Source organism: Dendropsophus ebraccatus, chromosome 1 (assembly GCF_027789765.1).
Source record: "Dendropsophus ebraccatus isolate aDenEbr1 chromosome 1, aDenEbr1.pat, whole genome shotgun sequence".
Taxonomy (NCBI): Eukaryota; Metazoa; Chordata; class Amphibia; order Anura; family Hylidae; genus Dendropsophus; species Dendropsophus ebraccatus.
The window spans coordinates 185337738-185481916 of NC_091454.1; the positions used below are offsets into that span (position 1 = coordinate 185337738).

General features: G+C 44.0%; 2 protein-coding genes across 4 annotated transcripts; both read left to right on the forward strand.

Moving 5' to 3' along the window:
- Positions 1-20007: 20007 nt before the first annotated feature.
- Positions 20008-59944, forward strand: GOLM2 (golgi membrane protein 2). 2 transcript variants are annotated; one of them, XM_069986612.1, is made up of 10 exons: positions 20008-20434; positions 35462-35516; positions 38284-38386; positions 38466-38550; positions 40190-40322; positions 42363-42443; positions 42998-43087; positions 46965-47090; positions 52180-52347; positions 56334-59944. In XM_069986612.1, the coding sequence occupies exons 1-10, from the start codon at positions 20108-20110 to the stop codon at positions 56399-56401; spliced, it is 1236 nt and encodes a 411-aa protein (XP_069842713.1). In that variant the 5' UTR covers positions 20008-20107; the 3' UTR covers positions 56402-59944. The 2 variants fall into 2 exon arrangements, with proteins under 2 accessions (XP_069842713.1, XP_069842721.1); XM_069986620.1 differs by lacking the exon at positions 52180-52347.
- Positions 59945-62789: 2845 nt separating this feature from the next.
- On the forward strand, positions 62790-85870 carry CTDSPL2 (CTD small phosphatase like 2). Of its 2 annotated transcripts, none has more exons than XM_069986633.1 (13): positions 62790-62932; positions 74030-74243; positions 74542-74680; positions 76291-76440; positions 77357-77572; positions 77722-77800; positions 78465-78576; positions 78669-78755; positions 80084-80146; positions 82259-82338; positions 82425-82551; positions 83668-83763; positions 84383-85870. In XM_069986633.1, exons 2-13 carry the CDS (start codon positions 74052-74054, stop codon positions 84446-84448), a joined length of 1407 nt encoding a protein of 468 aa, XP_069842734.1. In that variant the 5' UTR covers positions 62790-62932; positions 74030-74051; the 3' UTR covers positions 84449-85870. The 2 variants fall into 2 exon arrangements, with proteins under 2 accessions (XP_069842734.1, XP_069842743.1); XM_069986642.1 differs by having other exon boundaries at positions 62794-62878.
- Positions 85871-144179: the final 58309 nt, after the last annotated feature.

A 144179-nucleotide genomic window follows, 5' to 3' on the forward strand; every position in this document is an offset into this window, starting at 1 on the left:
CAAACATTAAAAAAACAAAACATAAAGCCATTTCTAAATTTCAAACCATTTGGGGTCCTTCGATCGACACCCCGGGACTTCCCTCCAGGGTCATCCAACATACGCCTATGGAAGCATTTCTGTTATTGGCCGACAAACATAGAGGAGGTGCTATGACTTGAGCTGCCAAGGGAAGGGCCCTGAGATAACGGGGTCTGACTGTGTGCACAATAAAGTGTGTTTGCCTGGGTCCTGGTTATAAATAATTAACTGTAGAGGGTTGATTGCCATCTGTCTGTATTCTGCTGTAGGATGGGGGGACATGTCTGAGTGTTGTGGATGGCTATAGGACTATGGGGTGGGCGGTGGCAGTGGCGGTGTGAGAAGTGTGGTGATCTATGAGGAGGATGTCTTTATCTGCTTAGGAGGGGGGATCCCCTGGTGAGGTGACTACAAAAGTTCTCAAGGGATTGATGATGCATGTGCTAATTTGGACTGTCACTTTATATGGGGGGATTTTTGTGAATGGGCCCTCCACCTGTCAGTTAGTAATAATGTGCCTTGGTTGGTTTGTAATACTCTTGTAATTCGGGGGGAGTAATGTAACCTTGTGTTATTAATAAAATAAAATATTATTATTTTTTTTCAATACAAAAATATTTCAAACCTTGCTGTGCTGATAAGTCCTGAGAAAAAATTCTTTCAAGAGAAGGTCCTGGTGATCACATGGAGATGGGAAAGGCGTAGAGCAGAAATATACCCTTATAAGAAAAGATGAGAGATAAGGGTCTGCACATTGAGTTTGGACTTGTTTGTTTTTCTGCAATAAATGATGGAAGTGCAATAGGCATGTGTACTATCATGAACATATATATAAGTTAAGTGTGAATGGCACCTGAATAATCTTATGTCATATATCTGAGTCAAGTGTGAACGACACCTGAATAATCTTATGACATATATGAGTCATGTGTGAGCAGCACCTGATTATGCTCATGAATTAAAAACTGACAATTCTGCAAATTAAGACAGGATTTACAGGGAACTTTGTAACGGACTAAGAGCCTGCAAAGGAGCCTGAAATTGTAAGGGACAGTGCAATATTGTTTGTTTTTTTCTGCAAAATATTGCATGATGGAAGTGCAATAGGTATGCCTACTCTCATGGACATATAACAGTCAAGTGTGAACAGCACCTGAATGTGCTCATGAATAAAAACTGCCTATTTTGCACATTAAGGCTATGTTCGCACACCGTCAAAATGACAGATGTTTATATTGAACAGTCATTATTCGTATAATAATGGGCATTGTTATAAAATAACTTAAATGAGGGCTGTCCCACAGTTGACAGTTGACAGTGTGTGAACATAGTCTAATGGTGGTTTTACACGGAACGATTTATTGTTCGGTTTTGCACGATAACGATCAAATTCGAACGATAATTGTACATGTAAACGCAGCGAATGATCGAGCGACGAGCAAGAAATCGTTCTTTTTGATCTTTCAACATGTTCTCAAATCGTTCGCAAAAAAATTCGCAGATCGTTCCGTGTAAACATTCTTTCAACGATTTCACCTATGTGTGAGATAGGCTTAAGCGATCGCAAAACGATCGCATAACGATTTTTCCGTACATTCTGTCTAAACACTGATCGTTATAAAAAAAACATTGTTCATTCAAAATCGTTAATCGTGCGATCAGGGCGAATAATCACTCCGTGTAAAACCACAATAAGGAGTTAAATTGATAATTGTCAGCCACACATCCCCTGTTCAGACAAGAAAATTTGCTGCCAATAATGATACTTTAAATGGCCACAAAAAAAACCCCAAAATTTAAAAATCCAATCAGCCCACAAATGAACGTTTGTTTGTCGGCTGATCCCTGACCCTTATGCTGCGTTTACACGGAATGATTATCGTTCGAATTTGCACGATAACAATCAAATTCGAACGATAATCGTACGTGTAAAAGCAGCTAACGATCAAACGACGAGCGAGAAATCGTTCATTTTGATCTTTGAACATGTTCTTAAATTGTTGTTCGCAAAAAATTCGCAGATCGTTACGTGTAAACAGTCATTCACCGATTTACCCTATGTGCGAGATAGCCTTAAGCGATCGCAAAACGATTTTTCCGTATGATATATCGTTCCGTCCAAACGATGATTGTTATAGAAAAAAAATCGTTACTTCAAAATCATTAATCGTATGATCGGGCGAATTATCGCTCTGTGTAAACGCAGCTTTACATGGGTTGATTATCAGGAATGAGCAACTTGGGGGGTTTTGGTGTTGGTTTAGACTTTAGGGAAAGGTCTAGGGAAAGATTAGGAACAGCTAGCTGGCTTTACTTCATAGTATTGTTGCATTCTTTTATGTCATCATCCATTCCATCAACTCAAACGACCGCTATGGCGAACGACCTGAAATCATTCACCCAGTTACACAGAATTATGATTGTTACTTATGATTGTTACTGCATTCGTCCTGTCTTCGCCACTGCGTTTGCCGCTACTGCGAATGACTGAACGACGTCTTATTACATGTGAACGATTTGCAAACGATAAACGATAAAAATAGGTCCAAATTCTATTAAACAATTAACAATTTCTCATTGGTCGTTTAATCGTTGTCTGCTATTACACTAAACGATTATTGTTTAAATCCAAACAATTTAACGATTTTTCGAATGATAATCGTTCCGTATAATACCACCCCAAGATAGCAACGATCTGCTGCCGTTGCTCCATGGAATAGGAGTGACGGCAGCAGACCTCTGCTATCTTCTATTAGCTGCTCCCAAACCCCCCGCAGCTTTAGGACCTATAAAGGTGACTGTCATATGGCCCTATTCCACGGAACGATTATCGTTCGTTTTCGGACGATATCGACCGCTACGGACGATAATCGTTCCGTGGAATAGAGTGCAACGATCAGCCGACATCGTTCATGTCGGCTGATCGTTGCAGTCGCTTGTTTTTCAACATGTTGAAAAACAAGCGACTGATATAGCAGCGATCTGCTGCCGTCGCTCCGTTGAATAGGAGCATCGGCAGCAGACGCTGCTATATCCTATGGGCTGCCCGGACGATCAGCGATCCCCCGGGCAGCCCCCCCGCAGCTCCCTGCCGCCCCTCCCGCACTCACCCGCTCGCTGCAGCCGCGTTGAATAGCGGCGGCAGCGAGCGGGGAACGAGGAGCAAACGAGCGCTAATAGCGCTCGTTTGCTCCTCTAAAACGACCCGTGGAATAGGGCCAATAGGCAAAGTCCAGCTCTGTAGTTTAGTGAGCAGCATGCGTTATTATATAGCACTGTATCCTGAAATATAAAAGTTACAGGGCATGTACAATGCTTGACATTAAATGTTAGACCACCCTCCCTACCTAGCCCCCGGATGTAGTACAATGCATCTCAATTTCTCTGTCACCAAACCGTATCTGCATTCATTTTGCGTCACTTACAGAGGTAAAGAAGGAAACTGCTGAGCTCCTAAGACATCTCGCTCCTATGATAGCTGTGAGCGGTGGAAAATAAGAATGCAGTGATGCGTTTAAGTCGAAAGGCAGTATATTAAATGAGAAAAGAATTAAAATATAATAAGGATTAACATAAGTTATACCATCAGTCTTGTTATTTAATAGCTCCGTCTTGTATGTACAGGGAATTTATATGATTTATTTCTATATTAATTCTAAAAAAAAAATCAACAGTATGATTATGATTAGTAGGTTGATGAACGTAGTCCATTGGAAACTGTATACTCACTATATACTCATCATGCATCCAGAAAAGACAGTTATGTTGAAAACATCAAGCAATTCACCTGAAGGGTTAAACAGCTCTTATCTAATTTGCAAATCTAGTATATTTATATTTACTTTAAAGGGATTTTCCAGGATTTCTACTGCTTGAAGACATAGAAATTAGTGAATATACATGTATATGTTTTTGGTCTAAACGCCAAACCATTTATATACATATGACACATAAAACTCCTGATCCTGCAATCTAGATCAGCCAGATGCCCTAAAGCAGGGATGGGGAACCTTCGGCCCTCCAGCTGTTGCAAAATTACAATTCCCATCATGCCTGGACAGCCAAAGCTTTAGCTTAAGGGTACAAACACACACTGCTTATACGCTGCGTATCTGCTGCGTATCTGCTGTGTGTGTTTGTACCCTTAGTGGACAAACAAAGCTTTCCCAGGCATGATGGGAATTGTAGTTTTGCAACAGCTGGAGGGCCGAAGGTTCCCCATCCCTGCACTAAAGGGAAGACAAAAGTGTTGTGTAGTGAATAGAGGCACTGTTGATGCCTCTACCGGACCAGGGGGTCACATGATCACTGTGTGCCCCAACTCCGCCTGTGACTAACATTATCGCAGGATGCCCTTGACTGTAACAATTACAGAGAAAATCATAGCACCTTAGAGACCCAGGATGTAAATGTACATCCAGGGTCGTCTGGTGACAGACTTCCAGGACATACATTTACGTCCTGGGTTGTCTAGGGGTTAAAGGGTTTTTTCAGGACTACAAAAACATGGCTGCTTTCTCCCAGAAACAGCACCTCTCCCGTTCATCAGTTTGGGTGTGGGTTTTGCAGATCAATTCCGTTGGATTGAAAGAAGCTGAATTGTAATACCACACACAACCTGAGGACAGGGGTGGTGCTGTTTTTGTAAGAAAATAGCCATGCTTTCTCTGGATAATGCTGGATAAGCCGTTAAAAGGGGTTGTTCACCCCCCCCCCCCCCCCCAAAAAAAAAAAAATAAATCTTATAAATCAATTGGTGCCAGAGATTTGTAAATTACATGCATAAAAAAAACAACAACTCAATTTTCCAGTACTTATCAACTGCTGTATGTCCTGCAGGAAGTGGTATTCTTTCCCATCTGGAGAGCAGGAGAGGCTTTCTATTTGGATTTGCTACTGCTCTGGACAGTTCCTGACATGGACAGAGAGCACTGTATCAGACTGGAGAGAACACACTTCCTTCATGACATTCAGCAGCTAATAAGTACTGAAAGACTGAGATTTATTTTTAATTATAAGTACATTACAAATATCTAACCTTTTCTGGCACTAATTAATTTGAAAGAAAAATAAAATTTGGTGTGCAACCCCTTTAAGACAGATCTAGTAAAAAAAATAATGTAAAATAATATACAAATCATGTAAAAAATGTACAAACACTACTGATGCCAAACTATACAAAAAGTACTGTATATACTGTAGACAATGTATGTAAAAAATTTTATGCCATGCAAATTATTATAAATAGCTAAAAAAAACATAAAATTTGCATCATAAAAGTACATGTGAACATACCCTTTCACTTTATTTTAGTACGATCTTGCAAATTTAAATAAATAAAAAACTAGAAAATACATATTTTTTTCCATTTTTGTTCATTTTATCTGTAATTAAAGAAACAAAAAAAACAAAAAAAACAAAAAAAAAAAAACAAGCAACAAAATCTATGAAAAAAATCCACCCATATGAGTCACAAAAGAAAAAATCTCAAATAATTTTTATAGTCCTGTCAGCTGGACTGGTCATCATGACTCTCGACATACTTTTTTTTACGTGATTAGTCCTTATTGAGATATAAGCCATTTGGTGAATATGCAAATGAGGCTTGAATGCTTAGGAGGTTTCCCTAGCTCTGGTAAGTCCTCCCCAGTACTGCCCCACTGTCCCCTGGCCTGCTTTCACATGCCTACCTTGTTTTATTGATGACCACCAGATGACCAAAGAGGAGATAGTCTTTTGCAGTGCTAGAGAACACCCCCTGGGCACTTGAGCTATATATGCATTAAGAAAAAGGCGTATAGACCAGAACGACTAAGGATAGGTGTGGCCCTGACACTGGCACCCACCCTGCTGTCCCTGCCTATTTGCCTCAACAGTCCTCACGGCAGCGGACAACTGGTCGATGGTCCTTAAACCTGTATAAGTGAACACAGGGCCGGCCTTTGGGGTGTGCGACCTGTGCGATTGCACAGGGCGCATCACTCCTGGCCAGCCAGGGGGCGCACCGGCAGACACTGACAGCTGCACATCTAACTTAGAAACAGGAATCTCTAAGTTACATGTGCTGTGTGTCTGCTGGAGCGCCCCCTGGCCGGCCGCCTCCCCTCCTCCTGTGGTGGTTTGTTTGGGGCGCTCCTGCAGACAGGCAGCACATCTTACTTAGAGATTCCTGTTTCTAAGTTAGATGTGCAGCCAGTAGGGACATTAGTGGGGGCTCTCGGTGCCCACCAAGGCTGGGGACTCGTTACATTGATGTTCCGGGTATGTGCCGGTAAGCCCCGCCCCCAATGAGACCCGCGGGTGGCATACTCACAAAGCCTGAGTATAAGTGCAATAGACTGCACGGTCCTCATGCATACCCAGCTTCACCGACAGGATCCAGTGTCTCCTGCTAGGGAGCAAAAAACACCAGCACCCAAACTGTCTGTGCCTCATCATACACAGTGACCCCCTGCAGGGGGCGCTGGAGGGAGCAGAGTGTTGTAGAGATAACCTTAGTCTCCTCTGTGATTCTGTCCTTCTCTACTGTAATTGCTACATTGCTGGGATACAGACAGCCCAGGCCAGTGACTTCTCACCATATCCATCAATCCCACCCAACATCCTGATGAGGTGCACCAAGCAAGGGGAGGTAGATACTGGAGGGTGTAAGAAGAACACAGGGAGATAGCAGCAGCCACATCCTCAGTGTGCTACAACAGACTATTGTTCATGTTATCAGGAAACCAGAGGGATCAGCAGCCGCAGCAGCAGACTGATCAGCACAGATGACTGACTAAACAGGTATGGGAAACAGAATAATATGCAGACTACTGTACCAGCGCAGCCAAGTCCTATAGATTGTTTCCTCTGGTCAGTAAGGCTTCTTTCCATACATATTAGTCTATATGGTCATCCATCCAGGGCCGTATTACCAGCTGCTGCTGCCCTAAGCACTAAACCTGAGGACGCCCCATCCTCACTCACCAATTAGCATCAGGACTGGTAGATTGATAGGTAAGACCTTCAGGCGTCACATTTACTACCGCCACATTTACTACCGCCATAACACAACACGAACAATACCGCCATACTGTAACTCGATAACACTGCCATACCAGACCTGACCAATACCGCCATACTGTGACTGGATAACACCGCTATATCAGACCTGACCAATACCGCCATACTGTGATTGGATAACACCGCCACACCTGACCTGACCAATACCGCCATACTGTGACTCGATAACACCGCCATACCAGACCTGACCAATACCACCATACTGTGACTGGATAACACCGCCACACCTGACCTGACCAATACCGCCATACTGTGACTCGATAACACCGCCATACCAGACCTGACCAATACCACCATACTGTGACTGGATAACACCGCTATACCAGACCTGACCAATACCCCCATACTGTGACTGGATAACACCGCCACACCTGACCTGACCAATACCGCCATACTGTGACTCGATAACACCGCCATACCAGACCTGACCAATACCACCATACTGTGACTGGATAACACCGCTATACCAGACCTGACCAATACCACCATACTGTGACTGGATAACATCGCCATACCAGACCTGACCAATACCCCCATACTGTGACTGGATAACATCGCCATACCAGACCTGACCAATACTGCCATACTGTGACTGGATAACACCGCCACACCAGACCTGAACAATGCAACCATACCCCTCTTCGAAAAGACACCAGATTTATTGGCAAGAAGGGAGACTAGAAAAAAAAAAAAAAAGTTGTTTCCTTCCCCCTGCTTCCTTGTGCTGCCCTAGGCTTCGGACCACGGATACCTAGAAGTAAATACATCCCTGCATCCATCATCTATCCACGTATTATGGACCATCATACAGAGTAATGATTTCTATGGACGGAGAAGCTGTTTGTGCACTTTCTCTATAAGGTTTGGGCTACATACAGACTTCTTGTTTCAAAGCAGCCGCAGTCCACAGGAATACATTTAATCACATGGATTTCGCAATAATACTGGGGGGAATGCAGGGTCATGGTCAATGCAACCTCATTCACCTATATGAGTGATGGAGTCATGCCACAGGTGGTTTCTGGTCACACAACTGGGAATTGCCAAATATATTTCCAGGCTTGTGAAAAACTTTAATCAGACAATCATATAAAAAAAAAAATTAAAAAGAAAGAAACAGGGTGATGTGGTCACTCAGCTTTCCCAGCATCCTGTAGTTAGTATGATGGAGGTCACCCAGCTTTCCCACCATCTTGTAATCAGTACAGTGGAGGTCACCCAGCTTTCCCAGCATCTAGTAGTGAGTATAGTACTCATATTGTACTCATGATAGGAGTACATCCTTGTGCTGCCCCTTGGAATCAGAAAGGCCATGGTCGGCCACGGAGGAGGACTTTTGTGTCCTCCTGTGCGCTAGGGTTTAGGGGTGGCGCTCGTTGTAGTAGGATTTAGTCTAGGGGGGGGGGGGGGCGCCAAAAGAAAGTTTTGCACAGGGCGCCGTCTACCCTAAGGCCGGCCCTGAGTGAACACGGAACAGAGACAAGACACAATATATCAGGGTCAGGGGTCAAATCCAGTAACAAGAGGGCAGTGCAGTACAAAAACGTGATCCAACAGAAAAGTCAAAAATCCAAAAAGCCCGAAGGTCAGAATGCCAGGTACACAATGCAGGGAACGCTAGGTCACGACACACAAGTAAACTAGTCTCTATCACAGGCAAGGAACTACAGACAGGGGAGGATACTGATGGAGCCTGGAGTCCCACCCTTAGGACACATAAGATTAAAGGATATTCAGCGAAAGCTTTTTTGAGGGGTATTTTGATTCAGCACATATATGGTATTAAAAAAGAATTTAGTAAGGAGGAAGCTAGATTGAGTAAGCAGGTTGCATATTTTGAGGAACAATATGTTAAGGTCCCTGATAAGGTGAATAGAGAGAAATGGGATTTAGCACAGGGGGAGTATAAGGGTTATTTGATGGTAAAGGCAAGGAATGGACTCTCTTTCCGGGATTATAGAAAGTTCCGAGATTCTGGCACGCCCAATAGGTTCCTAATGTCGGTCATAAATAGTCAGAAGAGTTTCAGTGGGATTCCGGTAATTAGAACTAGTAATAGTGGCATGAGTAGCTGCCCCCAGGTTATTGCCCAGGAATTTTATACGTTCTACTCTAATCTTTATCTATCTGAAGCTCAGTATACCCGGGATGAATTATGTTCTTTTCTTGATCAGGTTGAGTTTCCCAGGATTTCTAGTGTTCAGAGGGAGTTTTTGGACTCTCCTCTGAAGTTTGAGGAATTAAAGGTGGCACTAAGGGCGTGTAGAGGGAATTCCGCCCCAGGTGGCGATGGAATCCCCTTCGAGTTATATAGGAGGTTTGGTGATGCTCTGCTCTCCCCCTTGTTCAGGACTCTGCAGTCTGCCCTTGCGGAAGGGAAACTTCCCTCGTCTATGAGTGAAGCATTGATAGTCCTTATCCCTAAGAAGGGGAAGGATCCCGCACTTGTGGAGTCGTATAGGCCCATATCGTTGTTAACTACTGACATTAAGCTGTATGCCAAGATTCTTGCCAATAGGCTTAAAATGGTTATTTCTGACATAGTCCATCCAGATCAGAATGGATTCATTCCGAGCAGAATGGCAAAGTATAATATTCAAAGACTGCATAGTAATATGCAGGTGGGGTCAGGGGGGGGGGTCCCACTCCATCCTGTCCCTTGATGCCGTTAAAGCATTTGACAGGGTGGAGTGGGAGTACCTCTGGGAAGTGCTGGGAAGGTTTGGGTTTGGGGACGGATTTATAGGTATGGTTAAGCTCCTTTATCGGGGGGCTCGGGCTTCGGTCCTGGTCAATGGGGAGAGCACAGTTGTTTTTTCACTTGGAAGGGGTACCCGGCAGGGTTGCCCCCTGTCCCCTCTGTTGTTTGCGTTAGTGATAGAGCCTCTGGCAATTGCCATAAGATCGCATTCACAGATTGAGGGGTTCGGAGCACGGGGGGTAAGTGATGTTATTTCCCTCTATGCCGATGATATTTTGTTATTTTTGGCGCATCCGGAAAAATCATTGCCGTATGTGGCAGAGATTTTGCAGGGTTTTGATAAATTTTCTGGGTTACAGATAAATTGGGCCAAGTCAATTTTTCTCCCTCTAGGGGATTATAGCCCTCCGTCAATAGGGAACTTAAGAGTGCTACAAGAAAATGAGGAGTTTAAGTATTTAGGCATCTCTATTAATGGTAAAATTTCTGATTTCCATAGGATTAATACGTTTCCGATGATAAGGGAATTAGAGAGAAAAGGGGAGATATGGAATAAACTTCCTATTTCTAGAATGGATAAGATTGTACTGATTAAATCTGTCTGTTTGCCTATAATTTTGTACATTTGGGGGGCTTCCCCTTTGTGGGTGGACGAGTCTACGTATAGGAGAATTTTAGCGGTATTTCATTCTTTGGTTTGGGGGCGAAGGAAAATTAGAATTAAAATCTCCACACTGTTCCAGCCCTTGGATAGGGGTGGTTTGGGTATCCCCGATGTAAGGAATTATTTTCTCGCAGCTCAGCTAGGTTTTATGGTGGAGTGGAAGAGAATTCCCTTTTTTCATTTTTTGATGGAGTCTGGGAAGGTGAAATATCTGGATTTTTTTCAGTTCCTTGAGGGGGGCCCCCCCAGGAATTTGAAGCGAGCTCAATGTCCTGTTACATTTACGATATTTAGGGTGTGGAAAAGGTTTAAAGAACTGGTCGGCGTAGACGGTTTTATAAGTATATCCCCGCTATGGTATAATTCTAATTTCAGTGAAGTGTATAGATTGGGGATTCTCCCTAGTATGGCTGCGGCGGGGGTGAGTAAGATGGGGGATGTCTTGCACGGGGGGAGTGTGCAAGAATGGCCTGTGTTAAAAGCTAGATTTAATCTGGGTGAGAATGCATGGTGGGAATATATGCGGCTGAGACATGCGTGGAGACGGGAGAAGGAAATTCCTCAGTTATGTAGTGTTACCGGTATCTTTAAGTCTGTTCTGGAAGGAAAAATAAAAGCTAAAGCGGTATCGGTGATATATAGGAATATAATGGAGCGGGTAGCAGTGACCCCGAGAAGTGTGATGGTTTGGGATAGGGAGTTGGGCCCTTTGCAGGAGGATATGTGGGCTATGGTATACAGGAATATAAAGAAGGTATCTAGAAATGGGGGTCATCGTTTGGTCCAGATAAACATACTCCATAGGATTTATTTTACCCCAATTTTTTTGTTTAGGATTAACAGGAGGGAGGGGGATGCTTGTCCAAGGTGTGGGATGGATTCAGCTGGATTCTTGCATATGTTCTGGCAATGCAGCGAAATTGAAAACTTCTGGTTGGAGATTTTCAAGCAGGTCTCATTGGATGTTGGGTGTAGAATAGAGCCATCTCCGCTTGTAGCACTCCTGGGGGTAGACCCTGTATCTAGTCTTAATAAAAGAAAGAAAGTGGAGATTATAAGGAAGATTTTCTATGCGAGACTTCTGATTGCCCGGAGATGGCTCTCTCCTACTCCCCCAGCGGTAAATGAATGGAGGATTATTGCCGTGACCTTAGAGCGGAACAATCTGGCGTCTCTTTAGGGACTGATGGGGGGATGAGTTGGGGAGGGGTTCAAGCCAAGGCGGGGGGGGGGGGGTTATGGACAGTATAGGTGGGGTTTTGGATAGGTGGGGTTGGGGTGGGTGGGTGCTACTGGGGATTTGAAATGTGAAATGTTATGTAAACATGTAATCCGATATGTTTTGAGCTGTGTAATTGGAGGGTGTTTGTATGTTTTTGAAATTTAATAAAAAAGAAATATAAAAAAAAAAAAAAAAAAAAAAAAAGATTAAAGGATGACACTGCGTCCCCCAGAAACTGGCTGGGCCGGTCACTAGGGACGCCGTCTGGGCTGTCAGGGGAAGCAGCTGCATGCTCCGGCAATTCCGGGAACCAAGCGCGTGGCCCGGCTCCTGATAACTATAAAGGAGAGGACTATTAAAATAAAACAGGTATGTCTGGAATCCTCATGAGAAGCCCTATCTGCCTTAGGCTTAATCACACCTATTTTATAAGCCTAATAAATGTGGTACATATCACATACACCAAATTTTATTGCAAATTAATGTCAGTATTCTGGCACATTTTTAATTACAATAATTCTGTCCCTTTTATTGTCCTAAATGACCAAGTATTTGTTTTAGGAAACAGAAGCCATTCAATCCATGATTCTGTAAACCCAGTGCTGTAATGTTTCTGTCCTACTTTGCAATTGTCCTCACATTTCTACAGTAACATCCAGAGTGACAGCACATTCTTCAAGGACAAGGTGACATCGAGAACTCCACCAGCCACATCAAAGAGTATAAGCATCATAAGAAAGGAATAACCTGCTCCATAGACGTCCACAGCACACAGAACATTTTTGTCGACAGCATGACTTAAAAGAAATCTTCTGCTAATAACTTGCCTGAAGGGAATACACTGTACAGTTCTCGGACCTCTATCAAATGCTCAGCTCTTAAAGTGTACGTACCACCTTCCCTTACATCAGGGATGGGGAACCTTAGGCCCTCCAGCTGTTGCAGAACTACAATCCCCATCTGGTGCCCCACCTCTTACATAGTGAGAGCAGCTTTTACTTCTAGCTTAAAAGAATAATAATCAACAAATATGTCTACATAAAAAATATATAGGGGTACCTAAAGTTTTTTTGGACCCTTCAGAATTTTCCATACTTCTGGCTGTCCTGGCCTATGTGAGAAAAAAACATGCCTAAACCATGATCCTATCATCACCATGTTTCACATATGGTTTAAGGTTTTTATGCTGGAATGCAGTGTTCTCTTTTCTCCAAACATAAAATTTCTCATTTAAACCAAAAAGCTCTATTCTGGTCTCATCTGTTCACAAAACAGTGTTCGAATAGCCTTCTGATTCATCCAGGTGATTGGTAGTAACCTGCAGATGGGCAGCAATGTTCTTTTTGAAGAGCAGAACGCCCATGGACTGCCATGAGTCCACCTTCTGAAGGTGGACTCATGATCCTTAAGGCCCTATTCCACGGAACGATTATCGTTCATAAACTCGCTCAAACGACCGCTCGTTAACGATCAATAAACGACTATTTTTTGCAAACGATTACACATTCAATCTAGTGGTAATGTGAACGATAACGATTATTTTGCGGTCGTTACATGATCGTTAAAACGTTCGCCAGGATTTTTAGACCTACTTTTTAGACACATTTTACGAACGATTTAACGATTTCTAATTCAACAAAACGATTAGCGAATTATCGTTGGAAGACAAACGATTTTTTTTCAACATGTTGAAAAACTTTTGAGAACGATTCAACGACCATTTTGCTCGAGTCGTTCAATCGTTTTCATCAATTCAACGGAACGATTATCGTTAACGAGCGGTCGTTTGAGCGAGTTTATGAACGATAATCGTTCCGTGGAATAGGGCCATTAGCATGAGCTAATATGTGAAAGTCCTTTAGTTGCTTAAATTTTACTCTATATTCCTTTGTGACTATTATGTGCCTTGCTCTTTGTTGGTTGACCATTCCTGATGATAATAATGGTCCTAAATTTCCACCATTTGTACTTTGTCTATCGGACTGTGAATTGGAGTCCTAACTAGGAGATTTTAAATCCTTCCTACCTCCTTTGTTCAAACCTTGACACACTTCTAAAATTGTGTTGTAAAAATCAACCTTTGATCGGTCCTTTGATAGAACACAGCCTTAGGCCACATTTCTTACATTGCGGTCACCACATGCATTCACCAATATCCCCACGATGTGGCCAGGATTGATAAGCAACATTGCATGACTAGTAGTGACCACATGGACACGGTCGTGTATGCGTTTGATGACCTTGGGAACATGGTATTAATAAACCAGGTCACCCCCTCACAAGTGATTTTCCTCTCATTGTCAGAGCCTCCTACGGGTCTGCAGGTTCCCTGGTGAATGCTCCCATCTCCACTCGTCTCAGTAGTGAGAGCCTGCTCAGGCAATCACTGACTGAGTGTAAGGGCCCTATTCAACGGGACGGTTATCTTTCGGATACTCGTTAAATTGTTTGGAACAAAGTGATAATCGTTCGGTTGAATAGCAGTTGACGAATAAACGACGAACGAGAAATCGTTGATCGCTTAATAAGACCTGGACCTATTTTTATCGTTGCTCGTTCGCAAATCGTTCGCATGGAATAAGACGTCGTTTGGTCAGTAGCGACGACAAGACGACCGCAAGAACGATCATAAGTAACGATCATCGTTCCGCGTAAATGGGTAAACGATTTCAGGGCGTTCGCAATAGCTGTCGTTTGAGATCGTTTATCATTAACGATCATGCGAATGATAATCGTCCTGTGGAATAGGGCCCTAACACTACCAGACGAGACTCACCAGCGGCAGTGCTGTCCTGTTCGCTCCTCTGCTGTGCTCCATGCCCCTCCTTGCGCTGCTCACGTCTTGCAGCATCTTCTTCCACCATCTACTGCAGTGACACCTCTCGCCTAGAGTGTGCAGGTGGCCAACTGCTCTGGATTTATAGAGGCAGTTTGTCTCCACCTGCTATTGCCGTCTGACAATCCGGAGTCACCTGCACCGATTTAAACAAGCTCCAGCAGCCCCTCCCCTGCCTGAGCATTGTTGGAGTCTAGCATTCCAAGCAAGGGTATCTGTCTGCTTTTTCCGATGTATTCCCATATATATTACGACCCATGCCTGTTCTGCAGATTATGCTTTCTGCCTGAGCCCTGTCTGTAGCATGTTTATCTCCTGTTGCTGACTTAGATTGTCTGACCTGTCTTTGAAGCCGCCTGCCCTGACCTATGATCTGACTACAATACCCATCTCATACCTGGTACTGTACTGGCTCTCCTTGCTAACCACGTATACAGACATCACTGCAGCCAGTGATTGGCGGAGCACGCTGTCACAGCTAAGACAAGTCCGTTTTAGAAGTGGAAGCGGGAGCTTTCTGCAGAGGACCTGTGGGAGCGCACCGGAGGAGCGCAGTGAAGAAAGCATAGGCTCTTTATTATTTTCTATATACTTGCAACAATATATAAAGAGTGATCCCTAACCAGATAACCCCTTTAAAGCACCACTGTACCTATATATGATATGACAGCTTATTATGTCACTGTCACCCATGTAACACTAGTATTAATATGTGCAAAATAAGTCACCATACATGAGATATGTTCAGTATGTATATAGCTGTAGGATGTGAATGGGATGGAATGAAGCAGATAATACTTGGAGTGCGTACAGTCAACGTTAGGTTAATACACAGCAGGAATAATTTAAAGTGGGATTATGTAAATCTTATTACAATGAGACAGCCTCTGATTTTCTAGTTCACTTTGTTCAAATAACATTACTTACAGGAACACATCTTGAGGGTTGTTCATAGCAATCCCTATATGTTATTGTACACAGCATTAAGGACTATTAAAAAAAAGTGGCCCTTAAAGTTTTTCCTTCATTCATTGTTTAAGTGAATGAAGTCCAGGCCTGTTTGTGCACCAGTATCCATGCCTTGGAGGGCACAATCCCAGTGTGAATGCTGTCTAAGGGTCGACTATGCCCTGATCATTTTAGTAAACGAGTGGCGATCATTTAATTGGGCAACAAGGGCTGCATGGACATCATTAGGGATGTCTATGCAGCCCTTGCCCAAATACCTGATTCCTTACCTCTCCCCGCTCCTGGTCTTCTCTTCTGTGCTCCGCAGCTCCCTGGTGCTGGCGGTAGCAGCCTCTGAGCGGCCTGTTGGCTGACAGGCCGCTCAGCCAATCACAGGAAGGGACTGCCGTGGCCTGTGATTGCCTAAGCAGCCTGTCAACTGACAGGACGCTCAGATGCTGCAGCCGCCGGGACTGGGAAGCTGTACAGCACAGGAGAGAAGACCGGCAGCAGGGAGAGGTAAGGTATCAGGTGTTTTGGCAATCGTCAGCTATCAATCTATTACATGTAGCGATGCCCGGTCGGCGCCCAATGATTTTAGGCCCAAACCTAAACAAATGATCACCCGCTGATCGTTGTTTCTCTTACACGGAGTGATAATTGTCTGAATTTGGTCAGATTTGGTCGATGATCACTCCATGTAATAGGGCCCTAACCCAGAAATATACCCTGTTCAGTAGCTTCGCAGGCTGCAAACTCTAGTTATATTTCTATAATTTATTTACATAGTGCTAGGATGGAAGAAAAGAAGGAAGGAAAGAAGGATGGATCAGCACTTCAAACGCCCAGCGAAGAAGAGATAGAAACTTTATACATCCACAAATGCAATATTTCTCCCTGCCCCATGGGACCTTTTTTTCTGGCAGTGTAATGGTCTATTGTAGAAGAAGAGTAAAGAGTATATAGGAATCCTTAAGTTTACAATTACAATTATTGATTACAAACTAATCAATAGAACAGCTGAAAATGTGCACATAATGATATGTAAGAAATTACATGCAACAATATTAAATGACCAGACATTGGAAAGAAACTGAACAGTAAGAGGGACATTTATGAAAGGGTGTGAATATACACCTGGTGTAAACTGACCACAGCAACCAATCACAGCTCAGCTTTCAGTTCTGGTAAAATATAAGAGGAGCTGTGATTGGTTGCTAGGGACAGTTTACACCAGGTGTATATTTACACCCTTTCATAAATCTCCCCCTATGTGTGCAGGTGTATGGGGCATCAGTGTCTTCTGCATCTTATCTAAGAACAAACCTCCTCCAAGAACACATACATGCACAGAGGGGGGAATGCATGCTGATCCTGGTTTTCCTGGGCTTTAAAGGGGTTATCCAGTGCTACAAAAAACATGGCCACTTTCTTTCAGAGACAACACGACTCTTGTCTCCAGTTCAGGTGCGGTTTGCAAATAAGCTCCATTCAGGCCCCATTCACACGTCCGTGTCAGTTTTTACTGTCAGGAAATCCTGATCAGGAGGCCTTAAATGTCATCAGGATAGTATCAGGATTTCCTGACAGTAATCCGTTTTTACCATCAGGAAACCATCAGGAAAAACCCTTCAGGATTTCCTGATGAGAAAAAAAATAGGACATGTATTTCTGCAAACTGGATGGTCACAGCTTGCAGAATTACAACTCCCATCATGCTTGGCTGACAGGTCATGATGGAAGTTGTACTTCTGCAGTCTGTGGTCACCCAGGTTGCAGTACATGATGGGAGTTGTACCTCTGCAGCCTGTGGCCATCCAGGTTGCAGAAGTACAACTCCCATTATGACCTGTCAGCAAGGCATGGTGGGAGTTGTACTTCTGCCACCTGGATGGCCACAGGCTGCAGAAGTACAACTCCCATCATGACCTGTCAGCAGGGGCATGGTGGGAGTTGTACTTCTGCAACCTGGATGGCCACAGGCTGCAGAGGTACAACTCCCATCATGACCTGTCAGCAAGGCATGGTGGGAGTTGTACTTCTGCCACCTGGATGGCCACAGGCTGCAGAACTACAACTCCCATCATGGCCTGTCAGCAGGGCATGATGGGAGTTTTAATCTCACCTGTCCTGGTCTCCTGGCCGCCGGGGGGGGGGTGGGGATGGGGGGGGGGTGCGGGTGCCGCGAGTGGCCGCGGAGGGGTGCGGGGGTGCCGCGAGTGGCCGCGGGGGGGGTGCGGGGGTGCCGCGGGGGGGGGGTGCGGGGGTGCCGCGGGGGGGATGCGGGGGTGCCGCGAGTGGCCGCGGGGGGGGGGGGGTGCGGGGGTGCCGCGGGGGGGGTGCGGGGGCGCCGCGAGTGGCCGCGGGGGGGTGCGGGGGTGCCGCGAGTGGCCGCGGGGGGGTGCGGGGGTGCCGCGGGGGGGGTGCGGGGGTGCCGCGAGTGGCCGCGGGGGGGGTGCGGGGGTGCCGCGAGTGGCTGCCGGGGGTACCTGCGGATGAAGAGGCAGCAGGAGCAGAGGCGGAAGGTGAGTGGAACTCTGGACGCTTTCCTGATGTGCATCAGGAAAGCGTCCGGGGCCCGGGCGCTCCCATAGACTCCTATGGGGGCGTCTGGGCCGGATTTCCGGACAAAAATAGGACCGGTTCTAAAAAATCCGGTCCTATTTTCCGGAACGGACAGCCCTCCGGAAAATTCCGGAAGGGTGTCCGTGTCCAATGAAAGTCTATGTGTCCGGAAATCCGTCCGGATTTCCTGATAGGAAATCCGGGTGGTTTTTCCGGACGTGTGAAGGGGGCCTCACTTCAATGGAACTGAGCAGCAAAACCTGCACCCAAGCTGGAGACAAGAGTGGGGCTGTCTCTGTAAGAAAGTGGCCATGTTTTTGTAGCGCTGGATAACCCCTTTAAGATTGATAGGCCATTAAAAGAGAGCTCCAGCCAAATGTAAAAAAAACCCAGGAAGGGCAGGGGGTGTTGTAAACATAATAAAGAAGTTATACTTTCACTGTCCCCCTGCTGGTCTCATCTCTCTTCATCCTGTGATGTCACGACCCAGAAATGCCTGCTCAGCCAATCAGTGACTGACTCAGGACACATTTGCAGTCACTTACTGGCTATGTTCACACTAAGTAAAAAAAGGTAAAGGGCTTTCGCTTTTGGCTTTAAAAAAAAAGTAAGTTATTGCATTGTTTTAATTAAATTCAATAAACCGCATTGGTCTATAGAATAACGGACTTCATTTACACATTGTATTAAATGACGAATGTCTTTTGATGCGGATGTTAAATAATGTTTGTGACAATTATTTTAGGACATCTTTTGCAAACAACAGAAATTATTTTTTAGTTGTTCACACACAGTTCTGATTTGGTTGATTATCGCTCCATGTTATGGTGCGTTTACACAGATTTATCTGTCAGATTTTTAAGCCAAAGCCAGGAATGGATTTGAAAAGAGGAGAAATCTCACTTTTTACTTTATGACCTGTTCCCTTTTTATAGTCTGTTCCTGGCTTTGTCTTCAAAGAGCTGTCAAATAAATCCCTCTGTGTAAATGCACCATAAGAGAGACAGCGATCAGCCTATAAAACAATCATTGGTTGATCGTTTTTTTAGGCCCAGATCAAAAATCATTGGCTGCGACTGCATATCGCTATGTGTAACAGTTAATATTTAACCTGTCCACGCTCTGAAGCTGCAGTGCACGGGACCAGGACGCATAGAGAGCGCAGGAGAAGACCGGGAATGTGGACAGGTTAAGTATTAACTGTCTGGGCAAGGGCTGCACGGACATTGTTAACGATGTCTGTGCAGCCCTTGATAAATGATTAACGGGCTGTGTAATAGGCTCAGTAAACGAGCGCCGATGTAGCAGATCGGCACTCGTTTACAATATCGTAATAGGCCTGTGTCCGTCTGAACTAGAATAATGTACCAACAGCCGTTATTGCACTGACAGGCGACCAAATGGCGAAATGACGGACGTTATTTTGGACTTATGATGTACTTTTAAAAAATGATAAATGAACAATAAAAGAACGTAGTGGGAACATTGCCCCTGGCTGTGCAAGTAAGAAAACTGGAGAGCGGAGGCTGACAGTAAGATGTTGGCGTGCATATGTTACTGAAACACATTGATATTCCTATCCAGGGGTCTGTAATTACAGACAGGGTTACTAGGTGTGAATGGGACCTAAGGATGCAGTCACACAGGATCTGCTGCAGATTTGCAGATAGCATTGTAACTGGCAATGCCAAATATCAGCACCCCATTGCCTGACTGCTTACAGCTAATACAAGTACCAAAAACTTTGCTAAATTGTTATATTCCCATGGTAACCGAATGCAAGAGACACGCCCCCAAGAGACAAGGAACGCGGCCATGACAACGAATGCGGAACTGTACTGCGCCTGCGCAACTTGGTCATTCTTTTTCCCTGCACGCTTATCAGATCCATTTCCGTTCAACCCAACCGTGTGGGCGGGGTCTCGCCGACCCTCTCATCCAATCAGCGCTCGGCAGTAGCTGGACGCCCTCCATCCTATTGGAGTGTGTCTGCGGCTCACGCGCTAGCTGTCACAGCAGGTTTGGCAGCGGCGGAGAAGGGAGAATAGACGGTGTGAGAGCGGACAGGGCTAGGCCGAGGGGGCGATCATGGTGGGGTTCGGAGCCCCGCGGCGCACGGGTCGGCTGCCGCCCTTCGTGTTGGTGGCCTTGTTAGTGGTGATCGCCCTCCTGGCCTTTAACTACTGGAGTGTGTCCGCCCGGCAGGCCGCCCTGCAGGACGATATTGTGGCTCTGCAGGAGCAGGTCCAGCGCACGGAGGTGGCCCGGAGCCGGCTGGAGAAGCGCCACTCCGAGCTGATGGTGCAGGCGGAGAGCAACCGGAGGCAGCTGGAGCAGCGGCTGGGCGAGTACCAGAACGTGGGGGATCGGCTGCAGGCCCGGGACGTGGAGGCCCAGCGCTGCGAGGCGGACAGGGTGAGAGTCTGCGGGAGGACCGAGCCGTCACCCTGCTGCCCATTGTGCTGGGGGATGTATGGGAGGGGGCTGTGACATCATCACACATCGGTCCAGCTGTGACATCATCACACATCGGTCCAGCTGTGACATCATCACACATCGGTCCTGTCCAGCTGTGATGTCATACATAGCTTATCTAGCTTTGACATCATAAGATATCTAGTACTGTCCAGCTGTGATTTCATACATAGCCTGTTCAGCTGTGATGTCATAAGATGTCTGGCCCTGTCTGTCTGTGACATCATGTGACATCATCAGACATCTGTTCTGTCCAGCTGTGATTCCATAGGATGTCTGGTCCTTTCCACCTATGGAATCCATTAGATATCTAGTCCTCTCCAGCTGTGATATGTCTAGTCCTGGCCAGTTGTGACATCACAAGATATCTGGTGCTGTCCTATGTGACATCATCAGTTCACATTAGTATATTAGACACATTACTGGGAATTTTTTTTTAAAGGAATTGTCCATATGTTGGCAGCAGATTTTACGTGATCAGTGGATTGAATATGAATAATGCTCCAAAATGTCTCACGTCAGAAATTCCCTTGGTGCTGCATTCAGGTGTCGGTGATATGGGGGTTGTGGATTTTGTGTCCGATCCCAAGAGGGAAACCTGAGGGGACTCTGCCTAGTCTATATGGCGGCCAAAGGCTGTCAGGGCTGGATGGGAGTTGGGGAGCGCTGCCTTATGGGATCTGATCCTGTTCTTAGCATGCAGAGTATAAGAGTATGTTCACACAGGACTGAAATGCTGCAGGTTTTGTATGGATTTTCCAATTATTTTTCTTACAGAAATCCAATCTGCGACATTACAGCCCTGTGTGAACGTGCCCTCAGGCTGGGCTCACACCCGTCACCCCGTGGCCTCAGGCTGGGCTCACACCCGTCACCCCGTGGCCTCAGGCTGGGCTCACACCCGTCACCCCGTGGCCTCAGGCTGGGCTCACACCCGTCACCCCGTGGCCTCAGGCTGGGCTCACACCCGTCACCCCGTGGCCTCAGGCTGGGCTCACACCCGTCACCCCGTGGCCTCAGGCTGGGCTCACACCCGTCACCCCGTGGCCTCAGGCTGGGCTCACACCCGTCACCCCGTGGCCTCAGGCTGGGCTCACACCCGTCACCCCGTGGCCTCAGGCTGGGCTCACACCCGTCACCCCGTGGCCTCAGGCTGGGCTCACACCCGTCACCCCGTGGCCTCAGGCTGGGCTCACACCCGTCACCCCGTGGCCTCAGGCTGCACAATGTACAAAGCGTTTAGGGTTTTGTTTTTCGGTTAGCGGCATCTTTATCACAATGCAGCATTCGGTTGGCAATCTAAGGTATATGGGACTCTCCTGATCGTCCACAGACAGATGATGATGATGATGATGTTGGTGGTGATAGGGGCTGGATGTGATAGAAAATCATGCCTTGACCCCTTTGTTTCAGGAGAGAGAAACTGCAGCTTGAGCTCTAAGGAGAACACAGGAATGGGGAGGACAGGAGTTGGTCGCTCAGCTTTCAGTTATTGAAGGTGTATGGCCCAGATTTGTAATATAATAAAATGGACAATTAGCCAAAATCTTTATAATTTAAAGTGTTACTATCATTTCAGAAAACTTTTAACGTGTCGGAGGTAATGTCTGGGACTACACTGCGATTCCTGATCTTACAACCAGGAATCGCAGCATTGCGTGACCCCATCACTCATAGAAGTGAATGTGCTACCTTTGGGTCACAACACGATCCTAACCGTGACCTTGCAGTCGCCAGTCCGTGTGGTTGCAGTTATGGCCACTTATGGGTTGCAATGTGACCCCATTCACTTGTAGGATCAGGGAGGGCAACACCATGGTTCCTGGTTGTGCGACAAGGAATCACTGTGGAGCCCCAGCCTTATAGCAGTGGGGGTCTGGGTGCTAAGGAATTGCGGGGAGAAGCGCCTGGCTTGGGTTCTGTTTTCTCTTCACTGTCTTGCACTCATTATAGATGGAATCCATAGACTCTTCTCCCCTCTGTTTCTAGTGATCAGTGGGATCTCAGGACAGAGACTCTCCGCAGAGATAGTGGTACTGGGAATACACACTGTCCCGCTCCTCCATTGAAGAACATACAATGGCTTTTCTCCAGCCCTACCTGCCTAATAACCAGGAACAATAGGTTGTATTTCCCTGTGTCAGGAGATAAGATAGGGCAGAGTTATTTGCCATTCAGCTTGTCAGTTTACCTTTTGATCAATGTTTTACTGAGATATTATCTACAGAAGCCATGAAAGTTTATGTTCTATATACCATTCCCACCCAGAGCTGAAATCACAGTTCAGCACGGGGATTTCATTGTTTGCACGTTGTAAAAGGGCCGTATTACATGGCCCGATCAAAATCGTAAAGATGTGCTAGATTGGCGATCGCTTACAGAGTCTAATACACAGCTCGGCTATTGTGTAGCAAGGGCTGTATATATAGCATTAGCGATGTCCGTGCAGCTCTTGCTTTAAAAGTGTAATAATAAAGTATATATGGTACCTGTCCACACTCCCCGGTGTCTTCCTGTCTTCTCCACGCTCCCCTCAGCCGCCAGTACAACCTCAGCGCCTGTCTCTAAAGTAATAATCCGCTCAGTCGATCACTGACCGCGGCGGTCCTGTGACGGCCAGTGATTGGCTGAGCGGCTTGTCACTTAATATCACACGTGGCGATGCGCACCCAGCGGCTGATGGTTTCAGGTCAGGACCTACAGACACAATTAGCTGATGATCGTTGTCTTTATTACACAGAGCGGTGATCTGCCGAATCGGCCTTGATGGCAGCAAATAGAAGCATAGACAAAACTGTAAAAACCCTTTAAGCTTTTGAGCCCAAAACCATCCAATGCCGCCTGCCTGTTCATTGTGCATGTAAAATGCATTCTGGGATGTGTAGTCTTTTAATTCCACACGGTTTTCTAGTATACAATACAGTAGAGATTATGTGACTCCATCCCATTCAATCCACCGATACCGAGAACAAGGACTATATTGAAAATGTTGTGGACCTCATTCATTCTTTATAGGGCTGGTGGACATTTCAAAGCTCAGCACTAAGTAATGTTCAGCAGCTCCATACTAAATGAATAACATGCTAGCTATCCACCATCTCGGATGGAAAATCTGCAGCGTATCCTCCGTATGTGAACTTGCCCATAAGCTAGGATGCTAGTCCTGTCCGTGGGTCTGATGACGGACAGCGGGAAGTCTGGGTTTTGGTATAAACAGATATAATCTGTATAAGGAGTTACCTGTACCTGTGCACTTTGAGGCAATGATTTACTCTTCTCACATAGTTACAGTACAAAGTTGACTAACTGTAAATTGTTTAAAGGTGAACGTATGCTTTAATAGTGAGCAGATTTGTGTCATAAAGAAATAAATTGCCGCTATTTATGTCACTAGTCACCTTTAGTCATCCAGCATCCAGAACACACCTTAGGGAGACGGAAGAATGGCGGCAATTGGACCATCAGTAATATGGAGCCGAGTGATATTAAAGCGGCTTGTAAACTGAGTCACAGGATATATAGTATATTGTAACAGGAGCTGAGGACAGGCGTATAGCAAACAACTTTTATGTTAAGGAATGCCACTATGGGGATAGATGTGGCTTATAAAGCACTTTTGCCTGCAGTGGAGTATATATGCTATATGTACTATGGGGATAGTGTGTGTATACAGGATGTGGCCTTGCATCAGTTCCCACCCTGGACTGAAATCTCACATCAGATCAGGCTGAGGGAAGTGCTATGTGTTTTCTTGTCTTTGTACTTGTTCCCCTATCCAGCCTGTAAAAAAAGAAAAAATATTTTATAGTTGATGGTATGTGTATTGGATTGGCCTTAAATATTAGATAGCCGGGGTCTGACTTGTTATTAGATAGCCGGGGCCCGACTGCTCCATTGCTCTGGACAGGCCATTACATTCTATTAGCTTGATTGTCACCATATCAAGTCATGGTGGACTTCAAAGCATCATGTCGCTGTCGTCCTGGAAGTAACATAGGTCCATCCTGTAAAGCTGCCACAATGTATGAAGCACACGGTCATTCAGAATAGTGCAGTCAGCATTCAGCCTACCAAGAATTGCGACCAAGGGTCCCAGGCCATACTGGGAGAGACACCCCCACAACATAACTCCTCTGCTAAACTGTCTCCACAGTACATTCTGGCAGGAGGCATTCTCCAGGCAGACCCCAAACTCAGACCCTCATCCAAACGGTAAGGGTGAACCTGGATTTGTCATTTCTACCATTCTACGGTCCATTGTTGACATTCTTTGCCCCCCGTTATCTGAGCAGAGCCATTGGCTTGTAGGTGGCAGCTATCATGGCTTGTAGGTGGCAGCACATTCATGATAGCCATTATGTCATATGTGATAAGATGTCACATATGGATTGCCCATTTCTTTGAAAATTGACAATTTTGCCTAAATTTCTCTAAATCAGAGAGCTCCGAACTGGTTGGCATTTTGCGTGTGACTGAGCCCAATGTTCTTTCCCTCACAAAATTTGCCAACAGCGCAAAGTCACGGATTGCAGGGGTGGCTTTACTTTCTGGTAGATAGTGCACTTGTGCTTGTCCTTTCCATCACCATACTATTAAGGCCATGTTCACACATGGCAAAACACCAGGCTGTTCTGTGACGCGTCCGTGTCACAGAGTGGCCTCTGTCTGAGATATTCAACCCAGCCGATACTGCCGGGTGAACATTGCTGCCTGCACTCCAATTAGCCGTAGCACACAATGTAAAGTACAGCCGGAGCCGTACCTTTATATTGTGTGCACAGTCTATTTCGTGTGGCTGCTGTTCACCGAATAGTGGCCGCACAAAATAGACACGTCAGTTTTCTGTGTGGCCGCGTGGAATTGCAGCCGTAGTGTATACAGTGTGTATACACTGCGTCTGGGATTCCATAGAGGTTAATGCGATCAGCTGCTGGGATTAAACAATGGCTGTTGTTGCAAACCTGCAACAATGGCCATTGTTTAATTAAAAAGTACATTGTGTGAACTTGGCCTTATAATGAATGGGACGCCACTGTAGCCAATGAGTAAATGTTGAAGAGGCCATATCAGTATATTGGCACTACGGCACCTATATACAGCTGATCATTAGTGGTGCCAGGAATCAGACCTCCACTCCATGTTTGTCCAACTTTAATATAAGGTGGGCATTTTTAACCTTTTAAAGGGGTTGTCCAGGATTTAAAAAAAATCCTGAAAACAGCATCAATCTGTCCATGGTCTGTGTCTGGTATTGCAGCTTGGCTCCCTTGAATATGGTTGAGGTGTAGTGCCATACACAACCTGAGGACAGGTATGGTGCTGTTTTTGCAGGTTGGTGGCCATGTTTTTCTAATCCTTGGTGTTAGGAGATCTGTCTCTAGAATAGTTTGCAGGGTTTTGTAAGGACGGTATCGCTTATCTGCTAGCCAAAACTACACAAAAAGAAAAACTATTGTGTGTGGCATATTAAGTAATAATCCTTCATAATTCATGGATTTTAGGTTTTATAACTAGTATTTAGCCTGAATGTAGATGAATGTGTCTATCCAGAAAGCAAAGGGTAAATTGTAATCCAGGTTAGAGTAGGATATTCAGAACGTCTTTAGCACAATACACAACCTGAAGACTATCCGTATTCTATTCCTGCCATTTCAAGAAGACAAAGAAGCCATTGTATCATAGCCCTGTACAGTACAATGGTCTGTGCTCACCGGGGGACCGCTTCTCTGGGTTTCCTAAGCACAGTATTCCCTCACAGAACTGGGATAGGTGATTAATGATTGCTAGGAACCCCCTGATCACTGGATGGGGGGCACAAGACGTCTTGTTCCTCAGTGTGTGCTGAGGAGGAGAGCGGTGCAGTAGTCATGGATGCTGTCGCTCCATTCATGTCTATGTGACTGACGGGAACAGCTGGTCATTTTTTAGCTTAAAGGGATTTTCTGACCCTCTCGACCTGCCCCTGTCTGTTCATGTCAATGAAAGTTTTTATTGCGGCACCACTAATGTCAAAGTATTTTCATTCTCATATAATATGTGCACATATTGTGCAGCATATGGTAAAAGTGTCAGACATTTGGACTAGCCATGTCCATGGGTGTTTTGCAGCAGACTTGCAATGTGTGAACAAAACCATGGGCTTACACAGTAGCTGTCACAGACCTGTTTTCCTAATGGTGGTCTTCTGACTGGTGTAGGTAGTGCATGCGGATGAACCGGGCCATGGTTGCACCATTTTGGCTACTGCATAGACATTAGGTGTCCTGTAATGCCATTTTTAACTGCAGCAGCATTGGAGCCCCATGCATTTTAGAAAAGAGTAGACTAAACCTGCCAATTTCTGTAGGACCTTCTCATCTATAAGTTAGGGGGTCCTTGCGACTCTTCCCCGATAGATGAGAGACTGAATGGGCATGTTGGATTTCCACTGTCTTAATCCCCTATTCCACGGGACGACTGTGAGGGGCAAACGAGCCCTGACAGCTCCTCGTTCCCCGCTTGCTGCCGCCGCTATTACATGCCGCTATTAAACGAAGACAAGAAATCATTGATTGCTTAATGAGACCTGAACCTATTTTTATTGTTTCTCATTCGCACAGAATAAGACATTGTTTGCAGTAGAGACAAACGCAATACCGACGACAAGACGACCGTAAGAACGATCATAAGTAACTATTATCGTTCCGTGTAATTGGGTGAACGATTTCAGGTCATTCGCAATAGAGGTAATTTGAGATTGTTTATCGTTAACGATTATCGCCCCGTGGAATAGGACCCTTATTCTGATTATAGAAAAAGAAGCCACCACCAGTGGAGTCTGGCAGCGGCTTACTCCTCCTCTCTCCATTCAGTTCATATGAATGCTGGCTCCTTGGATGAACTGGAGAGATGGGTATCGCCAAAACAGACATTTAGCCGCCAGCTATCACTAGTGTATGGCCATCTATTGGACACTTCCTTTGATATTGGATACTTCCCACATTTCTAAGCTACCACGACTATAATTTCCCCCAGATCTGGGATCAGTAAATAACCGGCTGATGGGCTGATTAGTTGCTGGGAGTTCAGCTATTGACAGGTCATTTACCAGCCTCCTATGGCGCGGTGTCTATTGCTGCTTTGTGAGGGGTGAAGGCAATTTGTATTTTCATAAAGTAAAGGTCAGTCCATCACTATGATAAATGCACTCGCTGGGTTTGCAGCTTTGATGAATGCTGGGTAAGGAAAAAATGAAACTGCATTTATAGTCTCCCTGGATTCCTCTATGGCTAATGTAGTCATTGGGACTAAATCAGTGCTTCATACTTTAGTGAATCTTAGCAGGTTGGAAGGAATTACTAGGAAACCCAATAAACATTTCATACCCTTAGGCTGGGCTCACATATAGCATTTCTGTAAGGCTTTTGCAGCTCATTTTGATCAGTATATTTAGCTTAAACCAGGATTGGTTCCAGAGCAGAGAAAATATGCTATATATATATATATATATATATATATATATATATATATATATATATATATATATATATATTTATATAAAATAAATTTTTTTCTTTCTTGGTTCCACTCCTGCCCCCACTGTTCAAAATACAACTCAGCCTTGCAGGGCATAAATTTGGTAGACTGGGTTGTTGAAAAGATGGCATCCTATGGCAATGGTATTTTAAAGGGGTATCCTCTTTGGACAATCTCCGCTTGTTAGATTGGTCTTTTGATTTGTGCACAGAAAAACTTATTTTTAAAGGGGGAGTCCAGGCTAAGAAAAACATGGCCGCCTTCTTCCAGATACAGCACCTCTCCTGTCCTCAGTGTGATTGTAATACCACTCACAACCTGGAAGCATGTTGTGGTTTTTTTTTCCCACTTCTAATCCTAGATATCTCATTTAAATATTTGATTTCCTTGCAGCACCACCAAAGGGGTACTTAAATGGGAACTCCAGCGAAACCAAAAAGGTAAAGTGCAGGCAGGCTATCGGGTGGAACATAATACAGAATATATACTTAGCCGTCCCCATGCCCCCGCAGTCCCCCATTACCAGCTGTCTGACTGCCACCAGACATCAGCTTCTTTAGCCAATTGGTGACTGCAGCTCCGACTCCAATTTAGGGTCCATTTACACAGAAAGATTATCTGACAGATTATTTGCCAAAGATTTGAAGCCAAAGCAAGGAACAGACTATAAACAGAGATCGGGTCATAAAGGAAAGCCTGAGATTTCTCCTTTTTTCAAATCCATTCCTGGCTTTTGCTTCAAATCTTTGGCAGATAATCTGTCAAATCTTTCTGTGTAAATGGACCCTTATGCTGGGTTTACACGGAACGATTATTGTTCGAATTTGCACCCCTGCGCCAGCTCGATCGCCACCCCCCGCCGCCGCCGAAGAGGAGCACTGATTGGCTGAAGAGGAGCCGTTTAAAATTCCCGGCTCACCTCTTCAGCCAATCAATGCACTGAAGAGGGGAGCCGGGGGATTTCGAAGGCCTGCTATGCGGAGCAGGTAACGTATGCTCGTGGCCGGGGCAGCAGGGGAGATGAGAGCGGGGGTGGCGATCGGGGCGGCGCAGGGGGCTGCGGTTGACCGTGGGGCCGGGCTGCGGATGAGCGGGGGGCCGGGCTGCGAGCGCGCGATCGCAAAACACTTTTTCCGTACAATAAATTGTCCATTCTAAACGCTGATCGTTATGAAAAAAAAACCTTTACTCTGACATTGTTAATCGTACGTTCGGGCCAATTATCGTTTTGTGTAAACCCAGCATTATGGTGCATTTACACAGACAGATTTATCTGACAGATTTCTGAAGCCAAAACCAGGAGCAGGCTATAAACAGAGAACAGATCATAAAGGAAAGACTGGTTTCTCCTTTGTTTCAGATCCATTCCTGGTTTTGGCTTAAAAAATCTGTCAGATAAATCTGTCTTTGTAAACGCGCCATAAGACTCCTGAATTTTATCAGGCACCGACGCCGGCTCCTTCATAAAGTGCCAGTCAGACACCAGGGGACTATTTTATCAAACCAACTGGCTCAGCAGCACTTCTTAGTATTGTCCTACATGATCCCGGGGCGACTTCTGAGTAAATAAGATATCAAGCAGATTCTCCTCTGTGTGCGTCCTGAATAACTCAAAACTAGACTAGATGGACCAGGTGTTTTTTCCTGCTTACAATCTTCTATGGTTTTGACTAAATATTCACCATACACAAAGATACACTGCTAACATTGCCAGATACAAGTGATATAGAGGTCAGACATAGGCCCAGATACTGTATCAGCATCCGTGCACCTAAATCAATGCGGCCCCACAGGAACTACCTGCTCAGCCAGTCAGTGACTTCAGCTGTGCCCCGCCTCACTCACTGATTGGCTGAGCGGGTATTTCTGAGTGGGGCCGTGACACCACAGGATTGATTATATTGATAGAACATGAAATATATTCATTAGGAACATTTAAAAAGTTCATATAAAAGTTCAATAACATTTTTAAAGATTTTTTTTAAGCTGGAGAGGGTAATTTTTTCCCCCCACTCCAACCGGAACTAGCCGTACTACACAGCCCTGTGGGTAAGTATACTTTCTTTATTACGTCTCCCTCACCCCCTGCCTGCACTGTATTTTTTGTTTGCACCAGACTTCTCCTATTTGTCAGTATAATGTAGTGGAGGTCAAGTCTTAAAGCGTAACTGTGATTTCAGGGTCATTTTTCTGAAAACATTAAATATCAACAGTACAAGCGATTTTAAGAAACTCTGTAATAGGTTTTATGTACTAAAAGAGTTTCCTTCTGTACTGAAAAAGCAATCTCCCAGCCTCCCCCCTCACATCAAATGAAGCAGGATTTCTGTCTCCATTATGTGGCTATGGAGAGGGGAGGGGCTGTTAGGAGTGACTGAGCACAGAGCAGTCCTGCACAACACAACACCCTGCAATCTTCTCTCAGTAAGTTCATAGATAAGCACTGACCTTTCTGACACCTGAATTTAGCGTTTTAGGTGCCCAGAGAGTCTACAAACAGCTGACCTTCATGTCACCTCTTCCTTCTCCCTCAGCCCCTCGCCCCTTCAGAGGCTTACAATGGAGAGAGCAGAGCCCGTCTTCACTGGCTTCTCTGTAATGAAGACGGATTTGCCTGATAATGCACAGATAAGAAGTCAGGGGGGGGGGGGGAGGCTGGGAGATTGCTTCTTGAGTACAGAAGGAGGCTTTTTTGGCTGATGAAACCTATTACAGAGTTTCTTAAAGTCGCTTATACTACTGATTTCTGCAATAAAAAAAAAAAACATGACAATTACTCTTTAACCTCTTAAGGACATATGACGTACCCCTACGTCATATGTCCTCACTTGCACTTCAAAGCGGGGCCGCGCGGGTGCCGCGATCCCGGGTGCCGCGAGTAGCCCGGGACCGCTGCTATTAGCGGGCACGGTCTGATCGCCGTGCCCGCTAATTAGCTAATCGGAGGCAGCTGTCAAAGTTGACAGCTGCCTCCGATTACCGGAGGCAACGTTTCCCTGGTGTCTAGTGGGGGAGATCGCTCCTCCGGGACCTTGTCCCGGAGGAGCGATCTCCGTTACTGATGCCGGCCGGGGACGCGTCCAAGATGGCGCCGTCCTCGGCTCGGCACTCGTTCGTTTTCGGCTGCAGCAGCCGAAAGCAAACGAGTGCCGATCTCATGGATCTCTGCAGCATATCTATGCTGCAGAGATCTCAATGAGAGATCCAAGTGTATATACTAGAAGTCCCCCAGGGGGGCTTCTAGTATATGTGTAAAAAAAAAAAAAAGTGTTGTTTATAGTAAAAAGCCCCCTCCCCTAATAAAAGTCTGAATCACCCCCCTTTTCCCAGGTTTTAAATAAAAGTAAACAAATAAATAAATAAATAAACATGTTTGCTATCGCCGCGTGCGTAATCGCCCAAACTATTAATTAATCACATTCCTGATCTCGTACGGTAAACGGCGTCAGCGCAAAAAAATCCCAAAGTGCAAAATTGCGCATTTTTGGTCGCATCAAATCCAGAAAAAATGTAATAAAAAGCGATCAAAAAGACGTATATGGGCAATCAAGGTACCCATAGAAAGAACACATCATGGCGCAAAAAATGACACCTGACACAGCCCCATAGACCAAAGGATAAAAGCGCTATAAGCCTGGGAATGGAGCGATTTTAAGGAACGTATATTGGTTAACAACGGTTTTAATTTTTTACAGGCCATCAGATACAATATAAGTTATACATGTTATATATCGTTTTAATTGTAACAACTTGAGGAACATGCATAACAAGTCAGTTTTACCCCAGGGCGAATGGCGTAAAAACACATTTCCCCCAAATAAAAGAAATGCTTTTTTTTTTTCAATTTCACCACACTTTGAATTTTTTTCTGGTTTCGCAGTGTACTTTATGCAAAAATTCAGCCTGTAATTGCAAAGTACAATTAGTGACGGAAAAAATAAGGGGTCATGTGGGTTTCTAGGTGGAAAAATGCAAGTGCTATGACCTTTTAAACACAAGGAGGAAAAACCGAAAACGAAAATGGGCCCCGTCCTTAAGGGGTTAAATATAAATCCCCCTTTATTACATAAAATTCCCCAATAGACTGGTTGTAGTAAACCAGACAACCCCTTGAAGTCACCTAGCCTCTCTGTACCAATGTTCTTCAGTTATTGTTGGTTTGTCAAGAAAAAAGAGAATTTCCAATCCCTAAGACTATATTTGTGCACTCTCAAAATAATAAAATATTTAATACACTTAAAATTTACTGCTTTTTGTGATGTGCTGTCTGCCGCCACCTCATGTAACCAGAGCAGCCAGCTGTTGGCTTACTTGCTGAGCCCCCCTGGGACTCCTTCTTGAAGCTTGTCAGTGTGTTAGAACACAACCATAGTGGTCAGAAAAAAAATCCCTTAAAATCATGTTATGGCGTGAGATTTATGCAGCTCCTAGCGGTGGATGTAGCAGAGATTGCTGAGCCCACGACGTAGCCACATGCTGTAGTTACACTGCTCAAGAGCAATTTTTCTTTCCCTATGATATTAATGCATACATCAATAGTTCATGACTTGCAGCTGATCCCCTGGACGCACTCTTCTCATCCCTAATCTCGCTTCTCCCAGCTGCACACTAAGTAGATTAAGGGAGTTGTAGATTTGCCTTTCTGTGCAGTTTTCCTGCTTATTTCTTATAATGTAACGTAATATATTTGATAGCGTATTAACTTTTCCAAAGACCATTGGCTCTGTCAGCTACAGATAGGGACGGGTGTTTTATTGTAATACATATTCCCAGTGCTGCACCCTTTTCACTATGATTGCTAGGGGTCTGACTTTTAAGGAAACATGGATAGCCCATAAAAGTCCAGTAGAACCCCTTTAAGGGCACTCATTCTTCACAATTGCAATACCCCTTTAAGGGTATAATTTCTTCACAAGACCTGCGATACTCTTATTGGTGTTCAGTAACTTCCAGAAGTGCTTCCCTCCTTATCTTGTACTAGTACAGAAGGAAACAAATTGGACTGATGGATTTAGATAAGTATTTCTACATTACACGCCTCTTGATAAGAGAAGAGGAATAATAAAGATATCAGAGTAGACTTTGAGTAAACCTGGTGACCGAGTAAGACTTTGCAGTTTTATTGGCGTACACAACACGGGACAACAAAGTCTAAAGGTGAGTATTTTTTTTACGAAAGACTCATTGGGGAGATTTATCAAACGTGGTGTAAAGTGAAACTGGCTTAGTTGACCCTAGCAACCAATCAGATTCCACCTTTCATTTTCCAAAGAGTCTGTGAGGAATGAAAGGTGGAATCTGATTGGTTGCTAGGGGCAACTGAGCCAGTTTCACTTTACACCATGTTTGATAAATCTCTCCCATTGTACTTGAGCTGAGATCGGACAATGGCTGTGTATGGTTTGCACACCTAACCAACATATATGAGGCGTCCACATGAATAGACTAGTAATAGCTATAACTTAATGGCCTTTGTTGGACACTAAATGAGGGAAGTAATTCTACCCCAATCCAGTATTGTAGCGGGCCATTTGAGACGCCTGAACTGGTTATTTCTTTACAGAGCTCCAAATCCCCTGATACTATTCACTGTTACAAGGGTTTTCCCACGAAAATAAAGTGGGCCATACATATGAGATGCAGAGGGTTGGTCAAAGCGGCAGCATTTTAACTTGTCTGGTCCCAGGTTGGTTACAGGTAGCGGTTTATGGCAAATGAAGTATAATTTGATAAATTTGGATAAATGTAAGGTTATGCATTTGGGCCGTAGAAATAATAAGTACAGTTATGTGCTAAATAATAAAACACTGGGTAAAACTTCTTCCGAAAAGGACCTGGGGGTATTGGTGGACAGTAAACTCAACTTTAGTGATCAGTGCCAGGCAGCAGCTGCCAAGGCTAATAAAATAATGGGATGCATCAAGAGGTATAGATGCTAAAGATGAGAACATAGTTTTGCCTCTTTATAAATCACTGGTCAGACCACATATGGAATACTGTGTACAGTTTTGGGCACCGGTATATAAGAAGGACACAGCTGATCTGGAGCGGGTGCAGAGGAGGGCAACAAAAGTCATTAAGGGAATGGGTGGGTTACAGTACCAGGACAGGTTATCACGCTTGAGGTTATTTACGCTAGAAAAAAGACATCTTAGGGGCGATCTGATCACAATGTACAGATATATGATGGACAGTACAGAGATCTTTGTAGTGGTCTTTTTACTCCCAGGTCTGTAACCATGACAAGGGGGCATCCTTTACGTCTAGAGGAAAGAAGATTTCACCATCAGCACAGACACGGATTCTTTACTGTACGAGCATTGAGACTATGGAACTCTCTGCCACATAATGTTGTCATGGCCAATTCATTAAATAAGGTGAAGGGAGGCCTGGATGCTTTTCTTGAACAAAATAATATTACGAGTTATGGGCATTAGGTTTCCGGTGATTCAGGGATTATTCTGGTTGCCATTGGGGCCACAAAGGAATTTTCTCCCTGTGATGGGACAATTGTCATCTGCCTCATTGGGGGGGGGGGGGGGGGGAGGGGGGAAGTTCGTCTTCCTCTGGATCAACACAGTAGGGTTTCTGTAGGTTGAACCTGATGGACTCTTGTCTTCTTAAATTGGAGCCCAATTGGAAAGAATGTTCTGTTCTATGCTACTGATGGGATGAGGATACAACTTTCAATGATCACATGCCATAAACTAGGAGGATATATTCTTTTATGCTGATTGTACTGTATAGTCTCCATGTCCGTTTGTTGTATACTTTGGGAAATTTGGAGCATATAATATATGTATCCATAGACACTTGATGCTTGACGGGAGCCAAAAAAAGTGCCATTATGGTTTTTCTGCTGGATGGCATAGAAGAGACTTGTTGTACTACAACATCGAGCAAAATGTAGTACTAAGTGGCATTAATGGTAGCTGTATGGTGGAGATATATGCTGGGGAGTTCCCTGATGTAAAACCCCGGCCAAACCCTACCAAACGTGTTCCCTGTTGTATTCCTGGCTGTAGAGGAAACTGCAGCTGGCTCTATTCACTTTACTAGAGCTGAACAGCTGTTCCCCCGCAGTAGGACACCCCTGTGTAGGGAAAGACTGTAAAGGGGTCACAGTACCAGATCCCTCCATTCATGGGTGTTCATGTGTTCTGACCGGACAGAGAAGGTGTAAGCTGCTGTTTACAGAGTAGATAGTGTTACACAAGGGTGTTACGCTGCTGATGGAGCAAGATTTTAGTGTGTCTACTCCCCTAATCTGCACAGTCTTATTATGCAGCTACTGAATGTACACAATTGTCAGTAATATGCCATTGTATGTTCCTGTGTTTCCCCACATTTTACAAGAGAATTAATGAGCGAGCTGTGGCCATTCTGTAGGAGCTTTGTGCATTTACAATGGTTAATTACAGTATCATTGTGTGAACCTTGTTTGTTTTATAGGAGAAGCTGCTGGCCAACGTGTCACTCCAGATGGCAGACATCACTCGTCTGAAGGGTAAGAGATGTTTGCAAGCCCTGACACTGCCGTATGAATGTCTTTCTCTCCATATAGCGTGGGATTACAGAACACTAAGGTTTCTTTTACATTTAAAGATTTGTCGGCCGCAGGCCTTTACACGGAACGACAAATCAAGTGTCCGGGCTGCACTAACGATCCTTGTATTGTTCGTGCAGCCATGGAAACTGACAGCACAGATATGTATATATCCGTGCTTTCAGTTTCCAGATTACAAGCCGTGCATACTTACCTTCTGTACTACTTGCTGTACTGGCTCTTCCGTCCTGTATCTTCAGGCCTCCTCCATCTGTCAGTCATTCTGGCGGCAGCCTGAAGATACAGCAGCGTCCGGAGGATGGGAGAGTCTGATGCCAGATCACAAGCAGCACTGATGGTAAGTATACACTTCTTGTGATCTTAAAACTGACAGCCAAGATATTTACATATCTGTGCTGTCAATTTCTGTTTACACAGAAAGATACACATCCGATGACAATAAATTGAAACCTACTCTAAAGACACCATTAGCCGAGGATCGGGCATTTGCCTTTTACACAGGCCGATTATTGGCTGAAGGAGCATTTCTAGCAACACATCTGGCTGATAATCGTAATGTAAAAGGCACTTAACAATGTGCATGCTATGCACTGCTGCCTCTGAGTGATTGCTGTTCTCGCTACCTAATCTCAGAATCAGACAGACTGTTTTCAGCTAGGTAACAGGGATCCAGATCTCTGCGACATATTGACTGCAATGAGGCTGATACCTCTAGCTGTGCAGTGTGGGTGGACCATTGTCGGTGACAGATCAGTGACAAAGAACTTTTGTCCCCTAAATTACACTATAGAATATCAGTGTATTCCTTTGAAATGTCATATGACACACAAGAATCTCATATGACACACTACAACAACTAGAACACAGCACAGACAGGCGATGTGAGTCAGGAGAGTTGCATAACTAGTTATTAGTAGCATGCCGTGTACGGCCATACAGAGGGATAAACTAGGTAGAGCTTGGAGGGAAGTAAAGGGGTCTGAGATCTGATGATCTGGTGATGATGTAGTTCACAGGAAGTCAGACACTCAAAACTCTTCTCTACACAAGAAAATGGGTAATTTACTGGGGTATGTCACACTGGGATCTCACCACCCAGCTGTAATAATAGTTGGGGTTTAAAATGTATCGATGCAGCTGAGCCGGGACGAATCAAATTGCACTGCAGGAATATTGTTTTCGAGTTAGCTTCATATGTCCAAAATTTTTTTTTGCCAAGAGTAGAAATGCGAATTTTTAGAGCGAATAAATTGTGCGCCTGAATTTGAACCTTTGGTTGTCTGTTTAGTTGTATTCTTGATCAGTTCCACCAAAGGAGAAAGAAACATTACACAATGGTCATTGAAAATGAATAGCTCACCATGAGTGAGGGCGATAATTGGCTGAATCAGGCCGATTATCTCTTTGTGTAATAAAGAGAACGATCAGCTGATGACAACGATCATCGGCTGATCGTTTCTTTAGGTACAGCCCTAAAATCATTGGGCGCAGACGGCACACCGCTATGAGTAATAGCGATGCGCAGCCGATGACTGATTATAGTGTAACATAATATTAAATACGACATGGAGAGAGAGGAGCGGCTGCACATCCCACCTGTGGCTGATACTAATGCCACTAGGCTATTTTTAAAAACAAACGCCAGGATGTTGGTATATAATTTGATCAAACCATATTGCCCCGTGTACCACCATATCGCCAACATCCTGGCGTTTGTTTTTAAAAATAGCCTAGCGGCATCAGTATGAGCCATAGGTGTGATGTGCAGCCGCTCCTTTCTCTCCATGTTGTATAAAATAATAACTCACCTTACTGCGTTCTCGGGCGGCCTCGGAGGGAACGCTGTGTGCAGCTCTGCTGTCTTTACAGTGACAGGCCAGTGATTGTCCAAGCGGCCGGCGGCCTGTCACTGCAAAGATCGGAGCAGAGGCAGAGCTGAACACAGCAAGGAAGGCCTCCGAGGATGCCAGGGAACGCTGTCAGATCAGCATATCGGCGCTCGTTTCCTGTTTATTATTGGGCCATGTAATAGGACCCTAAAACACATGCTTTGTATCCCATCCTCTCTTTTTAAATGACTAAAGCCCCTATTACACGGGGTGATTAGAGGTGGCAAGCGAGCACTGACCTGTCAGGCCAGCGCTTACTTGGTCCTCGTTCCCCGCTTGCTGCCAGCGCTATTACACGCACCGACAGCAAGCGGGTAAGTGTGTGTGTGTGTGTGTGTGTGTGTGTGTGTGTGGGGGGGGGTCGTCGCAGGGAGCTGCTGGAGGGCTACCTGGGTGATCGCTAGATCGTCTGGGCAGCCCATAGAAGATAGCGTTGGACAGCCTTGATAGATGTAATTTTTATGGCAGGCTGTAACCTCAGCGTCTATGTACTGGATAGTTTTAGACCCTTGCAAATCTGCTCAGTACATCCAAAAATATGTCAGACGTGTCTGAAAAATCTCAAGCTATTACGTCTATTGTTACAGCATCAAGCAGGAATTTCTCATGTAGGTCAGTGCAGAAATGCATTGTTAATATTTTTCCAAAATTAGAATTCATTTCCATAAGAAACTTGTCCCGCCCATAGCAAAATATGTTTATGGTACGATATAATCTAATACAAAGCCTTATCTTGCATACGCTTTAGTATATTACATACATCTAGATCAGTCATCTGTATATATTACTCCCTGTATAACCTGTTCCTGCCTTTACAGAACAGTTACATGAGCTGCGGCAAGAATTTATGCGGCAGGAGGATCAGCTACACGATTACAAGAACAACAACACCCAGCTTCAGAAGGCGCTGAAGGAAGAGAGGTGGGGGCAATCCTTATGTGCTGCTACGTGGTGACCTATACAGTTACTAGACCACTAATTCTATGATATTCCTTGTTAGTCAACAGTGCGCAAAGCAGCTGGCCGACCAGAAGCGCGAATATGAAGAGAGTATAAAGAGGCTCCAGCAGGCAGACAAAGAAAAGGTGGGCCGATTACCATGAAATTAGACGTTGTCTAGCAAGTGTTATTGGTTTTTAAAGTGTCACTGTCGTTTAAATTTTTTTTGCAGAAATGAATAGCACAGGCGATTTTAAGAAACGTTGTAATTGGGTTTATTAGCCGAAAAATGCATTTTTATCATGAAAAAGCAGTCTGAAGCTCTCCCCCCTGTCTTCATGGTTTTCTTTGAAGAGGTGAGGGGTGGAGGACGATGAGGCACCAAAACAGGATAACAAAGAGTTAATTTACAGCTACATCACAAGGCTATCTCCTCTTACGTCAGCAGCTTTCACACAGGTCCCACTGTGTAATACTTTGTTCTCTGCTGGTGACTAATCTCCCTCCTCCCCTCTCAATAGGTTACACAGGGCCTGATGTAAAACAGTCGAGATTTTCTGATAATGAGCAGTGAATGAGAGAGGGGGGGGGCCTGGGGAAAGTCAATTTGAATGGAGATAATGGCATATTTGCCTAATAAACCCAATTACAAAGTTGCTTAAAATCGCCTGGACTATTGATTTCTGCAACAAACAAACAAACAAAAAAATTAAACGACAGTGACACTTTAAGGGTATTTCTATCTTGCAATGACATTGGATAGCCAAATCTTTCCCACAAAGAAAGAAAGTTGAATTTCTATACACTTGCTGGAACATGATCTGGATGCTAGACACTTCCCATTGACATACACAGGCATGTTTATAGGGCTGTTGGGGGAAGAATGTTGTTGGCTAAACAAGTGATCATATGACAGGCTTCTCCTCTCGTTGGCCGTCTCTAGACTCTGTCAGCAAACAACACTTGTTATGATCTCGTAAAATACTGTACAGCCCATTTAAATGGGATGAAGATATGTAGCGGGGCTCCTTGGGAAAAATAGAGGCAGTCATGTCAGTCATCTCACTTCCCATGTATCCAACAAAAAAATATTTAACATAACTGGTGTTACCGCCTGCTGAAATGATGGAAGGAATAAACATCTTAGCCATATAATGACATAAATGGAAAAAAAATTGCTTTAGTGACATGCTTTACAGCAAGCCTGATTAACATAGACTACAATAGACCGGACCAGTCCCCTTGAGATGAATGCAAAACATTATTGCACGTTCCACAGGAAGCTTCTATTGTTTTATACTGATGTCTTCTATATATTGGTGTCATCTAATGCTGTACAGATCACTTTACAGCAGCCTCCTCTTATCACCACAGACAGAACAGGAAAACTCTTTGACCCCGTATTGGTCAGGGTGTGGGAGGTGCTTCTCTCCTCACTGTGTCTGAGACAAAAACCGCCCCATAGACTTATATTATGAGTCTGGTCTCATCACGTGACATAGAGGCGGGAGATACCAAGTGCGGATTTATTGGAGTCTGAAACCCAATTGTTAGCCCTCCTTTTCCCTTCCATCGCCATCCCTATTCTGATGGCCTTAACCTTATATTATTATATTAAGAACAGCCAAGGATTACACAATAGTTTGGCTAAAACATGGCTTTAGATTCACCTGGAGATTAGTGTGAATGTATTTGGGACGGGATTGTTTTCAGTTTTGTTTAGAACAGCCTCATGTGACGTGCCAGGACCACTGTGCAGACTAAACCTTCTGTCATCCCTTGTAGGAGGAGGTAGACAAGCCCAGCAATGTGGCAGCCAGTGACTCTGGAGCCGACAACAAGATGCACACCATAGCCACCATAGCCAAAGAGGAACGTGTGGAAGACCCTTCAAGTAACCGCCTGCATTTTGAAAGGGGTAATATATTTTTGGCACCTACTCTGTTTCTGACTTATATGTTTGTTTGTTTTACATTTGTTTTACTTTGCATTTTTATATATGATTACCAGGATGTTCATATGTAATAAGTGAAGATGCTAAAATGTACCTCCACTGAATATCTCCCATCAGGTCTGCTTTTTGGGGTTTAGTTTGTTCTGCATGCTGCTCAATGGTACAGTGGCTGAGGCCCATGCAGAAACTGTGTACATTGCATGCTGAGTGCCAGATAATCCTTTCCCATCCACCAGCAATAAGTGGATCACTGTGCGTCCTCCTTCTGGAATCGGTACTTGTAATCTTTCAGGGAATCCTACACCAAGGAGGAGATTTATCAAACATGCTGTAAAGTGAAACTGGCTCAGTTGCCCCCGGCAACCAATCAGATTCCACTTTTCATTTTCCAAAGAGTCTGTGAGGAATGAAAGGTGGAATCTGATTGGTTGCTAGGGGCAACTGAGCCAGTTTCACTTTACACCATGTTTGATAAATCTCCCCCCCCAAATATTTAATTTTCCAACAGCACAGGCCTAGAAAAAATAAGCAATTGTTCAGTTACCCTTTTATAAGGGTTTTCCCAACATTAAAAGTTATTCCCTATCCACAGGGTAGGGGAGGACTGGAGCATCAGCAAGTCCCCGACAATGAGAAAAGATGTCAAATGCCCCCCGCCCATCTGGTCCACAATGCCATGATGACTTCTACTTGCCCAGTCTTGTCTCGGCAGAATCTGCCAAATACTTTTAGGATCATCACGTTTCTAGCATCTTTCCTACCTACATAAACTTCCCATTTATGGTTTGGGGAAGAAAAAGAGTGCTGCACCTCACACCTATGGCTGATACTAGTACCTCTCGGCTGCATAAAAAACATCAGAATTCTGTATGTGAATTGATCAAGCCATACTGCCCCATGTACCGCGTCCAGGTATCTGATACACATGGGTCCCTACACTAAGTCCACACTGTGCCAGTCAGCGACCACCACCCCCGCAGGCGTGCACAGTCAGGGAAGGGAGGCCATGGAACGGCCCTGCAACCCCCATGCCGCAGGACCAGACCCAAAAATGCCACACCAAAACCCAGCCAGCACAACCGGCGGAGGAAGCTGCCCCCAAACAGCACTTCCCATTTATAGTTCCCCAAACAAGAATATGGTCCCGCTTGATGTCCTTAAAGGAGAAGTCTGGACATTTAAAAAATCTAACAGGAAGCAGGCAGGGGAGAACATAACAATGAATTATTGCTTACCTCTCACAGTGCCTGCGATGCACCGTGTGACCGGCTCCAGGACCCCTGTTGGAAGGCATTTTCTCCAGATTTTTGATGATTCGGGTGAATGACTCAGGTGATGATTCGGGTCATGACTCGGGTGAAAATGCCTGTCCTGGCTGATGGACAGCCCGCTCAGACAGTCAGTGACTGTAGTGGTGTCCCATCCCAGACACTGACTAGCTGAGCGACCAGTGCATCAACCAGATCATGACGTTGGCTCTGCAGGAGGTCCCGCACTAGAGAGGCACGGGGAGAGGTGAGTTGGTATAGTTTATGTTCCTTCCTGCCTCTGAAGTTTGACAAATTTATTAGATGCCCAGACTTCTCCTTTAATAGTAATAGTACCATCTTTGGGGTCACACATTGAATGGCTTGTTAGGTGACGTTGTCATGTGCTGGTACATAAGGTAGAACGGCCTTCTTTAGGCAGCACAAAGCTGCCTACAGGTTACAAGACTGATAGGAACTCTTGATATTGCCCTTTAGCCCATCACATCTTCAGGCTGCAAATGTATCTAAAGGAAGCGTATACAGCTAAAAAGGGGACCCTACACACCAGGCCTGGCAGGTGGCTTGGGCCCCTGATACTACACTGGTAGTTCTGCCCCTGTGTGCAACCACTCCTTTCACTCTCTGAGATTTCTAAGCGTAGTCGAGATTCGGTGCCCCTGAATGTCTCAATGCCTGGTCTGTATATTAAGGTTGCAGAAATCTGTATGGTATGATTTGGATTGTTCCATCTTAGATGCTGCCAAAGTTGGAGGGGATGCAGGAATGCCAGAAATAGAAGACAGTGAGCCGGTGAAACCAGACGCAGCGCCCACTGGTAAGTCTAAAGAGAATATAACAGGGTGGTGGGATGTACACACCTGATGTTAAGATGCACCTAGGTTTTATAGGAGGTAAATAGAAAAAAGCGGTTTGGCGCCACTTTACACAGTAAACAGACTTTGTCTCTGTTCACTATGTAGCGGTGGACATGTGTAACTGCAGCTCAGGTCCCATTCACGTGAATAGGAGCTGAGCTGCAGTTACAGCTCCCTACCGCTGCATAATGAATGAAGTTCACCATGAAGTGCGGCACTGAACAGCTGATGACGCCAGGCATGTGCACTCCACCAAGTCAATTGCCTGGAAAAACCCTTTAAATTATGTCAAAACCCTGATGGCCCATGTAACCCCTCAAGAGGCAGTGGGAGGCTTGGCGCATTATTAATTGCCTTCTCCTGCCCAAAAACGGCCCAGTGCAACAAAAAAGGCACTTTATTCACTTTAATAAGATGCTTTTTGTGGTGGAAATAAAGTGCGTTTTTTATGAAGCGAATACAGTATTTTGTGTGTAAGATTTTATAGTTTTTAATTGATGTATGTCTTATGTAGGTGAGAAGAAGGTGGACTTTGGTGTTCTGGCAAATGAAATCGGAGAATCAGAGAAACAACCTTCTTTGCAGCCAGATTCAAATGTACAAGGTAGGTGATTTTTACTCCCTTTGGTACCAGGGAACTGTGCTGACAGGAGTGTGGCTGCTTAGAGTGGAAGTCTATGTTTAAAGGGGTTGCCCAGCTCTATTTTCTTTCAAATCAACTATTGTTAGAAAGTTATATAGATTTGTAATTTTCTGCTATTAAAAAATCTCAAGTCTTTCCATACTTATCAGCTGCTGTATGTCATGCAGGAAATGTTTTCTTTTCAGTCTGACACAGTGCTCTCTGCTAACATCTCTGGCCGAGACAGGAACTGTCCAGAGCAGGAGAGGTTTTATATGGGGATATCAGCAGAAAGCACTGTGTCAGACTGAAAAGAAAACATTTCCTGCATGACATACAGCAGCTGATAAGTATGGTAAGACTTGAGATTTTTTAGATATCCTAATATGCTATGTGTCATAGAATACTACCCCCTGTTTTGAACCAGAAGCTAGCAATTTCCAGCCGTTCATGCCTTACAATGGAATGGCTTCATATAATATTACATATCCACTTTTGTGCAAATATGTGATGTTTTAGAATAAATGATAAAATTGGAGGGGAAATAATAGTGGATTTTAGGCTTCAAGCTGTAGGCAGTACATTACAGGACGGACGTTAGAGATAATGGAATTTATTATTGTTTTACGTTTGTCTTTTGATGTAGAAAATACCAAATTTCTCTGGAATTTACTCTTCTTACGTCTGTTAGTAAAGTTCTGTTTTTAACACATTTAACAACTGTGACATTTTAAATAAAGGTGAAAAGCCACTCCTGTCCAGCCCACACTTACATAATAACATCAAAGGCATGTCATTTGTGTGAAATGGTGTGTCTCCGCGGTTGTGTCAAATTTATGGCATTTCATGCGCCTTTTTTTTTTTTTTTTTTGTAAATCTGTTCCATGCGCCATTTTGATAAATTTGATGTACTGCCAAAGGCATAATATAGACACAAACGTACTTAAAATAGAACAGTCTATTCAGAATCAAATGGTGAAGATCTTTCTGTGCAGTCTGTAAATGAAGACTATGTAAAGGGATATTTCTGTCTGGACATTTATGGCCTATCTATAGTAAATGTCAGATAGCCGAAGGTCCCACCTTTGGGACCTACATCTGTTTTTACATTGTTTTACACCCGCTCGCTTTTGGCGTGAGTAACAGCACCGGCAGTGAGCGGGGAACGAGGAGAAAGTGAGCGCTGACAGCGCTCGTTAGCCCCTCTACATCGCCCTGTGTAATAGGGGCTTTCGTCTAGTAGGACTCGTAGGGCCCTATGTCACGGGCTGATGGGGGCCCGATCAACGATGTAAACGAGCGCCGATCTGCTAGATAGGTGTTCGTTTACTGGGCCTATTCCACGGCCCGATGATCGTTGAGCGAGGGCTGCAGGGACATCATTACCGATGTCCTTGCAGCCCTTGCACCATACCTTACCGGGCAGGACTTCTCCTCTGCTCCGTCTTCCTCCCCGGGTCCCGTGGCGCAGAATCAATTTCGGTGCCGCCTGTCTGAGCTGTCAGACAGCTCAGCCAATCACTGGCCACGGTGGTCCTGGCCAGTGATTGGCTAAGCGGTCTGACAGCTCAGCCAGGCCGCTCCGGAGCTGCTGATGCTGTGCCACGGGACCCGGGGAGGAAGACGGAGCGGAGGAGAAGTCCTGCCAGGTAATGTATGCTGCTTCTCAAATCGTTGGTCGCCCCCCCCCCCCCCCCCCCTGCATCGCTATTGCAACATTGCTATGCAGAGTGGGGGACCGATGATTTTAGGTCTGGTCCCAAATAAACGATCAGCCGATGACACGATCATCGGCTGATCGTTTTCTCTATTCCACCGAGCAATTATCGGCCGAATCGGGCCGATTATCACTCCCGTGGAATAGGCCCTTAGTCTAATAAGACCCTAACACTGTGAGCAAAATGTGGGATTCATGAAAAAAGCGCTTCTATCTGTGCAATGTTTTTAAAGGAGAAGTCCAGCGGAAATTTTTATTAAAGTATTGTATTGCCCCCCAAAAGTTATACAAATCACCAATATACACTTATTACGGGAAATGCACACAAAGTGCTTTTTTTCCCTGCACTTACTACTACATCAAGGCTTCACTTCCTGGATAAAATGGTGATGTCCCGACCCGACTCCCAGAGCTGTGCAGGCTGTGGCTGCTGGAGAGGATGATGGCAGGGGAAACAGGACAGTGAGCATCCCTCTGCCATCATCCTCTCCAGCAGCCACAGCCCGCACAGCTCTGGGAGTCGGGTCGTGACATCACCATGTTATCCAGGAAGTGAAGCCTTGATGCAGTAATAAGTGCAGGGAAAAAAGCACTTTATGTGCATTTTCCACAATATGTGTATATTGGGGATCTGTATAACATTTGGGGGTGCAATACAATACAGTCGTACCTTGGTAGAGCGTTTTGGTTTAAGAGCTCAGTTTTTTAAAATTGTGACTTGGTTTAAGCGTAGCTTTGGTTTAAAAGCTTCCTTTACTGGGTGAGAGCGCGAGTGGGGGAGGGGCATGGTCTCCATAGCGAGGTCTACAACCCTGTACTCTGTCCCAGGAAGTCTCCCTCACCTTCTAAGTCATAGCAGATCCACTTCAGGCTGGGGCTTGCATCAGGGGACAGGACTGTGGAGGTAATCTCTCCATAGCTGTAACCCCTCTCTCCCCGGACAGAGAGCGCTGCATGTATGTGCCCACATCTGCCCTGCTCATTACTTCATACTCCCTGCAGTCTCTGTCCGCCCTTGTGTTTCCCATCCTCTCTGAATGTTTGTTTCATTAGTTTTACATGTTATTCAGAATAATAAATCATTATTTTGGGGTGTGGAACCAATTGTCTGCATTTCTATGATTTCTTATGGGAAAATTTGCTTTGGTTTAAGAGTGGATTTGGATTACAAGCACGGTCCTGGAACAAATTATGCTCATAATCCAAGGCACCACTGTACTTTAATAAAATGTTTTGTCGGACTTCTCCTTTAATGCAAATCTTATTGATGTTCCATATCACCTTTGTTGGCCAGCTGAAGGGGGTTCGAGGCCTTTGACCTCAAGATAGGTGTAGGTCCCAGAGGTGGGGTCCACTTAGGACATTGTGCACTTGTAGTGGATATGCCATTTATGTCCAGATGGGAATACCTCTTTTACTGCACTTTAGGATTGTGACTACAATCTCCTCAGTTGTCGGCACTCAGGAGCTGTATCGTCTGTGATCTGACTAGATCAAGTCCCTGGCTTCTTACATTGTAGCATAGTGTTATTACTTTTTGTAGCTTCTGGTCAGATCAGATGTGCGGTGGTCACTCCTGCACAGGAACTAGGAAACTAGAGTTTCATAAAGCTGAAGGATTCATTGTAACGCTTTTGGGGGTAGTTGTACATAGGACTTTTTTGTGGCAAATCTACTTAAAGTCCAGCCACATGATTTTTTTTTTTTTTTTTTTTTTAAATGGCAGGGCATAGGGGGAACATAACAAACAATACTTACTCTCCTCTCCAGCGCTGGATCGCCACTCTGGGCTCTGGCAATGTTAGCATCCCCTTGTCAATGTATACATTTCCAGGAGGAATAACAGAGGTACAGTATACAGAGATCTAAGATGCCCCAGAATTATCATTTTCTTGGGACAAAAGCAGGGGTAGGAAACCTTGGCTATCCAGCTGTTGCAAAACTACAACTCCCATCATTCCTGGACAGCCAAAGCTTTTATTAGTAGAACTCTCCCCTGTACCCAGACAAGAGGCATCTATCAATCAGGGCTGGCCAGGCCGGGAAACACCTCGATGACATGTGGTTTAGGCAGCATGAAAGTAATAGCAGTTTTTCTTAAAGGATAATGCTTTAATTTTTGTCTTTTTACTTCTACCATAGCCAAGTACCTTCCCCCCGGTGCCAGGAAGGAGTCTGCGTCCCCCATAGAAGACAACGCTTTGCACTTTGGGCAGAAGCAAATACTTAAAGAGCCCAAGTCCATGATATTTCCTAATATAAAGCAGAGTAAGTACGATGCATTGCTCAGTAAATCTTTTGGTTATCGCTAATACAATCGTAAAAATAGGGGCTGCAGTAGTAGTATAAAATGAAGCCTCCACAAATTGTGTCATGGAAAAATCTCATTGCCATCGGTGTCATTTGTTATTTTTATCTTGCCGGCATGTTTGCTGTTTGGGTGTTTTATAATCGTCATTTCTCACCGTTGTCTCCTTTGGCAAGCTCGTTCTCTTTTATACGATAACTCTAATATATGAGCAGAACCTAAGAGTATAGGAAAGACTATTGACTTCTGCAGAGATCTGACTAGTTACAGCAGAGGGATGTGCTGCCATTGTGTGGTCTGATCTGGTATTACAAGTGTAAACATGTTTGTATAGAGACTGTTTTGTGAATGGGTCAAATGTATCCTCTTTCCCTCTCCTCTCACACATTTGTTTTGTGTGTGATTGTATATTTTATCCTTAGATGAGTACATTAAAAAATCACAATCACATTAAGGTTGCATTTCCAGTTTAGTAATTCTTGTAATTCCAAATGACAATGCAGTAACACGATTTCATGTAGAGTTTAAGCAGTAATGTACCAGACATTAACAATTGGAAGGTGTATGATGAATACTGATCAGCCATAACATTAAAACCACTGATGGTGAAGGGAATGACTTGGATTGTCTCATGGCGATAGCACCTGTCAATGTGTGGGATGTAAATATATATAGTATATGAACATCAGTACTTGGAGTTGATGTGTTAGAAGCAGGAAAAATGGGTGAGCGAGTCAGAACACACAGTGCATTGCCGATTGTTAGCTACAGACCATGTTGACCGATGTCCGTTTGCTGAAAGCCCATACAATGGCCATGTGAACATCAGAAGTGCACTGTATAGAATAGTTAAAGGTGTTAATGTGGCTTCTGAATTTCCCAGATCTCAGTCCAATTAAAGATCCGTGGGTTGAGCTGGAGAAGCATGTTTGATCCGTAATAATTTACAAGCCTTAAAGGGGTTTTCTGGGCAAAATACACATCCATAGGATGCACATCCATAGGATGTAGTTCATCAGTAGAGATGAGGGCAACTCGAGCATGCTACAGTCTGATTGTTCGGCATTTGAATACCATTGGCTGAAGAAGCTGGATTCAGTCCTGGGGAGTCTGGGAAAACATACATAAAGCTATAGGCCATAGGCTGTATCTATGTTTTCCTGGAATTGTTAGGGCTGCATAGTGTTATAGCAATCTTTTTGAGTGATTGGTTCCCTTTAAAGGATTTGCTTCTGACATCATGGTCCATTCCTTGATGGGCTGTTTCAGCAGCATAAGGAGTACCTATGCAATATTGGGTGGATTTATTGTTCATTCTGATCAGTATATATCATCATCCAGTCCTGCACTGCTCAAGGCGTCCCGGTTTTATTCTGGTCTTCCTTATGTAACACTTGCTTTCAGTTGGTTAATTAAACTTTTGCCTTTTTGCATTAATAATTTACATATGTGGAAATAATATATGTAAGTGTGGAGTTACAGCTGCAAATATCAGTATGGCAGATTGATGGAAACTGATGCCATGTTTACCCTTGTTGTAGGCAAGTAGTGTATTTGTGCAGCCGATGATGGGACATTCTGTCCTGGGGGCTATAAGACATTAAAGTAAAGTTATTGGCCTATATGGAGAAAATGTTAGATTGCTGTGAATCTACCAAAAAGCAACACTTATTAGCAGTAAAAGCTAGTATATTTGGTGCTTGAAACTGAAATTTTGTTAAGGGAGTCTACGTATTGCCGTGGTGCTTTAGAGAAAACGTACTTCTAAATGGAGCTATAGCATTGGGAAAGTGCCCTGGATGCAGTCTCCTCGGCTTGATAGGTCACTCTTATAGTGCATTTACACAGAAAGATTTATCTGACAGATTTTTGAAGCCAAAGCCAGGAACAGACTATAAAGAGGGACCAGGTCATAAAGGAAAGACTTTCAGATCCATTCCTGGCTTTGTCTTCCAAAATCTGTAAGATAAATCTCTGTGTAAACCCACCATTAGCATTGTGTATAGGGAGAGACCTTTCAATTAAAGGGGTTGTCCACTTTATAGTAAAATTGTTCAGTGTACAGTATAAGTAAGTGTACTCACTGACAGCAGATCACTGTGTACCTCATAGAGCTAAAATCAGACTCCCCTCCTCCAGGCTGTGGTGAGTCTGTCCGAAAGAGGGTTGACATGGAGGAGCATGTGACCATGCCCGCCTTCAATGTCCTCCATAGACATATACAGGATCAATGGTGGACCCTGGGGGGCGGGGCATGGTCACATGCTCTTCCATGTCGGCCATCTTATAGACAGAATTACCACAGAGCAGGACAGCACAGCCTGGAGGAGGGGAGCCTGATTTTAGCTCTATGAGGTACACAGGGAGCTATTAATACTGTATACTGAACAATTTTACTGTAAAATGGCCAATCCCTTTAAGCTTAGCTAGGTTGAGGAAGCTAGGAAGACCACCTCCCAGACATTTCCCTGGTGCCACTGCTTTACCTGTCAGGGTATCATGGGGGTAGCAGTTTTGCAACAACACTCAAAGCTAGCTTTTCACGTGGCAGCACTACTGTACAGCAAGTTATAGTTATCATCATGTTAATCTGAACTGTGCCTTATTCTCCCAGGATGGTTATATATAAAGAGCTCGGATTAACATGATAACTATCTGGACGTCCATCTGACCATCGCCCTTTGTAAACCTCCAATAATTGTTGATATCTGGGATGAAGGACATGTCTCTGGCTGATCTCTGCCCTCCACCCCCAACCTCGCTCACTCCACTGTTTCAGATTAACCTTCTGTATACTGTAATGATTGTAAGGCTTATCCTTGTGTTACTTCTCATACTTTACTATCCAACTGCATGAGACTATCTGTCCATCACATTTCCTAGTCCACAGACACTAGCTGTCACGTCGCTTAAAGGGGTTCTTTGAAACAATACCCATGGGTATTGTTGCAATGTTATGTGTTTGTTGGTACCAAGTGGTACCCCCTGTTTCAGATAGTTGATTATTTAGGCCCCCTTTGTCCATTTTTGTTACAGCTTAAAGAAGTTCTATTCTCTCTCCTGACCTGCTTTAGTACTTCTATTCCCCATAAAATAAAAGCTCCATAGAATATGAATGGCGCAGTGGCTGTGCAAGTTTACCCCTGCTCCATTAGTTTGGGAGGCAAGTGATCTCCATGCACTGGATCAGTGGGCATCCCAGAGGGCAGACTCCCCGAACATTAGAGGACGGATTTTATGTATAGTAAGGAACCCATCATGTTACAATTGCAATCCAGAAGGGGCGACTAATTTATTTTAATGCCATTTGCACACCACTGCTTCATTAATTCTCTATGGGAGCTACCAATGGTAGCCAGACCTAGAGGGAACCTATCAAGCAGCCCTACAGTATGGGTACATTCACACGTCCGTAGGTGTTGCACAGTTGTTGCACAGTTATCTGTGCTGCAAATAAAATGCTGGCCAGCCATAGTATGAACCGCAGTTCACGTACGGATCACCTCTGAATGGGTCCATACAATTGCGGACTACTACGGACACATGAACCTCTTGGCCTAAGAATGTTTCCCAAAGCAACCAATCACAGCTCAGCTTTCAAATATTTATGAGCTCTGGTAAAATAAAAGCTGAGCTGTGATTGGTTGCTATGGGCAACACAGAATTTTCCTATTGTAAGACTGCTTGATAAATAAGTTAATATATATTGTAATACCCATTTAAGAAGCTGCTATACAAGCTCTGTGACTCCAGAAAAGATCTCCTATTTAAAAGGGTTTGCCCACAAAATATAGGCAGTGATAGGAATAAGCGATGAGTGTCTGATTGGTGGGGGTCGGGCCACTGGGGCCTCCACTGATCATGACTTGTTGTGCCCCTTGTTTGAAGAGGAGGTTGGATAGGATAGTGTCTGTTTAAGGTTCCTTTTACACCCACCGATTTGTCGGCCGTGGGCAGATGCAAACGGACACCAATCAGCAGGCTTGCGTTTACAGTGCCTTTACATGGCACACCAAATCTGGTGGCCGGGCTGTACTAATGATCCTTGTATCATTCATATGCAGCCCAGGAAACGGACAGCACAGATTTGTATACAGTAAATCTGTTCCAGATCACAAGCAGCAGTGTATACTTACCATCCATACTGCTTCCAATCTGGCATTCAGCTCTCCTGTCTTCCCACGGCCGTCTTGTATATTCAAGCCTAGTGGCGGCCTGAAGATGCAGCACCGGCCAGAGGACCGGAGACTGGATCTCAATCGGCATGGCTGGTAAGTATACACTGCTGCTTGTGATCTGGAAACTGACAGCACAAATAGACACATCTGTGCTGTCAGTTTTCTTTTATCAATATCTGCCACATATAACCCTGTTTACACAGGAAGATATGTTCAAAAAGACTTAATCAGCCTAGGATTGGACGTTTTCCCTTTCCTCTGCTGATCGCTGTCACTTTTACACAGGTCTATTCTAGCAACACTATACACGATCCTCAGCCCATGTAAAACGCCTGGAGTCTGGATAACCCCTTCAAGCCTCCCCTTTTTTCTCTATACTAGTCCATATGACAACACCCTATTAATGCATGATCCCCTTGTTTATTCACCATGTGGCCATTATTCTGGGTTGGTGCATGTGCCCCATCTAGAGCCCTCACTGCCAATTCTTAACATCTTTGCTGTATCATTTGATATTGATGTTGCTTTTTACAGGACATGGATTCTGACTTTGTGTCATTTACAGCATCCTTCTTTATGATTCTTTGTGTCTTATTCCATACAACTGTGTGAATACTATTATAATAGACGGTGTATCCTTCTCTCTTGTATCAGACAACTCGCGCTATTAAATGAAGAGGTATCCTTGATCTCCTACCCTGCTGGCTCGGTCTGCATTGCTCTGACACATATAGCAATCCTCAGATGACTCTGTCTTGGGAATAAACGTCCTGTCCTGTCTGTACTTATGTTTCCTAATTTTCTTCCATTTTCCTTCCTTCTCTCCCGCTCTTCTATCCCTTTCTGCTCCTTCCCACTCCCGACTTCCCAGGTCGGTTTTTTGATGAGAATGAGTCCCCTGTAGATGCTCAACATGGTTCTAAGGTGGCAGATTATAACGGGGATGATGGTAACGTGGGTGAGTACGAGGCAGACAAGCAGGCAGAGCTGGCCTACAATGAGGAAGAGGATGGTGATGGGGGAGAAGAAGACGTACAAGGTGAGCGTGGGCTCTGCCTGCGTCAAATTATCCCCATGTTGTTCACAATCCAGCTCTGGATTATCTGAGTCACGTGACTCCAGTCACCGAGAGTGTCTGCTATTTATAACCGTTTCACAGCAATGGCTTTCAATACATTTATTGCTGGAGACATTAGATGACTGTGGGGTGTTGTGCTTCATTCTGCATGCCCGATTCCTGTGCATGATTTCTCCACCACGGGCTTTCTACGTGTGTTTTACATTGAGGTGCGATGCTCTGCGCATTTAGCATTAGCCTGCATGTTTCTTGTACGTTTTCATACCATTTATAAGCTCCATATGTTGCATTTACTCACCGCCATCGGCCCTGTGCTTGTGTACAAGCTTCATCTGGTGTGTGTGTGTGGTATTACAGCCATTTCATCTCTTTCTTTGTATTCATTATAAACAACATGGGGTATCTGCCTTTGAAGCTAACCGTGGTTTACAGTGTCACTCATGCATGCTATAATAGTTATTTGCCATTGTATAATATGGGCCCTATTCCACCGGACGATTATCGTTAGCATAATCGTTAACGATTAACGATCTCAAACGACTGCTATTGCGAAAGACCTGAAAACGTTCACTCATTTCCATGGAACGATAATCGTTACTTATGATCGTAATTGCGATCGTTTCTTCTTCCGTATTTCTTCGCTATTGCGTTCGTATCTATTGCGAACGACCGAACGATGTCTTATTCAATGCGAACGATTTGCGAACGTTTTGCGAACGAGCAACGATAAAAATAGGTCCAGGTCTTATAAAGCGATCAACGATTTCTCGTTCGGTCGTTAATCGTTAACTGCATTTCAACCGAACGATTATCGTTTAGATTCGAACGATTTAACGATAATCTGAACGATAATCGTCCGGTGGAATAGGGCCCTAAGAGTATTACGTGATATTAGGTGAGAAGGCTTTTAATGAAGTGTGTGAAAAGTTGTGCCTAAGTTTGACCAGAGACAAGTTGACCGAGGTTTTAAGACCCATATGGACCTCGCTTAGTGGTCCAGTATCAATGCACTTAAAGGGGCTTTCTGACACCTTTAGGAAATTCATTACCTTTAATTTTGAAATGGTCCGACTTAATTTCTGAGCTTTATCTGAAAGCTGTGTATGATGGGCCCTACCAGGACATCTCTCTCTCCAATTACAGATTAACCTGCATGAAACATTTTCTGTAGCTATCCATTGTCTGTGGGATTATGGATATATCTGGGTATTGGGAGGTTGTATCCATTGCTCCAGTAAGAATTCTTGAGCCAAGGCTGGGTTCACACTACGTTTTTGCAATCCATTTTTTTTTTCATCCCTTTTTGCAAAAAACTCATGGATTTGTGTGCGTCAGTTTTGATCCGTTTTTCTATTGACTTTCATTATATAAAAAAAAAAAAAAAAAAAAAAAAAAAGGATCAAAACGCATCTTTTTTTTTTTTTTTTATGTACACAAAAATAAGGTCAAGTACATTTTTGTGTAAGTTAAAAAAAAATGAATGCGTTTTGATTCTTTTTTTTTTTTTTTGTAATAAGTCGATGGAAAAACAGATCACAATACAAATGCATCCGTTTTTTGCAAAATGGATGAAAAAATATAGATTGCAAAAATGTGGTGTGAACCCAGCCTAAAGGCCATTTTAAACAGGCCAGTTTCTAGAAACACTCGTTCGGCCAACAATCAGCTTGTGTAATGGTGCGTTTACACAGAGCGATTTATCTGACAGATTTTGAAAGCCAAAGCCAGAAATGGATTTGAGAAGAGGAGAAATCTTAATCTTTCCTTTTATGACCTGTTCTCTGTTTCTAGTCTGTTCCTGGCTTTGGCTTGAAAAATCTGCCAGATAAATCTCTCTGTGTAAACGCACTATAAAAGTGTCAATGATCAGCCGACAAACTGGAAAACACCTGCTTGTCGGCTGATCACATCTCTTGAGCAGCCCTATAAATCATTGTTTACCAGCCACACATCTTCCTGTGTGAACAGGGAATGTGTGGCCAATAGCAATGTATTTAAAAGCCCCACTAATGATAGTGATTGTTCGTGTGGCCCAGTTGCTCGAGTTGTGCTGTGTAAAGGCGCTGCAAGCAAGCGCCAAAGATAGTCTTATGTAAAAGGACCTTAATGGGGTTGTCCAACGAAAAATATTTTCTTTTAAATCAACTGGCGTCAGAAACTTACATAGATTTGTAATTTACTTCTATTTAAAAATCTCTAGTCTTCCCATACTTATCAGCTGCTGTATGTCCTGCAGGAAGTGTTGCTTATTTACATTCAGAAACAGTGCTCTCTGCTGACATCTCTGGCCAAGTCAGGAGAGGTTTTCTATGGGGATTTGCTACTGCTCTCCACAGTTCCTGACTCAGCCAGAGATGTCAGCAGAGAGCACTGTTTATGAATGTAAATAAAAAACACTTCCTGCATGACATACAGCAGCTGATAAGTATGGGAAGACTTGAGATTTTTAAATAGAAGTAAATTACAAATCTATATAACTTTCTGACACCAGTTGATTTGAAAGAAATGGCTGTATCCCAGTTTTTCAGGCGGTCCTCAGGCTGTATGCACCCTCTCCACGGAGCGGGCAGACAGCGGGAATCAGAAGCCGAGAATTCAGGTTCATACGAACCCGAACCTCGGCCGGTTCGCTCATCTCTAGTGCCAGGTATGTAGTTCAGCTCAAGTACCGCCAGTGCATGATGATTAGAAGATCTTCGATCTTGTTGATCGGCGATCAATTGCAGCTGAGAAAAGGACCTTTATGCTGGGTTTACACGGAACGATTATCATTAAAATTTTCGCTATAACGATCACATTTGAGCGATAATCGTTCCGTGTAAACACAGCAAACGATCAAGCGATGAGCGAAAAATCGTTCATTTTGATCTATAAACATGTTCTCAAATCGTCGTCCGTTGTCCGCTAAACATTCGCAGATCACTTCGAGTAAACAGTCTTTCAAAGATTCACCCGAAAGATTCACCCTATGTGAAAGATGGGCTTAAACGATCTTAAAAACGATCGCAATAACGATTTTTCTCCGTCTAAATGCTGATCGTTATAAAAACCAAATCGTTGCTTCTAAATCGTTAATCGTTCGATTGGGCGAATTATCCTTCCGTGTAAACCCAGCATTAGTCTAGTAGTTCATTAGTCCTTAATTTTACCTTTCCACTTGTTTTGGGAGTTTAGCTCTGCTTTAGACTCATCAATGTAAATGGGTTTTCCTAGCAAAATCCACAGGACAGCTTGTCAGTAACCGACACCTGGCGCCAGTGTTGATCAGCTGTTTGGCCCCACACTACACAGTGTGTCCTGGTTCATTATGTAGCGGTGATGACCTGTAACTGCAGCTTATGTACCATTTAAGTTAATAGGACCTTAGCTGCAGTTAAATATTGCCACCGCTACACAATGAACCAAGACAAATTCCGTCCACTGTGTAGTGCGGTGCCAAACAGATTGCTCATCCAGTAAATATTCCCCGGAAGACCCCTTTAAGGGTATGCTTGCATGTACATAATACACTGTGGTAACCGACTGCCAATTTTCTCACCCATTAACCTAGATGGGCCAGCAGTAAATGTACAGTAGTGGAGGATTTGCTGATTTTCTGTGGACCCCTTGAAGTGAATGAGTGGGAAAATCAGCTGCGCATGCACCCTTAAGCTGCTGGTCTTGTTTTAGATAATTTAATAGAGTGTTTGGAATAGGAACTCTACCTAGCCCCTGTGCAGTAGTGGTTAATGACGCTATCATGCCAATCACCAAAGGAACATGGAGAGCCTACAAAGTTAACCCTTGCTTGAATAACATACTTGCATGATGCTTAGCGGATGTCAGAGACTTCCCTTAACCAGTTTATTATGTAGTGTCGGCCTGCTTTAGTTTATCGCATGTGTGTGGCTTTGACATTTCTAACACTCGTTTATTGTAAAGAAATAACTTTTTTTTTCTTTATATAGATGATGAAAATGATGGGCAAGTGGATGCAGCCGAATATAGAAAAGATCATTTTGGCGAGACCCTGTAACCTACGGCCTGGATGAACGAAATGGAATCAAACGTGCCAAGTGCTGGGGTCTTTCTCTAGTCTATCATTTGTACTGTACGAGGAGGCTCAAAGGCCAGGAACAGCTGATCATACTGGTGCCGGAAAGGATCATACCTGCTCTATCATCCCTTGCCCCTTTCGTTGTTGGATGGGGCATTACACGGTTGTAGTTGGGCTATACCTATGAAGGCCATGACTCAGTCCCCTTGTGGCTGTAGAAGTTGAGCTTCCTCATTGATTGACTCTTAATATTTTTTTTTTTTCCTTGGGCTGTAAATAGAAACTTTTTTGCTGGAAATCTTATTCTGGATTCCGTACCCACTTCTGAGTGAGTTCATAGACAAAATGCCCAACAATACCTGGACACCGATGACTGTAATGTATATAACTTCTTCCCTGGAGTGCCACCTGTAGAGGATCCGCTGCGCCAATCAGAACAGTGTTGGATACATTAGGATTTGTACCCCCCCCCCTTTCCCGGTACATTTAATACACTATGACCTATGGATTGTGACTTGCCCCACATCATGGGACATCCATGACCGGTTCTGTGTGACATGAAGGGCTGTATCCTAAGCAGGGTCCAATCTTCCTAGTGTAAGCAGTGCAGCCAAGTACCAGTTTCTCTGCAGACCTATTTATAAGATATTTGTATTTTGTATGTAATATGTGTAAATAGCATCACACACTGTATTATGTAACACGTTGTTCAAGCAGATTCTGCACCTCCAGATCCGTCATCAGATTCTACATAATACTATTGATTACTAGTTGGTTCTGAGGGGTAATGCCCACTTATAGACTGGCATGATCCATTGGTTCTTTTATAGGATTAGGCTGCATTCGGACTGAGATCAATGCTCTTGTATAGTAATGCCTACAGAAGGCATTATTTGTATTCACCCTCGTGGATGGATGGCACAAGTGGTTTGGTACCCTATGTTTTGTTTTTTTAACTAGCGGACATCACATACAGCCTTAAATTTATTCCGGTGCATGATTAGAAAATAATCTAGAAATCTAAAGGGAACAATCTGATAAAAAGTAATCCTGCGCTTAGTGGAAATAACTATTCTAGTTCTGAAGCCCCTGAGCTCAGCTTGCTCTGTTCGCATCTGTAAAATTGAGTAATAGTCACTGCCCATTTTGGTGGAATCCAGTGGTAGAGAAAATAAAAGTTTCCCTTTGAGGAAGTGTTTTTCTTTCACAGACATATCAAAAGTCTTTATTGGTCAGGATCTGGATGTTTACAACCCCAATGATTGCTAAATAGAGCAGGGAGAAGCACACAGCTGAGCGCTTCACTCCCCACCTCGCTGTTCTCATTTAATTACAGGAGTGGGGCTCTATAGACTTACCTATGGAATATGACTCCTGCTCAGCCATTTGCGCCTCAATGCTCTGTCTAGTGATTGGGTTGTTGGTGTTTAGACCAATCACCAGTCCAAACCTTTGGTATGTCATTGTGACAGCGCTTTAAAGTGTTCACCGACCTGTGATTCTCCAGCTATTGCAAAACTATAACTCTCCCCATGCCATGACAGCTGCAGGCCCATATTTTAATATCACATCAGGTTCATAGTCAATAGATATGCAATATAGTGGTACGGTAACATCTAATGCCACTTTTTGTAGCGCTACCAATTGATTTTTAACTATTTAGTAAAAGCTGCAGTCCATGAGATCACGGACAACTCTATGTAATCCTTTGGTTGTGTTCACACAGTCAGGTTTTTAATTGCAGTTACTGAATTCAAGGCCAGAAATAGTATATATACGGAGGACAGGTCAGAAAGGAAAGACTAAGGGTGCCTTCACACGTACCGTATCACTGTGTTTTTAACGCTGCATTTTTGCTGCGTTTTTTACATGCGCGTTTTGATTTTCACATGATTTTCATTTGAAAATCAAAACTCGCATGTAAAAATCGCACTAAAAACGCAGCGATACGGTACGTGTGAAGCTACCCTAAGGGGGAGATTTATCAAACATGGTGTACAGTGAAACTGGCTCAGTTGCCCCTAGCAACCAATCAGATTCCACCTTTCATTCCTCACAGACACTTTGGAAAATAAAGGTGGAATCTGATTGGTTGCTAGGGGCAACTGAGCCAGTTTCACTGTACACCATGTTTGATAAATCTCCCCCATCGATTTCTTCTTTTTACAAATCTATTCCTGGTTGTTTTTTAATGAATTGCAATTAAAGGGGTTATCCAGGCTAAGCAAACATGGCCACCTTCTTACAGAAACAGCATGACTCTTGTCATCATGTTATATGTGGTTCTGCAATTGAGCTTCATTCATTTCAATGGAGCAGAGTTCCAAAATCACACCTAAACTGGAGACAAGAGTCATGCTGTTTCTGGAAGAAGGTGGCCATGTTTGTCTAAGTCTGGATAACCCCTTTAAAACCATGAATGTATGAACAATACCATTGGACTGGCGCCTGTAGCCCGATAGTTACATTCAGTCAGTAATGCTACAAGAAGAGACAGTGTAGGCCGGGCCTAAGGAACAGGCCCACCTCATGTTATGGTTGAGCACAAGGATACACTTATATGCAAGTATTGAAAGGAGAAGGACTGAATCATCTGCCTTGTTTTCTTGGATGATTTGACTCCTGCATCTTATATTGAACATTGTCTGTCATTTCCTATGCAACGACAAAAAAGGTTCCCAAGTATATTGGTTTGTTCCTAGGAAAGGTGAGTAACAAGAAATATGGCCGCCATTCTAGCTGTCACTCGCTCAGTAGCAAACCTGTCTACCCATCTAGTTATGTGTCACTACATAAGTCAACAAGCTATGCTACACCCTCAGTGGTAGCTGGAATTGCAGGTATTGTAAAGGTCACAAAGCTTTCCCCTAACGGATGCAAATAAGAGACATTTTTTAACAATTTTTTTTTCCCCTTATTTGAGGACTAGGATGTGAACAGACAGGGCAGTTATAACCTTATTGTTCCTGGCAATACCCATTTTAGTTACAGATTTCCTCTGTCTATAGGGAAACTGTCAGCAAGAAGAGGATGTCCAATATGACCACACTACTCAGTAGCGTTGAATGAATTTAGTCTTTCCTGTGTAAGTGAGAGAGTCCAATGTATTCATGAGATGACTTAGGTACTCCTGCCTGTGATTGACAGGTTCATTCTATGGGGGAGAAACCTGTTAAACACATGTGATGGTGTAAGGGCGGAGTAACATGCGTCTCATGAATACACTACTCACAACTGCCAGCACAAAGTACAAGGAAGGCCTAAAGTCACTCCTTACAGTCCCAAGAGCTCCTGATGGTGTCCTTGCTTCATGCTGCTGACAGTCTCCCTTTAACCTTACATTTCCAATTGAAATATGTGTTATTGTTTGTTTTAACATTTGTATATTAATGTGTGAGAGCCGGCCCGCGGGGCTTAGACTGTGTTGGTACTGTCTACAGTTTGCCCTGATACCTGTGTCCTTGTCCTGCAGTGTGAGAGAGCAACCTGTCTAGGACGTTCTTAATAAAGGTCATAAAAAGGTTTGCTGTGTGTTATTCCAGTGCATTCTTTTACTTTGCTGAGATGGACTAAGGGTCCATTCACACAGAAAGATTATCTGCCAAAGATTTGAAGCCAAAGCTAGGAACAGACTATAAACAGAGATAAGGTCATAAAGAAAAGCCTGAGATTTTTTCCTCTTTCCAAATCCATTCCTGGCTTTGGCTTCAAATCTTTGGCAGATAATCTGTCAGATAATCTTTCTGTGTAATAGGGCCCTTAGATGTGGGTCATTCTTTGCTTCTGAACCCTTGGGTATTGCCAACATCATTTCCCCAGTACTCAGATGACAGCAATTCAGACTAGAATCCATAGTGAAATGTGTGCCTGGTATTGAGGATCATGCCCTTGATCATTTTATAACCTAGCGAAGGTTCTTGCCATTGACCCCCACTGATCAGCTCCTTGAAGGGGCCACACCACTCCACTCATGAGCGCTGCAGCCCCTTCAATATATAGTTCTGCTCATCCTTCTATAGCAGAGTAAAATACCCATTGGGCTGCATTGCCCATTCTCAGACTGCTGATGATTGGGGCTGTTGGGAGTCAGACCACCCCTCAATCTAATATGGATGTATACAGGCCATTTGTTTAAGCACCTAGGCTTCCATTGAAGAAAACCAGATAGGACCATTACATAATGGCCATCCTAACCAATTTTGAATTCAATACAATTGAATTCCCCTTCAGTACAGAGAACATAACCCATTGTAAGGAAGTGTCTGTTGAATATAATAAGTTCCCAGTTAGGGGACCCCCTTTCTCTAATAATGCCACATACTTAATTACTGTAGCAGGGTTCGCCATATGCTGACGGATAGAAATGGGTTGTCCTGCGTAACAAGACTAGAATAACGGCTTGGACTGGCATAAAAAGAAAACTTATACTCACCTGCTCTGATCCTCTGCCACATCTGTCTTGTCTGCCCATTTCCCACTGAGCAGCTTTTCTTGCTTTTGGCATAACCACTCACTCAGCCAAACACTGGCCAGGGCCGATCACACTATGACCAATGATTGTGGTGCAGGGATTTCCAGTGTGTAAATGAAAGCAGGGACTGTCAGACGCAGTGAGGGACTGGGGCACATGAGTATAACTACTATTCCATATTATGGCAGCCTGAGCACATATGCCACAGTTTTTTGTGGATTAGATTTCTCCGAGGGAAAAAAAAACCCCAAAACATTCTATTTGTTAATGCATTTTTTCATATGGCAATGAGGTCTGGTCCATACATGGCAGGACTGCTGCAGATGTAGTGAAATAGTTCCTCATAGGAAGAAGAGTACGCAGTGGAATGTTCTTTTATTTTATTTTTTTTATTGCATAGTAACACGTAAATCAAAAACCGCAAACTGGGAGGCAGCTTGAGGAACAGGTCAGAGAGAACACAAAGCATGGACATGACAAGTATAGCAGTGGTCTCTGAAAGCGTCACTGGGCTGTGTTCAAACATAGTAAAATAGGTTTTATCTAATATTATGTCATGTTAAAACTTGAATCATGTATAACATTAGGAGACTCATGCAGAGGAGAGAATGGCGGAGATTAGTAAAAGACTTTTTTTTTTTTGGACCAAAGCCAGAGGTGAGCAAGAGTGAGAAGTGTTAGTCCTTCCATGATATTTTCCATTCATTGGAATCCACTCCTCCTGGCTCCGGCTCATGAATCTAGGTTGTAATACCATACACCAACTGAAGACAAGAGCGGGCGCTGTTTCTGGAAGACAACAGCTGTTTTTTTTTTTCTAATTCTAGATAAACCCTTTAACACTGATGGACTTTCCCGAGCATAGGCTATCCATTTTATAAGACTGGGTAACCTCTGTAAGAGCCTCACATGTACAAACCCTGATGGGGGGGGGAACAGAGTTCCCTGACCTATAACCCTTCAGCTGTTGTAGAATTACAGCTCCTAGCATGCAGACTGTCATGGCATAGAATCATAGCAGAAAAAGACCTCCGGTCCATCTAATCTGCCCTAGTATTTCCCTTCTTATTATCTTATGATAGATTTATCCCAGGCAGGTTTACATTCTGTAATTGTAGATTTACCAACCACATCTGCTGGAAGTTTGTTCCAAGCATCTACTACTCTTTCAGTAAAGTCATATTTTCTCATGTCGCTTCTGATCTTTCCCCCAACTAACCTCTCACTGTGTCCTCTTGATCTTAATTTTTTTTTTTTCTAAAAACACTTCCCTCCTGAACCTTATTTAGTCCTTTAACACATTTATTTATTTCTGCATGCTGGGAGTTGTAGTTCTGCAACAGATGGAGATCACTGGCCTCCTGGTTACCATAATGGAGCTGTATGATGCCGCCAAATCTTCAACATACCACAGGTGTCAAAGCTGGGACCCTCCAGCTGTTACTGAACTACAATTCCCATCATGCCTGGACAGTCATATCCAAAGCTTTGGCTGCCCGGGCACCATGGGAATTGTAGTTTGTATATGCAGGGCCCAGTGGGAGCCATTCTTCAGGCAGTGGAGAGGACTGGAGTGGTTGGCACATGTCTGTTTGCCCCATAGTGATGCCCAGCACTTTGTTGTCTGGAATGCTGTATACTGGTATAGGGACACATGTGTTATACGTCAGTGTACACGGTTACTGTGTGACCCCTCCATGGTGTACACAGTATACAGCCAGCACACAGATCCCACAGGTGCTCTCCATATAAAGTGAGCGGCTATGAGGCAGCTCCGAGCTCAGGGCATTGTGCAGCTCCATCCCTCCCTCCGCTCTCCACATTCCCTCATCTCCCCTCCCTCCTCATAGGCTGTCCGCGCATGCGCACTGCGCTGTATCCGGGTCCTGCGTTCCCTCGGTCGGCGGGAAATGGCGCCCGGGATTTAGCTGCCGCGGTCCGGAGATACGGAGGACACCGGCACCGGGAAGGCCAAGAACGATCCGGTAACACTCGGTGATCTTACCGCTTATTACCCGGAGCCCGCCGGGACACTCCAGGTAGGGATCAATAGAGGCTGTGGATGGGGAGAGGCCTTCAGGGGAGAGAGGCCCGGGGACGGTCGGTGTGTGTACACACGTATCCCGCCTCCGCCTGCGGCGACACGGCCGCCTGCTGTGCGGGAGATCGACGGCTGTAGTGTGGGGGCACCGAGCTGGGGCGGCCGCTGGATGGGCGCTGTATACTACGGGGACGGCTGTGTAACGTACGTGTATGTATGTGTGTAACGTACGTGTGTGTATGTGTGTAACGTACGCGTATGTATGTGTGTATGTATGTGTGTAACGTACGTGTATGTATGTATGTGTGTAACGTACGTGTGTGTATGTGTGTGCGATGTGTGTGTGTGCTATGTGTACAGGTACGTACGGCTATGTATGTGCTGTGTGTATATGTATGAGATGTGTATAGTTATGTACAGTGATGTGTATAGGTGGGTACAGTTATGTATGTGATGTGTATAGTTATGTGTGTGATGTGTATAGTTGTGTGTGTGTGGTGATGTGTATAGGTGGGTACAGTTATGTGTGTGATGTGTATAGGTAGGTATAGTTATGTAATGTGATGTGTATAGTGATGTGTATAGTTATATTTATGTACAGGTGTGTGTACAATTATGAGCTGTAAATAGGTGTGTTTCTGTACACTTGTGCTGTGCCTGTGTATAGTGGTTGTGTGTCCAGTTATGTATGAGATGTGTATAATAGGTAGATGTATCTATGTACAGGTGTGAGCGGTACAGTTATGTATGACATGTGTATAATAGGTAGATGTATCTATGTACAGGTGTGAGCGGTACAGTTATGTATGACATGTGATGTGTAGGTATATTTATGTACAGATGTGTGTATGTGATGTGTATTTCTGTACACTTGTGCTTTATGTATAGCATATACCCAGGTGCCAGTCTGCTGTATGTGTATGTAATACCTGTTCTATCTGGTTCTTCATAGACTTGGGCAGTGATCATAGATGTTTCCTCCACCGCTGCTCCCAGTGATATTAACTTGTTGCTGGAAACAATGGGAATAAAAAGTGACCCCCTGGCTGTGTGCTGGGCACCTGCATAGGAATACATTGTCCACTCCATGGAGGTGTGCCCTGTGCCATAGAACCGCATGCTTTTTAAGGAGTTGTAGATGGTGGCTATAGGTTTCAGCCATTGCCCATGGCCTAGTATATACATGTATCTGCTGACAGGCTGCAGGGAGGTCGTGCATTTCTCTGCCCTACAGGAGGTAGCTGGAGCTCCAGTCACCACAGAACTACAACCCTCATTGTACTGACTGGGTGTATGATGGGGTTTGTACCTATGTAACCACACACAGATGACAGGGAGTCCTGCTGCTGGCACATGGCCTACCATTACATACAGCTTGCTTCACCTCCCCATTGTTCATTATGTCAGAGTAATGAAGGAGAGAAGAAAAAGGATCCCATTGACTTGAATGTTAGAGAAGAGACCGTACAAGTCTTGGAATGACTGGAACGTGTGCTATATGTCCGTTTTAGATTGTGTTCACATCTTACAGTTTTCCTGTGCCGGTTACCCTCTTGGCTTTGGCTACAAAAACTGATCAAAATATCATGTGACTGTGGCCTTAGGGTATGTTCACACTGCAGACTGAGGAGGCAAACTGTGTTGGGGGGGATCAATGACAGGAGTCCATGTGGATTTTAAGGAAGGTGTTTAGATCCATGTGGAAAGCACAGAAAAGTGACCCCCACCCCTCCCCTGTATATGAAAATCCCTGATGATGGTGCAGAGTTTGACATTGAATTCAGTCGGGGATGATTTTTCCTGCAGATTCCTCATCCAGATGAGTGCGGCTCTTAGCAATGTGAATATGCCCTTGGGAGGGGGATACATTCGAAGCCACTTACTCAGCTAAAATTTTAGTAAGAAAGATGCCGGATTGAATAAAAATATTTCTTTGTTTTTGTTCTATGCATTTCCATGGCAACAGACAACAACCCGACCCTGTATAGCGGCATCCTGTACTCTCACTTCCTCCCATCTGTTCCCGGTTTTAGGCTGATGTCTATTTGGGGAGTTAGGAAGAAGTAGGGAGCAGATGGAAGGTGTAACATACAACCAATCACAGCTCAGCTTTCATTTTACCATAGCAGAAAGCTGAGCTATGAGTGGTTGTTATGGGTGGGCACTACACCAGTTTCTGTAAATCGGGGCCTGTAATATTTTGGTCAGTACTTTCAGCCAATCCCAGAAGTGGGGCTAAAAAAAAGTCAGAAGTGGCTTCAAAAAGAATTGTGAATCTAGGAGAGGGACCTGGGCGAAGTTCACACAGCATTATGCTAACATCCCAGGTATCCTTGTTCTCTTGGTTATACTGTAGCGTACAGCAGGTGCAATTTATGTAAATCTAGTTACTGTTTGGGCCACTTTACGCTCGTATACACTGAGTAGTAATAATAAGTGGTCTCCTGAGCTATTCAGACCTGTGAAATCAGTGTATGCTAATAGAACACTGTCCACAGGGTACGCTAGAAAGCATAAATGTGGTGTGAACCTAGCCTTATACTTCTCAGACTGCAGCAACAATTAAAGGGACCGTGGCGGTGAAGCACCGCCGTGTTAGGCCTGTAACATTCCAAATTGTTTGCTAAAAATGCTGCCCAAAATAAGGACCAAATCCTGATCAGAATACTACATTTGGGCCTAACCTATGACAGCAGGATCAGGGTTTGTTGTCTGTTTGCTATAGATTCATAGATCTGGGTAACAGTTGTAGAATTTTTTTTTTTTTTTTACAACTGAGAATGTGTAATTTTTTTTAAAATGGTACCTGTCTCCTTAAGAAACTTATAACATGTAGCTAGAACTTGTCAGTCAGAAGTTTTGAGTGGTGGCCATGTAACACTTTGATCACTGTAATAAAGACCAACCGCGGCTTGATCAAATGCCCCCCCAATGTGATTGGGTCACCCATCTTCCCCAGGGCAGGCGTCTACAGACAGGGGGCCTACAAAGCACCTCTGGGCTGTCTGTACACTAGGCCCGCTGCTATGACTCACTGTTTCCTCATCAACAGTGTGTGTCATAGTAACACAGCATATAGTATCCTAGCATACAGGGCTCCGCGATCATACATCTCAAATATGTCCATATAGTAATCCCTTCATGGGTTATAAAATTGCACCCCCCCCTCAATATTTTAATTTCCTCTCTAGCTTTAAAACTCTTTTGCTGATGGCTAAAGGTTGTCTTGGGTTATTTTGCTATGTCTTAAATGGTACCTATGGCTTTAAAGGTGTACTCCTCCAAAAAGAAATCTCTTAAATCACTTGCTGCCAGATATTTGTAATTTACTCTATTAAAAAATCTCAAGTCTTCCCATACTTATCAGCTGCTTTATGTCCTGCAGGAAATGGTGTATTTTTTCAGTCTGGAGAGGGTTTATGGCCATTTGCTTCTGTTCTGGACAGTTCTTGACACAGCAGCTAAGTACTGGAAGACTTGAGTTTTTTTTTTATTTTTTAAATAAAGTAAATTACAAAACTGGCTTTTTTTTGCGCTGGTGTACCCCTTTAAAAACCTTTTGACAAATTATAGTGACTTGTCACGTTTCAGAGCCCCACTGATAAATAAAACCAATGGGAACAAGTACTTAGCTTGGTGTAGTGTGCCCATTCACTTCTGCTTGGCTCAGCTTGGAGTGTGGTATATGATAGAAAGTCCATAGACTGTTTGTGAATCTATACACCACTGCGGTGACCAGCAGAAAGGAAGGGCCCGAGTACCCCTGTCTATTTGTTTGTAAGGGAACCAATCATGCTGAATATGCCCCTAATGATAAGGAAACATGCTGGTACATCTCCCAGCATGCTTTCCAAACATGCCCCTGTGCCATCGTTGATTACGCCGTAATCTTTCAAGTCCCCCGCTGTATGGTAATTAGCTCTAAGTAGTCACGGTTTCGATCGCTGTAATCACGCCCAGAGGGGCATGATTCAAAGACCTGTGCTCCGCTGACGTCACCCGTGGCTTGTGTTCCACGTCCCGGGGCCTGCGTTCCATGTCGGCGGCGCTGCAACCTCTTCAGCACGCCACACATGGGCAGTATGTCAGCGTCTTTTCCCGCCGTACTGCGCCTCCGCGGCGTGCTGAAGATGTCGCAGCCGGCGTGGAACGCAGGTCTTTGAATCACGCCCCTCTGGGTATGATTACAGCGCTTGAAACCACTCAGGATCCTGCCTAGCTATGCCCAGGACCGGGACTAGTTTAGCTCACCGTGACTACTTAGAGCTAATTACCATACAGCGTGGGACTTTGGAAAAGTAAGATTACGGTGTAATCAAGGAGGGCACAGGGGCATGTTTGGGAAGCGAGCTGGGTGATGTACCAGCATGTTTCCTTATCATTAGGGGAATATTCGGCATGATTGGTTCCCTTTAAGTAATGGAGCCCCACCCATCATAGCTTCTGATGTCCCTATGACTTGTCAGAAATCTCTGAGAGCCAAAGGTACACTGTGATATTATGGCTACAGGATCATTGCCCAAACCATCATGAGCAAGTGCAGTCTGTACCTGACAGCCAGCTGTGATCTGAGCTACCAGAGATCCCAGGCGCTATTGCATTAAACAGTTGGCTAAACAGGCCAACATCGCTGTGTGTAATAGGGCTAGCGATCAGCCAATGCTTGTTAAAAAAAAACAGATGGCTGCCACAAAGGACTGTATAATATGTTCATTGTACAAGAGCCCTGATGACTTACCTGTCAAATGTACATCGAATGACCGAAAATAGAACATTTTCTAGTGTGTGTGTGTGTGAATAATATATATATATATATATATCATTTTTTTTCCCTTGAGCCTGAATTTATTTGTTTTAAATGCATGATGTGTACCCCACTATCAGGGCTCCAGATGGCGACCAAAATGGTCGCCAATGCGACTAATATTTTGCAAATGGCGCCCAGATTTATTAATCTGGGCGCCATTTGCGACTGGCCCCGGCGGCGGCGCGCTGTCTCTTTAAGTCCGGTCCCCGGCTGATGCGCGGCTGCCGGGGGTGTCCCGTCCTATCCCCGGCAGCGCGGCGCATCAGTGAGCTGCCTGGGGCCCTGACTTCCGGCACAGGAAGCGCGCGTCAGAGACGCTTCCTGTGTCAGAAGTCACAGCCCCGGCGTACAGGGAGCTCACTGATGCGCCGCGCTGCCGGGGATAGGACGGGACACCCCCGGCAGCCGCGCATCAGCCGGGGACCGGACTTAAAGAGACAGCGCGCCGCCGCCGGGGACAGCGCCTGAAGAAGAAGAGGATCGCCGGGGGAGCGGGTTGTCAGGTGAGTTTGTGTGTTTATTTTTTTTAAATACTGCTTAGCATAGAGGAGGAGGGGGGGGGCATCTATAATGGGGGGAAGAGAAGGGGGGGCATCTATAATGGGGGGGGAGAAGGGGGCATCTATAATGGGGGGGGGGAGAGGGGGCATCTATAATGGGGGGGAGAGGGGGCATCTATAAGGGGAGGGGGTATCTATAAGGGGGGGAGAAGAGGGGGCATCTATAATGGGGGGGGAGAAGGGGGCATCTATAATGGGGGGGGAGAAGGGGGCATCTATAATGGGGGGGGGAGAGGGGGCATCTATAATGGGGGGGGGAGAGGGGGTCATCCATAAGGGGAGGGGGTATCTATAAGGGGGGGAGAAGAGGGGGCATCTATAATGGGGGGGGAGAAGGGGGCATCTATAATGGGGGGGGAGAGGGGGCATCTATAATGGGGGGGGAGAGGGGGCATCTATAAGGGGGGAGGAGAGGGGGCATCTATAATGGGGGGGAGAGGGGGCATCTATAATGGGGGGGAGGAGGGGGCATCTATAAGGGGAGGGGGCCATCTATAAGTGTAGGGCAAACTGGCTGCAGACACTGGGAGATAGATATATGCACAATTATTATTATCAGGGCCCCTCAGGTGTCTGTATTGTAGGGGGTCACTTGCATTAGTCACTAGGTGAGAGATATATCTATCTATATACACATCTTGTGGGGGGTCACTATGGCTGCAGTCAGAAGTCTAGCTCAGTATGTATAGACTGTTGCAAGCTTTTAAAGGGAACCTGTCACCCCCGGTGCCGAGGTGACAGGCTCCCAACCCCCGTTAGAGCCCCCTATACTCACCTCATCCCGCCGGGTCCCGCTTCTGGAGGTGGTCAGGTCACGGAGATCTCAGCCGCTGCAGCCCGGCGCGCACACTGAGAGATGAGTCCAACGCTCATAGAGAATGACGGATCGCTGGACTCTCCCGTCATTCTCTATGAGCGTTGGACTCATCTCTCAGCGCACGCCGGGCTGCAGCGGCTGAGATCTCCGTGACCCGACCATCTTCAGAAGCGGGATCCGGCGCAATGAGGTGAGTATAGGGGGCTCTAACGGGGGGTTGGGAGCCTGTCACCCTGGCACGGGGGTCAACAGGTTCCCTTTAAGTTCAAGTTCAGAAGAGTAAGCCTCATTAAAAGCTGAAGTACTGAGTCAGACTGTATATGGTTGTCAGACTGTATATGGTTGTCAGACTGTATATGGTTGTCAGACTGTATATGGTTGTCAGACTGTATATGGTTGTCAGACTGTATATGGTTGTCAGACTGTATATGGTTGTCAGGTTGCAAGTTTCCATGTTGAACATTTTCAAACTAAGAAAAGAGAGAATCTAAAGGAGGAGGATGCTGCCGCGGCCTCTGCACACAGTAAGTCCCATGTAACATAACATTAATTTTACATGGTTTAAAATGTTGGTGACCAAATATTCTATTTGGCGCCTAAATTTTTCAGGTTAGGAGCCAATGGCTCCTAGGTAAATTTTTTAGTCTGGAGCCCTGCACTATGATGAAAAAAAAACTTGTCCCACAAAATAACACAAGCCCTTGTATTGCCCTCCATGCTGGAGACATGGAGAAGGAAGGTTTTGGCTGATTCATTCTGATGTCATGTGAGGTGTTGAGCAGCCAACCAGTGTACTGTATGCCGACCTATTACATCAATGGAGTAGGGTTCTGGGGCTAAAACTGAAGTTTGGGCTTCTGGGGTTGGTGGCTGTGTGTGTGTGTGTGTGTGTGTGTGTGTATATATATAATATATATATATTTTTTTAGCGAATTGCTTATCTAAAGAAAGCAAAGAGTTTTGTTGGATCTGCGCTCTGCTCATTAAGTCGGCTGGCTGTCAGCGCTGCTCTGCTCCCTGCCACTCCTCCCCGGATGCCGGGAGAAGCTGGATCCAGTCCTGGGAAACCTCTTAGTTTCCCAGGATTGGATCCAGCTTTTCCCAGCACCCGGGGTGGAGTGTAGCAGCGCTGACAGCCAGCCGATTTGATGAGCAGAGCGCAGATCAAACAAAGCTCTTTGTTTACATGAGTGATTTTCTCATCTCTCCAGTCCATGAAACTCACTGCAGCCCCCAATGTGCTTACACCCTGCAGCTACACCTAAGGCTGCGTGCTAAGGTGTATACACACTAATCATTGAGTGCTATGGATACACCAATTGGTAAGACATGGACGGTAGTAAAGTTTCTGCCATCTCTCCAGGGTCCAACTATCTCTGACCGCTGGCTCCTCTCTCCTGAAGCTGCCTGACTTTCATGCAACTGCAGATTTACTTGCAGATTAGCAGGACTAATAAAAAAAAAATGATGTATACAAATACTTATATAATACTTATATACTTATTTTTTAGCAGTTTCTGGCCTTGGGCCTGTTCACATTTGCTCACTTTTCCTGCATTGTCAACTTCATTCTCTTTTTAAAAGCTAAGTGTAGAAGCAAACCCTCTGCTCAGCTTATTGGATCTTTTACAAGACATCAGTTGTGCGGCCCATGTATTACATCTTTGTCGGTCACACATTGCTCAGCAATATACAGGCCATATGCAGCTGATGATGCTGTGAATGGGTCACATGATCCTTTATCAAGTCCACTTGATTCCCCTTGCCTTAAAATGTTCATACATGTGCTTAAAAAAAACAACAAATCTCATCTTGTGTACATGTAGGTCAGGGTGATGGACAGCTGCTCTACTACTGCTGGAATCAGACAATCAGGACTGGGCCTGAGCAAAGACTCCCAGCTCTCTGTCCATAGGGATGTCCTGACAGATGCCTGTGTATTGGAAACACCCAGGTAGTAATGTAACACAGTATAAGACACGGTCTCCTAATAATGTTGGGGAGAAATGGTGAAGATAAGTAACGTTCACAATATTGGTAAACATTGGGGTAAGTGGGAAGAAAAACTATTCTCAAGTAACCCCATTTAATTTATTCTATTTAGGTATGTAAGAAATTATTGTGACCTCTCGGGTCTAAATGTAATTGTTAATTTTTAAGCTTCTAAAGGAATTTCTTAAGTTTTTGTGGAGCTGTACTACATAATGAATTTTTTTGAATTTTTTTTTTTTGAATTTTTTACCCCCTTTTTCTTAATATGCTAATTAGGCCATGCGGTGCAATGGATGGGGTTTTTAGCGCCCCCAGTACCTCGATATCCCATCCCCTAAAAGATGCACACCTTCTGAATCAAGTCTAGCCCTGGCCAGGCTCTCTCAGGGCATCACCCAGGGCAGGGGATATAAGTGCAGCCTAATTAGCTTATGTAGAAAATGTGGTCATTCTGTCTCCGCAAGTTAAAACCCATCCACAGGATAGTGGATAACAAGCAGATTGGTGGGGATCCAACCTCTGTGACACCACCACTCCTGAGAACCCGTACATAATTTTCCCTGAAATCAATGTTGGAGACTGCATGCAGTGCTCGGAAATGTTGGACAGTCATATAGACTATGTTTGGAGTGGTTACTGTGCAAGCGCTGTCTGCACCATTCATAATGTGTCACTGTCGTTATAACAGTAGATGTGAGGTGATATAAAGCAAGTGTGCAATTTACATAATTTTATTTCTCATGGAAAACATGGCACTTCCTGTGTTCTGTCGCTGAAAATAAAAGTCTAAACACAGGAAGTCTTGTGTATCCCAGGCCATCTGAGCACTCACAGAGAAGGCAGTCATGTGGTTGACGGACAAATGTGCAGTGACTCTCTGTACTGGCCGCAATTCCTGTGTTTAGTCCCCCCCTCCCCAACCAGCACAAGACCAAACAGCTGTCATGAGGTGACTGGGCCTCGATTTCTGGTATAGCTTTGTTTTACAGCGTAACAAAAACTAATGTAAATTGCAAACTTGTTGTATATCACATCTACTGTTTTTTCGATTTTGAAAGTTATAACGACCGTGACATTTTAAAGGGATTTTCCAGCACGTATAAATTTATATGTTGGTGCCCAAACAATACTTAGGCTTACCCCTCCACACTCCCCTGGTGTCCTCTCGCGGCGTCCCTCGCTGACTACAGCCGCCATTTCCATAGAGGAATTTGTGTCTGCAGTGCCTTTTAAATATTTGCAGTGATCCACTGGTCACTCGTACATTGCACTGCATTACTACTTTGTCACCCCCCCCCCCCCCTTGCAGTGTACCTTGCCTGTTAGTATTAGGGCCCTATTACACGGGAACGATTATCGTGCGAAAAACCGTTTAATTTAAACGATAATCGTTCTGCGTGATTGCAGGCAACAATCAAAAAATCGTTCGTATGTCATTGATTTAGATCTGAACTTAAAATTATTGCTAATCGTTCGCTCAAGTTCGGCATTTGTTCACTAAACGTTCAGTGTAATTGTTTATTGCCCATTGTTTTGCTGGGATCAGAAGGAATAAACGATCATAGTAACAATTGTAACGATTATCGCTCTGTGTAATGCTGCGTTTACACGACACGATAATTGGCTTGATCGCACGATTAGTGATGTCGGAGTAACGATTTTCCATAACAATCAGCGTTTAGATTTTTGCGATCATTTTAAGCCTTCAATTCCCCCCCCCCCCCCGGGGGGTTATCCGCAGCCCCCTGCGCCAGCTCGATCGCCAAAGCCTTCGCCCCACAAGCATACTTTACCTGCTCGACGTAGCGGGTGTGTAAAATTCCTGGCTCCCCTCTTCAGTGCATTGATTGGCTGAGGGGGGGGGGGGGGATTTCAAACGGCTCCTCTTCAGCCAATCAATGCACTGATGAGGGGAGCCGGGAATTTCAAACATCCACTACGCCGAGCAGGTAAGGTATGCTCACGGCGGGGGCGATCGACGCAGGGGGCCGGGCTGTGGGCGGCCGGACTTCAGCGACGACTGTTTACACGGAACAATCTGTGAATTTTTTGCAAGACTATTTTAGAACATGTTATAAGATCAAAATGAACGATTTCTCGTTCGTCGTTTGATCGTTTGCTGTGTTTACACGGAACGATTATCGTTCGAATTCGATTGATCCGTGTAAAAGCAGCATAATATGGTGAACTATTTCTGGTTAACAATAAACAATCTAGTTTGCGATCGTTAATCGTTAAAAATCGTTCAGTGTAATAGGACCCTAAGGGTACTGACTGGCAAGGCCTTAAAGGCTTTGGTAGATGGCACATCTGTGTGTTACAGCTGACATCTGTTGTGTATAGCGTGGGTGCAGCTCACTGGGCTTCTGCCGTAATAGAACAGCATGGTGCTGCCCACACTTCTAGTTTAAAAACTTTCCTAGATGCGGCACTGTTAGTGACACACTTCCTTTCTGTGTTGCCTATATAGACAATGTAGCAGGGTGTTTATGCGCTTTATGGCAGCTGTGATAAATGAGTCTATTGACCGTTTCCATGAAGGAAAACAAACTCCAGTAGAAAGTGCGAGTTCTGTGACTGCGGTCCGCGCACGGACGATGTGCTACAGAATCCTCTGAAACTGTTTAAATCTTCGTGTTGTTGTACTAAGTGTGTGAATACACCCTTAAAAGAGCTGCATACAGAGCCTTATCTGTGCATAGTGTTGATATCCTGCCATTTACAGAAGTACAGAGCTGATACAGCAAAAACAGTCCCAAAGATGAATTTTAAAGGGGTTATCCAGTGTTAAAGTTTTTATATACAGCTGCCTCTTGGTAAACCTCTCCGCTCTCCCCTGCTGGATAACCCCCTCAAATATCTCAGCAGATATGTAATATGTCAGCCATACATTTTTTATTTTTTTTTTATATTTGGCAGCTTTTATGTGTCGCTCGTAAAGATGAGGCTAAGGACGCGGAAGGGGTCTCCGCGCAGCAGTCACGGGCCTGCCGGGCGCACTGCTCGTACCAAGAGGAAGCACTCAGAAGAGGAGGAGGAAGAGGAGAGCTCTACACTTGTAGAGAAGTTATCTAAGCCAGACACTGGCCTGCTGTCCACCATAAAGAATTTCATCAAAGGCAGCACAACAAAGGTGAGTGTGAGCTGCATTTATAAAGGACTGCAGCATAAGTTACTGCTTATATCTAGTTGATGTGTCATAAGTCTTTTGTAGAAAATGCCCTTTAAATGGATTGTCCATTCACTTCATTGGAACTGTGCTGCAATACCACATACAAACTAAGAACAAGAGGCACTGTTTCTAAAAGCAAGCAGCCATGTTTGTCTAAGCCAGGAAGACCCCTCAAAATGATAGGATTTAGTTTCTAACCTTGAGAATATATTGTTACACTAATAAAAGCTTACCTGATTGCCTTAATTTCTTTTACTAGGAGGATCGAGAGAACCCTGCAAAGAGGAGCAGAGTGGAGCGTGACCTCGATAACAACCTCATCACCTCAACTCCACGTACTGGTGACAAACCAAGCAAGCCCATAGCACGCGTCCGACGGAAAAGTCAAGTTAATGGAGGTAAAACCTAGGAGTATTTCTCAGTCCTTTAACTAGCATGCTGATGTGTTATGGCCCTTTTACACAGAGATTATCTGACAGATTATCTGCCAAAGATTTGAAGCCAAAACCAGGAACAGACTACAAACAGAGATCAGGTCATACATGAAAGCCTGAGATTTCTCCTCTTTTCAAATCCATTCCTGGCTTTGGCTTCAAATCTTTGGCAGATAATCTGTCAGATAATCTTTCTGTGTAAAAGGGCCCAAAGGAGAGAATGGAAAGATCTTTCTCTATGTCTTGGACACTCCTGGTTTTGGCTTAAAAGGGAATCAACGTCACTTGAAAAAATACAGCTATTCATAAAAAATTGTTATAAAGTGCAACTCCCCCCCCCCCCCCCCCCCCCCCCCAAACACTGTTTCCAAACTTGTATCTGTTTTCCTTCATAGCCCCGAAAAACAACTTTGAAATTTTCCCAACCCATATGTAAATTACACATATGTAGTCATGTGGATTATCCCCAGTAGTGAAGTAGTCATGGCTGGTGCAAAAAGTCTTCTCTAATCATGCCTCTCTGGAAGTATAGGGGCCTGCAGCATCACGGAGGGGTCATCTTTTAATTTCTGACATCGCTGGGCCAGACATGCTCCGAACATAAAATGCAGAGCAGGGTTTGAATGCTGATGTACTGTGTAAATCAGTCCCTGTAATGATGTAGGCGATCGCAGACATTACAGGACTGCCCCTCCACTCCCAGAGAGGCGGGATTAGAGAAGATATTTTGCACCATCCATGACTGCCCACATGACTGCATAAGGGTAATTTACATATGGTGTGGGAAATGTTCAAAGTTATTGTTCGGGGGCTATGAGGGAAGCTGAAATGGGCAATTATGTAAACAGTGTGGTTGGCTTTGATATGTATATATGTGTGTATATATATACATATTTTATTTTTATTTTTGTTATTCTGACTTCTCTACACAGGTGTAAAGGGTAAATTTTGCAGTTTTCATACCTTATTTTATATCATACGTCATGGGGCTTGTTCCAGTAAAGTGATTTTTTTTTTTTTTTTTTTTTTTTGGATTGTGCTACCTGGGCCGGGCTTCATGGGTGGCCATTGGTATGAGCCGACCTAGAGGGGGTGGCATTGAGGGAGTGGGGCCTATTCACTGGTGACTTCACGGCGGGTGGGGCTACCTGTCGCATTGGCTGTGAAGCCCCGCCCAGGTAGCACAATCCACAGATGAAAATAAATCACTTTTTAGTGGAACAAGCACCATGACCTATGATATAAACTAAGATATGAAAACTGCAAAACTTACCCTTTACACCTGTGTAGAGTCATAAGTCATAATGCAAAAAGGGGGTGCGAAAAAAAATACATGGCACCAAATTTTTATTACAATGCAGTTGACTTGCTGCCATGTTTCCTTCTGCTCCATATGCTGGTAGCATACATTTTATATTGGAAGTTATTATATTGGAGTTATTGTGCTTGGATGTCATTAAAATGAATTCTCCCACTTATCTTTGCACATTTTGCTATTGTTACCTTGGACTGTGTGTTTTACAAGTAGTACTATATAGTACATTAACAGCGTTGTCCGTTATTATATGTTACAGAAGCAGCGAGTTATGAGGTGACCCCTCCACATCTGAAACAAAATGGAAAGCTGGAAGATGGATCAGTTGCAACCAGCCCACCCAGGACCACCCTGCTGGGGACCATTTTTTCTCCTGTCTTCAACTTCTTCTCACCAGCAAATAAAAATGGTGAGTGTTTTATGTAAACTGTTAGAGGCTAAAAAAAAAAAAAGTTTGGCTTATTAGAATGTGCAATAGTAAGTCTTATATTACTTATGTGCCAGATAAATGAAGTTAAGAGGGGCGGGGATTGTAAAGCTGCATTAGTATCAATTGAGCTGCGTCATAAAACAGCGCCGTACACTGAAACCAGGCCGCTGTTCAAAAAAAGGACTTTGGCACCAGCTTCCTCGCGGTCTATACATATGTAATACTTAAAGCGAATGGACCTGATGGTACATTCCTGACCTGATCAGAGCAGGGGAGGTTTTCTATGTGGATTTTACTACTGCTCTGGACAGTTCCTGTGGTGGCAGCAGATAGCATTATGTCAGACTAAAAAGGAAACACTGCTTCCTACAGGACACACAGCAGCTGATAAGTACTTAAAGGCTTGACTTTTTTGGGTAGAAATAATTTACAAATCTCTGTAAATTTCTGGTACCAGTTGATATGAAATATTTTGCTTGAGTAGTCCTTTAAAGAGCATCTGTATCAACATGTAGACACCCCCAAACCACCGGTACCACTTTGTACAGGTCCTTGTGTTGTGTCCGGTTTGGGGTTGGTTTTCCTCCCGATGCCGGTATTGCGTGGAGTCAATGTGGCAGGCCTAGAGCATCAGTGGTGAAAATGGAGAGGTGCTGCATGGCTAGAGCACAGATGCTCTAGGCCACATTTTCTCACCACAGAAATAAAACTGTTTTCTCTAAAATACTGGCATCGAGCAAAGTCCAAGCCCTAACTGCACAATGCATTAGGACCTGTAGGTGGTTTGGAGGTGGCTACATCCCAATACAGATTCGCTTTAAGGATTAGACCATTTTAGTAAATCTGGGCCATTGTGTCTGACCTTTTTTAGTTAATTTAACAACCTGTCTTTCAGGCACGTCTGGATCAGACTCTCCAGGCCAAGCAGTGGAAGCTGAGGAGATAGTGAAACAATTGGAAATGGAGCAGGTGGATGAAATCAGCACCAGCACCACCACGTCCACTAATGGAACATCCTACCCCGCTCAGGGGGCACCTGTCCGTACAGCAGCCAATAGCTGGCTAGAAGCAGGGGAGGATGCCCCTGAGCGGGACATCCCAACATTAACAGGTAAGGGGCTTTATTGTATCTTCTAGAGTTGCTTTTTGCCATGGTCTACTTTTACTTTGATGTATAACTGCAACTTAGTCGGTTTATTACTCTCCTAGATCCTGATTTATTTTTTTTTTGTGTTTTTTCTTCAATTTTTTTTTTGTTAGCCCCAGTGTCCCCAGACAGCGGTTATTCCTCTGCACATGCTGAAGCAGCATATGAAGAAGACTGGGAGGTGTTTGACCCGTGAGTTGCAGTTTCTACTTATTTTTTGCTCTCTATAGCAGAACATTTTTAGTTTAAAAATATTCCACCCTAAACTTTTTTTTTCCTATGACTTTGTTATAATACAAATAATTTTATAAGAAATATTGTATTGGAAGAGGAAAACCCCTTAACTTATCAGGCTTCTCTTCCCTTTTTTTGTCCTGGTCATTGTTCATGCAATAAAAATAAATTAAAATTAACCTATTAAAAGTTAATCTTGAGAGGAGAGGAACTGAGGGATCTAGTTATATGCTGTCCATAATGGTGCGTTTACACAGACAGATTTATCTGGCAGCCAAAGCCAGGAGTGGATTTGAAAAGAGGAAAAATCTAAGTCTTTCCTTTATGGCTTATTCCCTGTTTATAGTCTGTTCCTGGCTTTGGCTTCAAAAACCTGTCAGTATCTGTCTGTGTAAACACACCATTAGTCTATGGGTTTAAAAGGGGGGCTTTTGCTGTAGAGCTAGACAGAATTGGAGAGACCTTTCTAGAAAGTCTATTTAACCCGTGGCTTGAATCACAGCTTGCACTACTCAGTAAAGCCCCATAATGCCTCCTTTAATTGCATTGTATAGTGTTAGTCCTCTACCGTACAGCAATCATATGGAAAGTGACTGCATAACATGGCTGTTCTCTACTGTAGATACTATTTCATCAAACACGTACCTCCCCTGACTGAAGAACAACTTAACAGGAAGCCAGCTCTCCCCTTAAAGACCAGAAGTACACCAGAGTTCTCCCTTGTCCTGGACTTGGTAAGATGTAGCTTATATGGACTTTCTACAATGTGACGCTGTATGTTTTAGTTCTTGAAGCAGCAATTTTTTTTTTTGTCCCCACTGTGCAGGATGAGACATTAGTTCACTGCAGCCTCAATGAGCTGGAAGATGCTGCCCTGACATTTCCAGTGCTGTTCCAAGATGTCATTTACCAGGTTGGGATCGTGCTGTGTCTTCATGCAGAAACTGTATTTTGATTATAGTTTGGTTCTTTGAATTCTTAAATAACATACAAATTAATCTTCTAGTGTGTATAATATATATATATATACACACACTGGTAACTTGGTTTAAGAGCTCACAGATTTTTAAAAATTTAACTCGGTTTAAGAGCATTGCTTTGGTTTAAGAGCTCCCTGTGCTGTGTGGGAGCGCGAGTGGGGGAGGGACATGGTCTGCATAGCTGGGACTACAGCTCTGTACTCTGACCCAGGAAGTCTCCCTCACCTTACAAATCATGGCAGATCCACTTCAGGCTGGGGCTTACATTAGGGGACAGGACTGTGGAGGTAATCTCTTCATAGCTGTAACCCCTCTTTCCCTGGACAGAGAGCGCTGCATGTATGTGCCCACATCTGCCCTGCTCATTCCTTCATGCTCCCTGCAGTCTCTGTCAGCCCTTGTGTTTCCCATCCTCTCCATTACTGTACAGTAACTTATAATATCAAATATTCAGCTGTTTCTGAATGTTTGTTTCATTAGTTTTATATGTTATTCAGAATAATGAATCATTATTTTTGGGGTGTGGAACCAATTCTCTGCATATCAGTGATTTCTTATGGGAAAATTTGCTTTGGTTTAAGAGGGGATTTGGATTACAAGCACGGTCCCGGAACAAATTATGCTCGTAATCCAAGGCACCACTGTGTGTGTGTGTGTATATGTATATATGTATATATATATATATATATATATATATATATATATATATATATATATATATATACACACACCCCAAAAAGAATGTCACAGGTTGACATCAATACTAGATCTGAATGGGAACCAATCACTACGAATTTGCTGCTAAAGCTACTACCCGCATCCGCTAAATAAAATTCTATTACCATGTCTTCTATGTATTCTGTAGCAGCTGCTTTTCCTGTCAATCACCCCAGCAGAGAGCGTGCTGACAGGCAGAGAGCAGTGACTAGTCACAGCCCTGATGACTAGTTCCCGCGTGCTGCAATAAAACGCTCAATTTCAGCAGATAATGTTACTACAGACTATGTAGGCATGGTAAGGGAGTGTTTTGGCACATCTATCCGGTGCTGCTAGTAGCTTTAGCAGCAAATTCACGGTTTGCTTTAAGGTAATAAATTTAAAGGCAATGTAGTACAGTAGCAATAACAGCAATGTGCGTTTCCAGAATGTAAGGTTTTAAAACAATAGTTTGACAGTCACATTGCATATGTTCTTTGGTATAATCTCCACAGTGGTTTTTATCCTGTTTAATAAATATTTCAATACAATATTTCTTTTGTAGGTTTATGTGCGGTTAAGGCCTTTCTTTCGTGAGTTCTTAGAACGTATGTCTCAGATTTATGAGGTAAGTTATCCTTGTGAATGAGCGTTCGGATTAGGTAGTGTCCTGCAGGAAGACTTTTGTTTACCTCAGCTCTTATTAACCCTTTGAGGACCAGGCACAAAATGACCCAGTGAAATTTTGATCTTTGCGCTTTCATTTTTCTCTCCTCCCCTTCTAAGAGCTCCAGCACTTTCAGTTTTCTATCTACAGGGCCATGTAATGGCTTGTTTGTTACAGGAATAGTTGTACTTTGTAATGGCGTCTTTCATTTTACCATAACATGTATGACGGAATCCCAAATATATTATTTATATATATATATATATATTTATTTATTTATACATATAAATGGGTGAAATCGTAAAAAAGAATGCAATATATGGTAACATTTGGGGGGTTCCTGTGTCTACGTAATGCACTATATGGTAAAAGCGACATGACACTATTACTCTATAGGTCAGTCCGAACACAACCATATGCAGGTTACACAGATTCTCTAATGTTATATATATATATATATTTTTAATGAAATCCTTTTTTTTGGCAAATATTTATAAAATGGGCCTATTGTGACGCTTATGGGCCTATTGTGACGCTTATAACAGTTTTATTTTTTTCACCTATGGGGCTGTATGGGGTGTCATTTTTTCCGCCATGATCTCTAGTTTTTATTAATACCATATTTGTGAAGATCGGACGTTTTGATCACTTTTTATTAATTTTTAATATAATGTAACATAAAATCTGTAATCCGCGCACTTTTTTCCCTCTTTTCGTGTACGCCATTCACCGTTCGCAATTACGCTTGTTATATTTTAATCGATCAGACAATTACGCACGCTACGGTATATTATGTTTATTTATTTTTATATGTTTTATTTTTATAATGGGAAACAAGGGTGATTTAAACTTTTATTGGGGGAGGGGTTTTGGGGCAGTGTGTTAGTGATTTTTTAACTTTTTAAGTCCCTTTGAGGGAATTGTACATACATAACTTAGATTTTTACACTGATCATTGCTATGCCATAGGCATAGCATTGATCAGTGTTATCAGCGCTCTGCTGATTAAGCCTGCCTGTGCAGGCTCAGTGACCAGAGTGCCGATTGGACCTCACGGAGGCAGGTAAGAGACCTCCGGCAGTCCGTTTTAACGATCGGGACCCCCGCAGTCACACTGCGGGGGTCCCGATCGATAGTTGACAGGGACCCCCCCCCCCCCCCCCCCCCCGTCACTTACACTTAAACGTTGCGACCAGCCCCCACCTGCTCTGGAGCGCGCTACATAGCTCAGGACGCACCGGTATGTCCAGGGTTGTCTGGGGACAGACTTCCAGGACGTACCGGTACGTCCTAGGTCGCCTTGGGGTTAAAGGGGTCTTCCCGCCTCAACGAATATAGTTTAATGTCATAGGGTTCATCAAGTTTTTGTGTATATTTTCCCAAATACATTAATTTAGCAAAGGTGTCAACGCCTCCCGATATTCGGCTTTTTCTATTGTTGACAGATCGTTGTCTAGGTTACAGATCCACACTCTGCTCTAAAAGCAGTGGCCTGGCTGGGGTATATAGCTATAATGTGGATGTATAGAGATATTGGGGGAAATTTATCAAACTGGTGAGTAGAACTGGCACAGTTGCCCCTAGCAACCAATCAGATTCCACTTTTCATTCCTCACAGACTCTTTGAAAATGAAAGGTGGAATCTGATTGGTTGCTAGGGGCAACTGAGCCAGTCTCACTTTACACCATGTTTGATAAATCTTCCCCATAGTGTACATATATGCTGTATAATAAAGAGATTTTATATTAGAAATTTTATATATATTATCTCTCTATTATACAGTGTATATGTACACTATCTCTTTATACATCAGCCTATTGGGAGGAGGTACAGGTTTGCAAAAAATGTATTTGCAAAAATATTTAACTTGAGTCCTACAAGACTATATTTAAGGTGAGAATAACCCCCTATAAATTGGGTAATAGCAGAGCTGCCCAACATGACCAGTAAGCGATGAGTATCACCATCTGTACCTAGCTCCATTTACTCTGGATGTGGGTGCCATAGAGATTGAACTGGAAGAAAACCCCCTTTTAAGGCAATTTTGTTACATGTCATCTTTTATTTCACAGATAATCCTTTTTACGGCCTCAAAGAAAGTCTATGCAGACAAATTGCTGAATATTTTGGATCCCAAGAAGCGGCTGGTCAGGTAGGTACATTCTTATCCATGTTAAGTTTCAAAAATACCAAATTATCCATGGGCATCATTACTATTTCACTTTTTTCCCCCCTCAGACACAGACTGTTTCGAGAGCACTGTGTGTGTGTCCAAGGGAATTACATTAAAGACCTTAACATCCTGGGGAGGGATCTTTCTAAAACAATCATCATTGATAACTCACCACAAGCCTTTGCATACCAGGTAACTTTATTTTTTGTGTGTGTATCTGAGATTGTAATAGCCATATTAATGGCTACTAGTGCAGTGCATTCTTTAAATATAAAGTTTATATAGGTTTGTAAATAACTCCTAGTAGAACTAACAAAAAACAGCACTGTTTAATATGCTTCGGTTCAGAAAGTTAGAGCTGACATGGTGTTCTCTGCTGCCACCAATGTTTGTTTTGGGAATTGCAGGGCTGATTGCTTTGGTTCTGGTCCCCGCTGCATTTTACACACAGCTAGTCATTGATATCCTCTCCCAGTGTTTTTTTTTTTTTTTTATCAGAATTTTTATTGTAAATTTTGTGCCTTTTTTTTACAGAGAAAAATGGAATAAAAACAGAGACACATTTTTTTCCCCATGTCTCTCCATTCCATTTTGCACATGTAAAACAATAACATACTGATGCTGATACTTTGAGTATTGAAGCCTTCCATTAATAGGTATTTAGATTTCTCCCACACTTTCACCATAAGTGACATAGGAGGCAATTCCTTTCCATCCCACTTAATCACTTCCATTTCTATTGGCATTATATGCTATTTACACTCACTGAGCCATGCCACCAATTTACCAGTTTGGTCTATGGAGTCCGCTCAACCCCATGCCCTTAAATCTTGCAGTTGAGAGGATAAATAATATATATAATCAGTTTGGTAAACCAGCCCTTTAGCAGTTTTACTCCTCTGGAGTGTTTCCAGTTTAATTTGTCCACTTCTGCCAAACTAGATCCCTAAAAATGGCTTGAATTTTATGGAACAGGTGCAATGGGATCCACACCGGGGAGCTGTGCAGAACATACAAAAGTTGTGGCATAATTTTTTACTGATCATGGAAGACTACACAAAGCATCAACTTTAATATGGTTATCTAGTGCTAGGTGTAACCACAATACGTGTAGGATTTTATATTTATAAGCTATAGCATGTGGCACAATATTTGGCCATTTTTCTAGCTGTTTAAGTCTAGCAAATTTCTTTTTTGGCTTTATCTGGAGCCTATTTTAGGAAAACCCTACAGTTTATCCTATTTATGATGCAATATTGTATTACAGGAATGTATAAGGCTGCCTCCTAATAAGTATGCTTCTTACAGCTTTCTAACGGCATTCCCATTGAGAGTTGGTTTATGGATAAAAATGACAAGGAGCTGCTGAAGCTTGTCCCGTTTCTGGAGAAGCTTGTAGAACTGGTAAGCTGGACCTTTAATGTATATACACCTTTGTATTTACCATGGCACTACACATCACATACTTCTCTGAGCCACTACAAAGTGCTGGTGAATATGCGCTGAACAGGCAGACACTGTGCTGGTGATTTATACAGTACACATGTTATGCCCCTGGTCTCGTAGACACAGAGAGGAAAGAAACACGTGGCAGCGGCGGTGCCTTGCTGGTTCTACAGATTGGTCAGAGTCTGAACACTGACTGAATAAAAATGATTGCTTTATTGGAACCTTCTATAGCCACCAAGTCACTCCTCCTTTCTAAATATGTTTATCAGGCCCATAGAGTTAGTGACACTGACATGCTTAATTCCACTCACCCAGGGGGGGCTGTGTATCACTACTGAGTTTACTTCGTTTTAAGTTTAATGTAGGGATGGAACCCCCACCCCTCAGTCAGTTGGAGAGCTTGGCTATTTTTTTTTTTTTTTTTGTCCAGGCATGATGGGAATTGTAGTTCAACAGTCTAGTCTCTACTCCTAATGAATGGTCAAGCCATGTTGGCTAAATGTTGGCACACATTACACCTAAATACAGATAGTAAGGGTTTTATTTTATTTTTTTTCCCCTTTTTTCTCTACAGAATGAGGATGTGCGGCCTCACATCAGAGACAGATTTCGCTTACATGACTGTTTGCCGCCGGATTAGAAGGACACCAAGCACCTGCAGGATCCCCTAACCACAGGGGGGCAGCGTTCAGATGCCTGCAGGGGGAGCAAAGCTGCACAACCACAGGACTGAAGCATACATGTACACAACAACCATTTGCCATAACTGCTGAAGGCATTTCTTTACTTTGCTGTCATAAAAAAAAAAAAATTATATATTGGGGAAAAAATGGAACGGTTTTCACCGTGACGTGTTGTGACTGGTATGGTGGCACATCACTGGGCAGCTTGGCCTCCTCCCAGGAATTATTTCTCCGAGAGAACCCCCCGCTGTCTGTGAGCTGCAGATTGCATCCTATCCGCTGTTGAATAGTTTGTCTGTGTCAGCAGGAACGGAGAGTTTTTCTAAATTTTCGGATTTAACCTCCTACACAGTGATCCTTATTAGTGTAGCGTATTCATTATCCATTCCTTGTATTTCAGTTGCTTCAATCTGTTCTAGTAGCCAAATTTTACTTTTTATTTTGTATGATATGTTTGGCTGTTCCTATTCTCTGCTTGCATAATGTGTTTTTTTTTTGTTTTTTTGTTTTTAGGTAAAACTTAAAATCCTAAAGTTCAAATCCATGTAAGCTCCATTTAGAAATGCATATATCTTTTATATTTTATCTGTAATCCATTCTAGTACCTTTTTAAAATGTAAAGCTTTTAAAAGGCAAAGTAGAGAGTGGGACTATGGAGGCTTGTACAGAAGGTGTGTGTGGTGCCTGCGTACAGTACAGGGGGGAGCGGATGTATCACCTGTGAATAGGCCAGGCTTCTGTTGTCACATACTTTCCTCTGTCTGTACATGCAGATCCAATCACCCATTACACACATATAAATATATATATATATATTTACGTTCGCACATGTATACGCACAGCCTCTCCCTCCTATACGTATCCATCCACAGATCTGATACTGATGCAGCTATATGAATGGTGGGTATTTTTGTATGAGGTGCTCTGTCCTGCAGGGAAGAAGTGCAGAAGGTGTGGGTGGAAAGGTTGCTCGCTGTTTCTGGTGGGAGCACTATGTTTCAGTGGTGCGCTCACTATGTAAAGAAAGAAGAGAAGGCACTTTTTTTTTCTCCTTTTCTTTTTCTTTCTTTTTTTTTCCCCTCCTTTTTCTAAAAAAAAAGTTTGTATTTTGTAAGCTTGTTCAGAGTACAGTATTGGAAATTAAAGCTCTACAGAGGAGGCTGTTCATCCTTTTTTGTTTCTATGTATATTACCTGTTTAACTGTATGCCATTTTATTGTATAAATTTACACATGGATTCATTTTCAAGTCACTCCTTAAAGTAAGGAGTTTTTTTAGTAAGTTTTTAGGAAAACATTTAATTTTTGTATTTTTGATTTTAAAGGAAAAGCATGAGTTCTGTCATATTTTCAGTGTATTAATGAAGATTTTAACCTTTATTGTTTGTGGCTGATTTATTTCCTGTGTGTTTTCTTCTAATGTTGGTTCAGTTTGCAAAGCCTGAATCTATAGTGCAAAGGCACAACTTGTGCCCTTTCTAAAGCTACTGGTAATGTGGATTTCAAATCTGCATATTAAACCAGAAGTCTGGCGAAAATTTAAAGAGTCACTGTCGTTTTTTTTTTTTTTTTTTTGCAGAAATCAATAGTCCAGGCGATTTTAAGAAACTTTGTAATTGGGTTTATTAGCTAAATCTGCCATTATCTGCATGTAAAAAGCCTTTTCCCAGGTCCCCCCCTCCTTCCTCTTTTTCATCCACTCCAAAAAATCTGAAAATTGTGACTTGTAACAGGAGACGTCCCCTGTCTGCTCTAGGGAGAGGGGAGGGGGGAGGAGGAAGGAGGGAGTTAGCCGGCAGCAGAAAGCAGATAACAGAGGATTACAGGCACCGAGCTGGGTGACAGCTGTAATCTGAGCCCAGACAGGTCACTGATGACTGTCCAAGAAGATAACGGGTGAGATATTTGTAGATTAACTCTTTGTTGTCCTGTTTTGGTCTTTTGTTTAGCTCTCTCCATAGGAGAACAATGAAGACAGGGGGGAGAGCTTCAAACAGCTTTTTCATGATAAAAATGCATTTTTCTGATAATAAACCCAATTACAAAGTTTCTTAAAATCGCCTGGACTATTGATTTCTGCAAAAAAAAATTTCACGACAGTGACACTTTAAGTATTGTGTTGTCCTCCAAAAGCCCTCCATTATACAAATCGCCAATATACACTTATTATGGGAAATGCTTATAAAGTGCTTTTTTCCCTGCACTTACTACTGCATCAAGGCTTCACTTCCTGGATAACATGGTGATGTCACTTCCTGGATAACATGGTGATGTCACGACCCGATTCCCAGAGCTGTGGTGGCTGTGGCTGCTGGAGAGGATGGTGGCAGGAGGACACTGAGGGACACAGGGCACTGGAGGGACACTGAGCATCTCTCTACCATCATCCTCTCCAGCAGCCACAGCCCGCACAGCTCTGGGAGTCGGGTCGTGACATCACCATTTTATCCATGAAGTGACATCACCATTTTATCCAGGAAGTGAAGCCTTGATGCAGTAGTAAGTGCAGGGAAAATAAGCACTTCATGTGCATTTCCCGTAATAAGTGTATGTTGGTAATTTGTATTACTGTTGGGGGGGGTCAATACAATACTTTAATAAAAATGTTCCCGGTATTAACCCCTTAGTGACCGCCATGCTGCCTTTTCACGGCGGTCACTAATGGGCTTTATTCCGATGCGTACGCCTTTTAACGGCGGGCGCATCGGAATAAATTACCGCCTGGCTGCGGGACGGTTTATCAGCGGTCAGTGTGACACCCTCCTCTAACTGCCCGGAGCAGAGGATTCTCTGCTCCGGGCAGTTTAACCCGTTAAATGCCGCTGTCAAACCATGACAGCGGCATCTAACGGTTCCCGGTGGATCCCGGATGGCGCTGTGGGTCACTTACGCGATCGCGATGTCCCGCGGCGCCGTCCGGGGTCCCGATGTCTCCATGGTGATCCCGGGGTCCTAATGAAGGTCCCCGGGGTCACCATGGAGATGCCTCATGCTGACAGGGGTGGCTGTGGCTATTGCCTGTCAGCATGAGGCATGATACAATACATTGCAGTACATCAGGTACTGCAATGTATTGTTTCAGTGATCTAAGTATTTTACACTAGTGTACATTAATGTACACTAGTGTAAAAGTGAAAAAAAGTGCACCAAACACAACACAGCCCCCCCCAATAATAAAGATGCATTACATTCCCTATACCCAATAAAACGTGACATACGTGATCAAAAACACAAATCCTATACATATTTGGTATCGCCATGTCCGTAACAACCCAATCTATAAAACTATATCAATAATTATATCGCACGACACACGCTGTAAAAAAAAAATTATAAAAAACAGTACCAGAATAGCTGTATTTTATCGATCCACTTTAGAAAATACGTCATAAAAGAGATCAAAAAGTCATATACATATAAAACTTGGTATCAATAGAAACTACAGATCTTCCCGCAAAAAATAAGCCCAAAACCAGCTCTATCGTGCAAAAGATAAGAACGCTATGGATCTTGCAATCCGGCGACAGTTTTTGTGGGTTTTTGCTATGAAGATAGTTTCTATTGCGCCAAAGTGATAATAGTTAAAAAAAAACCTACACAAATGTGGTATCGCCGTAACCATAGTGACCCAGAGGATACATGTATTATGTTGTTAGTGACCGCCGATACGGATTATAATGGCGATCACTAATGGGCTCTATTCTGCTGCCATCAGCTCTTTATGGTGATGGCGCAGAATAGTGCAGCGGCGCTGGCAATGCCTGCAGCCCCCTCCTCTCAGCTATCGGAGGTAGCTGAGGGGTTGGGGGCAGAGTGTGGGGTCAGTCCCGGCCAGTCCCGGCCAGTCCCCTCAACGGCGATCGCCGTTATTACCAGTATAACGGCGGCCACCGGTAACAGACATTGCCAGCGCAGCTGAACACTTTCATCTCTTCTCACTGTGGATTCACAGTGAGAGGAGATGAGAACATGTACCCCCCCCCCCCCCCCCAAGAATTAACCCTAGTGACCTGGTCACTGACCCTCCCCTCCCAAGGTGGCCATCTGATCCAAGATGGCTGCCGCCATCTCTGTGAACAGACTCTGTTCACAGTGATGGATTTTTAAAAATGATCAAAGCTTCATTCTCTCCACCACCGGAGAGCATGGGGCAATGATCGGTGACCACCCGGTGTGGTCCCAGTACAAGTGATCAGCGGTATATACTATATACCACTGATTGCTTGTTCCAAATGGTGCTGGCACTTTTACGCCTGTCACCAAAGTCAAGTGCCCTGGATTGTCCGTCACCACCCTGGATTACTTGTAACCACCCCAGATTGCCCATCACCACCCTAGATTGCCTGTAATCTCCCCAGATAACCAGTAAACACCCACATATTGCCTGTAACTAAAATGACACTCCTTCCCTTCTGAGCCCTGCTGTGTGCCCATACAGTGGTTTATGCCCACATATGGGGTACCATTGTACTCAGAAGAACCACCATTACATATATTGGGGTGAGTTTTCTCCCCTGTTCCTAGTGAAATTGAGAAATTTCAAACCAAACAAACATGTTATTGGAAAATTTCAATTTCTTTCATTTTTACGGTCTAGTTTTGAATACTTTCCTCCAATATCTTTGGGGTCAAAATGGTCACCAAACCCCAAGATGTATTCTTTGAGGGGTGTACTTCCAAAATGGGGTGACTTTTGGGGGGGGGGGGGGTTCTATTCTGCTGACACTACAGGGGCTCTGCAAATGCACCTGGTGCTCAGAAACTTCTTCAGCAAAATCTGAACTGGAAATGCTAGTAGGCGCTCCCTTCCTTCTGAGGCCTGCTGTGTGTCCATACAGTGGTTTACGCCCACATATGGGGTTCCATTGTACTCAGGAGAACCTGCGTTACAAAATTTGGCGTGCATTTTCTCTCATGTTGTGAAAATGAGATACTTTAATCTTAACAAATATATTATTGGAAAATTTTTATTTTCCATTTTTTTCTGGCCTAATTGTGAATACTTTCCTCCAGCCCCTGTAGGGTTAAAATGCTCATTATACCCCTAGATTAATTCTTTAAGGTGTCTAGTTTCCAAAATGGGGTCACTTATGGGGGTTTCCAGTATACAAGCCTCCTAAATCAACTTAAAAAAAGAACTGGTCCCTAAAAAAATCAGTTTTGGAAATTTCATGAAAATTTTGATAATTTGCTGATACATTTCTAAGCCCCGTAACACCCTAAAAAAGTGAAATATGTTTACGAAATGAAGCCAGAATAAAGAGGACATATTCATAATGTGACTTACGAACTAATTTTTGTCATGTGCCTTTTTTTTTTTAGAAGCAAAGAATTTCAAAGTTCGTAAAGTGCAAAATTTTCAAATTTTTCATTATATTTTGATGTTTTTCACAAAAAACACAAGACAGTGACCAAATTTTGCCACTAACATAAAGTACCATATGTTACGAAAAAGCAATCTCAGAATCGCTAACATACGGTAAAGCATCACTGAGCTATAAGCGCATAAAGTGAGACAGGTCAGATTTTGAAAAATTAGCCTGGTCATTAATGCCCAAACAGGCTTGGTCCCTAAGGGGTTAAAGGCGGTTTCCAGGCTCAGAAAAACATGTCTGTTTTCTTCTGTCCTGTCCTCTGTTTGGGTGTGGGTTTTGCAGCTTTACTTGAAGTTAAAGGAGCTGAATTATAATACCACACACAACCTGGGTACAGGGGCGGTGCTGTTTTTGCAAGAAAGTAGCTGTGCTTTTTTTTTTCTTAAATCCTGGATAACCCCTTTAATCCCAGCCTGCCTGTAGGTCTTTTCTTCCTGCTTTTAGTCTGGAACTTTCGGCTGTATTACTCCCATCTGGCCATAGCCATGTTGTTTATATATTTTTGCGACCTTAGAACGTCAAGTCCCAGGTCAGGTCATCAGACCTACAGGTAGGTCGGGGTTAGATGCAAAAATTTGGTTATAATATAGCTGTATGAAACCAGGGAAAAAGTGGATCCAACAGGAAGAGGAATACTTTTATATTTTCTATTCCTTCAGTCCTGACCTTTGACCAAAATACCTTTTGCGGTAATAGTGCCATAAAAACTGCAACATAAAAACACCACCCTGTAAAACCTGCTTACAGTGGCTAGGCTGCTATTAATGAAGTCCCTTGGGCTTTTACATGTTTTGATCAGCAATATCACAACCTCTGCGGGCTCTATTCGAATCAATTGGATCGGTCAGATTTTACCAGTGTCTAGCAGAAACGGATCCAGTCATGGCTCCAATAGTAGTATGACTCACCGGGACAGTATTCACAGATGGACTAATCACATTGTAAATCGATGGGCAAGGCTGGCTTTTGACAGTACTTACAGCTCTGATCCTTCCTGGTGTGTTTGTGTGTGAGAGGCGATCAGAGCTGAGAGTGCGAAACAGCCTCGTAATAACCCTTCCTACCCTATACAATCTATGCTGAGTGGTAGAGATGAGCAAACCCCAACCATCGGCATTTGAATCCCGCTGTCTTCCTGTTTTGTGGGGAAGGCGGAAACAGCCCGTGCCCAGCCTGGAAAACAGGGATACAGCCTAGGTCATTGTTTCCTCATCTCTACTGAGCGGCACTTTAGCGGATGCAGCAGAAATGCTAATTGGCAAAGAGCCAAAGGCCTGGTACTTGGCAGCTGCAGTGGTGCCGGACAAGTAAGTATTAGAAATGAGCACAACTCAAGCATGCTCGAATCCAATTGTTCAACGTCTGACATGGTTAAAAACAAACGGTGGATGCAGCCCCAGGGAGTCCGGGAAAACATTGATACGGCCTATGGTAAATGCCAAATTATCAGACTCTATGTAAGGAATAGATTTGAAAAGAGGAGGAATCTCAGTCTTTCCTTTGACCTGTTCTCTGTTTATAGTCTGTTCCTGGCTTTGCCTTCAATAATTGAAAGTGTGTCTGTGTAAACACACCCTTAGGGTCCACATAGCGCTCGTTCTCAGTGCCTTTATGCAGCACGACAAATCAAGGGGCCCAGGCTGTGCAATAGATCCTTATGGAATGGGAAACTGACAGCACAGATATGTATGTATCTGTGCTTTCAGTTAAAAGATCACAAGCCACAGTCTATACTTGGGATCTGGCTTATCTCCTCCAGACTGGCTGCTGGCTGTATCTTCAGGCCCTGGCTCTTCCACCTGTAATTCTGGAGGACGTGAGACCTAAAGTTACAGCCGAATTGGAGGATTCGTGCCAGATAACAAGCAGCATGGCTGGTAAGTATACACTGCTACCTATGGTCTTTAAATTCACAGCATGAATATGTACATATCTGTGCTGTCTGTTTTTTTTTTTTTTTAAATCATTATCGACCACACAACCATGTTTAAACAGGACGATGTGTGGCTGCCACCGATAACTTTTAAACCCTGCTCTTTAGATCCCATCAGCTAGTTTTCCCTCACGTCCTCAGCTGATTGGTTTTACTTTTACACAGGGCGATTATCGGCCACAGGAGCAATTCTGCTCGTAGAGGGAATACTGCCTGGATGGGAATACCCCTTAACCAGAGTTATGTCTGTCATTTACTTTGTGTAGCTTTTTTTCTTTCTTCATTTTAAGTTATGTTTTGTTAATGTAACTTCTCTATGTTAACCCCTAGTGATTTGGAATCAACGGTGTTTTAAAAAATCAATCATAATTTGTCTAGAACTGGTTCAAAGGGGTACTAACTCTCCTTAAAGGGGTTATCCAGCGAAACTCTTTTTTTTTTTTTTTTTTTTCAAACATATTTTTATTATTTTCAGTTTTACATCAAAACAGCAGGTAAGCAAAAAAGTCAGTAGAAGTACAGTTGTATGCCAAAAGAGTAATCTAGACAAAATCCAGAGTGTAAGACAAATAAAAGGGGTGCCTGCTGTACAAAATTTCTGACATCAAATACTAGAAAAAAAGAAACATCCCCAAACTGTTCCTCGCCCTCCCCCCCTCCCCTAAAACATCCCCCCCTCCCTCGCAGGAATAGGAACTCGCATCCACTTGTCAAATACATTACTTAGTCCTGGATTTTCAGGACTCCTAAGGAGCCCGCAATATCTGCCTTCAGATACCATGTGGTGTTCCAGAAGGGGAACATCACCTTCCGAATCTCCGCCTGGTCTAGAAAAGTTATTACAAACGTCTTCCATTTTTTAAAAAATGATTTTGCTCTCATTTCCCTTGCTGGTTCAGCATCTAATAGGTCCATTTGTAAGTAATGTTTCATTTGTGAAAGGATGTGTTCTACAGAGGGCACCTCTCCCGTAAGCCACCTCGCCAGTATACCACGTTTAGCAACCAAAATCCACAAATGTAAGAGATGTGTAATCTTAACATCAGGTGGGGGGATATGTAACAACATAAGGTGGGGAGTAAGCGGACAGGTGAAATGAAGTTTATTTTCCAACCAGGTCAACAATGTCGACCAAAATGTCTGGACTATAGGGCAGGAGTATAAACCATGTTCCAGATCCGTACCCACCTCTCCACACTTCGGGCATGCTATAATTCTATTGGGATGAGCCGGTGTTCTAGGGAATGTGAACCCAAACGTGGCATGGTGCATTATTCGAAATTGGGATTCCCTCCACTGTTCTGAAATAACAATAGACCGTATAATATTCCACCCCTTCAAGGCTTGAACCAACAGATCTTCCATAGGCCACTTAGCTTCCCAATAGTTCAAGATAGTGGATGCCGGCCCTTTGGTAACTGCATCTCTAAGGGTCATATATAGAGCAGAGAGATAGTGCATAGGAATAGAACTTGTAACATACATAGTTATGGGATTAGAAGACAGTTCTGTATGCAAGTTGCGTAGGCGGGAGAGCAAGAAACTGAATTTGGTGAAAGGCCAAAAAGTGACCCGGACCCAGCCCAAACTTAGTCTGCAGCTCGGGGAAGGTAAGATACCGTTTCTCAGAGGTGCACACCAAGTCCTGTACTTTCAAAATATCTCTAATCCTCCAATGGGTAAAAAGGGGGTTTTGCTGTCCCTGTGGGAACGCTGGGTGGTGCCAAAGATCTAGAAGGGCGCTAACTTGCCAAGGGAGCCCCAGGAGTTTCCGCCCTATTTGCCATGCCTTAATAGAGTCACGAAATAACAAGCTAAGTTTGATGTCACATGGCATGTCCCCGTATTTTGTGTGCAGTAGGCTATTAAGGGACCAGGGATGAGCGAGGTGGGCCTCCAATGTATAGTTGGAGTAAGTACTAGACCCTCGTAGCCAGTCCAGCCCATGTCTCAGAAGGCAGGCAATATTGTATAAACGAGCATCGGGCAAGTTTAAACCTCCCCTCTCTTTAGGCAGCATGAGCTTCTTGTGAGATATTCTTGACCTCTTTGCAGACCAAATAAATTTAAAGATAGCTGTTCTGATAATATTTACATCAGCATGTTTTAATAATAGCGGAATGGTCTGGAGTGGATACAGAAGCTTGGCAAATCCTACCATTTTAACTAGGGCCACCCTGGCAAAAAATGAGAGAGGTAAGTGGGACCAGCGTTGGAGGTCAAAGCGTATTTTTTGTATTATGGGAGGGAAATTTAAGGAGTAAAGGGACCCCAAGTTGGTGCCGATCTTAATACCTAAATATGTAATAAAGTGCCTAGTGGATCGAACCTGTAGAGATAGTGGCGTCAGAGAGCCAGGGGCTTGACGGCGGGAGAGGTCTAATAAATTACTCTTGTCCACGTTGACCCTGAATCCAGACTGCTTCCCAAAGTCATGTAAGTATTGAAAGACTTTTGCCAGATCTCTACCAGCGTTGTTCATGAAAACCAGAAGGTCATCGGAGAAAAGAGCAATGCGTACCTCATGTGCCCGGACTTTGACGCCCTCAATATCCACTGCTCTCTGCAGCCTAAGGGACAGGGGTTCGATAGCCAAATTAAAGAGGAGGGGCGAAAGGGGACATCCCTGCCGCGTCCCCCTTTGCAGCGAGAAGGCGGCAGAGAGGAACCCTGGTGTGTTCATCCTAGCTACGGGAGATGTATACAATGCTCCTATATAATTCATAAAGGGCCCTGTGAAACCCATCTGGCTCAGCACCCGCAACATCCATCCCCAGCTCACGCTGTCAAAAGCTTTCTCGGCGTCAATAGAGAGTAGAGCTGGGGATGGATACACATGGGGTCGGAGTGTTATCTCATCCAACACCGCCATCACTTTGCGCATGTTCATTACTGCAGAGCGCCCTCTCACAAACCCAACCTGTGAGGGAGAAATAAGATCTGGGAGAATGCAGGCTAGTCTCTCTGCCATGATTTTGGATATCAATTTCAGGTCCAAGTTCATTAAAGAAATTGGCCGATAAGATGCCGGGGAGTGCCGGGTTTCAGTAATAACTTTATGTGAGCGGTGTTGGACGAGCTAGGGATAGGGGCACCACCCAAGTAAGAAGAAAAGAGGGATAGCAGTGTTGGAGAGATGTCGTCACTTAAGATCTTATAAAAGTCGGCTGAAAACCCGTCAGGGCCGGGCGCCTTATGAGATTTCAACGTAGATATAACCTGTTTAAGTTCCTCTAGTGTGACAGGTGAGTTGAGAATAGCTAGCTGTTCCTCCGATAACGCTGGTAGTGTATGGTCCTGGAGCCAATCCGGCACCACAGTATTATCAGTCCGAGGAGGGACCGAATGTAGAGTTTCATAGTATTTCATAAGTACAGAATTAATTATCCGAGGGTCTCTCTGTGGAAGGCCATTAGCATCAGTGAGTTGTGATATGTGGTGAGGAGTGTATGTTCCCTTTGCAAAACGGGCCAGTAATCTACCAGCCTTGCTACCGTGGCGAAATAATAAGGCATCATAGTAAGATCTGTTCAGGTTCTCTTTTCGCTCTATCCACTGCTCATATTGTTGACGTGTGTCCTGCCACTTCTTTTTTGTGTCCACTGAGGGGGAGGTTAGAAAAGCTGTATAAGCATCTCGTAGTGCAGCACTCAGCTGCTGCAGCTGTATTGAAACCTTCTTCTGCATAGCAGCTTTATAGGCCATTATGCGGCCCCGAAGAACCGCTTTGGCGGTGTCCCAAAACAGCTGCGGTTGGGACACATGTCCCACATTATCCGTGGAATATTCTAACCACCACGCCTTCAACAACGATTTAAAGCCATCATCTTTGGCTAAACCAATAGGAAATTTCCATAAAAAGTCAGTACCTCTAGGTAACTGAGTATGGAAAGTACATACTAAAGGGGTGTGATCTGATATGACCATATCTTCTAAGGTGTGCGTGTTTAACCTAGGTAGAAGAGCAGCTAATACTAACACATAATCGATGCGAGACCATGAACCGTGTACCGGTGAAAAATAGGAATATTCTCTCGCGTCTGGGTGTAAGTACCTCCATGTGTCCGTGAGGTGTTGGGACTGGCAGAGGGACCGAAGTGGTGTGACAGCAGCACAGGAGGTACGTGAACCAGTGCGGTCTTCCACAGGAGATATAACCTCGTTAAAGTCTCCCGCCACTAGTGTCAGTGGCAACTGGGCAGACGCCAGATGACGGGAGAGGTTGGCATAAAACGACTTGTTAGGGCCATTAGGACCGTAGACATTATAAATCAGTATCTCCTCTGTAGGGAGGCGTATACGTAATGCACGCCATCTACCAGCGTCATCGCAGGAAAAATGCAAGACCTCACCTTGAAACGCTCTATGGATCAGAACGATCACTCCCGCCTTGTTATTTACCGCAGGTGATCCATAAACCTCCCCGACCCATAGCTTCCGCAACCTGAAAAAGTCTCCGCTCTCCAAATGGGTTTCCTGAAGCAGTACTAAGTCGGGCCGAAGCCTTTTCAGGTGGCGGAGGACCTTCATCCTTTTGTGAGGGGAGCGAAGGCCTTTTATGTTCCAGGATACCACACGTAACATAATGATAATGAGATAAGCGTAATACCTAGACAGTGCCCATGCGAGTTCCCCATTCCTGCAGGATCCCACCCCTCCCCTTGGCAAATAACGGGAATGGTTAAGTAACTCATAACCCCACAATAAAAACTGGAGACTTTAGAAGAACATTACAAATCTAAACTAGATTTGCATTTCCAGGGAAATACATAGTGCTTGAAAAGAGCGCCACCTTACCAGTGACTTCCAGAGCGCCCCTTTACCAGTGACTTCCAGTGCGCCCCTTTACCAGTGACTTCCAGAGCGCCCCTTTACCAGTGACTTCCAGAGCGCCCCTTTACCAGTGACTTCCTTTTAAGAGAAACTTTAATCCTGGGTGCCGTCTCTTTAACCTCTTAAGGACCCATGACGTACCGGCACGTCATGGATCACTGTTACTTAAGGACCCATGACGTACCGGTACGTCAGCCCTTTAAACGGGCGCCGCGCGAAATCGCGCGGCGCTCCGGTAAAGATGGCTGCTGATTCTATCAGCAGCCATCTTCATGTGACACATAGGGGGCAATTTCCCTGCCCCCCGTGACGACGATCGCTGTGATTGGCAGATGACTTGTCATCTGCCAATCACAGCGATTTGCTGTATTTCCGGGACCGGACCCCGGCACAGAGCTGTGATTGGTGCTGTCCGAGACAGCACCAACCACAGCAGTGCCTGGGCATCACCTGCCCTTAGATCCGGCCCCCCGATCGCCCGTGATTGGCCGGCTGCCGCCAGCCGGCCAATTACGGGCGATCCACACTACTACCCCCATCATCACCTTCTCTGCTTGCTAAGAATGTGCAGCAGAGAAGGTGATGATGGGGGTGGTGAGTCCTGTGCCCGGCGCCCGATGCGGTCCTGGAGTGTGCCGGGCGCCTCCTCCCCCCGTGCTGCCTCCTCCTCCGGTAACAGGGAGATGATCATCTATCTCCCTGTTACCGGAGGAGGAAGCAGCTTGGGGGGAGGAGGCACCCGGCACACTCCAGGACCGCATCGGGTGCTTCCTCCTTCCCCTGTGCTGCATGCCTCCCCCAATCCCCCTCCGCAACCCCCCCCCCCCCCCGGATACCTCCTCCTCCGGTGTCCTCTGCCAGCTCCCCCCTGTCCAGCTTCAGACTCCCCCCCCTCCCCCTGTCCAGCTCCAGACTCCCCCCCTCCCCCTGTCCAGCTCCAGACTCCCCCCCCCCCCCCTGTCCTGCCAGCCCCCCCCCCTATCCTGCCCCCCCCTCCCCTGTCCTGCCAGCCCACCCCTGTCCTGCCAGCCCCCCCCCCTGTCCAGCCAGCCCCCCCTGTCCTGCCAGCCCCCCTGTCCTGCCAGCCCCCCCTGTGCTGCCAGCCCCCCCTGTCCTGCCAGCACCCCCCCTGTCCTGCCAGCACCCCCCCTGTCCTGCCAGCACCCCCCCTGTCCTGCCAGCACCCCCCCTGTCCTGCAAGCCCCCCCTGTCCTGCCAGCACCCCCCTGTCCTGCAAGCCCCCCCTGTCCTGCCAGCACCCCCCTGTCTTGCAAGCCCCCCCTGTCCTGCAAGCCCCCCCTGTCCTGCCAGCACCCCCTCCTCTGTCCTGCCAGCCCCCCTTAGTCCTGCCACCCCCGCCGTACTGCCAGCCCCCCCTCCGTCCTGACACCACCCTCAGTCCTGCCAGCCCCCCCTCAGTCCTGCCAGCCCCCTCCATCCTTCCAGCCCCCTCCATCCTTCCAGCCCCCTCCATCCTTCCAGCCCCCCTCAGTCCTGCCACCCCCTTCCATACTGTCAGCCCCCCCTCCATCCTGCCACCCCCCTCCATCCTTCCAGCCCCCCCTCCATCCTGCCAGCCCCCCCTCCATCCTGCCAGCCCCCCCTCCATCCTGCCAGCCCCCCTCAGTCCTGCCAGCCCCCCTCAGTCCTGCCAGCCCCATCCGTACTGTTAGCCCCCCTTCCGTCCTGCCACCCCCCTCCGTCCTGCCAGCCCCCCCTCTGTCCTGCCAGCCCACCCCCCCTCCGTTCTGCCACCCCCACTCTCCTCCCACCCTCTCCTCTTACCCTCTCCCCTCCGTCCTGCCACCCTCCCCTCTTACCCTCTCTCCCCTGCCACCCTTTCCTCTTACCCTCTCTCCTCCGTCCTGCTGCCCCTTTTACCCTCTCCGCTGCCACCCTCCTGTCTTACCCTCTCTCCCCTGCCACCCTCTCCTCCTACCCTCTCTGCTCTCCCCTCCGTCCTGCCGCCCCTCTCCCCTCCCCTGCCACCCTGTCCTCTTACCCTCTCTGCTGCCACCCTCCCCTCTTACCCTCTCTCCCCTGCTGCCCCTCTCCTCTTACCCTCTCCCCTCTGTCCTGCCGCCCCTCTACTCTTACCCTCTCCCCTCTGTCCTGCCGCCCCTCTACTCTTACCCTCTCCCCTCTGTCCTGCCGCCCCTCCCCTGCCACCCTCTCCTCCTACCCTCTCCCCTCCCCTGCCACTCTCTCCTCTTACCCTCTCCGCTGCCACCCTCCCCTCTTACCCTCTCTCCCCTGCCACCCTCTCCTCCTACCCTCTCTGCTTTCCCCTCCGTCCTGCCGCCCCTCTCCCCTCCCCTGCCACCCTCTCCTCTTACCCTTTTCGCTGCCACCCTCCCCTCTTAAAAATCACATGAATAAAATGTAAAAACAGTACATAAAACACTAACACTTACACGTGTAAAAGCATAACACTTACACACCCCTCTAAGGATGCCTTCACACACACTGGATCCGCAGGGGATTTCACGCTGCAGATTCGCAGCAAAATCCGCTGCGGATCCAGCGCCAGTGCATCACTGAGAATACATACACGCAGCAGGAATGACATCCCGCTGCGTGTATGTAAGTTAACCCCCCCCGATGGCCGGAGCATACAGCACCTCCTCCCCGCTCTGGTTTGCTTCGGGGGTTCTCAGCAGGACATCCCGCTCAGCCAATCAGTGGCTGCGGCGGAGCTCACTGATTGGCTGCGCGGGATGAGCAGACGCCGGGAGCCCCGAAGCAAGCCGGAGCGGGGAGGAGGCAAAGTATGCTCCGGCCAGCGGGCGTTAACTTACATATAGGCAGAGGGATGTCAATCATAGGGATGCACTGACGCTGGATCTGCAGTGTGCGTATCCGGTGTGTGTGAAGGCATCCTAAAGAAAAAAAACAAAATGGCCACAGGTTGTTCTCGGCAGAGGAGGCATTTGCCTGGATTGCCTCCGATACTGAGACAACCAGTGAGGGAGAAGAGGAAGATCCCTCGTTCCCTCTTCCTTCCTCTTCTTCCTCATCGTCATCACCATTTAGTGATGACAAGCCCCCAAGGCGCTGCCCCAGGAAGCCCCACAAGCCCCCCCAAGTGACCCTACCCCGTACGAACCACAGATTCCTGAGTTCGTTGGGGTCACTTGTGGGGGGTTTCCTCTGTTTTGGCAGCACGGGGGCTCTGAGAGCCCTTCGTCCTCCATTCTGGCCAAATCCAGCTTCCAAAATCCAAATTGCGCTCCTTCCCTTTGGAGGCTTTCCGTGCGGTTACTTTGCACTTTGTGTCCCCATGTGGGGTACTCTTGTAATCAGGGGAAATTGCGCTATGTGATTAGGCGTTTATTTTTTTCTTTTAACCCCTTGTGAACATGAAAAATTCAAAGTTACACCAACGTTTTAGTGTAAAAAATTTAATTTTTCATTTTAACAGCACATTGTTCCACATTTGTGCCTGTCACCAGTGGGGTCCATATGCTCACTATACCCCTTGTTACATTCCTTGAGGGGTGTAGTTTCCATAATGGGGTCACTTGTGGGGGGTTTCCAATGTTTTGGCAGCACGGGCACTCTGCGAACCCGACATGGCCTTCGTCCTCCATTCCAGCCTCTAAATGCCGCTCTGTCCCTTTGGTGGTTTGCCCTGTGCCCACATGGCACATTATATCCACATGTGGGGTATTTTCGTACTCAGGGGAAATTACCCTACACGTTTTGTGTTAATTTTCTCTTTTAACCCCTTGTGGAAATGAAAAAATCAAGGCTAGACCAACATTTAGTGTAAAAAAAAATTAAATTTTTACACTAAATCATTGATCTAGTCTTTATTTTTTCATTTTCACAAGGGGATAAAAGATAAAAAAACATGAAATGTGTAGAACAATTTTCCCTGAGTACGGAAATATCCCACATGTGGACATAAAGCGCCATGTGGGTGTAGGGTAAGCCTCCGAAGGAAAGGAGCGCCATTTGGCTAGAATGGATGGTGAATGCCATGTCGCATTTACAAAGGCCCTGTGTTGCCAAGACATTGAAAACCCCCCAGAAGTGACCCCATTATGGAAACTACACCCCTCAAGGAATCTAATAAGGGGTGCAGTGAGAATATGGACCCCTCAATGACTGGCACATTTGTGCTGTGAAAATGAAAAAACGAAATTTTTCACTTTCACGTCACATTGTTCCACATTTGTGCCCGTCACCAGTGGGGTCCATATGCTCTTTGCACCCCTTATTATATTCCTTGAGGGGTGTAGTTTCAAGAATGGGGTCACTTGTGGGGGTTTACCACTGTCTTGGCAGCATAGGGTCTTTGTAAATGCGACATTGCCCTTGAAATCTATTCCAGCCAAATCCAGCCTCCAAAATCAAAATAGCGTTCCTTCCCTTCGGAGGCCCGTCTTGCGGCCGCATCGCGCTTTATGTGCAAATGTGGGGTATTTCCGTACTCGGGACAAACTGCTCTACACGTTTTGTGTTTTTTTCTCTTTTAAACCCTTGTGAAAATGAAAAATTCACGGCTAGGCCAATGTTTAAGTGTAAAAAATAAAATTTTTACACAACATCATTGATCTAGTTTTCAGGTTTCTCATTTGCACAAGGGGTTAAAAGAGAAGAAACAAAACAAAACACGTAGAGAAATTTCCCCCGAGTATGGAAATAGCCCACATGTGGACTTAAGGCGCTATGTAGCCGCAAGACGAGCCTCCGAAGGGAAGGAGCGCCATTTAGCTTTTTGGGGCTGGATTTGGGTAGAATGAATTTCGAGGGCCATGTTGCATTTAAAAACTCCCTGTGCTGCCAAGGCAGTAAAACCCCCCACAAGTGACCCCATTCTGGAAACTACACCCCTCAAGGAATGTAACAAGGGGTGTAGTGAGCATATGGACCCCACTGGTGACGGGCACAAATGTGGAACAATGTGGCGTGAAAATGAAATATTACTTTTTTTTACACTATAATGTTGGTCTAGCCTTGAATTTTTCATTTTTACAAGGGGTTAAAAGAGAAAAAAACACACAAAATGTGTAGAGCAATTTCCCCCGAGTCCGTAAATACCCCACATGTGGACATAAAGCGCCATGTGGGCGCAGGGCAAGCCTCCGAAGGGAAGGAGCGCCATTTGGATTTTGGAGGTTGGATTTGGCCAGAATGGATGATGAACACCATGTTGCATTTACAGAGCCATCGTGCTGCCAAAACAGTGGAAACCCCCCACAAGTGACCCTATTCTGGAAACTACACCCCTCAAGGAATCTAACAAGGGGTGCAGTGAGGATATGGACCCCTTTATGACGGCCACATTTGTGCCTTGAAAGTGAAAAAATGAAATTTTTCACTTTCACGTCACATTATTCCACATTTGTGCCCATCACCAGTGGGGTCCATATGCTCACTGCACCCCTTATTAGATTCCTTGAGGGGTGTAGTTTCCAGAATGGGGTCACTTGTGGGGGGTTTCCAGTGTTTTGGCAGCACGAGGGCTCTGTAAATGCGACATGACCCTTGAAATCCATTCCAGTGAAATTCAGCTTCCAAAGGCCAAATGGCGCTCCTTCCCTTGGGAGGCTCGTCCTGCACCCGCTTGGCACTTTATGTCAATATGTGGGGTATTTCTGTACTCGGGAGAAACTGCGCTACATGTTTTATGCTTTTTTTTCCCTTTTATCCCTTTGTGGAAATGAAAAATTGAAGGCTAGAACAACATTTCAGTATAAAGAAATAATTTTTATTTTTTTACGCCATATTGTTCAGAAAATCTGTGAAGCACCTGTGGGGTCCAGATGCTCACCGCACCCCTTGTTACATTCCTTGAGGGGTGTAGTTTTCTAAATGGTGTCCCTTTAGGGTGTTTTTTAGGTTTTGGCACCCCAGAGCCTCTGCCAACCTGAAGTGGTACGGTCATAAATGACCAAATATAACTGAGGTGTTCAAATTCACTAGGCGCACCCTTATATCTGAGGCTTGTGGTTGCGTCAAATAGCGCAATAGGGCCACATATGGGGTATTTCTATAAACTGCAGAAACGGGGCAATCAATATTGGGGTGCATTTCTCTGGTAATAGGTTTACAATTATGAAAGATATTGGATCACAAGAAAATCTCTGCACAGAAAATTAAAATTTTCAAATTTCTTACACACTTAGCTTTTATTTCTGTGACTCCCCTAAAGGGTTAAAAAACTTTCTGGATGTGCTTTTGCAGAGTTTGGGGGGTGCAGTTTCTGAAATGGGGTGCTTTGTGGGGCTTTCTAACATACAGGCCCCTCAAATACACTTTAAACCTGAACAGGTCCCTAAAAATATCTGATTTTGAAATTTTACTGAAAATTTGGAAATTTGCTGCTTATGTTTTACGCTTTCTATTGTCTAAAAAAAAAGAAATATAGTTTAATAAATGCCGCCAACATAAAGTAGACATGTTGCTTATGCTATTTAATATATAATTTATGTGGTATAACCATTTTCTGTATAAGCAGAAAAGTTTTAAAGTTGGAAAAAAGCATTTTTTCAAAATTTTTCACGTTATTTTGGTTTTTTTCATAAAGATTCGTTAAAAGTATCGACTTCAATGTACAAGAAATGTGAAGTACAATATGTCACGAGAAAACAATCTCAGAATCAGCCAGATAGGTAAAAGCATCCCGAAGTTATTAATGAATAAAGTGACACTGGTCATATTCATAAAATTTGCTCCGGTCCTTAAGGCCATTTCAGGCCCGGTCCTTAAGGGGTTAAGAGCGACCTGGGTCCCTTCGCTCTTAAAGGGACCCAGGTCACTCTTAAAGGGACCAAGGTCGCTCTTAAAGGGACCCAGGTCACTCTTAAAGGGACCAAGGTCGCTCTTAAAGGGAGCCAGGTCGCTCTTAAAGGGAACCAGGTCGCTCTTAAAGGGAGCCAGGTCGCTCTTAAAGGGACCCAGGTCGCTCTAAAAAGGGACCCAGGTCGCTCTACAAAGGGACCCAGGTCGCTCTTAAAGGGACCCAGGTCGCTCTTAAAGAGACCAATTTTGCTCTTAAAGGGACCCATTTTGCTCTTAAAGGGACCCATTTCGCTCTTAAAGGGAGCCAGGTCGCTCTTAAAGGGAACCAGGTCACTCTTAAAGGGACATATTTCACTCTTAAAGGGACCCAGGTCGCTCTTAAAGGGACATATTTTGCTCTTAAAGGGACCCAGGTCGCTCTTAAAATGACCCAGGTCGCTCTTAAAGGGACCCATTTTGCTCTTAAAGGGACATATTTCGCTCTTAAAGGGACATATTTTGCTCTTAAAGGGACCCAGGTCGCTCTTAAGGGGACCCAGGTAGCTCTTAAAGGGACCCAGGGTGCTCTTAAAGGGACCCATTTCGCTCTTAAAGGGACCCATTTCGCTCTTAAAGGGACCCAGGTCGCTCCTAAAGGGACTCATTTTTGCTCTTAAAGGGACCCAGGTCGCTCTAAAAGGGAGCCAGGTCGCTCTTAAAGGGACAAATTTCACTCTTAAAGGGACCAATTTAACGCTTAAAGGGACCCATTTCGCTCTTAAAGGTACCCAGGTCGCTCTTAAAAGGACCCATTTTGCTCTTAAAGGGACCCAGGTCGCTCTTAAAGGGACCAATTTCACTCTTAAAGGGAGCCAGGTCGCTCTTAAAGGGAGCCAGGTCGCTCTTAAAGGGACCCAGGTCGCTCTTAAAGGGACCAATTTCACTCTTAAAGGGACCAATTTCATGCTTAAAGGGACCCATTTAGCTCTTAAAGGGACCCAGGTCGCTCTTAAAGGGACCCATTTTGCTCTTAAAGGGACATATTTCGCTCTTAAAGAGACATATTTTGCTCTTAAAGGTACCCAGGTCGCTCTTAAGGGGACCCAGGTAGCTCTTAAAGGGACCCAGGGTGCTCTTAAAGGGACCCATTTCGCTCTTAAAGGGACCCAAATCGCACTTAAAAGGACCCAGGTTGCTCTTAAAGGGACCCAGGTTGCTCTTAAAGGGACCAATTTCGCTCTTAAAGGGACCCAGGTCGCTCTTAAAGGGACCCATTTTGCTCTTAAAGGGACATATTTCGCTCTTAAAGGGACATATTTCGCTCTTAAAGGGACCCAGGTCGCTCTTAAAGGGACCCATTTCACTCTTAAAGGGATCCATTTCGCTCTTAAAGGGACATATTTCGCTCTTAAAGGGACATATTTTGCTCTTAAAGGGACTCAGGTCGCTCTTAAAGGGACCCAGGACGCTCTTAAGGGGACCCAGGTAGCTCTTAATGGGACCCAGGTCGCTCTTAAAGGGACCAATTTCACGCTTAAAGGGACCCAGATCGCTCTTAAAGGGACACATTTTGCTCTTAAAGGGACATATTTCGCTCTTAAAGGGACATATTTCGCTCTTAAAGGGACCCAGGTCGCTCTTAAAGGGACCCATTTTGCTCTTAAAGGGACATATTTCGCTCTTAAAGGGACCCAGGTTGCTCTTAAAGGGACCAATTTCACGCTTAAAGGGATATATTTTGCTCTTAAAGGGACCCATTTCGCTCTTAAAGGGACCCAGGACGCTCTTTAAGGGATCCAGGTCGCTCTTAAAGGGACCCATTTTGCTCTTAAAGGGACCAATTTCACGCTTAAAGGGATATATTTTGCTCTTAAAGGGACCCAGGTCGCTCTTAAAGGGGCCCATTTCGCTCTTAAAGGGACCCGGGTCACTCTTAAATTGACATATTTCGCTTTTAAAGGGACATATTTTGCTCTTAAAGGGACCCAGGTCGCTCTTAAAGGGACCAATTTCACACTTAAAGGGACATATTTTGCTCTTAAAGGGACCCAGGACGCTCTTAAGGGGACCAATTTCACACTTAAAGGGACATATTTTGCTCTTAAAGGGACCCAGGACGCTCTTAAAGGGACCCAGGACGCTCTTAAAGGGACCCAGGTGGCTCTTAAAGGGACCCAGTTCGCTCTTAAAAGGACCCAGGTCGCTCTTGCGACATGTGTCTCTTTAAGAGCGACATGGGTCCCATACCTTTTGGAGTGACTTGGGTCCCTTTAAGAGCAAAATGCGTCCCGTCCGTTTAAGAGCGACTTGGATCCCTTTAAGAGGTACATGGGACCCTTTAAGAGTGACTTGGGTCCCGTCCTTTTAAGAGCGACTTGGGTCCCTTTAAGAACGACTTAGGTCCCTTTAAGAGCGACATGGCTCCCGTCCCTTTAAGAGCAACTTGGGTCCCTTTAAGAGCGACTTGCGTTCCTTTAAGGGCGACCTGGGTCCCTTTAAGAGCGATCTGGGTACTTATAATGGTAAAGATCATTGCTCGGTTACCATGACAATCTTCCTCATGTCAGTGAGACAAAATCGTTAAAGAGGACCAATCACCTAAAAATCACTGTCCCTATTATCAAAGGAAATCTCTCCCTAAGTCTATCTATGAAGATACAGACTGCCTGTGCAGTCTGTATCTTATCCCTTTACCCAATTCTCTTGATAGCTGAACGAAGGCCGGGCGCCGCCATCTTGATGACGTCACTTTGCGTTTCACCGCTGGAACGCAAGTGACGAATTCAAGATGGCGGCGCCCGGCCTTCCAGCACCGAACAAGAGCATCAGGTAAAGTATAAGCTACAGACTGTAAAGGCAGTCTATTTATGAAGATACAGACTGCCTTTGCAGTCTGTATCTTATACTTTACCTGTTCCTCTTGTTTGCTGCAGCAAGGCCGGCACCGCCATCTTGATTACGTCGCTTGCGTTCCACCGCTGGAACGCAAGTGACGTATTCAAGATGGCGGCGCCCGGCATCAGACTGCAACGGACAAGAGGATCAGGTAAAGTATAAGATACAGACTGCAAAGGCAGTCTGTATCTTCATAAATAGACAAAATGAAGATACAGACTGCTGTTGCAGTCTGTATCTTATACTATACCTGTTCCTCTTGTTCGGCCTGGCCGCCGCCATCTTGATTACGTTACTTGCGTTCCACCACTGCCGCTGTGGATGACGGGAGCTTCCTGTCTCGAGCCGGCTCTTTTGAAAAGAGCTGTCGCGAGACAGTGAATTGAAAAGTTAATAAAACAAAAACGCGGCCGAGAAAATAAATAAAAGTATTTACAAATGTAATTAAATAAATAATTACATTGAATTAGAAAATAAAAAAAAATTTAATTTCTTCCGTGATTGGTTCTCTTTAAGGACCTTCCATATATTACATCTTCTATTGGCCAATAGTGGACATGTGACTGTGGATGGTGTGATACAATGCATGACGAGACCGTAGAGTTCCTATTGGCTGCTATATTTCAGCTATTTGCATATGTGCTGTGATTGGCTGTTAGCGGTTAGAGTGTGGCCATTATTTGCAATGGGCCATTATTTTCTATGGGAAATTTGGGGTCGTTTAACGTAAATTTCTTAAAAACGACAAATCCGATCGAAACGAAAAATAGATAGCACACCACACACCGCCGAGGGCTTCGAAACGCAGTTTGAATGGACTGTGTGCACAAAGCGGTTCGGGCTGTATTACGCGCAGAAAAATGGCTGGAAGAAGAAACGGAAGAAGAAGAAGAAGAATACGGATTACAATATAGTGCTTTTCAAACACTATAATAACTTTCTGATACCAGTTGATTTGAAAGAAAAAGATTTTCGCTGGATAACCGCCATACTCCAAGAGACCTGCCATACTCCACAGCAGCCACTAGATGGAGCCAATGTCTAAATTACCTCTTCCTACCAGATATACTAGTTTCCAATCCTGACTAGCTCTCATCCACTTCTGACTACCCTTATGGGTATTTTCACATATAGCATATTTGATGCAGATTCCATGCAAGGAAATCCAAAGAAATTCTGCATAAAATCTGAAACTAATACTGTTTAAGGGGGGGGTTGTACTAAACCAAAGATTGGACAAGACTCTCTGCTATAGTAGAGGGGCCTAGGACTTCTGCGTGCTGTGCTCATTGATGCCATTTTATCTCGTACAGTCTGCTGGAGAAGACCTGCACCGCTCCAAGTGAGTGGGCCCATAGCAGCAGAACAATGGAAGAACACCTGGCCACAGCACTGGAGAGGAGGGAAGGTGAGGGGACTTATTTTATTTAGCTATATAATTTTTAATTTTTGTTAAAGAAAATTATCTACTTTATAATGACTGGTGACTTCTACTTATAGGGGGTGGACTACCAACCTACTAAGGGGGGCATCCAGGGCCGTTTTAATACATTGGTGGGCCCAGTGCACAGCCCTCAAGAGTGGGCCCCCCCTTACCTTTCTGCACATTGTATAATGTACTGAATTTGCCCCCACACTGTATCAAGAGCCCCAATACATACAGTAGTTACCTTATAACACTATTTCCACCATACAGTGATTACATATTACATAAAAACTGCACTAAACAAAACAGAAAGATATCACCAATGATACCATTACATAATACCGCCACACCATGACCCCTAACACTACAACCCTATAACAGAGTGCAGTTACATCCAGTGACTCACCGGGGGCGTCTTCTCCGATCAGAGTCTGTCACCTTTTCTTTTTCTCTCCATCCAGCCTGGGCCACCTTGAAGTCTTCTCCTGGCTGTGAATCTTCTCTCCAGAATCTGCCAGACAAATATTTTAGGCTCCAACACATACAGTAGTTAGGTCCCTTGTACCCCTATACAGTAGTTACACCCCTCTGTACTCCTACATAGTTACACCCCTCTGTGCCTCCATAGTTTTAAGGTGTCCCTGTAGTATATAGACCCTCATGTGCTCCTCCAGTTATATACAGCCCTCCTGTGCGCTCCCCCATTAGTATATAGCTTCCCTGTGCACTCTCCCCAGTAGTATATAGCCCCCCTGTGCTCTCCCACAATAGTATATAGCCCCCTGTGCTCTCCCACAATAGTATATAGCCCCCCTATGCTCTCCCACAATAGTATATAGCCCCCCTGTGCTCTCCCACAATAGTATATAGCCCCCCTGTGCTCTCCCACAATAGTATATAGCCCCCCTGTGCTCTCCCACAATAGTATATAGCCCCCTGTGCTCTCCCACAATAGTATATAGCCCCCTGTGCTCTCCCCCGATAGTATATAGCCCCCCTGTGCTCTCCCACAATAGTATATAGCCCCCCTGTGCTCTCCCCCAATAGTATATAGCCCCCCTGTGCTCCCCCTCAATAGTATATAGCCCCCCTGTGCTCTCCCCAATAGTAAATAGCCCCCCTGTGCTCTCCATAATATATAGCCCCCTGTGCTCTCCCCCATAGTATATAGACCCCTGTGCTCCCCAATAGTATATAGCTCCCCTGTGCTCCCCAATAGTATATAGCCCCCTGTGCTCCCCAATAGTATATAGCTAACCTGTGCTCCCCAATAGTATATAACCCCCTGTGCTCCCCCATAGTATATAGCCCCCTGTGCTCCCCCATAGTATATAGCCCCCTGTGCTCCCCAGTAGTATATAGCCCCCTGTGCTCCCCATAGTATATAGCTCCCCTGTGCTCCCCAATAGTATATAGCTCCCCTGTGCTCCCCCATAGTATATAGCCCCCTGTGCTCCCCCATAGTATATAGCTCCCCTGTGCTCCCCCATAGTATATAGCTCCCCTGTGCTCCCCCATAGTATATAGCTCCCCTGTGCTCCCCCATAGTATATAGCTCCCCTGTGCTCCCGCATTGTATATAGCCCCCAGTGCTCCCCCATAGTATATAGCTCCCCTGTGCTCCCCCATAGTATATAGCCCCCTGTGCTCCCCCATAGTATATAGCTCCCCTGTGCTCCCCCATAGTATATAGCTCCCCTGTGCTCCCCCATAGTATATAGCTCCCCTGTGCTCCCCCATAGTATATAGCTCCCCTGTGCTCCCCAATAGTATATAGCCCCCTGTGCTTCCCAATAGTATATAGCTCCCCTGTGCTCCCCAATAGTATAAAGCTCCCCTGTGCTCCCCCATAGTATATAGCCCCCTGTGCTCCCCCATAGTATATAGCTGCCCTGTGCTCCCCCATAGTATATAGCGCCCTGTGCTCCCCAATAGTATATAGCCCCCGTTCTCCCCCATAGTATATAGCCCCCCTGTACTCCCCAATAGTATATAGCCCCCGTTCTCTCCCATAGTATATAGCCCCCTGTGCTCCCCAATAGTATATAGCCCCCGTTCTCCCCCATAGTATATAGCCCCCTGTGCTCCTCCATAGTATATAGCCCCCTGTGCTCCCCAATAGTATATAGCCCCCTGTGCTCCCCAATAGTATATAGCCCCCTGTTCTCCCCCATAGTATATAGCCCCCTGTGCTCCCCAATAGTATATAGCTGCTATATAACATTGAAAAAAACAAACACTGTTACTCACCTAGGTCCACGCGTTCCTCTTCTCTTCCCTCTTGTGGCCGCACTTCCTGCGGTCACAAGAGGCTGCACTCCCCATACCCACGCGCCGACGCTCCCGTGACGTCGGGTGCGAGAGGGAGAGTGCGGCCTCTTGTGACCGCAGGAAGTGCGGCCACAAGAGTGACTGACAGGGAGGGAGCCAATGGCTCTCTCTCTGTCAGTGTCGCTGCTGCCGCAGCGCTGAGGCGCCGCAGCAGCGGCGGACGGGGGGCCCTGCAGGGGGCGCCATGGAGGGGTAAGTAGATTACCAATCCATGGCGCTCCCCCCCTGACAGGCTGGTGGCTGGAGCCCTGTGCGACTGCATTGGTCGCACATAGCAACGGCCGGCCTGCTCGGGGGGCCCCTTTAACCAGTGGGCCCGGTGCATGTGCACCATGTGCCCTCTGGTTAAAGCGGCCCTGGGGGCATCTACTAAATAGGAATGGTAATATCAACCTACTGGGGGTTTCTACCTACCTATTACCAAACATTTAATTTAGGCCTGACACCCTCAGATAACTGAAATCTAGGGTCCATTTACACAGAAAAATTATCTGACAGATTATCTGCCAAAGATTTGAAGCCAAAGCCGGGAATGGATTTGAAAAAAGGAGAAATCTCAGTCTTTCCTGTATGACCTGATCTCTGTTTATAATCTGTTCCTGGCTTTGGCTGCAAATCTTTGGCAGATAATCTGTCCGATAATCTTTCTGTGTAAATGGACCCTTAGGCTGGTGGCTCATGTCCCATCACTAATAAGAGGGGTTTATAGACAACTGAGACTGAAATGGAATATTTGTTTCTCATAAACTTGTAAAGTTTTTCTCCATTCTTTACCGGTTGACCGGTAAAAAGGGTCTTGTATTGTTGTTACATTGATGGCTGACATATACAGAGAATAGGTGTATACAGACCAGCATGGCACCTGTGTGTCTAATGTTTGATGAACCTTCCTCTGCTGCACTTCTTTCCAGTCTGACACAGTGTTCTCTGCTGCCACCTCTGTCCATGTCAGGAACTGTCCAGAGCTGGAGATATTTTCTATGGGGATTTGCTGCTGTTCTGGACAGTTCCTGACATGGACAGAAGTGGCAGCAGAGACCATTGTGTCAGACTGGAAATTATACACCACTTCTTGCAGGACATACAGCAGCTTATAAGTACTGAAAGACTTGATATTTTTAAATAGAAGTAAATTACAAATCTTTATAACTTTCTGATATCAGTTGATTTGAAAGAAAAACCTTTTAGCCGGCATACCCCTTTAAAAGCACTTTACTAGTTCATGGCCACCCTGCATTGCAGCTAATGTTAGCAATACCCGGCAGCCATATTAATCATGTTGGTGTCGGTGCCCATCACTGCGGCTTCAGCTATATCACAGCTACAACATGAGCACAGTCTAAATATAGAACTCATTGGCAGATGGCCACCTGAGTGACTACATGCATGTGGCTGTCACTAAATACAATTCAGATTTTGAAGGGCTGGCAGAAAAGATGCGGTGCTGGGTTTCACCCTGAACTGTCACGTTTGATGCTTTCAAGTACTGATCTGCATTGTTATTGGATACTGTGTCCCAGTTGTCACAAGCTACACTAGTGAGTTATCCTGCCTAGTCCAGCATATGAGGAGGAGTGCAGCCCAGGTAATATTATCTGCTGTAACAGTCTATAAGACTGCCTCTGTGTATGCAGATATCTCCATTGTAATCACTGCTGGAAAAGAGTGTGGTAGTAATTGCATTCATCTTGTCCCTCCGCACCTCAATGTCCAAATAATGGATGCAATTAAAGGAGTACTCCGGAGAAAATAAAATGTTTTTAATTTAACTGGTGTCAGAAAATTATACTGATTTGTAAATTACGTCTATTTAAGTATCTGACAACTTCCAGTACTTAACTGTTGCTGTATGTCCTGCAGGAAGTGGTGTATTCTTCCCAGTCTAAAACAGTGCTCTCTGCTGCCACCTCTGTTTATGTCAGGAACTGTCCAGAGCAGAAGCAAATCCCCATAGTAAACCTCTCCTGGTCTGGTCAGTTCCTATCACAGACAGAGATGGCAGCAGAGAGCACTGTGTCACACTGGTAACCCCTTTCACCTCTTAAGGACTTTGGTTGACCAGTAAAAAGGGTCTTGTATTGGTGGTCTGGTCAGTTCCTATCACAGACAGAGATGGCAGCAGAGAGCACTGTGTCACACTGGTAACCCCTTTAATATTGCACTCCAGAGAGAACTCTATCAGAGGGTGAAAGGAATTGAGATACAGAATGAACTCTACAGAGAGGGTACAGGAGAAGTGGTCACATGTAGGTAGGATCAGGAAGGATGAAATATACTAATAAAAAGGAAAAAGACGATTGTTCAGTGTTCATTTCCATATATGACACTCATGCTAAAATCATTTAAAGGGCCATCTACAACCCTTCCGGACTATCGGAACGACCACCCACAGAAAGGGGAAGTGTCCCAAGGATGTGGAGAATACTGTGTCAGTGTGGGGTGAAGAATCACAAAACCTCTTTAACTTAAATAAGCTCGTTTTTACTTAAAAGGTACTTTTATGTGGAGGAAGTAATACAGTTTTGCTTTTACAGGATAGGTTACACTTGATAGTTCCCTTGATAAAGCACTTGATAAGACACTTGATAGTACAATAAGTAGATCTGCGACAGGAATAGAGTGTGAAGTACAGTAGTGCTGACTGAGTTCTGCCGGGATGTTGGAGGATGAGGTAGAAGAATACTTAGAAGAAGAAGAATACTTGTGCCTGTGTATTGACCTTTGGGTTTTCACACCACCTAATGCCCACTAGATTTGGCTGAACCGTCCTAGAGGGTGACACAAGGCCCCAGACCTTGTTACCTGAGATGAGCGGAATGCTGAGGGTTCCCTGCTGACAACTGCGCTGCGAGATAGAGTTCATAGGCCTTAGCAACTTTGCTCTATCCGGATCAGTTCCTAGCTTACTGCTGTCTGTGGATACTGTCCTACTCTATGACTCTCCTAGTCCATGGCGTGGGTTGAGGTCGTCTCTGACTTGTCCTCTCTTGAAAGGTGTTTAACACTGCATGGTGTCGTGTAGTGTTACTGAGAAGAAAACTGTTAGCTGTGTCCTGTCTTGCGTCCTACCCATACAGGCTCTGACTAAGACCGACCTACTCTTCCTGTCTCCCACGTGACTTTCTTCCTCAGCGTATCTTAAGTGCGCTGTGAGTGGGTGAAGAGTGCAACAGAAGAAGTAAGGAGAGAGATGATAGGAGAGAAGAAGAACAGATTCTCATACTGTAGGTTTACAGATCTGGGTGACACACAAACAATAACCCTTTACATACTACAGCCATGCAACATCTGAATACACACATCTATACCATCGACATCTAGTGGCGAAACTTTATTAGTACCCTCATCAACACTGGTACACAATAAGTACAGGCTTTTTCAAAGGGTGTCATCAATATCAACACCCGTGGGGGGATACCACAAATGTTCCTGTGTATGTTGCATACAGGGGCAGGACAGGATAGATAACTGACAGTCGAAAGATTATTCGTCCGTCAGTTCTTGAAGATGTAGGGCCTCCTTAAAGCGAATGTACCACCAGGTACTGTACATCTGTGGGCTTTGTACATCTATTCCCAAGCACTGGACTGGGGGCCCCCAGTGTGACAAACCCCCTACCCTCCATGAAGCGGCTCCATTAGAATCAAGCTGGTGCTGGTATTGTAAAAAGCCCGTAGCGATGTACCTAATGGTACATTTGCTTTAAGCACGCCACTTTGCTAAACATGGACATGGTGTGAGTTAAAATGGAAGATCTTAGAAGAGGCATCAGGTGGTAGTGAGGAGGATTTCTGTTTGAAACTGTTACAAAGAGAAGTTTTTTAGATCCTGCTATTGGAGACGCTGAATCTGAAAGGGCTCGATGAAGTGGGTAACTTCAGGGATTCTCCATAAGGAGGCATGTTCGGATTAGATCTATCTTTCTGTATCATTGTGTTATGAGTCAGGAGAGGATACATTTTAGGACTGTATTCATAATATGAATGTGATGATTATAACTATACATTATATCCCCTTCTTTGCCTTAAAACGTCTCACAACGTCTCCTGTTATGGCTGCTTGCTAACTCAGGCTTGAGCAAAGTTTTCTATCCCCAGAAATTTACATAGAATATGCATTTTATGGGGGATATTTTACCTTTTATAAGAAATGTTGGATTATTTTGAAATTTCTTATGAATTTGCAGCAACTGAGTATATCGCGGAGTGTGATTTCTTACCGTTGGACATTGACCTGGTTTGTAGAAAGCTATCAGGGTCAGATCCAAACCAAGAAGGAACTGGGCAGTAGCTTTGATATATGGGTTAAAAAAATCCAAGTTAGTCAGCCAGGATGTTTTTTCACAGTTGCCTCATTGCCATCCAGGACCCAATGGGCTTCTGGCCAGCCATGTGTCTACACGCCGCTTTTGGGAATTATAGAGAATTTGAAGAACCACATGTAACAGGTGTATTCACCAGAGGCCAACTAAAGCAGCCTATGCCCCTCGGAGAAGAGTACTGTTTGGACCATGAGTAACTTTAAAGGGATAGTTCACAAAAAAACATTCTTTCACATCAACTGGTGCCAGAAATTTGTAATTTACTTGTATACAAAATCTTAAGTCTTCTAGTACCTATCAGCTTCTGTATTCTTTCCAGTCTGGAGAGCATGAGAGGTTTTCTATGGGGATTTGCTACTGTTCTGGACAGTTCCTGACACAGACAGAGGTGGCAGCAGAGAGCACTGTGTCAGACTGGACACTGTCAAATATTTCTACTGAATATGGTCTTTTTTGTGAAAATCGCTTGATGTCATCTGTCCGTCTGACTCCTACCCAGGGCCGCTTCTGCCACGAGGCGAGATGAGTTAATTGCTCAGGGCGGTAGTTTTGTAGTTGTTTGTAGGGGGCGGCAGATTTTATGGAGTGGCCATAAATTATATTGTCTCTGCTATACACCACTGACTTCATTGACCCCATGACCTGCAGATGATAGCTGGACACAGACGTAGAATGCAAGGAAGTCAGGACTGCAGACACTTTGCAGGTAGTGTTATATATGCTTCACACATCCCTACTCTACAAGTGATCACTGTCCCTGAAGAATTGGTCTTGTGGAATTGGAAACTTTGAAACTTTTTCTGTCTTGTCCTCACCAAGCGTTGAAGGGAGTGCTGGGATAGAGTGATTTATAGTGGACATGGATTGTGTATGCAGCATGCATTTATTATCATAAGCTTTAGATTTGGTGCACACCCACCTTACTTATGATTTTCAATAGGCTGAGGGGGGTGAAAATTAGTCAGTGTAAGCATGGCGGGGGCACCGTTTCAGGTTTTGCCTCAAGCAGCAGAAAACCTAAAATCGGCCCTGCTTCTACCCCTTTACTAATCAGCTTTAGTCTACTTTATTGCCTGCACCTCACAGCAGGCCCGCTACAGCCCTATGAGACAGGATTTATCTATGAAGACTCATAGGACAAGTGATCTGTCATAATTCCCAGCCTGCTCACAGGTGTCCAAGTCCACCATGAACTGGTGACCCGCCAGGGCTGCCCACCCAGGACCTGCTCCTTGATTTTTTGCTGCAACATTACCAACCAGTGGATCAGCTGCATACAACATGACCCTAAGATGTTACCGTCCAAATATATATAAGTCATTAGAACAAGTAACAGCTTTGTAATAAACTTTGTTCACGCAAACTAACTTGAAGTCAACTTCTAGTATTACTAGCGTGCAACACTCCACCAGTTTTCCCTAAATTATAATTAACTAGTCTGTAATAGGAGCTTTGCCCTCAGAATTGATCTTCTTGTTGCTACAACACTATTGTATAACCATATGAGGACTGAACGAAGCTATGACTTTCTAGTTTCCATTCAACCTATTACTATTAAGGACTGGATGAGGGAGGGGATCTTAGATTATTGATATGTTTCCATTAGAGCTGTGGATTACAGTATTCAGTAATGCTAGAGAGATGGATAGATAGATAGATAGATAGATAGATAGAGAGATAGATAGATGATAGATAGATAGATAGATAGATAGATAGGAGATAGATAGGAGATAGATAGGAGATAGATAGGAGATTGATAGATAGATAGATAGATAGATAGTGTCTTATATAAATTTTTGCTCTTAAAGGGGTTATCCAGCGCTGCAAAAACATGGCCACTTTCCCCCTACTGTAGTGGCCATGTTTTTGTAGCGCTGGATAACCCCTTTAAAGATGTGCTATGTCTAATTTAAGGGGATGTCTTTTTTTATTCACACTTGTTAAGCAAAAAAAAAAAAAAAAAGAACATTTATTATATACTGTATGGTAATTGTCATCCCAAACCAGAATAGCCAGACAACCCACCAACTCATTCACCCCTACAGACCCCCCCCCTCTGGTGGGGGTCTTACTTTCGCGGCATGCCTTATTTTCAGCTATCCTGTAAATCCTCCACTATGCCTTATTATCAGAGGATGTCTTTTTTTTCGGGTTAACAGGATAGATAGATAGATAGATAGATAGATAGATAGATAGATAGATTAGATTAATAGATAGAAGATAGGAGATAGGATAGATAGATAATAGATAGGAGATAGATAGATAATAGATAGGAGATAGATAGATAGGAGATAGATAGATAGATAATTAATTAATATATTTCAGGTGTATGCCGTAGTAAATGTACACTCTTATTGGTTAAAGCTGCAGACACATTGGCCTACCATAGGTGTAAGATATCTCCTTTGATTTCTAGCTATTCTACTGAGTTTCAGTAAAACCATTGCTTGAAGGTATTAACTTCCCCTTCAGAACTGGTAACAGTAGTAGTCTGTTCTCTTACATCATTATCCCTGCAACCTCTCTAGCATTGGTTCCAAAGCTGGTTTATATTTGGGCACCTCCACACTGGGCACAGGGCATCTCACCAAACACCATGAAACTGATAGGGATCCCGTCGGCCAGGACAGTCGGTGCCTCAGAGGAATGGGGAGGGCCATTACTACCTCTGTTTGGCAGAGTAGGGAGAGCAGTTTACACCAATCACAGCAATGTATACTCTGACCTCCAAACTTCTGGAACATTAGCTCCCAGCAAAGATTAAGCAGATAGGGGCAATCTTCATGTCTAAGACTAGATTCTGCATGGCAAGTACGGTTCTGTATACCTAAAGAAACAGCTACACAATGTACTTGGTGATAAAGCTGACATCTTATTGTCCACTATCCAATATCTCTACTATTTTTCAGAGCAAACCAAAGAAGCTGCAATCAATTTCTTTAATAGACATGATTCACTGCGATGTGATACAATCCTTCATCTAATCCAGTAACCTGACCTGTTCTTTCTCGTGGCCAATATGAGCCGGGGATTTGATGCATCTTTCAGGTGTCATATCTCCCAAGAACTCCAAAAGATTTATTATTCATGATCCTAGGAAGGTGAAGTGTTACAACACATAGACACAGTTATTTCCAGACACACCGGAGATATTTCTACTACTGAACCACCAGGATCCCATACAGGATGTATTTCAAAAGAGCCCAAAATCAGCGGGGTCTTGGACCAATACTGGTGTCTAGGCTGTCCTAGCAGGCGGTGAGTATTCTGGAGTATATGGAATTACTGCTTGTTAGGGAACAGTAGGTAGTTACTAAATATTGATGGTTAACTGAGTTTTCTTTCCCTAAGCCTTAGTAGATATTTGGATGGCTGCTTATTCATGGGTTGTTGACTCCTTGCAATTGACTATTACTAACTAATGCTTTTCTGTTAACAGAATAACCCCCAAGGTTTGTCTACAACCCAACCAATGAATATATATATATATATATATATATATATATATATATATATATAATATACACACACGCACACACACCTGGGTTATAGCTCAATGATAACACATTCAGAGACTGCTACTGAGTCTGGGAAAGCTTGGTTACTGCTCAGTGATGATGAAGGAAGCAGTTATAGTACTTCCTTTACATTCAAAAGATCCTCTCCTCCCCGAATCATTTCAGCCCATATCAATACTTACCTATCACAGCCATGGAGACTCTTCTATCCCGGGTGATTATCTGATGCCTCCAAAGTCTTCATAGTATAGAATGAGAATACTTTGGGGCAGTTGTTTAAAAATAGAGGTTGGAGAGATCTTTTGCTTTAGTAAAACTGCTTTACAACTTAGCGTGAATAGAAATTTATGTGAGGCTTTTGATATGGGCAGGGGGACCAGATGGGGTTGTCCCTGTTCTTTTTTTTTTTTTCAAATCTATATTTTTATTTTCCATCAAAAGCATAGTGTACATAAAATGTCAAAGGTAAACTTTTTTAACCTCAATTCTTTACAATAGTAGTAAACAATCATGTATACAAGATGGGGGAGGGGTAGGTGATTATACAAAGAGAGTCTCAGTATTCATTTAACAGTCCACAAAGAAGGTATTGCGGCACAAAGCCCTAGTAGGGTAATAAAATTTCTGGTACTACATATAACCTGTTGTTTGCGGAGGGTAGTCTTTCTTTATTGTTAGGGTTGGTAGTGCCATGTTCGGGTGGATGCGGAGTGTTGTGGTCTTACATTTCTGTGGGATTTCAAGTAATATAATCCAAACTCAAGTAGCAGAGTAGATTGTAAGGAGTAGTGGGTATCTCACATTATGGTCAATATGTATTTCCCTTAAACCTAGGTCCGCTGTTAGCTATATCCTGGGAACCAGATGTGGAGCTGTTACGTGTATCTTTATCGGGTAAGAAGGAGGATAAGATGAGATGAAATATAACGTGGTGAGGGGATATGAGGTGAAGTGAAAAGGAATGAAATGGAATGAGATGAGATGGGCCCAGTGTGTACTTTCGGGGGTAAGGAGGGGGGGGGGGGGGGGGGAGGAAGGGGAAGGGGGGGGGGAAGGGAGGGGTGAAAAAAGACTTATGGGTTGAGGAGAGAGTAAAGAGAGAAAAGAGGGGGGGGGGAGAGTTCTAGATCATGGGTTCGATGTCACATAGTCTCTGTAAGTTGTCCAAGGTGCCCAAGTGTTCTGAAACTTGGTTCTGGTGTGGCTAAGGATGCTGGTCAGTTCCTCTAGTCTGCATATCTGACCCACCTTTTCCTGCCATTGCTGTCTGGATGGGATCTCCTGACTCAGCCAATATAATGGGATTAAAAGTTTTGCTGCAGACAATAAGTGAGCCTGCAATGAGTTTTTGTGAAGTGGAAAGGTTGTGCCGGGTAAGCCCAGCGCCACCAGTTCCACGTTTAGCTTGGTGTGAGAGGAAAATATGTTGTTTATTTCTCTTTCCACCATTGTCCAGAAAGGGATTATATCTGGGCACGTCCACCAGATATGGAATAGTGTGCCTTTGTCTTTTTTACATCGCCAGCATGTGTCTGAGTCAGAGAGGCCCATACGATGTAGATGTTCTGGGGTTTTGTACCATCTAGACAATAACTTGAAATGGTTTTCCTGTGTCTTAACACATTTGGAGAAGCCTTGTGAATGTGATAGGATAATTTCACGTTCTCTGTCTGTGAATTTTCTCTGTAGGTCCATTTCCCAGGATAAGAGGTATATCGGGGGGGTACTGGATTGTTCTTTTAGTAGACTGTCTACGTACCTGGATAACTTGTGCTTGACTTTGACTCTGGAGGCGAGAAGGCGTTCCAGCCAGTGCAGCTCTCTCCATTTAGTGTGTGATTCGAGAAAAGCGTTGAACGTGTGCGTAAGATGATGTATTTGTAGGAAGTTTGGTTTATAAGGTGATAATATGTCCAGTAGTGCCGAAGAGGATGGAGGCCCGGAGTCTGAAAAAATAGAGCTGAGGGAAATATGGTTTAGTTTTTCCAAGATTGGTTCGTGTGAAGTTAGATTTGGGGTGGTTAGGTAGGGCAATATCATTCCTGGAGCTAACGGAGGGGGAGAAGATAGTTGTGGGGATGTGGAAAGTAAATGGAATCGGACTTGGAGAGTGCCTCTAAGAAGGGGGTTGCTAATTGTTCTAATCTCCGCTTTAGTGGGAAGCCAAAGAGTCTTGTAACCTTTTGCGCCCAATTGTACGTATTCCAGATCCTGTCCAACCAGGAGGCTCATGTTGGAAGCCACATCTACCCACCTCTGTAAGTGTATGGCACGGTATAGAAGTTCCACATTTGGAAGTCCCAGTCCGCCATTATGTCTTTTCTGCGACAGCAGATTGTATGAAAGTCGTGGTTTTCTTTGGGCCCACAAAAAATTGGAGAATAATGTCCTCCAGCTCATGAGATAGGTGCGTGGGAGTTCCATGGGGAGCATCTGGAGAGTGTACAGAAGTGAGGGCAGGATATAGGTTTGTAATAGGTTCCTTCTTCCCATCCATGATAGGTATGGGATAGTAAAGGATTGTATTAGCTTCTTGAGCTTCTCATAAAGCGGTGGATAATTTAATGCGTATAGTTGAGAGAGGTCTTTGGGCAAGTTAATCCCTAAGTATTTGATAGAGGTTGTTGGCCAGTGGAAAGGTGAATTATGTTTTAAAGAGTCTGTGAGGGCTCTGGACAGGGTGACGTTGAGAATTTCCGATTTACTATAGTTTACTTTGAAGTTGGAGAGGTGACCGTATTGTTCGAGTATTGCTTGTACTCGTGGTAGGGCTATTGACGGGTTTGTGATAAGTACTAGCAAGTCATCTGCGAACGCTGCAGTTAGGTGTGTATGTGATCCTACTGTGAGGCCTTTCACTTCGGGGGCTTGTCTTAGGGCTTGTAACAGGGTTTCCATGACTATAATGTAGAGTGAAGGAGAGAGAGGGCAACCCTGGCGAGTCCCATTTGTTATCCCAAAGGGGGGAGATAACATACCATTTACCCTCACTCGCGCGCTAGGTTTAGAGTAAAGTGACAGGATAGCGGAGACAAAACCTGGAGGAAATCCAAATTTGTGTAGGGTCTCGGCCATATAGTCCCACGCTACCCTGTCAAAGGCCTTTTCGGCGTCTGTCCCTAATAATACTAGAGGAATTCGGTGTCGCGTAGCGTAATGCATAGCATGTAGGACTCTTATGGCGTTATGTTTGCCCTCTCTCCCCTTCACAAAGCCCGTCTGGTCTGGGTGTATAAGCGTAGGTAGGAGGGGACTAAGTCTAGTTGCTAGTATTTTGGCCCAGACCTTCAAATCTAGATTTAATAAGGAGATGGGTCTGTAGCTGGGGCATAGTGATGGGTCTTTCCCTTCTTTGGGTAGTATACTAATGTGAGCTTCTAAAGATTGAGGGTGTAGGGAGGCTCCCTGTAGGAGAGAGTTGCAAACATTTGTTAGGTGTGGAAGTAATATTTCATGGAAATGTCTATAGTACGAGATGGGTAGGCCATCTGGACCGGGGCTTTTGCCAGGTGGGAAGGAGAAAAGGATATCTTTCACTTCTTGGTTAGTGATAGGGGACATTAAGGCCATTTTGTCTTCTTCGCTGAGGGTGGGTAGGTTAAGGGTATCTAGGAAGTTTTTTATCTCATCAAGTCTATTGCCTCCCTGCCCAGGGTCCCGCTGCTTTATATTGTATAGGGAAGAGTAATAAGAGCTAAATTCTGTAGCAATATCGGGCGTTGTATCGAGCCTTTGTCCCTTGGAAGAGGTGATATGGTGGATAAATGACTTTTCCTTACGTTTCTTAATCATTGCCGACATCAACCTGCCCCCTTTGTCCCCATGAGCGTACAGTTTTTGTTTGAAAAATAGGGCTTTGGCTGCAGCTTGCTTATTTAGTATGTCCTTCAGCTGTTCCCTGGCCTGGGTGAGCTCACTAGGGGTCTGTTTAGATTTTTGTGTTTTGTGGGATAGCTCCAATAAGGCTATTCTGTCTAGCAGATTTGTGATTTCTTTTCTCATTTCTGCCTTGACTTTGGTACCCAATGAGATCAACAGGCCTCGAGTAAAAGCTTTATGGGCTTCCCATACTGTCGTCACTGGGACGTCTGGGGTCAAGTTGATGTCAAAATAACTCTTTAGTTGGGTAGAAAGGGAAGTGACGTGTGCAGGTTTATCTAACAGGGAGTCGTTGAGCCTCCAAGTCCAATCCCTCTTCGGCAGGCTAGACAGAGTGAGGGAAACATGAAGTGGTGCATGGTCTGAACATGTCGTAGGCGCAATGCTGGACGAGGTGACAGATGGGAGAAGGCTTTCATGTAGGAAGAGATAGTCTAATCTTTGATATGTTTTATGGGGAGAGGAGAAAAACGTATAGTCACGTTCTTGGGGGTGGAGAGTCCTCCATATATCCACCAAGCCTGCTCTCCTTATTTGTGATGTTAGCCTCTGTAGTGCTTTTGGCGACACCGCCGAGCGCCCAGTAGATGCATCTATTGCGGGGTTTAGGGTTAGATTTAGATCTGTTCCTAGAATTATTGGCCCTTCCGCAAAGGCTCTCAGCTCCTCCAGCATTTTTATAAGCCATGGTACTTGTTTTTTATTTGGTGTGTATAAATTTGCTAGTGTGTAAGATGCGTGTCCGAGCTTACCCTTTAAAAACAGCACCCTCCCATCTCCAGAGTCAAATCGCACATTGCAGGTGAACGGGACGTCTTTGCGAATTCCTATAGAGACACCTCTGGATGAGGAGTTGGAGCTTCCACTGTGGTACCAGGAGGAAAAATGATTAGTAGGCATTTTAGGGAATCTATTGTGCTTAAAATAAGTCTCTTGCAGGAACACTATTGATATATTGTCCTTCTTTAGTAAGGAGAGAATTTGATGCCTCTTATTAGGGGATCCCAGGCCTTTCACATTGTACGTGGAAACTAGAATATCGGCCATGTGTCAGTAGTATGAGGGTTAAGTGCACAGTGATGTGCACAATGTGAAAGATTAGAACTCCATGTAAGGCAGTAGGGAGGAGAGGGAAGGAGAGAGGGGAAAGGGGGAGGGGAAGGGGGAGTAGGAGGAAGGAGAGAACAGCAGAGAGTGGGGGAGAAAAAGAGAGGAAAGGGGAGGGGGGAGCAGTACACACTGGGTTGCCATCTCTTACCCAAAAGGTGGTCATGAGCCAACGTGGTAGTATATGGGTCCCTTGTGGGCAATTGTGGGCTTGTAAATTAAAAAACAGTAAGGAAAAAATTGCTCCAAACGGGAGCAAACTATGAGTCAAACAAGATTTTGCCAAAGATAAGGCAATTTTAGAGGTGGAATGCGTCCTGAGCCGGCGCGTCGGCTATTTCCACTTGTTAACCAGTGCTTATTAAGTAATGAGTAAGTGTAATAAGGCAGCTGTTGTGTTACAGTGAAACTCTTTGCCTGATAACAACTTATAGTAAAGCTTTTAGCATTGCTTGTGTGTAACAGGGAAAGAATAAAAACCTTAGGTGGGGGGGGGGAAGGGAGGGGGGAAGGGAGGGGAGGGGAAGGGGAGAGGGAAGGGGGGGGGGAAGGGGAAGGGGAGAGGGAAAAAAGGGGGGGGTGGGGGAAGGGGAGGGGGGGGGGGGAGGGGAAGGGGAGAGGGAAAGAGGGGGGGGGAAGGAGGAGAGGGGGGGGTGGGTAAGGTTGAGGAGGGGGAGAGGAAAGAATAAAATGAGTTTCAAACATACGGAACCAAAATGAGCAACATTTAGAAGAACATAGGGATGTGTACCCTATTCGGGTAGGTTTCTGTAGTATAAACAACATATGTGGAAAGAAAAAGAACATGGGCTGAATCAGCCTTTATATCACCACATGGAGGTTGTCAAGAGTCAGTCAGTCCGGGTCTTCAGATGGCATAAGGTTTCCACGTCGTGCCATTTTCTTTTGCCTTGGTGACTTCGTCTTCTCTACTTTATTCCATGGAACCATTTTTGGGATCTCTGGGAGATGGTTGCAGATCTGTACCGGTAGCCACGACTGTACGGGAATTGGGTCTATGTCCAGAAGCTGCCATACCTCTGCTAAGTCGTCCGGGTGGCGTATTGTTAGGCGCTTTCCATCTCGCTGGAAGGTAAGACCAAATGGATAAGTCCATGCGTACGGTATGTTTAGGTCTCTGAGTTTCTGCAGGAGCGGGCTGAGGACACGTCTTTTGGCGAGAGTTGAAGCGGCCAGGTCCTGGAATATTTTTACAGGGTATGATTCGAAGAGCAGTGGCCCTTGATCACGGTGAGCTTTTAGGACAGCAGCGGCGTCCACGTATTTCAGTAGGCCACAAATCACATCTCTCGGGGGGTCTTGTGCTTTAGGTACTGGACGGAGGGCTCGGTGTACCCTTTCCACTGCTATGTCTGTTCCCCTGTCATGGCCTAGGAGTTGCTTGAAAATCTGCGCCATCACTGAGGGTAAGGCCTCCGAGGCATAGGATTCCGGTAGACCTTTTAGTCTCAGATTCTTCCTTCTGCTGCGATTTTCCTGGTCTTCTATAAGCAGGAAGGATTTGTTAAGTTGGTTTTCCTGATGCTGCAGATTGACCGTCACTGAGTCACAGAAGGAAACGGTGTCCGCCATGACAATCTCTAAATGTTCCGTCCTATTGCCAATATGGCGCACTTCGGACTTTATTTCAGAGAGTTCATGTAGTATGGGGTCTAACGCAGCTTGTAAGGAACGTTTTATGGCTTGCGTGACCGTTCTTTTCAGTAGGGCCTTAGTGATTTGTATCTCTGGGCTTTCGTCCGTACCTTGTGTGTCCGAGCCGCTGTCTTCCGCCTCTGTGTCCTCACCTCGCTCTCTGTCACAAGATGCTGCCGGCGCCATTTTGGAGCCGTGTGCAGGGCTGCGACCCGTCTTCTCATGAAGGTATTTTCCTAGATCTGTTTGGCCCCAAAGAGATCTGGGGGTGCCTGGGGTGTTCTTCGATCTGTCCTTGACGTTTCTGCTCATTTTGGTGCGATTTAGGTGCCTTTAAAAGTGGAGTTAGGCCGTCGCTGAGAAGAGCTGAGCTAACATGCAGCCATCCTGCTCTGTGGTCAGGCTCCGCCTCCGGGTTGTCCCTGTTCTTGAACCTTGACTGCTTGTATTAAGGGTATTAAAGGAGAAGTCCAGTGAAAATTTTTATTCAAGCATTGTGTTGCCCTCCAAAAGTGATACAAATCCCCAATATACACTTATTACAGGAAATGCTTATAAAGTGCTTTTGTTTCCCTGCACTTACTACTGCATCAAGGCTTCACTTCCTGGATAACATGGTGATGTCACGACCCGACTCCCAGAGCTGTGCGGGCTGTGGCTGCTGGAGAGGATGATGGCAGGGGGATGCTCAGTCTCCCTCTAGTGTCCTGTGTCCCTCAGTGTCCCTCTGCCATCATCCTCTCCAGCAGCCACAGCCCGCACAGCTCTGGGAGTCGGGTCGTGACATCACCATTTTATTCAGGAAGTGAAGCCTTGATGCAGTAGTAGGTGCAGAGAAAAAAGCACTTTATAAACATTTCCCGTAATAAGTGTATATTGGTAATTTGTATAACTTTCAGGGGGCAACACAATACTTAAATAAAAATTTTCGCCCAAATTAATAGTATGTGGCCACTAAAGCCACTAAGGCTAAACAGAGAGGGCTCCCGGCGTGAGCCTGTGGCTAATAGTAGGCACAGCTGATCGCAGCTCCCGGCTAATTAACTATTCAAATGCAGCTGTCAAAGCTGACAGCTGCATTTAAATAGTCCTTGGCCCCCTCTCCCTTGTGTCTAGCGGATTGTGGAGGGGAGATCCCTTCTACTGAGCTAGCCGGGGCTCAGCATCGGAGTGATGCTGAACTTGGCTCGGCAATCAGTGTATCTGGTCTGTAGCAGACCAGAATAATAGAGCACCGATCTGATGGGTCAGTGCTCTATTATATATACAGCATTGATCTTAATGGAATCAACCCCTTTTTCCCATTTTATAAATAAAAATAAATCAATAAACATTTGGTATCGCCACGTGCTTAATCATCCGAACTATTAAATTATCACATTCCTGATCTCGCACGGTAAACGGCGTAAGCGCAAAAACCTGCCAAAGTGCAAAATTGCGCATTTTTGTTAACATCAAATCCAGAAAAAAATTTAATAAAAAGTGATCAAAAAGTCATATATAAGCAAACATATATATATATATTTTTTTAATTTTTTTATTAGCCATCAAATAAAATAAAAGTCATGCAAGTTACATATTGTTGTAATCGTACCGACTTAAGGAACATAGATAACATGTAAGTTTTACCATAGGGTGAAAGGCGTAAACTTGAAACCCCTGAAAATAAAAGGGATTGCACCTTTTTTTTCCAATTTCACTGCACATAAATTTTTCTTGCTCTGTAGCATATTTTATAAAAAAAATTAGTGGTTGGGAGGTGTTACAGGAGCCCAGAAAAGCCTCTTTGACTGTTCATACTGTAGACAGATGTATAAAAGCTACCATGTGTCCCCATGTCCTAACAGTTATCTAACAGTATCAGCAGTTTCGAACAAAAATTGCAGCTGATAGATTCCCTTTAATGGGTTTTGTCATGGGAACAGAGAGAAAAAAATCACTCTATTTGTATCTATATTTTCTAGGGCTGCATCCAACTTCGTCAGCCACCAGTAATCAAATAGCGAATGATCTGACTGAAGCATACTCAAGTAGCTCTCATCTCTAGTGAACATTTACCTTGTTCTTTTAAAACTATGTTTTTTTTATCAGTTTATATAATCACTCAATTTTTATATAACTTTAAAATTATTGTGTTTATTGTATTTTCCCCCAGGATAGGATATTATGTATATGTCACATATGTTACTATGTACAATTATTTAAAAACACGTTTGTTTTTATTAAAATGTCTTTCTCTTTTTTTTTGCCCAATACCCCAGGTATGTTCTTTTGTTTAGTTGCTAGGACAGGTTCATTTCATCTTCATATGCTTCTCATATATTCTAATTTACTATTTTTTCTTTGTAAAGGAAACCTCTGACACTTCAATGGAGCATGCAGTGTCCTTCCTTCTCCTGGGACTTCTGACAGGTAAGAATATTTTCATCCCATTCAGTCATAGACTTACATAAATGAATTCCGAGTGGCCTAGAATGGGGACATTGTAGAATTCAATGGAAGGAGATATTGATGTATTGCTTTCTCCGAGCATGGTACTATCGTGGGGCCAATGGTGGGGTGAGTTTTAAGACCAGAGAGCTGGAAAGCCACATGATCCCTTCTCGTGGGATTTTTTAAAACAATTGTTCTATGGGTACCCATTGTTTGGTGGTAGTATTACGACACCACTCATGTGACATTTGAGGTAGTACTCCTAATATCTGGGAGGCCGACCCCACCATGGTCCTTTAGTCTGTACAGTAACTGTCATTGGAATCCAACTGGTTTATCATCCAAGTTAATTTGATTTGAGAGGAGATTAAGTACCGGATATATAACTTATAACTTAAAGAAAAAAATATTTAAAAAAAGTTTAAATTAATCAGACAAAAAGATAGGTAGAAATTCCTTATATCAGATCAAAGACTAATGCCGCCTCTTGTGCACAAATTGAGTTGAGCTGCTCTTTTGTTTATATAGTATTTTATGTTATTCTATAAAGGTCTCATTGGATATCCAGATCCTGCTGGGAGAAGTCTTTCAGCTGCTTCTGTGTCCCCCAGTTGGCCTCCTCGTACTCCTCAGGACTTGGTGTTATTACTGCAGGGAACAGATCCCCGCTGCCTGGGTAGTGGGCAGACAAGCTCAGTGGCACTGAAACGGTTACGACAACTTGTAGGCTTTGTGCCTCAGCTCATCACTGGTGGAAGTCCCACAGATTGGCTTTATGGGGCATTAAACACACTCTTAAATGCAAGCAGCACCCGAGGTAAGGAGAGGAAAGATATTATTTGTTTGTTTTGCGAAAGAAGTAGCCCAGTTTCGAGGCGTGTGAGCAGGCAAGTTACTAGCACCAGAGAGGGAACATCATCATTCTTCAGCTGAACCTGTACATCAGGAGCCAGCCGCCCCAAAACTTACACTAATACACAAGCATAATGGTTACACTCCCATATGATAGGAAACTTAAAGCTTGCCATTTAGAACACATGAAGAACGATCAGCAGTCTTTTTCTAATGCCCAGAAGACTTTGCGTCACACCACAAATCCTCCAGGGAGTAAAGTTTCACCAAGATGGCTGATGGCTCCTTCCAGAACCTTCTATGCTGCTTTGGGTCAAAGGGAGGTTACCTTCTACCACAGAATGCCCTGTATAGTTCCCATTAGCGGGCTTGTACCAGCCTCTTGTATATGGGTATTTTGTAACCATTAAGCTGCCACCTTTTGACAATCTACAGCTGTTTACAGACTTTATGTATGTTGTCAACACTTGACTAACTAGACTCTGCATGGGTCTCCAAACTGCGGCCCTCCAGCTGTTGCGAAACCAATATTCCCATCAAGCCTGGACAGCTAAAGCTTTGGATTTGGCTGTCCAGGCATGATGGGAAATGTAGTTTTGCAACAGCTGGAGGACCGCAGTTTGGAGACCCATGAGCTAGAGAGTAGTCTCTGACCAATGCATTATGTACAAGTAGCAACCCGGACATAAGGCAGACACAATGAATGTCAGCTGGTACTTGCAGTTTCTTACAACAATTAGAATTGTTGCTTCATGTGTCCCGGATGTGTGGTCCAGCTAGTGACATGCTTCCCTCGTATCACCGCCTCCGGGCCCCTCTGAGCTATGTGGAGTAAGTAGGGCCAGATCCATCAGTCTTGATGGAAGGAGAGAGGATCGGGCATGATGATGCTAGGGAGGTGGCAGTTCTTCAGCAGCTGAGCCTTGCCTCCATTACACATGCGTGGCCGACTAAGAGATCATGTTTTGGGTTATCCAGTGAACAGCATCTTCTGTATACTTTAAGTTTTATGTCATCTATGCTACACTGTCACTGGTCTAATAAGTAAAAATGTGAACAGGTGCCATTTTATTTTAATAATTTTTTTTTATTTATTCATTTTAAATATTCTAAATGAAAGATTTCCATACACTGTGAATGCTATACACATATATATGATTTTAATTAATATGACTGCTATACATGCATATAAGATTTAAAAAAAAATTAAAACAAAAAGTTAGCATCGTTATTTCTTTTGAATTTAAGTGATAATCTTTCCGTGTGTATGCAGGAAACGATCAAAAGACTAATGAAAATTAGTTTCTGTATCATTGATCACATCTTTTGAGCTGACCATAAAATCATTGTTAATTGTTCGTAAATCTTTTGGTGCATGTTCACATGGTTTGTTCTTAATTAAGATCATTTGCATACTAGAGTATACGAACGATTGTAATTGCCATTGTAACTAACGACTATCGCTTTGTGTATTATGGTGAATGATATCAGGTCGTTCCCAAAAGTTCTAGTTTGCAATCATTTATCGTTAATCTGTGTAAATAAAAATTGCTTTGTCTGATAGGGCCCTCACATTTCACTTTATTCTCTTTCAGGAGATCTGAAACATCTTTTGTTATGGTAAATATCTATTGTGAACATTTCCTTGTTGTTTGCTCATTTTATCGCTCGATACCTTTACTGCTTGTTTTGTGAATCATTCTGTTTCAGTATATTTTCTTCTTTTTGTTTGAGGATATTACATTTCAGTTTTTTTTATTATAGGGGTATGTCTCAGAACCTGAGCTGGGGTTTTGTCACTCTTCCCCTGACTGCATCGCCTTCTATAAAGTCACAGTTTCCCGGCCTGTCCATCAAATCCGACCTCCCAACCTTCTTGAAAATCTGCTCTGATCACTTGTTCCCCGCATTGAAGAACGTATGTACCTCTATGTATCACTCCTTCAGCGAGAGCCTGCAGTCTATGTGTTTGGTGCTTACAATGTCTCAGTCCTCTCAGTTCTGTACAATGTTCTTCTCGTCATTGTCGGATCTTCTTACTGACCAATGCAATGCCAGGACGGTTCGAGCTGGCAGAGCTGCCTCTGTCAACTGTGCTTACACAACATGGTATAATTCAAGCACTGTGTCTCCTTCTGACGTGTCTACATGTAGCGAAAGTGACCGGGATCAGTTCATCAGCTCAGTCTGTGTCGATCAGAAGCTTCTAAGTCAGCTCGCCAGCCAGTATGCCAACAACTGGTTGGTAGAATATTGTGCATTCAATACCAATCCTGACAACATATGTCACTATGACTCATGGGAAACCATTGTTGTTCCTGCTTCTTCTGTTATTTATTGTTGGTCATATGATCAGGATCAGTTTCAATCATTTCTGTGCACAAATCCAAATCTATTGGATCAACTGAAAGAAAGTGTAGACAATCAATGGCTTGAGCCGACCTGTACAATGGTCCTACCAACGACCATAGCGAGTACTCATCTTATACAGGAACTGTGCAACTATGAGCAATGGTACCTGCAGGTAGTAGACCCTTCTACCGTGTTCTTTTGTGGAGAAACAGATTTGGATGGATTTATACAGAATGTTTGTACATCATTTAAGATTCTCCAAAAACTGCTCATGGATGAATCCAATTTGTGGGTCTCCATTCTGTGTCAAAATGTTATTCCAGTAGAAAATCGGTGTAACTATACATCATGGCAGAAGACCGACAATGGGACCAAGTTACTTGTGCAACCATCTACTGTGGTTTATTGTAGCCAAGCACAACAGGACCAGTTTGTATTGTATGTATGTAACAAACCTGACTTGTTGCTTAGTCTGTCCAAAGAGACCAACAATAGTTGGGTGCTGCCGTTTTGTATTAACAATGTATGTAATTATACAACATGGTACTCTAGTAGTCCCAAGTCTTCAACTGTGGACTTATGCCGGCTCATTGACCAAGAACAACTCATTTCATACCTTTGTAGTCATCAAAATGTTCTTCAGAACATTAAACTGAATGGCACCTCGGATATCTCCTGTCCTGCAGATAGCACCAACCAAACAGTCTGCAGTTACAACCTATGGAATCTTACTGAGCCGAGTCCATCAATCGTGGGTTACTGTGCGGTACAAGACGTAACTAACTTCCTGACATATATCTGTAGAAATTATTTTCGTCTAACATTGCTTAAAAATAGCTCAGAAACAAGTTGGGTATCAGTATATTGCAATACACAGGTTAATGGTAGCATGTTCAACTGCATGGATTCTCTTCAAAACTTCTATACACAGTCCTGTCCAAATTGCAATAAAACTGAACTAGAAAGCATATTACCTTTAGTCTGTAATAACCAGAATCTAGTTCAAGTTCTGACTCTCTTCTGGAATTCATCAGCACTTATAAGCAAGTTTATTGTGTGGAATCTGTGTTATTATTCCTCCTGGAAAACATCGGCTCCTCCTCCGTATTTAGTGACGTATTGTTGGAGATTTGACAATACGACTTTCTCAGATTTTTTGTGCAGTAATTTTCAGTTGTACGATAAGTTGTTACAACAAACCAACATTCAAGAAACTCAAATCTGTTACCCCAATAGAACTTGTCAGTATTCAATGTGGGATTTCACAAGTGTACAGGTTTCCTTGATAAAATATTGTGCTCGCTGGGATGCACCAGTCTTTATGCAGTACATCTGCGGGAATAACACCATCATGAAATTCTTAAGCGAAAACACAAACCAGACCTCATGGCTAACTCTAGTATGTCCTATCACCAGTACCAGTAGCACGCTCACCAGTACTAGTAGTACTATCACCAATACCAATAGTACTATCACCAGTAACAGTAGTACTTTCACCAGTACCAGCAGTACTATGCCCAATACCAGTAGTACTCTCACCAGTACCAAGAGTACTATCACCAGTACCAGTAGTACTATCGCCAGTACCAGTAGTACTATGCCCAATACCAGTAGTGCTATCACCAGTACCAGTAGTACTATGCCCAATACCAGTAGTACTATCGCCAGTAGCAGTAGTAGTATCACCAATACCAATAGTACTATCACCAGTACCAGTAGTACTATCACTAGTGCATTAGATGAGATAGATGTCTGTCTCACTAACAACTATACAACACAGCTACAATGGAATTGCAGTATTGACCTAAGCATTGTATGTCCAGGGAATGGTCTCACAGTGGTCAGTTTCCTTCCCATCAGTATCTGCTACTTACAGAATGCTGGTCTCAATCTGTCTACTCCCAATATCACCGCACTCTACACCCAAGCTGTGGACACTATCGTAACCCTTCTTTTTTTTCTGCAAGATATGCAAATCCTTTCTTTGACAAACACTTCCGGGATACATTCTCAGGTTCTTTATGCTGTACTCAACTTTACCTCCCAAGAAACATCACAAAAAGAAAAGAAGACGGAGCTTCTACAGACGTTTGGGGTTGGTTTACATTTCTTACATTTTTGGAGTATTTTATTTAGGAGTTGGCAAGAAATGGTTATAAGAAAAAGTAGTCAACTTTAAAAATGTTCAAAAAAAATTGGTTTAAGAGCTCAATTGCTAAAATTTTTAAATAGTGACCAAAAGTGAACAACTTGTGTGTACACCTAATGGTGAATCAATCGCAGGTCATTATAAGTGAGTGGACAAAGCCCTGAGTAGACATTAGAATCATAGAAAACTGTCGGCAGATAAAGACCACTTGGTCCATCTAATCTGCCCTTTTAGTATTTCCCTTCTTATTATCTTAGGATAGATATATGTTTATCCCAGACAGGTTTACATTATGTTATTGTAGATTTACCTCATCAGCAGGAAGTTTGTTCTAAACATCTACTACTAATTCAGTAAAGTAATATTTCCCTTATGTTGCTTCTGATATTTCCCCCAACTAACCTCAGATTGTGGCCCCTTGTTCCCTCCTGCACCTTATTTATTCCTTTAACATATTTAAAGCTTTTGTTCATCATAGAATTGCATTGATTCGAAGCATTCACACCTAAAGAAATAATCATTATTACACTGTATATATAGCCAGAATCTTGCTAAAAGTCATACAACCAGTCAGTCTATGGCAAGCAATAAATAAAATATAGAAATCAATTTTGTATAGGACGGAGGTAGAAATACTTTAATACGTCTGACATTTTTATAGATGGGCTTTATGCCACAATAATAAGTCAATAAGTCATTACTATTATCTATAGAAAGCTTTGATGAGTTGATGGGTTATCTTCTCTTTTACAGAATACGCTGCTTCTACTCACGCAAGATGAGCCAGCATCTTATACCTGGACCATTATTCAAGTATATTAAGTCTTCTAGCACAATGAGTATATAAATTATACATAAGTACATACAGTGGTTTGCAATAAATTAGAATATCAACAATTTTTTTTCCAGTAATTCAAGTCAAAAAGTGACCTTATATAGAGTCATATAGTCATATATAGAGTCATTACATACAGAGTGAACTTTTTCTAGCGTTTATTTCTGTTAAGGGTGCCTTCACACGTACCGTATCGCTGCGTTTTTAACGCTGTGTTTTTATCGCTGCGTTTTTTGTGTTTTTTACATGCACGTTTTGATTTTCACATGATTTTCATGTGAAAATCAAAACTGGCATGTAAAAATCGCACCAAAAACGCAGCAATAAAAACGCAGCGTTAAAAACGCAGCAATATGGTATGTGTGAAGCTACCCTTAGGTTGATAATTATAGATTACAGCCAAGAAAAACCCAAAAGTCAGTATTTCAGAAAATTAGAATAATAAACCCAAAACACCTGCAGTGGTTTCCTAAGTGTTATAAAATCCAGTTATAAGAAGGCAGTCATTCACACACTCCACAAGGAGGGTAAGCCACAAAAGTTTATTGCTAAAGAAGTTGGCTGTTCTCAGAGTGCTGTATCAAAGCATATTAATGGAAGGTTGAGTGGAAGGAAAAAGTGTGGTGGAAAAAGGTGCACAAGCCACCAGAAGAACCGCAGTCTTAACAGGATAGTAACAAAAATGCCATTCAGAAATTTGGAAGAGATTCACAAAGAGTGGACTGCTGATGGAGTCAGTGCTTGAAAAGCCACCACATCAAGACGTCTGCAGGACATGGGATAAAGTGTTGCATTTCATGTGTCACGCCACTACTGACCAATTAACAACGCCAGAAGTGTCTTATCTGGGCCAAGGAAAAGAAGAACTGGACTGTTGATCAGTGGTCCAAGGTGCTGATTTCAGATGAAAGTAAATTTTGAATCACTGTGCATCACTGTGCTTGATTGTCCAACAAACTTGCCAGACCTTAACCCCATAGAGAATTTATGGGGTGTTGTCAAGAGGAAGATGAAAGACACCAGACCCAACAATGCAGATGAGCCACAGGCCGTATCAAAGCAACCTGGGCTTCAATAACAGTGCAGTGCCATCAGCTGATCGCCTCCATGCCACATTTTCTCATTGATGCCGTCATTCATGCAAAGTATCGAGGGCATTTACTGTACAGACTTTTCATTTGGTCGACATTTCTGTGTTAAAAACATTTTTTTACAGTTGGTTTTATATAATATTCTAATTTTCTGAAATACTGACTTTTGGGTTTTTCTTGGCTGTAATCTATAATCATTAACTTTAACAGAAATCAACGCTGGAAAAAGTTTACTCTGTATGTAATGACTCTATAGAATATATAAGGTCACTTTTTGAATTGAATTACTAAAAAAAAGAATAATTTTTGTTGATATTCTAATTTATTGCAAACCACTGTAAGTATGTAAACAAACTAGTGTTATACAGATACTAAATGTTTCCTATTTGTTTCTATGAACAGACATTATTCAACCTTACAGTATCGGATCTGAAGGTGTGTATCTCCTCTCTTCAACCCAAGTCTGCCAAACAATTCCTCAGCCTCCTGTCACAGAACCAGACCTCCTTACAGGTATATAATAATATCTTATTGTCTTGTGCGCAAATAAAAAAGATCGGGCGATAGCTAACAATAGTCTGTGTAACTTTTGGATCTTTTTGTGCTAATCAGGTGTATTAAAATATCAGAATTACCAAACATCCACATGAGGGCGCCAAAGTCTATGTAAATATTAAAGATAGCGTAATAGCGAAGGGTTCTTTTTTGCTTTCTTAGCTTGGATGTTGCATAATTTGAAGGAAGTCTACAAGAAATAATAATCAAGTCCTTAAAGGGTACATTTTTATAAAATAAATGGGAAAGAAGGGGTGCTTTTTTAAAATGTCTTCCTAGAAAGCTTGAAATGGCATAGCTTCATTGCTTATATAATCCATTGCAATAAGAGAGGAGCACACCTCAAGCATGTTTGAGTCCGTCCAAACCCAGTGGTCTGGGCATATGATTACCGGTAGTTGGATGCAGCCCTAGGGAATTGTGGAAAACAGGAAAACAGCCTATGGCCTATGTCTGTATCCAGGTTCTCCAGGCAGCCTTAGGGCTGCATCCAACTTCTTCGGCCACCGGTAATCAAATGCTGAGTTGCGCTCATCTCTAGCATCTGTCTACGTGCTTAGATGCTATGGTTGCTAATGACAACAACATCTTTGATTTATTGATAAATCTTTTTCTATACCCAAACAAAGAGAGGTAGTAGCCTTGGAGAACCAACCCAGCAACTTATGGTTTGGGCAGCATGAAAGGGATGACAGAAGAATTTCTCTACTTCTCTCTCACTATACTCTTGGTTCTTCTTCCAGGTTTCGGATGACTACTTCTCTATGATTGTATCCACCCTGCTCTCAGTCCAGGTGCCTGCTGAACCTCTTCTTTTCTGTGATGTCGTCCCCTTTTTACATTTCCTGGAACCTGATGAGCTTGTAAGGCTTCTTCCTCCACTACAAGACAGCAAGGAGGTGTAAGTTTCTCTACATTAAGTCTGTGATACATGACTCCAATTATCATTATATACACATGGCACATCCAAAGGGTGGGTTACCATCCTTGGAATTTTTTTTTAACAAATAGACCTCAAGTAATGTGACTTGAAACATCTCCTATAGCAGAATATTAAAGGAGTTAAAACAGGCAATGTACATGTTAAATGCATTAGAAAAATATGGCTGCTTCTGGACAAGAACCTTGCCCCATTTGCTCCTGTGACTTATTGTAGCCCACTCCTTTTCTATGGACAATTGTGGCGCTGATTCTGGAACAAAGCAACCATGCATTTATTTTAATCTTACACAAACCTTTTAGAGATAGTGAGGTTGATGTTTTTCCCCTATACAGGCTTGAGATCTTAAGTCTCTATGTTGGATCTCTGTCTTATGAACAACAAGTAGCATTGGGGTTTTGGCTTCGCAAATTAACTCTGTTTGAGAACCCAACCAAAGTGGATGATGTTTTTGTGCAGCAAATACGAAATCTCCTTTTTCTATTCTCGTTGGATGTGTTTCAGCAGCTCAGTGCACAGCAGGTAAGAAGCAGAAACTACTGGCAAAATGGCCAATAAATTAAAGAAGTCTGGTGAAAATTTTTATTAAAGTATTGTATTGCCCCCCAAAAGTTATACAAATCACCAATATACACTTATTACGGGAAATGCTTATAAAGGGCTTTTTTCCCTGCACTTACTACTGCATCAAAGCTTCACTTCCTGGATAACATGGTGATGTCACTTCCTGGATAACATGGTGTTGTCAATTCCTGGATAAAATGGTGATTTCACTTCCTGGATAAAATGGTGATGTCACGACCCGACTCCCAAAGCTGTGCGGGCTGTGGCTGCTGGAGAGGATGATGGCAGGGGGACACTGAGGGACACAGGGCACTGGAGGGACACTGAGCATCCATCCCCCTGCCATCATCCTCTCCAGCAGCCACAGCCCGCACAGCTCTGGTCGTGACATCACCATGTTATCCAGGAAGTGACATCACCTCTTTATCCAGGAAGTGACATCACCATGTTATCCAAGAAGTGAAGTCTTGATGCAGTAGTAAGTGCAGGGAAAAAAGCACTTTATAAGCATTTCCCATAATAAGTGTATATTGGTAATTTATATAACTTTTGGAAGGCAATACAATACTTTAATAAAATTTTTCGCCGGACTTCTCCTTTAATGTGGACTCTAGTCTAGATTCTCTGGATCAATTTGAATAGATGTAAATCTGTTTAATTGTTTAAAAAACAAATGAGATACACATAACAATGGAAAAGCAAGGATTAAGCTAGACTTTATTTTGAATACTTTTGGTACTAAATATAATAACTAGCACGTCACTGTACTGACGGGTATCATGTCTATTACTTTTCTCTTCTTCCAGGTTATAAGCATTCTCTATGCACTCCCAGATAATTTAACACCCCCATACCAGAGTGTTGTTGCATCCAAGGTCTTACAAGCACCAAACATAGCAGTGCAGGATGTGGAGTTGTGAGTATTGCAGCATTACTTATAACTAGAGAGGAGCGCAACTTGAGCATTTTAATGCCAGTGGCTAAAGAAGTTGGATGCAGTCCTAAGGCTGCCAGGAAAACAGGAATACAGCCTAGGGCTACAATCACACAACGTCTTTTTGGGCCATTTGAAACACGTTTTATTGGATGGCTGTCATTTCACGCCCAAATAAAAGATGTTATTTTAAAATAAACTCAATGGGGGAGATTTATCAAACATGGTGTAAAGTGAAACTGGCTCAGTTGCCCCTAGCAACCAATCAGATTCCACTTTTCATTCCTCAGACTCTTTGGAAAATGAAAGGTGGAATCTGATTGGTTGCTAGGGGCAACTGAGCCAGTTTCACTTTACACCATGGTTGATAAATCTCCCCCAATTGCTGTTAAATTCAAAATAACAGCCATTGTTCTCAAATGACATTATTTATTTGGGCGCAAAATGATGGCCGCCAATAAAACAGCCGTCAAACAGGCAGAAAAAGACGTGTGGTTGTGACAGGTGGTATCCACGTTTTCCTGGACTCCCTGCATCCAACTTTTTCAGCCACCTGTAATCAAATGCCAAGTGATTCGACTTGAGTATGCTCGAATTGGGCTCATCTCTACCTGTGACCATTGGCTGTCTTTGTTCTCGCGGCGCTCTCATTGGTCGTTTTGTTCACAGAATGGGAAGAATTGTGTGCCAGGCCAATGCTCAGGATCTGAAGCAGTACGGGCAGAATTCAAACATTTCCTTAGCTCTGAGAAGAAACCTATTTCAGTGTATGAGAAGAGGAGACCTCTTTCCTGACTCCATGGTGAAGTTCAATAAACCAGCAGATATTAATAATACTGTACAACTTTGCTAGAAATCCTATCTAGATATGCAGAATATATAGGATACGGGCCTAGTGGGCAGATACCTACGGGTGGTCCTGAGTAAATGGTGTTTGGTGGAGACTAAATTTACATTTGAAAACAACCTGAACTTTGTCGATTTATATGTACGGTAAATTATATATTGTATATTCATAACTCAGGGCTGGGCAATCGAAAGGAGGAAATGTATGAATAAATTGTCAAATGGGCATTACTATTCTCCATGAATTTATTATAACAAAGAAATTATTATTCCTTTGTTATAATAAATCTCTACCTATGGTTGTCTTTTCATTACAGAATTCCAAAGATGTGGAAGGATAGTTACAATATAAATATATAATGATTCTTTATTGTCATCACTAGGCTCTAATCTTTTGTCTTGTTGACATCTTCTTAGATGTTGGACTTCCTGTTAGGTAACATGCAGTCTCAGGACCTTGGAGAGCTCAGCTTGGGATCTGTCCCCAATCTTGCCCTGGCAATATACTCACTGGATTACAGTTTGCTTCAGAGTCTGCGGCCAGAACAACTTCTTCCTGTCCTGTCTGATGTGGCCGCCTGGACACTGACATCAACTCAAGTAATGCTACTATTATTGTCTAGTGATCTATCTAGTCTATTTTATAGCTATTTTCTATCTCTCTATCTATCTCTCTATCTATCTATCTATCTATCTATCTATCTATCTATCATCTATCTATCTATCTATCTATCTATCTATTATCTATCTATCTATCTATCTATCTATCTATCTATCTATGTAACAGAAAATATAAGCAGCACTGCTCAAAAATGTTCGGGTGCCAGCGGTCCTGGATCGTGACCACAGATCGTTCCCAAATAGCAAATAGATAATCCACGGCACTCACGGGGTTAAACGGTGAAAAAAGTAAGTGATTTATTGCAGCATTCCAAAACAAGACACGACGTTTCGGTAACCTCACGTTACCATACCTTGAGGATGGTAACGTGAGGTTACCGAAACGTCGTGTCTTGTTTTGGAATGCTGCAATAAATCACTTACTTTTTTCACCGTTTAACCCCGTGAGTGCCGTGGATTATCTATTTGCTATCTATCTATCTATCTCCTATCTATCTATCTATCTATCTATCTATCTATCTATCTATCTATCTCCTATCTATCTATCTATCTATCTAGATAATCTGTATCTTGGAGCAGCACTACCTAGACAGCACGATGTGGGTGCCAGCACGAGACCAAGACTTCACCTTGAATATTTGTAAAAATCGCCCACAGCACTTCAAATTAGCAAAGGCAAACGTGATTTATTGCATGGTGAAACAGCACAACAATGTCAGAAGCTACGACACATCAAACAACAGATCTTCTTATACAGGTGAGTAAATTAGTGGTAGACGGTGATTGGTGCACCAGTGCACGTGATTAGGGTTTGACAAACAAACATTTTACAGGATTAAATAAATGCATGTGACTACAAAGTACAAAGTTCTTGTACAGGTGTTTGAGTGTAGTGAAAAAAGCTCGAGCCAGACAGCGAAGCATCCATAAAGTCCATGATTGAGTCCATGATTGTAACAAAAACACATATAGTCATTGCAGCGGTCAGAACTTGAATTTTGGCAGTAATGTGCATGACTGCGCTGGATGGAGACTGATGACACCCATCAGGCATGGGTCTACATGTGGAAATTGTGAGTAATAGTAGTGGTAGTGTTGGAATCTAGGTACTTCAGGCAGTCATATGCGAGACTGTATCACCCCGGATCGCCACATCGGCTGGTACTGCAGTCTCTGCATTTGTGACTGACTATTCCCATATCTGTCACTACATACACATAGTGTGAACAGTCACTAAAAACTTAATAGAGAAGCAATCAGACCGCTACTTGGGACGATCTATAGGAGAGTTGCATCACCCCAGATCACAAGCTTGGTCCGGTACCGCATCCTCCCGTCGTCCTGTGGCCTCTCCAGGCCCCTTCCCATAAACTGCTTCTACTATAAGTAATACAGCAAACGCTGTGTGTGAGTAGTGACTGTATATTCTCAAATGAAAAGAACATCCAGATTGTAGTATATACCAACTGTTGCCTCGGTACATCTGTACTTCGGTGGGTGGTGAGTCTGTCCGCTGCAATCCAGTATTCATAATAGATTATTATCTGTAATACAAAACAAAAATTAATATGTGGAAGATCCAGTGTATACAATGTTTACACTAGAAAAAGCAATCAAAGTTTTGTACTCTACATTGAGTCCATCCGGACCCAATGCATTAGTTTTGAAAATCCATTGCAGCTCTCGCCTACGTAAGGCAAGTTGTCTGTCACCTCCTCTCACAGGCATATTTACCTTGTCCACTACCATAAATTTAAGGTCACTTTCTTGGTGCCCAACCTCGGTAAAGTGTTTGTTTGTCAAACCCTAATCACGTGCACTGGTGCACCAATCACTGTCTACCAGTAATTTACTCACCTGTATAAGAAAATCTGTTTGATGTGTTGTCACGCTTGAAAAAGACGACGGAGGTTGTCGAAACGTCGCTTCTAACATTGTTGTGCTGTTTCACCATGCAATAAATCACGTTTGCCTTTGCTAATTTGGAGTGCTGTGGGTGATTTTTACAAATATCTATCTATCTATCCATCCATCCGTCTTTTGAGAGTTAGCTTGATTATTTTTGTATGTTTATATATACATGTATATTGTTTTTAAATTTATATCTATTTCAGGCATGGGTGCTTGTCCAAAAGATCCCAAGTCTAGGAACTGTGAGTTTCACCTATATGTATGATGTATCATAGAGAAACACTTATAATTCCCCAAATGCAGCTTTGAGGAGTAGGACTAGGCAGGTGCATGATTACTTCTAGGTAATGCATGCTTTATGTCACACTGATATGCCCCCTGTACATCACACTCATATGCCCCCTGTACATCACACTCATATGCCCCCTGTACATCACACTCATATGCCCCCTGTACATCACACTCATATGCCCCCATACTATCAGTTTTACAGCTCTTGAATGGACTGACATTTCTATCCTGAACAGACTGAAAGATCCCTCTTCAATAGATAATGATTGAGTTGTTTCTCAGCTTGGTGCATAGTCTTTGCTGTAATATTTTAATTCCAGTACATGGCAGAAAGTATATAGACTTCTCCTCTGAAAAGGTCTGTATATATATTGTATATAACAGGTGCATAAATACAAGCCTAATGTTAGGGCTGCATGGTGTTGTGTTACCGCTAGTGAACGTGTCACATAGTGATTGTCAGTACTGCGACCTAATAGTCACCAGGGGTCTGATCAGAATGGATGTCTGGGAGCTTATGGGTGCCAACACGGCCACATTCCCTTTCATCACTTGCAGGCCTTCTGAGATGAGTGGCATGACATCTTTAAGCAATGTGTAGTTTTCGTTTCTAATCTTTGTAAATGAAACAGTTGTAGGTTAATGCCAATATTCTACATACAGGTCTCAGATGAAGCGCTGTCTCGTATGGGCTCCTTGGTGTTGGGGATCAAACCTGCTCTTCTCCAGCAGTTATCTGGCCGTCAGCTCACCATCCTGCTGCCCGCCCTGGCCAGCAATGCAGATAGACTAAGTTCTGCTCAGACTCTGGCCATCTTCAGGACATTGTGGGTATGTGTAGATGCCAAGGTTTTGTTCTATGGTGCAACACCAAAGTCACCTCATAAATCACTGGTACCATGTGCTGTATCTCTCTATTGTGTTCTTGGGTGCAGTGAACGTCTCTACTAACCATGGTCCTCTCCTAACCCTTCTTTACCGCTTTTTTGCCTGGTTTATTTCCTTACTCTTTAAGACATGCTGTTATCATCCCATTACCGAAACCTCTAGAGCTGTTCTGTACTTCACCTTGTTACATCTCCTTCCTCATCTTTGTCTACCAATCTACATTTTCACTCCGCATCCCCATTATCCAAATTTTCCAACTCCAATACATTTCTCCCCCTTTGCACTGTTTCTCTGCAATATATTACCCTATAAGATTCATTCCCAGCATTCATAGTTTTAGTTGTGCCCTAAAAACACATTTTTTTAGGTCTATCACATCTCATAAACTGTCCTTTACTACTATCATGTCTTAGAATATTGTTCCTTCTCTCAACAGAATCATCCACACTCCTTGTACCCTAATACATGTCATATATCTACATGCACAGATACTTTGCTGACGACTGGCTCATACTTCTTGTATATGTACAGCCACAAGCCACATACAAGCTATGCGAGAAGCGAGACTATACTTTTATTGTAATTGTCTGAGGCCACAGTCACCTTAAGAATTATTTTTAATGATGCTCTTAAGTGTCATAGAGGTGTGGCCAGGCCACCTCAGTACTCGACACGCCCCTATGACACTGTAGAGCAGCAATAAAAAGCATTATGTGGTTGATTGCACCATTGGACAGCTACAATAAATGTATGGATAATCTCACTTTGAGACCTCCTTTCTAGCTGACAGTTCTCCTATAAGTTGGTCTAAACTTTAAAAAAAATCTAACTTTAAGAGCTGCAGACCATCAAGAGTTTGGGATATCTTTACTATATCTAGGGCTAGCACGTGTATAATATAGTAATGTGTTCTCATTTGTAATGTATTTATCATTTGCAGACAACATGGAATGTTTCAGAGAAGCTAAATGAGCTGGGTCCTCTACTGCCCTCATTACCACTAGTTATGTTACGTACAAGGATCAATGACATACTATCCAATCTATCTAACCTGAGTTCTATAGCGGGGCTGAAATGGAACCAGCAACAGGTATTTATCACAAGTTACCTGCATGTAATATATACATGTATAAAATGTATGTACAATGGTCTTTAAAAACTGTAAAAAAATATATATTTTTTCCTCTTTCTAATTAGTAGTGAAACCTGGAAACATTGTTCTAGTAACACGTCCATTTCTAATGTATTCAGTGTTTAAACAGCATAAAAACCGATTTTTTTCATTAACAAATGTTAAAAAAAAATAGGTATTATTTATGTCATTTTCCATGTAATAGAAATCTTGCAATATTCAAGTTCACGTTGACCAGTAAAGCACACACAATAATCTTACATCTTCTGTTTTCTAAGGAACTGCACTGTGTAGACTGGGACAGAATGAGCATTTTGTGTGACTTCTTTCAATTTTGTCTATTGGACTCTTTATTTGACTATATAGTGAGTGGGGTTGTGCAGAATGGATTATATATTATATTATATTTAGGAATTACTGTGTGCATGAGGACTTTGGTTCATTTTCATTAGATTTTATTGGTTAAATTTTTTGGATAAAACTCCTTTTGTAATAAATTAAAATCCACAAACTTGATTTTAGAACATGTATTAACACCAACAAACTAAGTTCAGGAGATCAGGTGTCATTGTTGTAATGTGCAAATCAATGCAATGAGATTTTAATAGATAGAAAATCACATCACGCTTATGTACATTGTCTTCTTCATGTACAAGGCACTGCAGCTGATCCATAAGGTCACACAGATGAGTGGCGTATCAGGAGGAGTCAGGTAGGTTGGTGCCGCCTCTCTCCTATGCTATGTATGAAGAGATAAAAGAGTACATGTATCTTTCTTGAAAGACCTTTGTCTTTTGCATGTCACTACTATAAGCAACACATATAGTAATTTGCCATATAAACAAATCACACGTAATTTGGCCATTTGGGTCAATGACTATATATTTAAAGGAAAACTGTCATCCCTTTCATGTTTTCTGAACCACACGGCATCAGGGCCTCCCATATGGCTTCTCGTTGCCCCTTCGGCCTTGATTGATAGATCTCTTCCTATAACCAAGCAAAGATCTATCAATTAACGCTAGTGGGGCAAAGAGAAGCTGCCAGGGACCACCTTAATGACTTGTGGTTCAGGCAGCATGACTGTGATGACAGGCATGGTCTTCTTCAGCGCCAAATTTATCATGGTTTACACCAGCCATAAACCGAAGCAGGTGTAGATTTTTTGCAATTCCTGCAACGTGTACAGGGTCGGCAGGGGTCTCTTAGTAAATTTGGCTGGGAAAATGGGGTCGGGCTTTATCTATGACTTGCGTAGGAGTGCACAAGTCTTAATAAATTTGCCCCTATGG

Excerpts from the sequence above, each read along its gene's own strand:
- CTDSPL2 (XM_069986633.1), top strand. The coding sequence starts at position 74,052 with ATGAGGCTAAGGACGCGGAAGGGGTCTCCGCGCAGCAGTCACGGGCCT. Across the intron at positions 76,441-77,356 it reads CTCACCAGCAAATAAAAATG|GCACGTCTGGATCAGACTCT; the intron begins GTGAGTGTTTTA and ends CCTGTCTTTCAG. Across the intron at positions 78,577-78,668 it reads TCTCCCTTGTCCTGGACTTG|GATGAGACATTAGTTCACTG; the intron begins GTAAGATGTAGC and ends CCCACTGTGCAG.
- GOLM2 (XM_069986612.1), top strand. The coding sequence starts at position 20,108 with ATGGTGGGGTTCGGAGCCCCGCGGCGCACGGGTCGGCTGCCGCCCTTC. Across the intron at positions 40,323-42,362 it reads CCGCCTGCATTTTGAAAGGG|ATGCTGCCAAAGTTGGAGGG; the intron begins GTAATATATTTT and ends GTTCCATCTTAG. Across the intron at positions 43,088-46,964 it reads GCCAGATTCAAATGTACAAG|CCAAGTACCTTCCCCCCGGT; the intron begins GTAGGTGATTTT and ends CTTCTACCATAG.